We start from the raw sequence: 144,179 nt of genomic DNA, 5'->3' as shown, positions 1-144,179 counted from the left end.
TAAGTTCCTATTGTACTTACAACATTTATATCATAATAGAAACTAACATAACAGTAGCAAATCTAAGTAGTTCCCAAATTAGAAACTAAATCTATGCAATCTATGTTAATATGGTAACAACTTTCCTTACCTTAAATAGATTCGAATATATTCCGGACGAACAAGAGGATGAATCCAAAGTTAGCAAATAAACCCTAGAATAGCATCATAGAATCATTAGGAAGTAGTCCTAAAAGAATAAGCATCAATCGAATAGAAACGGATGAAGAAATCCAATTCTTTTCTTGCGGGTTGATTGGCTGGGTTGACTGAGTCAGTCGACCCAGGTAGTCTACCCAAGAGCAAATCCAAATTCGAAAAGAGAATCTTGATCCGAAACCTATGCTACACAATCCGGAATGCGACGAAACTTGGAGAGAATGTCTAACACAGTAGTCTAAGACTAAAAATCATATTTTAGACATCAAACAACCATTAAAACCATTACTTACTAATTTGAAATCATAGTTTCTATTTTGGTAAAAATCATGGTTTTCATTGGAAACATGCTATGAACGAAAGAGATGAACTAGAGATGATATGGTCTCATTCTAGTACAAGAACACAGAAAATCAGAGGTATGAATAATCATGGAGAGGCATCTACAATGCTAGAATAAATCAAAATAAGAATATGATCATAGTTTAAGAAGAAATCATAAAAATCATATAAAGAATGAATAAGATGATCATGGCATAAGAGAATGAAAAGAGATTGTAAAGATATGACTACAAGGTTGCAGCATCTTCATCATAATCTCAGTTCAGAGATGAGAGTGATCATGGAAAGAATGAATCAAGAACACAAAAGATTGAATACTAACCTTTGATTGAAGAACAAGAGAGAGAACTAGCAAGATTGCAAGATTAGGTCTTCTTCTACACTTTTGGAGGCTTGGAGATGATTTCCCTTCGTTCTCTAAGTGTTTTGGAGGCTAGGGATACTAAAATCACAATGTCATGGGGTATATATGGCAACATAACCTAAACAGAAGATTCGCTCGAGTTCAAGCATCTCTGGATTGATTGGCTGGGTAGCCTGGCCCAGTCGACCCAGGTAGATAGCAAAATCCAAAGTCAGGGATTTGAGGGCCTTTCACTACTCGGAATCAAACGAAACTTTAAACACATATTCTATAACTTACCTAGCATGGAAAAATGGCTTTAAATCATATCCCACCAAGCTCTAAGGTCATCAACCAATCTTCTCTTCATCAAGGCTTAGTCTCTTTTCTATATCCAACACTGTCTTCAAATATGGGGCATCATCTTCAATCTCCATAGGTTCGGAGTTGAACACTATATCTTTTACTGATATGGCCCATAGTTGACTTTCACTTCTACTTCGGGTCTTTGAACCTACAGACAAAAGAGTATCCGGGTCAAGGTTAGGGTCGGGTTTCACAATTTATCATGCAATGGATGGGTTGGGCTCATGGGCATCCAAAAGATGGCTTGGGTGTCATGAGGGGATATGAGAGCATCCACCCCAACAATATGTGAATGACCATAGGGTTAAGGAATGGATCCAACAAAGGTAATCAGTCCATGAGGATTCACATTCCTAGGTGGAGAAGGTTACTAGATCAACAATGCATTGGCTATGAGGAAAGGTATCTGGACCACATATAGTGTGTTACCATGGGATCTTGCATTGGGTTTAGAATCCCCGACATGCACTAGTACTTAGACCAACGGTTGTGTTGAGAGAGTGAGGACCTATACCCCAACCATGGTTGATGATGAGGATCGTACCCATTATCTGGGATCCCAACATAGGTGGCTAGTCCATGAGGGATTAGAGTGATGAGCCCGACCTAGAGGAGGGTTGGTGTTACATGTTAAAGCCTATAAGCCTGAATACAAACTCACATAGTTAGATTACTAGATGCATTTCATAACTCTGCATTTCTTAAATGACACCTTTTATTGAGAGACTAGAAGAACAATGTGCCAGTCTTAAGAAAGACAAGAACAATAATTAAATCATGAGATTTTCTTTGCTTCCGCTGAAAACATTCTTTTGGATACATTTCCTTCGATTCATCCCTTGGATTACATTTATTACTTTTCATTGGATTTTAGACTCTTTGTTCCTTTACATTAATTATTGAATTGTTCTTGCTCTTGATTTGGTCTTGTGTGTATTTATTATTATTTATGGCTAAACCGTGGATCTTGTGGTTGTGGTTCACACCCACGTGTTGTCAGGTGGGGTAGATACCAGCTGGTGGGGTGTGACACCTATCATGTCATTGCCCTATCGGTGGGGGTATTGATGTTGAGTGACCCACGACAACAATGTGGGGTGGCGGGCGCCCAAGACAAGTAACCAACCCTTGAGGGGACACAACCACATTGTGTGGGCCACTATTTGGTAAGGTTGGGCTCATGGGCACTCAAGACCGGTAACCAAACCTTTGAGAGGACATGAGAGCTCCCCCCCCCCCCCCCCAATCATATGTGGATGACCAATAGGGTTAAGAGGAGGCATAGTCCAAGTTGGTTGGAGCCATATGATAAATTGACTCTAGATAGGGAAGGATACTGAACTAAGTGCTTGGTGCTAGGGGGAGGTATCTAAACCTAGAATGATGTGATTGAGTAGATAATTCACATTGGGCTAGGTAATACCTTGACATGAGCCAGTGCTCATGCCAATGGTTGTGGTGAGAGAGTGTGGCTCTAATCCCTAGCCATGGTTGACAAGAGGATTATTATCCTTGCACCTTGGTGATGACACTAAGTTAGGTTGGAGCTATTGGGGTGTGTGTGAGACTACCTAGGGGAGGCTGGTGTTGTATTTTAATGTGTGTCTACCTAGATTAGAGACTTGCATTGGTTATAGTATAGGAGCATTATGTCATTGTAATGCATATGATACCATATTATCATATATTTTCTTCTGTTTTGAATGATGGATTTATATATTTGAATTACTTGTTAAGTTCTTTTGAACTCATCCCTCATGGAATGTTGTTATAGACTTTGTTTCAGATCAAGATGTCTAGATATTTCAAGATCAGGAAACATCGATGACTGATGCGTACAAAGTACCAGATTACTGGAGTGACGACGTGCACGGTGACACGTGTGCATGTCTTAACCATGCATACAGGGATTAATCCTATGCTTAGGAAGATGGAGACTATCCAAGAAACTAAGACTTTTGGGTTTCATATTTATCATTTAATTAAAGACACTTATTTGATGTAAACTTCAGGAGATTTGACATCTTTCCTTTCCAGATTCACTTTCCATTTTTGGGGTTGATGTTATACCAGTTTTGACTTCGCTTCCGCATTGTTTGAGATCCTTCGATTATTCTTGATACTTAATATAATTAAACATTTGATTATTTTATTGATTTTTTCTCATGATTATTTTATGATGTGGAGTGGTATGTGATTTAACATGAAACCAATCTTGAGCCTATGGATCACTCCCTTAGGTATTCGGGTGGATTGAATACCAGATGGGTGGATGTGACACCATGTAGCCGGTTTGGACTTACTCGAATATCCATGTTGTGATCCATTACCACAAAATCTTGGTTGACAACCAATCTATAACCCCACACACCCCCCATAGCATAATCAAAAGAACAAGCGTAAAAAGGTATCAAGTATAATGTTATTACAGTTAGTCAATATATAAATTCAAACTCAGAGTTAAAGTCAAAGTTAAAGTTAAATTAGCAAAAGCCGAAAAGGGTTATCATAGAAATGTTTAAAGTGTATTTAGCGGCATAGCCTAACAGGCAGATAGAAAATGTAAATAATTCCAATTAAGGTAACCAAATTCCTTGGGCTCTCAAAATGTTTGGACTCCATAGGAGCAATCTATGTAGGGGCATGACTCTCCATGAGACTCAACGTCCTCTCCTGCTGGTCCCTTATAGGACACCGCTTGTGGCAAACTCTTCAAGAATATGGCATCCTTATAACCTATCAAAGAATCTAAAGAAAAATGTTTCCTCGATGAAATGAGTTCCACTGAACTCATTGAGATCAATAATATTACATATTATGCATTTAACACATGTGCCAAACATAAGATGTAAATGTAAATGAAATGAAGTAGTGCATATATGCAAGTATGCCCCTATAACTCTAATCAGTGCTAGTCTCTATAGCAAACATGCATTAAGTAGTAACATTAGCCTCTTTTAGGAAGTGTCATCACTCTAATCCCTCATGGACTGGTTACCTCTGTTGGGATCCAGTAGTATAGGGGCACAATCACATCACACCATGGCTAGGGGTTAGGTCACCACTCTCTCACCACACCAATGGTATAAGCACTAGCATGTGCCAAGGATAAGCCTAGCCCAATGCAAGGTCATACATGTCTAACACCACATGTGGTCCGGATGCCTTCCCTCATGTCTAGTGCCTTGTTGGCTTGTGTATCCTTCTCCACCTAAGAATGTTATTCCTAATGGACTGGCTACCTCTATTGGATTAACATTCCATAACCCTATGGTCGTACATATATACTTTGGCAAACCCTTTTGTGTCTCCTCACGGACTGGCTACCTTTGTTAGATGACCACAAGCCCAGACCCTCCCACATATGCAACCTTACAATTGCATGATACAACAATGGGCCTATGTCTCCTCACATACTGGTTACCTCTGTTGGATGCCCACACGATCCAACCACTGCTATTACGAGTCACTAGGCTTCAATACCCTTGTCGAATGGGGAGTAGCATGTAAAAATGGGTGACCCAGCCATGCATCTAGATACACATACAAATAATGCACATAAATGTCTAAATGAATGCAAGGGCACTAGGGGCAAAGGGCAAACCCATAACCCCGGGTAGATGTACATGTAATGCATAATCACCTGATTCCCAACATATCATATTCACAATCATAAATTTAGATGAGATAAATAAATGAATAGCATAAATAAATATACTCATATCACCACCCATGCATGCATGTCATGTAATATCATTCATAAGAACACACACAAGCAAACATAATAGCATGAGATGGAATATAATTAATATGCAAATACATAATGTTGTATCTCTCACCTGTCACAACATTAGCACTCCCCAAATTTATCAAATCATGCACCAAAATAAGGCCAATTAATGACCTAAAACCTAGAAATTATAAGGGGAATACACAAATTAACATTTGGAATTAAACTAAATAGAGACTGGGAAACAATACCTGATCAGACCCGAGAAGGGCCTGTCGGTTAGGGCCCTCCAAGACTTGTCAACCCCCCCTTGGGTGCCAACAAGTTGGTCTCTTCTGGCTTCATTTCAAAACCCCAACTTTTGGGGGCATTTGAAGTTGTAATAGAACAATAGTAATACTCCAAAAACACTCCCTTAACCATTTAACAAAGTCTCTTAACATAAATCCCAAATCGATTAACAAGGAGCTTCCCGCAGGCGTCTCTAAGATGGTGTATATAACTCAAATGTGGGCAGACAAGACAACACAAATCACCACTCAATGGGGTTCGAAGACATCATGAGAATCATAATCGATTTCTTCCAATTGCCACAAGCACCCCCATCAATTCTATCTACCATCACAAACACCTTAATAGAATAGTTGAAAAGAGGGATTTGAGGGTTTCTGTATCTCAAACGCATTTATCCTTGCAATTCGTGCTTTGGCACTACCAAACTTGCAAAGACTCCACAAACCCCCAAGCTCTTCTCCTCTCCCAAGCGCTCATCTTCCAAGAAGATAAAATATTCGTGTAAGAGGCAAAATAACATTAAAATACGGTTTCAAACACCAAAAATCCAAAAATGCCCTTTTCTAGGCGGGGGAAGTCAATCAAACTGGACCAACCGTCTCAGAGAGAGCACCGCTATATCTTCTTCATTCGAAAGTAGTTTCAATCAGGCTTCTAACGCGAGACTTTCCTAAACATGCCTAACTTAATGGTAACATTTACCTGGGCATTGGGGTCTTCCAACCTTGATTTCCATACGTTTCAAATCCACCTTCGTAAGCCATCTAGGTTGCTTTATCTCTCCTTCCAAAATCATTTAAGGTGGCTGGATCATCTCCTATCTCATTCATGTCCATAGGTTCAACTCCCGAATTCACAGTCACAATTCAGATGGTCCAAAGTTGTCCACTTTTGACACTCCATGTTCTTGGAATTGCAACAATGATTTATCAGGTTAGGATTTTAGGGGATTTCATAGTAAGAACACTCCAAGCATGGTCACATCAATGTGAGCCTCAATATCTTCCACAATAGGTAGGTTGTGCAACTTCGATGGTAGTGACTGCTCCTAAATCATGGGGTCCTCATAACCTGCAATACAATCTAACAAACGGTTTCCATGAGGGATGAGTCCCAACGAATTCAGTGAGATCAACAATATCATATATCCATACATTCAACACATGTATGAAGTATAAAATGTAATGTAATTGTAAACGCAATGCAATGATCATTTGATGAATCTAACCATGCTAGTCTCTATCTATCTAAACACACATTAAGATACAACTCCAATTTCCTTTGGGAAGTCTCAGATAGACCCCAATGGCTCCAACCGAATTGGGCGCCACGACCGCAATATAGGGATAACAATCCAATCAATAAGCATGGTTGGTGATTAGGGCACACTCTCTCGCCACGACCATTGATATGAGAATTGGTGTGTGTCAGGGAGCTACCTAGCCCAATGCAAGAAATTCATCTACTTAATCATGTCATACTAGATTTGGACACCTTTCCTATGACACTAACTGACTTGGTCAGGTATCTTCGCCTATCTAGGGAATGTCAATATTCATGGAAAGTCTACCATCCAATGGAAAGAACTCGTAACCTTATAGTCAACCACATATGATAGGGTAGATGCTCACATGCCCCCTCACAGGATATCTACTGACTGCTGGGAGCCCATGGGCCCAACTTTTATCATATGCAACCGAGCATTAATGACACGTGGTTTGTTTATGTCTCCCCACGAGATGGTTACCGACTATTGGATGCCTACAACCCAACACCATTGTCACTAGTCACTCGGCCTCAATACCCATGCCAATAGGGTAACAACATGATAATGGGAATCCTAGCCTTGCATGTAGGCACCTAAAGCAATACGTATAGGATCTATATGATATGAAAAGGTACCAAGGGCAACTCTAGGTAGATAATAGTCATGAATGCAATCTACCACCCATTCCCATCATAACATATTTAAGTATTGAAAATAAAATGAAATAATAAATATTACATATTAATGTAGATTCAACATGTTACCCATGCATGCATGCTCTACAACATCAATCCACACATTGAAACACATGCAAGATATAATACCATATAGTAGAGCATGAATTAAACACATGTATATACAAGATTGTATCCCTCACCTAATCAGAGTTTAAGACCTTTCAAAGAATCCAAGAAGTCCACAATTAATAGGCTAACAAGTTATCGAACCCTAGAAAATACATAGATTCCATTAGAGATTGGGGTTAAGATCGAAACAAGACAGACATAAAAAATGGCCAATTGACCAGACTAGAATAGGGGCAGTCGACCGTATCCAAGTGGCCTCTCCTAAGTGCATACAGCCCTCAAGCAATTTTTGCTGAGAGGCTATTTCGTTTCCTTGGCCTAAGGCTACAACTGTGGTCCTTTGACCATTGCACCAAGGCTCGCCCTCTTCCAAACGTTGCAAAGAGGTGAAAATGTTCTCAAATCAAATATAAAAGAGGCAACAAGGGACGTTAGCTCTCAAATTCCAATGGGGAGAATGATCACAACCCAATGACCGCAGCAAACCAGCAATGATCACAACCCTAATAACCTCAGCAAACCAGCAATGATCACAACCCTAATAACCTCAACAAACCAGCAAGCAAGCTAAGAGCTGAAAAAAAGAGGACCAGCAAACAAAGCCCTTCAAAACAAGGGAGGAACAACCAAATTCACTCCTTAAATCACATCTTCGTCATGATACTACTGAGTAGGTTTGAATAACGTTAGTTGTCAACCACCAAAAGAGAACCCAACATCACATCTTTGAGAACGTAAGTTTCAGGAGAGTATGGCAGTAGACTAAAGTGTGAAAAAAAGAAAAAGAAAAAAGAAAGAGCTATGAAGCTCAATATTCAAGGAACAAGGAGCAGCACTATGGAAACTTGAATACACCCTAGGGTGACCCAAAAGCACCTAACGAACCAACCCAAATCTTACCAGATGAGAGCAGATAAGAAAAGAACTACCAGGATGGTGGAAAAAAGTGGCAACAATGGGGGGGGTCAGTTGGCTTCAAAGGCGACCAATAAAGGTCTAATCGCTCAACCAAAATGGTTGCTTAGTGTACCTATGATCTACATCCATGCTCCTTGTGATAGTTCTTCAAATATTTTCATAAGAATCCCTTCCTTGGAACCCTTTTGTAACCTATGATTCTAAAAAGAGAGAGAGATAGGAGAATGATAAGAACCTTCAAATCCTCTATGAAATTCAATGACAAAATAGAAGAATTGACAAGGATAAAGCTGGTTTTAATGGTGCCAGTCACCCCCACACCCAACAGTGCCCCTCAGCCTACGGCTGCCCTAACATAACTCATATGACCTTCGATGCCTTTCCTCTCCCTTTCCCCTCTATTTAAAATCCCCTCCCATGCCCTTAACCCTCTCTCCATCCTCCACGTGGCTACTCTCTAGGGTCCTATCATTCCCACACCCTTAAATGTCACCTTGTCCTCAAGGTGAAAGAAAAATTGAAGCTTGGTCTTCACATGCTTGCCACACAGCCAGTTGAATTCAACAATATTCTCAGAGACCCAACACTACCTAAAATCCATCGTAGAGGTAAGCAATTTCTGTCAATGAATTTGGTATAGGCAGTGATGGAGTGCATGTCCTCTAAGTCAAGCATCATACCACCAAGAGGAAAAGGTGAATGGAATCCACCGTAGGACAGACCCCCAAGCAAATCGAGATAAATTGAGGGAACGATGCAAAACAGTGGTTTTTTTGGTAGAATTTTCAATCCAAGTGTTGTTGGTGCAGGTTGCACCCCTGCAAATATTGCCGGTGTTGGGAGAGCTGATCAATTGGAAGCCTGAGTTGCACTAGATTTCAAATGAAGGAGGTGGGTTCCACTCACCGGTGTCAAATGTTGTGTCTCCGCCTTACGAGTTTGCTCAACCAGATGCGAAGGCTTTCTCAAGAAGGAGGTAGAAGGAAGTGGTTTCCCTTGTTGGTTAGCATGTACCTCAATCGCTGCAGCCCCAACATTGCTGCCTCCCTTTCCGTCTTGATTTTGAGAGGTTGAAGACAATGACTCCCCAGTTATCTGAATAAGTTGGACCGCTTCTTTGGTAAGTGCTTGATTCGAACTAGTCTTAGGTTTGGGTCTTGGTCTGTTTGAGTAACTTTGGCTCAAAGTAATAATGAGAAAAAATGGGTTGTGGGGTAACGAAATGGGCCAGGCCCATGATAGATGTTTTAAATGGGTGGGGTCCAAATATTCAAAACCATGGGTTAGGAGAAATGGGTTGGGCGTTGGTTTAATAGAATAGATTGGGCTTTGAGTCAAGAAAATGGAGTGGGCCCAAGATAATTCTTTTGAATGGGTTAGGCATAAGCACTTAGAATCATGGGTTAAGAAATATGGATTGGATATTGGGTTAATGAAATAAGATGGGCTTGGGGTTAATGGAATGGGCTAGGCCCAAGAAGGTTTCTTGGGGAAACTGATGGCCCAATCTTTGAACTTGGTTCCTTTGGGCCCTAAGTTTGATACTATGCAGACTTAAGTTGGGCCCAAATTATAAGATCCTTGGCCCTTAATGTGTGAACCAAACCCATAAACCGGTTTGAGGTGAGCCAAACTACCCCCAAAAACCCTCAAACTCCAGCGTCGTCTTCTCCATTTTCTGCAAACAGAAACCTTAGCCGCCTGCTGGCCTCCGCAAATCGCACTTGGCCTCTGCCAATTGCACCTGGCATCCTTCTATGCCTCTGCTCTTCGCAGCCTTTCCATTTAATGGCGTGATTTCTTGCTGCTGCAACTTCACTCCACTATGCTTCATCATCCAAGCCTCTCATTCTCTTCTTCTCTCTTCTGCATGCTCGGAGAGACTCATTCCCACCGACTGCAACTCTCACTGCCTCTTCTTTTGACTCTACATGGTGGTTTTGTGAGTCCTTTTCACCGAAAAATGATGTAGATTCGATATGGGGAATCTTTGCATTCTTCCCATCACCAAAATCAGTAACTAGTGCCTCCTTCAAGTTCGCCTAAGTAAACTCCGGCCAAGATCTTTCGTATACCTAATCCAACATGAATCCTTCCAAATGTTCAACAGCCACTGCAAACCAATGTTCTTGCTAAATCTGATGTTGTTGATAGAAGAGCTCGACTTCAATCAACCATTCCTGAGCTTGTTCTTGGCTAGAAAATAGTGACAATGCCATCACACCTCCCTGAGATTGACACTGCTCTGATACTAGTTGATAAGAACCTTCACATCCACTATGAAATTTAATGACAAAATTGAAGAATTGACATGGATAAAGCTGGTTTTAATGGTGCCGGTCACCCCCACACCCAATGGTGCCCCTCCTCATACTACGGCTTCCCTAACATAACTCATATGACCTTCGATGCCTTTCCTCTCCCTTTCCCCTCTATTTATAATCCCCTCCCATGCCCATAACCCTCTCTCCCTCGTCCACATGGCTACCCTCCAGGGTCCTCTTAGAAAACATGTAGTGATATCAACTCTCAAGCCAACAAGATTTACTCTGAAACTAAGCTGGAATTTAACGAGTATGAACAACACTAAGAAAATGGAGAGGGACAGTTGAGGAAGGAGATAGAGGAGAGAAAGAAAAGACATAGTAGAACATGTAGAATGTTGTGTGTGGGGATGATTTTCTAGTACACCTATATTACTTCATGAATGCGAAGGACAAATTACATACAAACTTCCTAGGGAGGTAGAAAGGTGAAAGACAATTTTACATAATAAGCCAAGTTGTTGATAGACTAGTTCCTAAACTACCCCTGCATTACATGAATTCTTAAGATTGAGTTCTATATGGGATTAGTTAATTTCTATTCTTTGTTTCTTAATAATATAAGAATGTGAGGTTCTTATTTCCTGTGTGCTTTATTTAGTTGCTATTTTGTAAGACCTCTCCATTGGCCAAGGAGAGTTTATATGAGTTTGTATTTTTTGTACAACAGCAACAACTCAGCCTTATCCCTGCTAAATGGGGTTGGATACATCGATCATTGCTTACCATTAGATGATGTAGCGTTGGATTAAGGGGCTCAACCAATTCAAGGGCCAACTTAGTAAAACCAGAGCCAGGAAAAGGAAATGATATGGTTGTCAAATAGAAGGGTCTGTTTAGGGTCTGCAAGGGTCAGATGGGGAATGATCTGCTGTCCTGTAGGAAAGACTGATGTCAGCCAATTCTGAATTCTCCTAGTATAGGGTTAGTTGAGAGTTGAGACTGGTATACCAAAGTCAAATAGCCTAGAGGGGGAATTAGGATATAACTTAGATTGAATGCTAGGTTTAGGGTGCTGAAAATTTCCTCATAATATCGACAGATCCTAATGGTGGGAAGGGTGGTTTCTAATTGGACAGCACTTTGGGGAAGATGAAGTGCAGGTTTAATGGAGATTTCCTTTTGAAACTGAAAAAGCAGAAAAATATATAAATAAATAAATGGAAGGGAAGAAGAAGAAGGTTGTCCTGCTGAGCAGAACCTCTAAGGTTGTCATGCTAGGTAAAATTTTCCAGCACTACCCAGCTATTTCTGATGTTCCGGACCTAAAATAATGGTGTTCCACTCCAAGGTATTGATCTCTCTGAGTCCCCAAAGAGGAATGGAAACCTTATCACAAGCTCAAAAGCACAAACCAATATTCAGTGCCTTCCATTACCCTTTCTTCATCCACAATGAGGTTTGAATAAAACATTAGATCTTGAAATAAAAAAGGAAAATTACTTAAAAGAAACCCTGATAGAAACTAGAATTTGACTAACATAACAAAACTCTACCAGTATCCCACTTATGTGTGAGGGAATGAAAAACCTAGAAAACTCTAAAACAGTTTTTAAAATAGCTAACTACTTGGACTATTACCCCTATTCGTGGATGACTTAGGAAGCCTCTTAACTAATTAAGAGAAATAGCAGGAGATGCTTATGTCCTTTGTCTAAGTGCTGAAAACAAAGGTAAGTGTAGTCTATTCTTGCTGGCAGCTTTTTGACCTTTAGCGGGGGCCCATTACCATTTGACCTATGCGATTGAAGGTCCATAAGCTATATATGTCTACCCTAAGTTGGTGCTTGATCTGTGTCATCATCACTATTCAAGGTCATACTTGATACAATGCCCAAAATATGCATGTTTTTCCTTGCTTCTCCTAGAGACATTTTAGGTCTGCCTTGGCTCTTTAGTTCTTCTAGTCTGAATCAAGTCACTCCTCCATATTGGAGCACCCAAAGGCCGCTGTTGATCAGGGCAATGCCACATTAAAAAACTTTCTGTGAGCTCTTATCATACATTGAGCTACTCCCATATCAGCCCTAATGTGATCAGTTCATACTTAATCCTTCCTAGTTTTGCTACACATCCATCTCAACATCCTCATCTTTGCTAATTGTAGGGGAGCAATCTGAATGAACGTGTTAGGAGAGATCATATGCAATATGGGAGCATTCATGAGGGCTATGGATTTGGAGAAATAATGAGGTAAGATCAGTTTTAGACTTCAAGGTAACCTATGACATGCATTGTGTACAGTGTTTGAAAAGAGGAAGGATCTAATTACCTATAGTAGATGGTATTGTATCAGCCAAATAAATTTCGTAGTCACAAGAAGAGTTGATGAATTGTCTTGTAAAGACACTACATATATGTTACACATGAAGAGAGCTTAGCTACTAAATATAGATTGGTGCTCCTGGATATTTTCATCGCTATGTGTAACCCACAAGATATATATGGAACCTTTTTCCCTAAGATAATGTGGTGGAGCTTAAAAGGGGATTCCTTGAATTCATATATTTGTAAAGAGGTCAAACAAGGAGAGTAAGACTTCGATTTGCAAGACTAATATGATGTGGAGTGAGATGATAACTTGCATTAAGAATATTGCTATAGAGTTTCTAAGGGAATCCAAAGGTATACATTATGCCCTAGGAAGACTTGAGCAAGGAGTGAATAAATATGAAGGTCTATTTGATAATGTGAACTCAAAGAAATGGAAAAAAGCTGTTTGTAAAATAGCTAACGCGAGGCAAGAAAATGAGTGTTTGTACTGCCTGCTTTACTGAGGGTTCCAGTTACAGGTCCTTGGAAGGCTACACTAGTTGTCTTGACATCATATGGTGTAGATATTAGGGTTTTTGAAGTAGAAGAAGCTTCAAGAAAGATGAAAAGTAGCATAGTTCTAGGCCTGAACAAGGTCCCGAAAGAAGTGTGCAAGAGCTTAGGGATCTGTGGTTTAATCTTGGGCTAACCAAGCTGTTTAATAAGATAAGCACCATGAAAATGCTCGACAAATATAGGAGAAGCATTGTCATCCTGATGCGTCCAAAATCTGCTCAGCCCTTAGATCACTCGAGAATGACTTGCAAAACAATCGTCAGATGTGGCCCGACCGTGGGGGTCAGGAGTCCACCTCTAATGGCTAAGTCAATTAATGAAGTGATCACAAAGGCTCTCACTGAATGCAAAGCGAAGTATGAATACGAATGTTGGGAATACAATTCAGTTACCTTCTTCATACGTAAGTTAAGACTTATATAGAATTTACCTTCTAATCCTGTCCGTCGAACTTGTTTGAGCCTTCTTCTGACGATCGTCAGATCTTGATGGTTAGAACCGTTAGTGGGGTAATGGACAACTACCCTTGATCACACGATCTTTTCCTATGGGTGTGGCTGTTATCCAAGTTGGCACGATCGCCCCCTCTCGTGAGTGTTGATAACCGTCTCCTGATGAGTTATCCATCTCAAGAAACTCGGACTCGTGCTTGCCTGCCGACCATGTAAGGTATCTTCCTTATCACGCTATCTTCGAGACCCGGTTCGTTCGAACCTAAATCGGTCGAGTCGTCCTCGACTAGGGTCAATGGTTGAATCGAGGGTAGACCCGGTTCAAGGATATTTTTTCCCGTATCATGAGCCCCCCAGGCCAAGCGTTCGGGAACACCGAGGGCTTGGTTTGATTTATGCCGAACATGAATACCGAACAAGGAATCCGAACGACTGTTTGTTCTCTTGAATGTCAAGTCGCCTTTAATGTTGCGGCGTCATCACTTTCCTCGAGTTACTCAAACGCCTTTGGCTTTCACGCAGGAGTCACCACGTGTTTGCCACAGCCGAAAACCATCATTGCCTTTAACTCAAAATGAAGGTTTCTCAAAACATCAACTCTGATTCGATTTCTTCACACTTTTTGAAACGTCTCCCGATCACGATTGTTGATTCGGACTAATCCTGATCTTACACGTACTTGCTATATGGCTTATTTAAAAACCATTCGTTGCTTTTTCAAATTTCATTCTTGTCTGCAACTTGAAACTTGTCATCGTCTTCTCTGCGCCCTAACTGCCTTTCCCGCTTTCAAGCTCTTTACTCCGGTGAACAAGTAAGTTCAGTAACTTTCTTGCCTTCTTTACTTACTTTAGTTACTCCTTTCACTTTCGCATTCATTTTCTTTCTGATTTAAAAGCCATGACCAGACTTTTCTTGCAATGGGAAGCGATAAAACCTCTAACGAGGGTTCCCCTCAATGTTACGCCAGTCAGGGCAATTCTAGTGATGAGGCCACTATCTCCGTCTCTGTCGAACAATCGGGTAATGAGGAGCAGAAATTAATTGAGGTTTGGCGTGAGTTTGAAGAAGTGAGCCAAAAGAGAGAGATTGAGGTTCCAAACTTGCCTCCCTATTCCAGATCATCTAAAACTTCGAAAGTGGCCGCCAAGGCCCCTCGGCAATCCAATAGACCTAAAGAAAGCCCAAGTTTTGTTGTCTCTGAATATTCCGACGCCGAATTGGCTTCGGCAACCGAACACTTCGATTTCCCTCTTGACTATTTTCTTCGAATTCCCAATCTTGACGAGAGGGCCAATTCGAATCATCCCGATGAATTTTCGCTGTATCTGGATACTTTGGAAAGTGGGGTTCGCTTTCCCTTTTTCAATCCCTTATTTTCTGCAGTTTTGAATCACTAGGATATTTGTCCCGGAATGCTCCTCCCCAATAGCTGGCATCACATCGTTGGCTTTCTTGGTTTATGCTTCGAACTTAGCATTAAACCCTCTCTTGCCCTTTTTGTACATTTTTATGCTCTCTCTCAATCCAACCCTCCAGGTTGGGTTTTCTTATCCAAATGTAACAAGACTGAGCTTGGATGGTCGGGCAGTATCCTAGCCAAGGGTACCTGTCCTTCTAACCACAAAGGGTGGCGTAAAAGGTACTTTTTTCTACCGAGCGCCCCAAAAAGATTTAAACTTCCTGATCAGCTGAAACTAGCTTGTATCTTATACCGAGGCTAACCGCATTCTTCCGTTGAACGACGCTGAACAAGATGCTGCCAAAAAGATCAAGTCAATTCCGTGGTTCCAAGAGATTCACGGTTTGAAGATGGAATATACGGCTATCTTTTAATACTGGGGGCTGGCTAAGTGTGAGCATTCTAATCTTTGTGCTTCTTCTAATCATTATGTTACTCCATCGAGTTATCTAACTCCAGCTTTTTGCAGTGCCTCCAAGAGTTAATCCAAAAGCCATCCGAGCCAATGCCATCAAGGGTGTTGAGGCTGTGGAGAAAAGGTTGCCTCGCACGGTAACACAGGCTGAGAGAGAGCCGCCTCTCCCACCCTGAAGCCCTCCACCAGGAGCATAAGAATACTGAGACCCACGGGTGAAGGTTCGGGGAAAGGGAAAAAGCCGATCGAGGAGGAAGAAGTCGTCCCTCCTCTTGTCCGAACTAAGAGGAAACATGACTCAACTGATGCCACTGTCCCGAATAAGCAAAGGAAGGTCCCAGGACCGGAGGAGATCTTCGTTCCCTGATGGACTCTGAGCATATCCGATCAGGCCACGCAAGATCCTGAAAAGCCTCCGAATGGAGTTCGCTTTGTCTGATGCCGGCCGATCGTCAGGCCTTCAAGTCCCTCAGTGATGATGTACTTGTCCGCATTTCTACCAGGTAATTGATTTTTCTGGTGCAACGATCTCTCGATCATGGCATTCTTCAGAATTCTTTTGACAATATTCCACTTTCTCAGGACCGCCGTGGAGAATTTTCATCAGCAGATTGAGGCCCTGAACCGAGTGGGTCGTAGAGGCTCCTGACTTCAATATTATGATGAACAAATGAGGTTGGCAGGCTTAGAGATTGCTTGATTGAAGAAAGAGGCTGTTGCGCTTGAAGAGGAAAACGCCACAGTCGATCGTCTCAAGAAGGATCTTGACTTGGCAAGTAACCACATTGGGGCCTTAAACCGTGAGCTGAAGAAGCAAGAAGGGATCTCTGCAGAATTTGGCAGGAGGGTCTAGGTCTTGGCCAAAGAAAAGGAAGATCTTCAAAACATGGTCATCCCCTCCAAGCCCAAACATCTTTCCTAGGATCTTCGGAAAGGCTGTGTTTGAAAATATTTGAACAGTGTTCCCTTCAGCCAACTGATGCTCCCCTACAACACTCAAGCCTATCGGGAGGGGTAGAATGATGTGTGGAAGGCCATTCTCTCGGCTAATCCTTCATTTGACACTACTTCCTTTAAGGAGGTTTGTCACTCTAAAGTTTTTGAGAAGCTTGAGATGCCTCTTCCCGAGTGGGCCCAGGAAGATGATGATCCCTATCCTGCCGATCCGGATCTAGAATTATATCTTAGTGACTCTCCGCCCCTTCCTGATACTAAAGTGGTCACCGAGAATCAAAACCTTCGGGAGCAGGCTTCAGGTGCGAATCCTTCAACCACTCCAGTTCACCGATTAGCACCAGAATGAGAGTTTCTTTTTTTTTTGGTAAGGGTTGGCCCCCTATGGCTACTTCACGAATTTATAAATAGACCTTGATTCCTTGCCTTAAGAATTTTGTACTCATAGCCATAGTTGATTTGTGGGATTTCCTTTTCAGGAATATCCAGAATATGATGGCTTGACTCCATTGGATATAGCCTAAGCTTCCTTCGGAGCCTTGCCGAATCTTGACAAAAACCAGCATTCGGGACAAGCCTAGGCTTAGTCCTTCGGAAGCCTCACTCGGTGCGAACCAACGCTTCGTCATTGCGAAGTCTCACTCTGTGCAAAACCGATGCTCCATCCTTCCAAAGTCTCATTCGGTAAAACCGATGCTTCATCTTTCGGAAGTCTCATATGGTGAAGACCGATGCTTCCTCATTCGGAAGTCTCATTCGGTGAAGAAGGATGCTTTGCCATTTGGAAGTCTCATTCGGTGAAGACCGATGCTTCATTTGAGGGTCTCATTCGATTTCCCGAAACCATGTTTCAGGAATCTTAAGGTTTCCCAACTCTCATGACCGATTCATATCTTTTGATTTTTGCTAATGCTGCATTCGACACAATCCTTCCGGAGAAAACCAAATGTTTTTTTCTCGTAATTATTTATGGGTTAACCTTCCCAAGAAATTTCAACGTCCATCGCATTTATTGCAATTGAGCGACGGTTTGTTTCTTGAGCTGCACTCCTTCGTAACTGGTGTTTAACATTCCATGTGGAAGCTTGCCACGGCCCTAACTCATTTATGTCAAATCTGAAAGGTCGTTAATATGTAGCCGTTGATCTTGGATCTGACGATCGGTACTCAAACCCTCACTCTTCCTTGGCCCTTGATTTTCCTGAGTCATACCTCTTCGCATCACCTCCTGAGGTTATTTAAACCCCTTCAACATACTTTGAACCTCATTTTCGTCCTTTAAGAACATAGCAGCGCCTGAAGTCTGAAAATTCCTTCTTCGTCACTCTCTTTACTTTCGTACTTCTTGTGTGTAACTTGTAGCAAAGCTCTAAACAAGTGAATTTCTCCTTTTTTTCATTTTTTTTCTTTTTGACTTTCTGGTTTCTTCTCCCTGAGAAACTCCGAAGCAGAATGTTGGGGGTAGTTGCTCTAGAATCATTGTTTTGGCAGCTGAATCCCTTTTTCTGACGTCAAAAAGTATTTCTGAGCATTCTTAGGAGAAGACCAACACTTTGTTTTGGGTTCCCTTCTTGACCGCCTTGTAGACTCTTAGGGTTTTTTATCCTACATTTTGAAAAGGGTGCTTATTCTTTCTTTTCAGTGCCTCTAAGGTTTAACCCGAATGTCGTTCAGGCAAAGGCTGCCAAGACGACTACTTCAGCAGAGAAAAAGGTTGTTCGGTCTGAAGAGGTAGACGTTGTTCCCTCTTCTAACGTCCAGACCCCAAAAGCATCAGCTGCCGCCTCGTTGGCATCTTCCTCGAGAAAAAAGATTGTTCGGTCTGAAGAGGAAAGCATGGTTCCTAGATGCTTGCCGAAAGCAGAGCCTTCAATGCTATCCCCGATGAAGCCTTCATGAACTCACTAGTAATGTGAGTATTGTCTCTCCGTCTTCTTTCTTTCTGGAACATCCTTAAGTTTTGAATAACTTTCATAATCCTACAGAGTACCTGTTGATAACTTCCACAAACAAGTGGAGTCAGCTTTTCGGATTGGGAGATTGCATGCCAATCTTTCCAACCTTCGGAAGGAAGCCAAAGCCAATGACGCTGAGAACGAACGTCTTTGGGACGGGCTCTGGGACGTGGCCAGAGTGAAGAATACCGAGATTGGGGGCAGCTTTCCTCGGCTCTGGATGCTGCTAATGAGAGCATTCGTAGCCTAGAGCGAGAAGTTGAGAGGCTCTCGGGAGCCCTGAAGGAATCTGAAGCGAAAATAACCGAACTCCAAAGGCAGGCAGCTCCTTCTAAACTCGAAAATATTCCTGTCGAAGTTCGGAGGGCTTGCATCTTCAAATACTTGCATAGTAAGCCTTTTGATGATTTGTTGGATATCTATCATTTGCAGGCTTATCGAGAAGGGCAGAATGAGGTTTGGAAGTCGATCCTGAAGAGGGATCCAAACTTTGATACGGCTCCTCATCAGATGCATTGTCATCCCGAAGTATTTGAAGAACTACAACTCCCTCCTCCTGACTGGGCTGATAACTTGGTGGACCTGCCTACTCCAGATCCGGATATAATGCTATATCTTGATGATTCTCCTCCTTTGTCCCCCTTTAGAGAAATGGTCCATGGAGAGCTTGTCCTAAACGTCAACCAGGCTATGGATCAAGCTTCCGCATTGGTCGAAAAGGGCAAAGAGGACGAAGCCTAGAGTTCGTCGTTCCTCCCGTTCTTCGTTCTTCTTGCCTTTCCTTGGGAGAAGCTTACAAAACTCTTCGCAATCTTCCCTGGAAAAGCTAGACGAAGGGTATGGAATTGCGAAGTTTTTTTTTTTTTTGACCTTTCGTAGGTGGGATCTTACGGAACTCTTTGCAATCGCCGAGGACGAGGGATCTTGCTTTGGTTTTTCTTCCCAACTTTATTTCGACAAATGGAAGCTGCTTTGGTTTTTCTTCCCGAGTCTCCTTTGATAAATGGAAGCTGCTTTGGTTTTTCTTCCCGACTCTCCTTTGACAAGTGGAAGCTTACGGAACTCTTCGCAATCACCGATGATGATACTTAGAATTTACCGTTTTTTGAACTAATGAAGAAACTGACCTTGACAATTGTTGTCTCATATGTATCCTTTCTAAGGAAAGCCTTTTGACGTTGTAAAGGTTGGCCCCTTATGGTCATTAAAGAAATAAAGAATTAACTTTATCCTCACACTTTGTCGATCATTGGAGACCATGTTCGGGTTTCTCACCAAAGTCTTCTTCTATAAAATTCCTTAGAATTCTTCCTTTGAGTCAGTCGAAACAGTTGTTGTAGAAAATTTTATTCGGTCGTAACCGAAGCCTCTACTTAGGGATTCTTAAGAATTCCTCTAAGCTTTCAAAGGTCCCACTTGGGTTTTAAACCGATGCCTTTACTTATAGATTTCTGAGAATTCCTAGCTTTTGACGGTCCCACTCGGGTTTTAAGCCGATGCCTTTACTTAGAGATTCCTGAGAATTCTACTAAGCTTTCGAAGGTCCCACTCGGGTTTTAAGCCGATGCCTTTTCTTAGAGATTCCTAGGAATTCTTCTAAGCTTTCAAAGGTCTTATTTGGGCAATGCCCTGTGATTAGCATACTTAAGAATTTCCTTAAAAATCCTTTAAGCTTTCAAAGATCTCACTCAGGTCTTAAACCAAAGCCTTTTACCTTTATAAATTCCGTAGAATTTTATAGGTGTTTTACGGTCTCACTTGGGTTTTAAACCGAAGCCTTTTACCTTTATAAATTCCGTGGAATTTTATAGGTGTTCGAAGGTCTCACTCGAGTTTTAAACCGAAGCCTTTTTGCGTTCAAAGGTCTCACTCGGGTTTTAAACCGAAGCCTTTTTGCGTTCGAAGGTCTCATTCGGGTTTTAAACCGAAGCCTTTTGATTTAACATCAACTCATCAACATCGTTCAGTACTTGATATGTAGCCCCCAATCAAAAGATTTGTTGTTTGAAACTAGAAATTGCATTGAATAAGCAAAAGACTACATCAAAAACGAAAATGTTAAATCCCTACGGATAGTACTTCTTCAAGTGTCTCGCATTCCACGATCGATCTAGCTCACGCTCGGTAACCATATTCTTCAGCTTGTATGCTCCCGAACCGACCGACTTGACTGTCATGTACGGTCCTTCCCAGGAAGGATCTAATTTCTTTTGGTGGCATGGATCCGAAACTAACGTGTTCCTTAGAACCAAATCTCCCGATTGGAACTGGCGATGCCTAACTCGAGAGTTATAGTGCGATGCTATCCTTCGTTGATATTGCTGAGTTCGGGCATTTGCTCTTGTTCGAACTTCATCTAATAAGTCGAGGCTATCCAACAGTCCATGTTCATTCGCTTTTTCCTCGTACTCTCTTTCTCGAAGTGTCCCCGCCATTATTTCCATGGGTGCTAATGCTTTAGATCCATACGCCAATTTGAAGGGAGTTTCGCCAGTTGGAGTTTGAACCGTGGTTTGGTATGCCCAAAGAACGTTTTGTAAATCTTCGACCCACAAAGCTTTGTCAGACTCGAGTCTTTTCTTTATTCTGTCCAGCAGCGTCGGTTCGTGACTTCCACCTGGCCATTGCTCTGTGGATATGCCACTGATGACATTCGATGTTCGATCTGATAAGTGCTGCAGAACTGCTCGAACTGTGGATTGTCGAATTGTGTACCGTGATCGGTAACAATGATTTTTGGGATCCCGAACCTGTAAATTATAGATTCTAGGACGAACTTTTCCACCTTCTTCTTCATGATTGTCGCTAGAGGTTTGCCTCTACCCACTTTGTGAAATAGTCGATTGCTACAATAAGGTATTTCTGTCCACCAGTTGCCTTGGTAAATTTACCCATAATGTCAATTTCCCACATCGCAAATGGGATAGGATTGAGAATAGACGTTAGGGTCTCTTCAGGCCTTTTTGATATTGTTGCATGAATTTGGCAATTGCTGCAGCGGCGAACATACTCCATTGCAGCCTCTTGAATTTTTGGCCAGTATAGCCCAAGCCTGAGGATTTTGTGAGTGAGGGCCCAACCGCCCATGTGCACCCCACAAATCCCTTCATGAACTTCCGCTAAAGTGATTTCCGATCCTTCAGGGCCCAAGCATCTGAGGAGTGGTCCAGCATAAGATCTGCGGTACAACCTCCGGTTCTGCATAGTGAATCTTGACGCTCGTACCGAATCATCCGGGCCTCCTTCACGTCCTCTGGCAATTTTTCATCCTAAAGGTACTCCACAATTGGGTCTCGGCTTCGATATAGGATATCTCCTCTTCCTAATTGCTCAGGAGGGCTAATTCCTCTACATAAACCAAAGGCTCGAGTGTCTTTTCCTTGGTGTTAGCCAATCTTGAGAGTTCGTCTGCCATTGTATTCTCCTTCCTCGGGATCTGACATACCTTCAGAATCCTTGAATTCTTTTGTAATGCCCGCACAATTTCTTGATATTTCTGCAATCGGGGTTCTTTGACGCCATACTCCCCTTGCACCTGATTAACAATCAGCTGCGAGTCATTGAAGATAGTTATGTCAGCTATCGCTAGGGCCTTAGCCAATCAGAGTCTGGCTATCAAAGCTTCATATTCAACATCGTTGTTGCTTGCTTCAAAGGCGAATCTCAAGGCATACCGAATAATAAAACCTATCGGACTCTTGAGTAAAACTCCTGCTCTAGCCCTATGCTTATTGCTCGAACTATCAACGTATACCTCCCACATGGTTGGGATACTTGGCTCGGTTTCTTCTTCTATTGGAGTCGTGGTTTCCCCGAAAAAAATCTGCTAGCGCCTGAGCCTTGATTACCTTACGGGATTTGAAATTTACTTGGAATTCACCAAGCTCAACCGACCATGCCACCATTCTTCCAGACAAATAAGGTTTATGAAGAACTTTTTTCAAGGGAAAAGTAGTTAGTACCTCTATTGGATGTGCCTGGAAGTATGGTCTTAGTTTTCTGGCCGCCTTCATGAGGGCCAAAGCCTGCTTTTTGATCTGGGAGTATTGTGTTTATGCATCAAGGAGCACATGGTTAACATAATAGATTGGCCATTGCTTTCTTTCCTTCTCCCAAATGAGAATTGCGCTCACGGCCGAGGGAGATGTGGCCAAGTAGACTTGTAAAGTTTCTTTTTTCTCCGGTCGAGATAAGAGGGGTGGCTTGCCAAGAATTTCTTTCAAGTTCTCGAACGCCTTTTGGCATTCGTCGGTTCATCGGGCCTCTTTGCTCCCCCTTAGATCCTTCATGCTTTGAAGAAAGGGAGACACTTCTCTCCTGATTGTGAGATAAAGCGGTTCAACGCAGCTACTCTCCCTGTTAAGCATTGCACATCCCGAGCGGTCTTTGGTGGTTCCATGTTAATCAAAGCTTGTATTTTGGCTGGGTTAGCCTCTATACCTCTTTGAGATACCATGAAACCCAAGAACTTTCCCAAGGATACACCGAACGCGCACTTCTCCGGGTTCAGCTTCATTTGGTATTTTCGTAGCACTGAAAATACCTCTGCAAGATCAGCAATGTGCCCCGAACGCGCCACACTTTTGACTAGCATATCATCTACGTAAGCCTCCATATTCTTCCCAATCAGATCACTGAAAATTTTGTTCATTGCCCTCTGATAAGTTGCTCCTACATTCTTCAAGCCGAACGACATGACTTTGTAATAAAAACTTTCTCGATCGGTCATGAAAGCAGTGAACTTTTCATCTTCTTGATTCATGAGAATCTGGTTGTATCCCGAATAAGCATCCATGAAACTTAAAGTTTCATATCCTGTTGTGGCATCTATCAAAAGATCTATCAGAGGCAATGGATAACAGTCTTTGGACAAGATTTGTTGAGGTCCGTGTAATCAGTACACATCCTCCACTTTCCATTGGCCTTCTTGACCATTACCACATTGGCCAACCAGGTCAGACATTCAATAGGCTGAATGAACCCTGAATTCTTCAACTTCTCAACTTCGCTTTTGATAGCCTCGTGCTTCTCTATTGAAAAGTTTCTTCTTCTCTGGATCATTGGTTTGGCCTTTGGATCTATTCAAAGCTTGTGCTCTACTACTTGTCGATCTATTCTAGGCATGTCTTCAGCAGACCATGCAAATACATCTCTGTTTTCCCAAAGGAAAATCTTCAATTTTGACTTGAACTCCTCCAGTTGCTCGGATCCACTATGAGTTGTTCTTTTTTCATCATTAGGATCTAGTTGGATTCGTTCCAATTTCTCTACTGGTTCGGGTCTTTGCATCTCTTCCTCATCCCGATCGTCACGTATCTCAATCGGTAATGTCGTGGGCCTCGTGGCCTTCTTCGGGCCTTCTTTGTCCTTCAAATAAGCTACATAACACTGTTGGAGATTCTTTGATCAGAAGACACTTGACCAATTCCCTTATCAGTTGGGAACTTGATCTTCATGTGCTTTGTTGAGACCACCGCACCTAGCTTTGTTAGGGATGGCCTGCCAAGGATAACATTATACGCCGGAAGCTCCTGAACCACTAGAAAATTCACCCGAATGGTAGTTTCCTTAGGGAAATTTCCAACTGAAAGGTCAAGCTGAACTGATCCTTCGACAATAGCCGATGATCCAGCAAATCCATACAAGTGTGTGGATGATGGTTCCATAAAATCCTTCTCAATCTTTAGTTTCTGATAAGCTTCGTATGACAAAAGATCTACGAAAGAGCCTGTATCGACCAACACTCTATGCACCTCCCGTCGTCCAATCTCCACCTCGATGACTATGGCATCATCATGAGGTGTGTAAATACCTCTCTCGTCCTCATCATCAAAGGTGATTGAACTTTCACCATTCGGTCTTTTCCGCTTCTGCGCCTCTCCAGTTCCAACGAACTTAGATTTGGCCTTTAGCTTTCGGAGGGACTCCGGTTTGGATCCCCCACATATAGTTAGGATAGGAGACCGGCTAGCATCAACCACCTCCTTTCCCTTCTTTGATTTGGGAACCTCGACCCATCGTTCTTGACTTTCTGAACGGTCCCTCTTCTCGACAGCAACTCTTGGCTCCGCCTGTCACCCATTAATGAAACTGGAGAGGTGACCTTAAGAGATCAATCTTTCAATGTCGGCCTTCAGGTGCCTGCAATCATTGGTGTAATGCCCGTAATCCTTATGAAAACGGCAATACTTTTCCATGTTACGCTCTCTAGGTTTGGATATGACCTTTGGGGGCCATTTCAAAATGTCTTGTCTTTTGATGATATTTAGAATCTCCGACCGAGGGGTATTCATTGGTGTGTACTCACTTTGATCGGGAGAACGCTGCCTCCACGCCGAACGGGGCTTTCTTGCTCGATCATGATTGGGCTGCCTAGGCTTCTACCTTTTTTCAAGAGCCTTCTGTTCTTTGGTGGAGGCTTTCGCTTCCCCTTAATGTGTGTCTAGAATCTTCGTCACTTCTTCCTACTTTTGACACCTTTCCACCAGTTCGGCATAGGTGGTTGGCATGTCTTGAAGTAATAACTCCAAGAGTCTCCGATTTGTGAGTCTAGTCACCAGTGAACAGTGCAGTTTTAGCTACCTGTTTGTCCAGATTCTCAATCTCCATAGTAACTTTGTTGAATATTTTCAGGTACTCCCGAATTGACTCACTTTTCCCTTGCTTTATGGTGAATAGAGTCTCCTCTGTTTTTTTGATCTGGATTCCACTCTAGAAACGACTGATAAACTTCCGCGCCAATTCCTCGAAATCGACAATTCTTCCCGAAGGAAGATTTGAAAACCAATTCTGTGCCGCTCCGGTTAAAGATGAACTAAACACCCTGCAAAGGATTTCATCAGAACTACTAGCCACTGCCATAGTTTGCTGATAATAACTAATATGGGCAATGGGATCTCCTGAACCATCGAACGAAGAGAAAGTCGAGAGCCAGAAACTGTGAGGAAACACAAATCTAGCTACTGCCTCAACAAAAGGGGTCTTTCTGATGACCGAATAGATGTCATCGACCATCTTCCCTCGGGAGAGCAATCCCAACCTTTGATTGATATATGCAAGCTCCTGACCAATGTGGACCGAATGTCCCCCACCAGTCTGATAGCTTTCTCAACCCGAACGTTTTGAGGTTGGCGAGTGAGTGTACTCCTCTGCCCAATCTCGTTACTAACCGAGTTCGGCTTGATTGCGGCTGTTCCTTCTGGGTAGTTCCCCAGTTCTCCGCTCTCGGCCTCGCTCTCTGGAATCCCCCCGGAGGTTCGAGCCATAATTTTGGCCTCCTTCCGGTTGCCTATCTCCCTGTGAGGAATGCCCTCGAAGCGGTGGTATGAGCATCTCTGCTTCTCCTGCATGCCTTCTGGCCTCCTGATGATCAGGAGCCTGGGGAGCCACCACTTGTCTGACCAGCGTACGAAGCGTCTTGTTCATCTCCAAAAACTAGAGTTGCATTTGATCCAACTATTGTTGGAGAGGATTAGGAGGGTTTAAGTGTTCGTTACCACCCAATCCCTCATCTTCATGTACTTCACGAGCACAACTTCCTTCAAAGATATCTTCTGGAACGTTCCCTTCTGAAAGTCGAATGCCAGGCTCTCGCTGTGCCACCGCAGCTGCTATTGCTGACCTGGTAACCATGACTTTTTGAAGCGTTTCCCACAGACGACGCCAAAATGCGTCCAAAAGCTGCTTAGCCCTTAGATCACTCGAGAGTGACCTGCAAAACAATCGTCAGATGTGGCCCGACCGTGGGGGTCGGGAGTCCACCTCCGATGGCTAAGTCAGTTAATGAATTGATCACAAAGGCTCTGACTGAATGCAGAGCGAAGTATGAATATGAATGTTGGGAATACGATTCAATTACCTTCTTCATACGTAAATTAAGACTTATATAGAATTTACCTTCTAATCTTGTCCGTCGAACTCGTTCGAGCTTAGCCACAAATAAACCCGCAGCAGGAATTAGAAAGTAAGGTTCTTGATGAAACCAGCCTGTAGAATGACTCCCAAGTTCTGGTCAAGTGCAGCTTTTATGGTGGAGTATATGTGTCGTAAATTTCACCTTTGGATGGCTCAATCAAAAGATATGGCTGCAACTCCCAATTCCCAAATTAGTGGACCTAAGGTGCTTCAGCTGGCCACTGGATTGCAACCAAAGTCTGGTTGAGTGAAACATTGATGGTGGTGAGGCTTGTTCTGAAAGTTCGATGAAGTTCAGTTATGTTGGTTCGGATTGAAGCTATGAAGATGCAGTTAAAATAGAAGGTTTAGAGGGAATGGAAGGGAGAATGGTATGTTTTAAAACCCAGAGGGGTTTGGAGATGGAAGATGGAGAAGAATGTATTTGGTGGTGCAGCAGACACTCAAGTCTCAAGCAACAAGGGTTTGTTCGATTTTCAAATTGGAGAATCAGCAGGACTGTAGTTTCGATGAAAGAAGGTGATCAATGGCAGCCTTCAAACCTATTGTTAGAAAAATCACCAGTCTTCAACAATCTCAAAATCTGAACTAGAGTGTGTTTTTGTTGTGAAAATAAGAAGAAATATTAGGGAAAGAAAATAGAAAGTAGAAGGAGGAGGATAGGCCCTCTCAGCCCAGGCTCCTTCAGCCATTCTTTTCATTCACAATGGGCAACAATGGTCAAAGCATTCTTCATTCATCAGCTGGCAAAATCTTGGCGAGGGTCTTGCAGCCTATTAAAAACATAGAGAGTTTTGGTGGTTACTCTTTAATTTCATGAAAAGTAGAAACTACTAATCCTAAGAATGTAATCTGACTTTGTTGGGAAGTAGAAACTAATCCTTCCAACAATAAAGCAGAGACTGACTTCTTTTGAGTGAAAGGGCCCTGTTTTTATGAGTTCCTTTGACATCATAATGTGTCACATGGTGAATTTATGGGAGAGAGTTGTTGAAATCTGCCTATGGAAGGAAACAATTATTTGGTGAATCAATTTGGTTTTATGCTGGGAAGGTCTATTATAGAAGCTATTTTCTTATTCTGGAGTGGATGAACGTTCTTATATATATAGGACCTTATGGAAAGAGATATGGAGGGCAAGAAGGCTGTCTGTATGGCCTTTATTGATATGGAAAAAACATCTATGAAAGCGTCCCTAGAGAGTTTATTTGGCTTACTAGAGAATAGAAGGGTGTCATGCAATGATGTAAACATAATTAGAGTTATGGATGATGGCGCAGCGACTAACTGCAAGAACTCTCCCTGAGGGAGTGGTTCTAGGTAGTGGTTTGCCAATTACAGTTGGGTTACATCAATGATCAGTCTTTGCAATGATCCTTTTGATCCTTATTTCTATTTATATTATTTTGGAGGAAGAGAAAAAAAAGGAAGGGCAAGTTTAAAATATGGAGATCAACCTTGGAAAAGCTCTTAAAATAATTATAACAAAGATGGAATATATGGTGTGTAACTTTGACCATACGAGGATAGTTTATTAGATGGTGAATATTGATGAGAGAGATATTGCACAAAGTGATTATATTTGGTATGTGCTTGGTAGTTGATAGTAAATAAAAGAAGGTGAAATAGAAGATGTGGCTGATTTCATCGTCAAGAAAAATGGTTAATTTCATTTCTTGATATTTATGGAATTACTTCTGTTACGTAAATGACATTAATTTATAATAATAAAAGGGAAATGGTTCTGTTACGTAAATGACATTAATTTATAATAAAAAGGAAACGGCATTTCCTTTCTCTTTCAGATGACTTATTTATTGGCAGCCTCTCTCCTTTTCAATTTGAAAATGACTGAATTCCTTCTGATGTAGCCAACTCATTCAATGAAAGAAATGACTCTTTAAGTTATATGATATAGCTATTATCTTTCATTTAAATCCCAAAATGCTCTTGTTCTAATTTCATAGATGTAGGTGAAGAACTACTCTCCTCACTCACGTTTTATCTCCCTCCTAACTCCTAAGAAAAAAAAAAAAAAAAAAAGTCAAAACTAACAGGTTGCAATTTTCAATTATTGTAAAAAATATTGCAACCATAGGTTATTATTTAACAGAGGATCCTGACTGGGTTACACCAAGTTGGCAAACCAGTAGGAGATTGGATAAGTAGAACAATGAAACACACTCAGAGTACAGATCTGAAAACATATACAAAAATGGATGATATGCATCTACAGTGGGTGGTTTTTTTTTTTTTTTTTTTTGGGGGGGGGGGGGGGGGGGGTTGGCAGATCTAGAGTGACTCTATGCAGTTTGAGGAATGATATAAAGAAATGAATTATCTTGCCTTTGGAAGGTCTATCTCCGAATCCCAGCCGAAAGTTGAACCCGAAGATGAGTGCTCAAAATTGTTGACTGCAGATGTGATCTGATTATGAAGCAGTGATGATGCATGGAGAACATATTTGTACAATCCAGCCTTGAGCACTGCACGTGCATAGCATTCATTGTTTACACTAGCAGACCTCAGGTCAGTTAGCAGTCCTGGGAATATATTGGGATATTCCTCATAAAAGTATTTGGTGATGAGGTAATCTAACACTGAATCCCCAAGGAATTCTAGACGCTGAAATGAAGAAATATTCGTAAGATGGCAATGAAGATTACATGATACAAGCATATCTAAACTTGTCATTGATTAGGGAATGCAAAGGTATGCAGCAGATTGTGAAATGTCCTTCCATCACCATTTGCCAGTTATTGTCAACACTCAATAGTGAAAAAGTTACTATATGTCAGTTGAGTAAATAAAACTGCAGTCAAAGAATTTATTTAGTCCTGCCCCAGGCTCTATTAGTCCTTCAATATAAATCAAATCACTCGTTTGAGCATAAGCATCCCAAGACCTCTATTGAACATAGCCATGCCACCTCACATGTATCTCTTGTAGCTTATCATGTGGCAGGGCTACGCCTAACTCAGCTGTAATATGGTCATTCTTTCAGATTATCTTTCCCAATTTTTCCACACATTAATGTCAACATCCTCGTCTCTTCTACATTTAGTGGGAGTCCAATGATATTGTCTGCAGGAATACTTGTTGAAAGGGCTCTTTCAAGGAATTTCTTGTATTATGGTCTCATGGGTTTATACTATACATACTACATCTATGCAATTTGCAATTAAAATAAGTTAAACAGAAAAGAAGTAGATGAGGCACATTATCCTCTCCAACAGTCCCTCTTCAACCCTAGTCTCTTCCCTATCTTCGCTTCTTCCTACCTTTTGATAGGACCCTCTCAATCTTGGTATCTAAGTCATATCGATAGCTTACAACAATGGATGACTACAGATTCAATACAAACAGCAACAACATATAACTCTGTTCTTTCATTATCTCTGATAAACTTCAATAACAGAAACCTATGAATTCAGAACAGCATAACAGCATCTCTGATATGGATATGGCTGATGAATTAAGATTGATTATACTACTGATAAACACTTCTGAAAATAAGATAAAACTAAATATAACTCATATCAGCTAGAACAGCCGATGGCTAGCTAATTCCCCCAGAGGTCTTCCCTCTCCCCGCAAGCATCTGCTTGCTACTCCTATTTTCTCCCCCCTCTCCTTTTCATAGTCCCTTCATCCCCTAACAAACTCTAACCAATTCTTACTCTTCTATCCAATCTTCTTCTGCCAGCTGGAATGTCTACTCTGCAGCTCTGGTTACAACAGACTCATGGGTGCTGTCTAATAGAGAATTGCCACCTGTCCCCTCCCCTGCTGCAGATGCTAAGGGTTGCTATGTTCTCTTTAGTCCCTGCTGTAAATAATGCTGCTTTCCCTTGTTTACCCTTGGGTTTGTATACTTGAATAACTAGGGGCTTATCAACACTTCCCGCCTTCAGTTTCACCTTGTCCTTAAGGTGAGGGAAAATTTGAGGTTGAGTCTTCACATGTGTGCCAGCCATCTTCCGGGAAGCGTGCAAGTACCGAAACAAAATTTAGCTTCTTTTTTTTTTTTTGATAGCTGGAATGCAGCTTGCCTAATGCTTACCAGAGCAGCATCATCTGGAAGCAGGTATCCCTTTTCCTAATAGAATTGATCCAGCATAAATAGGCACAACACCTGTGGAATCCCGAATGTAGTGCTTCTTCAGTCGATCCACGCCATGATGAATTCCCAAGGCACATTGGAAACAGCCACTTGTATGAAATATCCCCAGAAAAGCAAAATAAATGACCACCGAAGAGCAATATGCCATCCTTACGGCCAGGCCCTTGATTGGAGGATGATCTTGACTCGGCAGCTATCTCTTGGGTGGCAGCATTCAAGGCTTCATAGCTAGCAGTGACGAGGATGAGTCTATAACTTGTGATCCTTATAATTGCTTCAAGTACTCGCAGAAATGCTTGAGGTTGCATAAGAAAATCCATGCTCCCAATAGAACTCAGCCCCTGGAGACAACATAGCTGAAATTTCTTTGTAGTTGTGAAACAGTCGAAGACTGCACTGTTGAGTAGACATCCGACAGATAAAATCCACGAAACAGGTGCTTTCGCACGACCATCAGATTCAGGGGAAATGGACCCAATTTGTCCGTAAGTCTCCAGCAAACCCTCGTGCACTACCAAGTTGGACCCATAAGTGTCGTCCACTGCAATGGTCTGAAGAGCAAAAGCTGAAGAAGACGATGAAAGAATACCCTCGATCCCAAATTCCAGAGTTTTTGGTTTAAAAACTCCTGTGATGACTCTCAGAGAAGTTGCCCGAAAACAGTAGGGGATTGTTCGGTTGTGCATCGCGGTCCTGGTATACATCGGGTCTTTGAGCTTCCAACGCAGGAGCATCCTCTTCAGTACTACCGCCCCAAACGTGCGATCAGTCTTCCGTGCCAGGGCCTTAAAACGCAGCAACTATATCATTCGAGGTTACAAGTGGAGCAACTGAAGATGATGAGAATTGTTGATCCACCTACTCAAGTGGTGCTAATGGTGATGGGGAAGATGGGGGTATAGATTCAAGCTCAAGCTGCACAGGAACTGGATGAGACCCAAGCTCCTAATCAATGTCAAGGTTACATTTGTGGTGGTTTTGATGTTAAAGAGGATGCTACTAGTAGAGTTTATAACTTGATACTAGTAGTGGTGACAGGGATGGTGGTGGTGGTGAATAATGGACTTTGAGTGCATTACGTGGTTCTAGTGCCAAAGACATCGAGCCCCGTCAACTTCACTACAGAACCACAATACAAACATGCCAAATAGAATGAACACCATGGTGGAATACATCGTCATTTCACAGACCAGGCCCTCCTCATCCACTGGGACTAGGGGGGTTGCTGAGAAGGGCCTCATGGCCAATTAGAGCCTAGTAGATGACATATATGATGCACATTAATAACTTAGCTCTACATGTGGATTGAGTATTGGCGATAGGCACACCTAAGATAGTGGGTATTGATGTGCCCCATCTTTTATCAATGATGCTAGTTCATCTAGGAGGGCCTCAAAGCAGAGTGTGTCATATTTCAACCACAAAAGGAAGAAATTTCGGTCGAAATTGTCGAAATTTCGATCAAAATACCTACATTTTTGAAAAATGAAATGAAAAACCAATTATTTCAGAGAAGTTATATGTTTCAACCAAAACGATACAACATTTCGGTCGAAACGATACAAAATTTCGTATGGGCCGAAACAATCCTTTTCATATGCAGTTGAGCCAATTCCTTATCCGGAGATTCATAACTTCCCACCATCAGGACATCTTAGGCATGTGGATGAGGCCACATACAGAGCTGTAGTTGCCGACTACGTCGACAACTATATGGGGCAAACATCATGGGACTTGTATTGTCATTTGTATGGGGTGCAGAGGGAGGAGGGAGACATGGAATAGAGTAGACTAGTAATTGATAATATTCTCGCTACTTCTCATATATACTATATACTTGAATGTTACTTTTTCAATGATTTTTTTGGTAAACTAGTAGTTCCATGGTATTTTTTATGCTTGAAATAGGTAGTACGCAAAAATCTAGATCATTTTGAGTCCATATGAGGCTCGAAACTGAAGTTTGAAACTTCAGCAAAAAATCACAAATTTTGACCGAAATTTTGGTCAAAACTTGGATCGGCCTTTTCCTAGGTCGAAATCCCTGTTTCAACTGAAATTTCTTCTATGATTTCAACCCATATGGTCAGATGGTTAGGATGGGGAAGCATATGTCAACCCTATTGTATTCTAGTGTTAGCTATGGCTTCCACTCACACTAAGAGTATGGTGACCTAAATCTTTCTTCATCAATAAGAAGTTCTCGTACTTGACACATAGGCCACCATAACCATACCTAGTGGCAGCATATGATCCACATTATGGTGTAGATTAATGGGTAGTACATCATAGTTTGGTGACCCATATTCTAGAATGGGATATGGGTCCTATATGGAGGTCATGTCTTATCATGTTCAATTCTTCTCAGAGTTTATATCCTTGGATGCATATGTGTCACAATCAAAGCGCAGCGCATATCGGACTTAAAGAAGGATTGAGCATGGCCGACATAGCATCTTCTGTTAATCTAGGTCTAGAGGAACTTCTTTGTTCCTGTATTTCCTATGAGTTGAGGTTCTGTGATTGATATTTGACTACTTCTAGGTATGTTCTAGTTGTCTTATGTGTTATGCACATTTTAATGTAGCTTTAATGTTACTTGATTATTAATGGAAATTGCTTATCATATATGTCAATTTATACCTTAAGCATGTTTTGATTTGTGAAAATACAACTGTTACCAACAACCAAGCACGTGTGAATCCAAAAGACTAATTTGTGTTGTTTTTTATTCCAATTAACCATGAATATGTATTTATAGGCTTAAAATAGGCTATACCAGAAAAAAAGCATGCATAAAACGCACCGAAAACAACCACCAAGACCTAGCAGAAATCTGAAACACGTCTCAGGCTTTCAGTAAGTTTTCTGCCAAAATCTCAAGATATTTTCATCCCGAGGCCAGAACCCCGAGATGAAACGAAACTATGAAACTTGTTTCAGAGTTGACAAATGGTCCTGCTCTGCGGCTTTGCCTCAAGCTCTAGAACCAGGAACAGTAACGGATTTCAAACCATCTAGGGATTTGGAATGAGTCTTAAGGACTTCAACTAAAAGTTCTGATCAAGTGATCAATGGAGTTATGGAGCAGAAAGCTAAATCCTACTATTAGTAACCAAGTAACACCAAATTGTTTGAAACACGAGTACACAACCACTTATTCCTTGTTCAAACAAGAAATTGCTGAAAACATGACAACTATGGAAATGGGGAGCATCCAGCTTATAAAAGGAGAAAATATCTTTGAAGTATGCCAAATTACATGTTTACAACAAATGGATCATTCATTATGCTTAATTATACTTCCCAAGGCAAATAATTATACTTCCCAATAGCGGTTGCATTATGAATTTATAATAGACACAAGCACAATATATATGAATTGAGAAGAACTTAATTTTGATTAAAATGAGAAGATGGACAAACCTGGTAGCATTTTGTTATCTCAGGAACCATGAATGAACCATGACTAAATGCTTCAACCAACAATGAAGGCTCACGAAACGAGTACTTCAACAATGATTCAATGTGGTAAGTATTAACATGCCCCTCTGCATGTGCCAGGAAGGGTCTCTCATGTGGCACATTAACTAAGTCAACCTTCATTCCAAGCCAATCCATAAACAGTAGAGCTGCCGATTCTCCACCAGTGCTAAGGTATGCACCAATCAATGCTTCAACCACATCAGCGACTACTTTACTCTTGATTTTCCTTCTTCCCTTACTATAAATCTTTCTAGTATCAGAAAGCAACACTTCATCCAACTCAGAGTGATCACCAGGAATATGCCACAGTTTAGGATCAAAACACTCAGTACGGATGAAACCCTGCCGTTAGTAAAAGATATTTAGATGAATTTGGGGGCCATCAAAATAGATAATCAGAGACGATTTAAGAAAAACTTTGATGTTAAGTATAAATTTGAAATCCTGACAGTCCAAATAAGAAAACGAAAGAATAAGCTAACATATTACCGGAAGCTTATGGTCACATCCTAATTTGCAAAGAAAGGAGTTAGTGATCATTTTCTCTTTCTGAGCACTAAGAAGGCCCTCATGATGGTGTTCATTAGCCCGGAATAGTTGCTGACATGTCACGTACTTGAGGAATGAATCTCCAAGCGTCTCTAGGGATTCCAAAGAAAACTCTTCTTGGCACTTCTTTGTGGTAATTGCTTCCAAAACCTATTACACATAGAAAAAGGTTAAACAATCCAAAAAACCAAACAAACATTGGGATAGAACTATACAAAATTATCAATGCATGATTGCCAATAAAATGGTATTCAAAAATATGCTGAATGAATGGCCTTTACAGTTTCTTTTAGGTCGCAAAGCCTGATATCGTTTATTCTGTAGAACTTTTAAGGTTCCCACATGCGAGGCTTCTTAGCGCAACCAGATTGTTATTCTTAATATAAAACAAAAGCCAGAAACTGCAGAAAGGTTCCTTTTCTTTCCCACATCTCGATGTTATGTCAATCACATATAATTAGAAGAAAATCTAATTTCATTAAAGCATTTTTAAAAGGTATCTCAACCATTATCTCAAGCATTTCCTAAGGACTTCACTAAACAGTCTAGAAGAATTAACTACAGATAGGAGGATTGCAGAACACAGTTCCATATGCTAATCATCGATCACAATGCCTAGTATACCTCGCCAACATGCGGAAACTGCCAATGTTGGATGATGGATGGAACAAGATATCCCAAGTCTTTCTGAATCAGTGTGTGTGTGTCTGCCCTCTCTTCCTTCCTTGAAGGCCAAACATTATAGGGTTGAGATTATAAGAATTATCTGAATGCATATGGTGACTTTGTGGGGTTTTTTTTTTTATATTTTATATAATTCACCTATTATCATCTGTTTTAAAGAATTAACACAACCAATAGTACTTGAGAGTTTAATTAATAGCTAATGCAACCAGTAATGGTGGAAAACAGATGCACTGCCTGTAACATTGAGACCAAAATATTAAAAAAAATTAGGCAAAGGTTGTCAGGCTTTGCTGAACCTGCACCAGTGCACAGCAAGTGGACGGCACTGCTTAAAACAAAGGCCACACCAACAAGGTATCTAGGCAACTAAGGTGCCTGAAAGGACTAGGAGACTCCTTGCAGATATGCATAAAAGACAAAGGATAGTTATCAAAGCTAACACTATATATCTCTACTTCCATTTTCAAACCCCTATGAGATAAGGAATATTACCCTATTATACAAAGAGGCAACTTCGGAAGGTTACAGATTCATTTTAACAAACTATGGTCACACAACACAAAACCTTCTATATTAAAAACACATATTACATAAAAGGAAAATAATTGAGAATACCTTTTTGGGTGGGATCGAAACATTGTGTGTGAAGTGATCTGACTGCAACTTCTTTAGGTTGATGGCAATAAGAAGAGATTCAAGCCGATGCATGATGGATGGAATGAATAAGAAAGAATAGATAACACCAACTTCAATGGGAGACGTAATGACCAAACAGAGTTCAGGAGGCAATTCAACGTAATTGTTACTCTGCCCTGCAAAAAGGAAAAAAGTAAAACAGAAGCATATAGATCATGATCTGTGAATAAGATACCAAGCATACTATACAAAACATGGAAGATTCAAATCTGACACATTGGATGGGCTCCCTCATGCTCTTCTATCAGAGATGCAGCAGGACCTACATGCCTAAGAGCATGAGAGAGTTAACTCTCATTGGTAAAGGTGAGCTTCCCCATCCCGCTGACATTGTTTTCTATACTACGAAAATATTAATATACAAAGAAAAGGGGCAAATTTGTTGGAAGGAAAATTGATACATCCACTTTCATGAGGTCAATGATAGACGAAACACAAGTACAAATCCGCAGATAGTCAGTCTAGTGCAAGAAGAAACCATCAAGATCTAATTGGTTGACGAAGTGCAAAGATCCATGATGCCGGTAACCATGCTCATGAATAAAAAATCCATTAGGAAAAGGAGGAGAATAAAGTGGGAGAATGTAAAAAGGAGAGAGAAGAAAGGTTCCCAAGTAACAAGATTATGCATGTTTGTTGGGGTGTTCAGAGTGGGAGGTGGAGTAGCATCTGAATATATGAGCTAGCATAAAAAAAGATGGCTTTCCAAATGAAGTTCGTCCTAGAATTGGATGTCCAACTCCTAAGATTCCACTTCATTTTTAAGGTGATAGAATGACTCCACCTGGTCCAACTTCCTGTAGGGCTACAAATAGAATAACCAAAAGATCTTATAGTCCACAACCATCCAGGCAAAGCATCTAATATGTCCAGAATGGAGCCCAAGGCAGCTAATCTATTTTAATGGAACTGAGCAAGCAAGAGGACAAGAAAAGAAAAGGTGGTTAACATCTTCAGCTTGATAAAAAGAAAAGAGTCTAGTGAGGCAAGACTAGAATGTGGTAGTGAATAAAGAAAACCTAGGTGAGAAAGCAAAGGTTTAGGGTTCTCCATACTGCCGTTAAAGTAGAAAGAGGAGGGATGGGGTTGCTGGGTGTAGGAAATGTCTCAATTGGAAGTGGTACCAAAGGTGCCAGAACAGGAAGCAAAGCCAGATAGTTTCGTCAGGTGAAGTCAAGGTGAATGGGGAACGGAGGACCATGTCCCTTGGGTGATGAAGGATGAACAGAGGGTAGCTTTTGACATCATTGACTTACAAACAATATAGGAAACAAGGTAAAGGACACCATGGGGCCCCTAGGATCAGGCCAAGAAGAGATAAAAGTATCCATAGAAAAATGAATGAGGTAGAAGATTGGGCAGAAGAGAAGAGGAGGTGTTTCCTCCAAACCAAGAAGGTTGCTGGGCATTATGAGCCATCCAAAAAGGAATCAGTCTTAAGAAGGTAGGAATAAAAACTATTGAACTTTCCTTAAAATAGAGTTTCCTGATGAGCTTGAGAAGACTAGTAGCATTGTAGTCAGGGATCTTGCAGATGCCAAGGCCACCCCCAGATCTAGGGAGATAGATGGAGGACCACCTCATAGGGTGGAGGAATCTAAAGACTTCTTTTTTTGAGAAAAATGTGCAAAAGCAAGACTATGCATTGGTGATGGACTTGGGAAGAGAGAAGATCCTGCACCAATCACAACTAGATATAAGAAGCTTGAGGGACAAATTTGACCAGAACAGTCTGGCCAGAAAAGGGTAGGAGCTTTCCTCTGCTACAGCATTTCTGGATCAGGTCAAGGGAGTGTAGTGGTGCCTACTATGAAAACCGTGAATGAGGGGAAGCCCAAATAGATAACCCAGGGGAAGGGGGAGCCTATGGTGAAACTTATGAGCTGGAGAAGGATGGGTTTAAGAGTTTCAAAGGCATCAGACAAGAAGAGGTGGGATTTCTGGATGATCATACAGAGGCCAGAGAGAGATTGTAAGAGCTAGGCGATCTGGGTGATGTTTAAGGCTTTGAACATGGGGATGGGAGCTTTGGCATGGGCACTACAGGAGAGAACCTCAAGGATGAGGGAAAAGGAGAAAGGTGGAGAACTGACACCCTTACCATCTAGGGGGGAAATCTCACTGAAACAATGGTCTTTTACAAGCTTATCTCTATTGGAAAACCTCCTCAGTAGGCTGAACAACCTTCAGGAAAACATTGTATTGGAGTAAATCTTAAAATTGAAAACTAAGTCAAACAAGGTGTTCCTTCATATTTGCACCCTTGGTTGGCAGTGATGTAAAACCCTATGTGGTATCTCTTGTATACTGCTGATTCCACATGGTTTTTAACAACCATACAACCTAATTCGCTAGTGAAACAAGTAACTCAGCAACAATGGTTGAAGGAACATAATGTTAATTAAATCTTCAAGAAAATAGTCAAAAGGAGAAACACAGAGTACAGTAAACAATACATAGAAAACACTACATAGACACCAAGTCCTGCATGTCCTAAACAAGCAACAACTGATGTCCTTCAAGGGATGTGGCAATCCCTGCATGGTATTACAGTTCTCCATGTCAAAGAGTACCAGTGAATTTGATTTCGTGAAACAAAACATACTTATACATTTCATTTTATCATTTGCTGAAATGGTACAGATAGGATAGTCCGACCAAAACAATCCCAGCCCTATAGTTTACATAACGTTTTCTTAGATGAATTTGAATATACAAAAAAATCTTGAATTTTTCTGAAACGAAGTTTTCGAACTTTGCTCATTACACCTCATAATGTTATGGAAAAACAGCAGAAGTTCTTTTCGGTCCCCCACACCTATTTTGCTTAAAAAACAGCTTATTATATGCAAAAGTATCAGCAGTTCATTCTGTTTTTTCAAATGCGTAGTGATGATAAATAAAAGATAAATAAAAAATAAATAAAATAACAGAATCTAAGAGATTTTTTACAGCATTGCTTATACCTTCATTTCTCTGCTCATCTTGACAATAAAGTAACTTTCACATTCAGGAACACAGAAATTTGAAAATGAAATTGAAACAGTGGACAATTGTAACCTTTGTCTTTCTGAAGTCCATTTTTCACTGTAAAAATATCTCTCCCAACAAGCAGAGGTTCTCCATCATATTGTAATTCAATCCCATGCCTGTCGTATGAAACAAAGAGAATCAGACCCTAACCCTTTCATTTCTATTTTTTTCCCTTTTCTTTTCATTTTTAATAAAAACATAAACTTTAGTATGACTAGAGAGTTCTAAAAGATGGGTGGAACCAATGGTTCAAAGGAAGAAGTGCCAAAAAGAATGAACTAAAAGGACAGGCACCCTAAAAACTGTGAAAGATTTTTTTTTACCCCTTCAGTTAGCTATCAGAAAGAAAGTTGTATATCAGAAAGAAGTACCTGAATAATGCAAGGTGAAAATAAAAATGTAATGCTGAGAAGAGGGTGAGTGGCAAAAGCAACAAAGTAATAAAATAATAAATCAGCATATTCAAGGGAATGAAGGAAAGCCCCCGGTTAGCGATAAGTTGAAGCAAAATCATTTGAAGTTTCTCAGCCATGTACTATTGGATGCATTTGTGATGAGAGATGAATAGATGATACAGCACATAGAATCGAACATAGAAGAACAAAAGGAAACATACCTACCTATGAAAAAGTATTTAGAAAAAATGCAGACGGCTTCCAGATTAAAGATAGTGACCATGAAAAAGTATTCATTTAGGTGACCAAACTTACTTGGGATATAGCACATAGAACTTATTTTATAGAGTAAAACTACAAAATAATCCAAAGAACACATAAATCAACATGCAATGTAAAACTATATGAACAAGCAGAGAGACTACACACCGGAGCTGGTAATGTTTCTTGTATGTAAAAGCATGTTGACCCCCTTTCATCAGTGAATTCGCATCCATATCATATAGGATCCCAGTGACACAATATATGCTACCATTATGAGGAGTCAACACTAAGGAGTTCTCAAGAATGCAGCTACATATCACACCATTTTTTGTCTGCAAACTACAAGTAGAACCCTTTGAGGTACAAGGATGCTTATGATGGACCTGAACAACTTCAGTTGGCTGTACTGTACGTTGAAAACAAGCAGACCTGACACACTCCCAATCTATAATTTTAGATTCCAGATGGCAACTTCTGCAAGGAAGTAGTAAATAGTCAATCATCTGATGACTTGACTCCAGATGAGAACTGTCTACAGCATCCTTTGCTTTGTACAAATCCTTTTGAAGAAGCAGCTTCAGAACAGTTATCTGGAATCTCCTAGCTGTAGGAACCTATAACAGCCAATTTACCAAGAGAAGGGAGAAAAAAATATATGAAGTTCTGAGATTATTAGCATAAGCTTAAACAAACGATGATTAAACTTAATACCTGTTCGGAATTAAGACGCATAGTTCCATGGTACAAGATGTTCACTGTGAGAGAACCCCTATCAATTTCTAAATTGAAGTCATAATTCATAGATCCAAGCTCCAGGTCACACCGCATAAGGAGAATAATATCATTGAATGGAACATCATACTCGAAATTCCACTTTAATTCAATTGAATAGCAAAAGTACAATCCCTCTTGAAAATTAAATGATGGATGACCAACAAGTTCTCCTGGAAAATAATTATCATGTTCATCTTCATATGATATATTCCCTGCATCACAGACGATGAACAAATAAATTTCCAATCAATAAGGAATGGATTTAATACGTATCCAACTGAAATAACGAGAAACGAGGGTAAATCATCCAGCAAGAAACTTAACTTGGCAATACTGAAAGCAAAACAAAAACAAGAATTCAATAGGGAGATTGGTAAACAATCATTGGATCAATGGATTTACAGTTCTTCAGTAGTTCGGTCTAAACTCCTAAGTCAATAAAGCACTAAAAAGAAGATGATGAAAACACTTTATGGCCAAACGATAACCTATTTGTGTAAAAATTCATCAATGAAACTGACCTCTTCTTTTCAATGAATGAAAAAAATCATTACCAATGAAAAAAGAAAGTAACTGGAGAAAACAAATGAAAGCCACCATTTCTATTTTGGTAGAGTGATAAGCAACCTCTAATACTAGGTTCCAAACAAGATTACGGTGCTGACATAATAGCAGTTAAATTGTACTGTCTGCATGCAAAATCAGGCCAAAACATAGCACAAATACCCGCTAATTGATGCTTACAAACTTGTAGGCACTGGCCCGTCTCATCTTGTTGGCTTGTAGAAAACTTGAAATCAATCTGAGTTCCTTTTGGTAGTTCCTTCATTTGATCACTTATTGTGGTCAGTCCAACTGTCCAAGTCATACTAAAAGTTATCAGCGCTAAGTCATTAACTTCCTCTTAGTGTAGTCAGCCCATTAAGCTACCTTAAGAAGAGACATTTAATGCTTTCCATTTCTTTATCATAGTAGTCAAAATGATACGCAATTCAAGGAGTTCGCCAGGCACTCAAGTAACAAGGTACCTGCCTTTGCATTTTAGTATTTACTAATGTATTTTGCCTTGGTGCCTCCAATCACACCTCATAGGCAGCTCTTGTTACTACAGCAAAGCCTTCTGTAGCAGTAGACAATGCTGATTCATAGAACAAAATTCCGTCGAAACTTGCGAAATTTCCACTGAAATTTCCCATTTTGGGAACCTCAAAACGAAAAAGTAGGGGACCGAAAAAATTCCAAGTTTCGATCGAAATAGTCAAAATTTCATCGAAACCTCGAAACCTGTCAAAACCTAGTTCAACTTAACTAGACCAGCTGGTTTATGAGAAAAAAATTCCAAATTTCTTTGAAACATGGGAAATTTCGTGGAAACTTGAGGCTTTTTCCTGCAAGTTTTGTAGCTTTCCCAAATTTTCAATTTTTTTTGTTTCTTTCATGTTTCCCCAAATATCACGACAAATACCCCCTCCTTCAGGACTTCCCTATCCAAATTGCGTATTCCCTCAAACTAGTTATCTTAGGCATGTTGATGACTAGACTTATAAAGTTACAGTTGTCGATTACCTTGACAACCATAGGCATAAAATGTCATGGGATGTCTATGTTCGTTGGTTGGAGGAGAGGATGTTACATACATAGTACTACTCAGCTCACAGGATGGATCCACTCTTGGCACTCCTCTTGGCATTAAGCCGTACTTTCCTTTTATCGTCAGTTACTTTTTTATTTGATGTTTTGAAGTTAAAAATTATATATTGAATGTTATGTACTTTAAGTAGTTAAGTTTATAGTGTACTTCTCGGACAACTTTACATTGATGTTATGTACATTGAATGACATATCTACATTGATTTTTTTAGCAAAATATAGCAAATGTGTTCTTTATACTCTAATTAGCTTAAATGTAGAGTCCCACTCTAAAATACTCCCTAAAACCTGTCGAGACTTCATGTCGAAACTTGCACGAAAAAGTCCAAAGTTTCCTCGAAAATTTCCAGTTTCCCACCTAGGGATCCCATTTTCACCTGGTCGAAACTTAAGTTTCCCTCGAATTATTTTTCTATGTGCTAATTATCAGTAGGCCCGTCTCTACTCATTCTACAGAGTAAAATATGACTTACCGGAAATTATATAGCTGTCCCAAGGGGGCTGGAAGGGAGGAAAAGTTGGTTATGCTCATCCTCAGGATAACTGTTAGCTTTAAATGAATATGATTCAAAATAGGTTTAATTATTTATGTTTGAAGAACCTTAATTTCTTTACCTTTTCATTTACCAATCAGCTTTTGGAGTTATTTTTATGATCTTTATGATGCTCTTATTTCAATTAGTTATCCTCTTAATTCCACTTACTTAATGGCTTCTCCTGCTCTATAAATTGAGGAATTCTTTTGCCTTCTACAGATCAACTATTGAAATCTCCTTGAAACAAGTCTCTTTTGGTTTAATCAATTACATCTTTTGATAAGTTAAGGTTCTCTTGAGACTAATCAAAGCTTTCTTGGAATTAATCAATTCTTTCTTAAGACAGATTATATTATGTTATCAAAATACAAGTATTGCATGTTATGTGTTCTCTTGGTTCTGTCTTGAGATTTGACAGAGCATAACCCTATAGCATAACAAAGGCGTCCAATAGTTGAGTGCACAATTATTGAGGGAGCCAGGGCTGTTTTATCTTGAAGGTCGATTTGCATATTCCCGGTTGCAAGTTGCAACATGGGGTGGCATCTACAGTGTTAAGGACTATCAGATGACATGACTCAGCCTTATTTTCTAACAATTTCTGCTACAAGTATCAAGAAGGTCGGTGAAGGAGATATTATCAAAGCCAGCTTACCTTTAAGGCAACAGTTAGGTTAGACCACTCAATACTCTAACAATTAGTTTCCAACACAAAGGCTCAGATGAGTCTACTGTTGTAAGTTCCACCCACTGGATTTACCATTTTTACCACTTTTACCACTTTTACCACTTTTTTAATCTTCCAATTACGATTAAAAAGGAGTCAGTTCTTGTACTTAGCATCCGATAGGTAAATATCTTTCTTATGACTCTTTGTCTGACTCTTACCGTGCTTTTATATCCTCTCTAACGTCTATATTTGTTCCTAAAAGTTGGCAGGAAGGCTATGCTAATAAGAGATGGAAGGCATCATGGTAGAGGAAATACAGAAAATGAAGAAAAGTGACACTCAAGAGTTGATTACACTTCCTTCAAGAAAAAAACTTGTGGGCTGCAATGGGTGTTGTGGTTAAACAAAATATGTATGGATCAATCAACAGGTTGAAGGCTAGACCAGTTGCAAAGAGACTACCCAAACCTATGGGATTGATTATTAGGAAAACTTTTTCCCCTGTTGCAAAACTCAACACTTTCAGAGTTATACTGTTTATAGCTGTGAACATGGAAGAAAATTCGATCGAAATGGTCGAAATTTCGATCGAAATGCCTGCAAAAATCCAACTCGAAACGAAATTGAGTAGTAGGCACGAAAAGTATCCATTTCGTTTCGTATCGACCGAAATTTCGGCTCGATACCATATCGGGCCAAAACGACACTTGCGTAGGCTTTAAAATACCCAAAATCGAGCTCATTTTCAACCTACCGTCAGTTTCGACTGTTTCGAGCGATATCGCCCAGGAGATTTCGACCTGATTTTGCATTTTTTGCTCATTTCTCTTGCTTTCATCCCATTCTACACCTAATTTCTAGTATTCCATTTCCTTCAAACACTTGATTTGCTCCTCCATTTGTGCATTTTCTCAAATCTTGCAAGGTGAGTAACCAACTTCCTCATTTTTTTATTTTTGTTTCATTTGTGCCTTAAATCATGTTAGATTGCTTCCAAATTTATATATGTTTACTTTAGAGTGATGATCTATGAATTTGTAGTGTCAAAATTATTTTTTGATTCTTCCTACTATTTTTTTTATTTTTCTGTTATTAAAAATTATTTACTAAATTATGTATATTGTTAAAAATGTTTATGTATAGTACATGTATAAGCTTCAAATGAATGTATGTGAGAGTTGAGACACCATATTGCTGTGATGGTGTTGAATTAATTTTTTTTTCTGTTAATTATGTAATTTTACTGTATTTAATATATATTTAAATAATTAAAAAAATATATTTAAATATTAAAAAAATAATTAATTTCTGTTTTAAATTTAAAAATAGGAGAGTATTAGTGGAAGCATGTATGCAATTTTTTGAGCATGTTGTGGATATTTTTAAGATAGTTAGTGTGTATTTTATATATTTTATAATTATTTATATATTAAAAAAATACTTATATAGTTATACATATTTTTTTTTTATATTTAAAAATAGGAAGTTATTATTAGAAGCATGTATGTCATTTTTGGAGCATATTGTGGAGCTTTTCAAGATACTTAGTGTGTGTTTCTTGTATCAGGCACTCTATTTTAAAGATGTCAGACATAGCTTGGGATCATGGGAGGCCACTGACAGCTGATAAGAGGAAGAGTGAGTGTAATTACTGCAAGAAACAAATAGGAGGAGGTGGGGCCACTAGATTGAAGGTGCATCTAGCTAGTGGCAATGAGGGGATGTAACAGGGGTGCCCAAAGGTGCCCGTAGAGGTCAAGAAGGCAATGGCCTCATATATTAGTGGTGGAAAGCAAAAGAGGAAAGAGAAGAGAACACAGAGGGATGAGTTCGAGGATGCCTGCTTAGATGACCTTCCAGATCCTGAGGGTTATGGTAGGGATGAGCCATGAGACAGTGACCCTGATCCAGAGGCCGATCAACTGAGGAGGGCGATGATGATGAGTAGGGAGCAACAGAGGATTGATGACATCAGGATGCAACAGAGGGGTCTGGGTTGTGGGTCCTCTAGAGAGCCAAGTAGGTATAGGAGGCATAGGTGGCTCCCAAGTCCCTATGAGGAGGTCTCGAGTGTCGAGGCGGAGGCTCCTATCCCACGGGCCCCTACAAGGGGTCGAGCTTCCTCAAGCCACATCCTACGAGATCCGGATCTTGAGATTCTTCGCAATGATCCGGCCCTATTTGCGAGGCCTGAGCATAAACAGAGAAAGTTAAAGCACTTATGGGGGAGTGTGAAGGAGAAAGTGGGGATGGCTTTCTCCAAATGGGCGCATTACCATAGTGTTCTAGCACGTACAGCTCGGGGGGCCCTACTACGGAGATATGATTGAGCGAGATAGGCGAGGGTGGGAGTGGTGTACGGGGCCCCACTCCATATGAGATATATAATGTGTATTTGCCTAAGCATAAAGAGGACATAAATGAATACATTAAGGGATTAAAGCCCATGTGGAATCATTATGGAGTGACTCTGATGGCTAATGGTTGGACTGGTCCCACTGAGACAGTCCATCATCAATTTCATGTTGAATTGTGATGGGAGGACAGGTGTTCCTCAAGTCGATAGATGCATCCGGTGAGAAGAAGGATGCAAAATACATTTACAAATTACTGAAGCAAGTGGTGAAGGAGGTTGGGGTGGAAAATGTAGTTCAAATTGTGACTGATAATGGCTCCAACTACAAGAAAGCTGGGTTGAAGATGCAAGAGAACTCCAGGTATCTAAAGTCTAAACATATAGTATTAATTTTCATTTGTAAATACATATATTTACATTACACATATACATGTACACTTTATAACTTTGTATTGATGGCTTGATGCCTTGATGGATGGATGAGATATAGGCTCTTTTGGACTCCTTGTGCTGCTCACTGCATTGACTTAATGTTGAAGGAGATTGGAAAGGTCAAGCTTGTGAAGAATACGGTGGACCAAGCTCGACATGTGCGACCTTCATATATAACCACACCTATGCATTAAGGATGATGAGGGACAAGTGTCAGGGTGAGTTAGTGAGGCCAGGCATAACCAGATTTGCTACTAATTGGATAGCACTGCAGAGCTTTGAGAGTAGGAAGACTGGCCTTAGGAGTATGTTTGCATCAGAGGAGTGGTTTAACTGGGAGGGTTCTTCATCAGTGGGAGGAAGGAGAGCTCAGTTGACTATCCTTGCTGAGAGTTTCTGGCACAATGTGAGGATAGTAGTGAAGATGCTTGAGCCTGTGGTGAATGTGTTGAGGATGGTAGATCAACAAAGAAAACCTACTCTAGCACACATATTTGCTGCAGTAGATAGGATGAAGCAGCAAGTTGCTCAGGTCCACCCATGCGGCAACAAGAAAGTCCTTCAAATCATCAACAGTAGATGGGAGTCTATGTTGCAGCATCCATTGCATAAATCTGGTGAGTTGTTAAGTTGTTAAGTACTTAAGTCTAGTATTTAATTTAATTTTCATTATATTATCACACTATTAAGGCTTAAGCATTAACTATTCCCTTTTATGACATACTTTTTCTTACATAGCATACTATTTAAATCCCAAGTACCATTACAAGGACAATCTTGGGATGAGGCAAGATTTGATGGATGCTGTCCAAACTGTAGTGGAGAAGTTCGAACCGGATACAGACTAAACAAGCGATCATCCTTATGGAGGTGAGATAGTGATTAGAATCATTTGATATTCACAATTCGTAGTTTTATACTAAGTCATTAACCTAGTAAGTAGTAACTAGTAACTACTAAGTACTAATTAGTTATTGTTTTTTCTCTTTATATATTAGATAAAGGCTTTTAGGGATGCCACTGGGAGCTTCGGTTGTGCTGTGGCTGTATTGGGACTGGAAACCGCCCCTACAGGTAAGTTCATTCATTTATTTCATTATACATTATACATTTAATTATTATATTCTATCTTTAATTTAGTTATTTAAGTATTAAAATGACTTGGAGTCTATGTTTGTTGCAGCTGAGTGGTGGTTGCAATTTGGACGTGATTCACACAACTTGAGTAGGATTGCAAGCAAAGTGCTCTCTCAAACATATTCTGCCACTGGTTGTGAGCGAAATTGAAGCACCTTCAGCCTCATTCACTCGAAGAGGCGCAACCGATTGGGTGTGAAGCGTCTAGAGGACCTTGTCTACCTACACTATAATATGAGACTGAGAGAGAATCATATTAGACAGGGGATGGACAGAGAGAGCACCAATATCGAGTTGGCCGACATATTTGAGATGGATGATGATGATAACCCAGTAGTTGACTGGATCAGGGATAGTGGAGACGGATTGCTGGATGAGGATGGAGGTCTTCCCAATAGTCAGATTGCAGAGGAGATGGGGGCTGATGTGGGGGACTTCATGGCCCAAGAGGGGAGGCCACATGCAGAGCCCGCCCGTCCCTTCGTGCCACACCCTAGTGCATCCACCCAGAGTGAGGATTTGATTTTCTGGTCCGACACTAAGAATGAGGTGACTCAGGCCTCCGGCGATGACGACGATGGTGGTGATGATGACGGTGATGGTGATGATGGAGGGGATGAGGAGGGTGTGGGACCTCGTGATCAGGATTCAGCTGATCCTAGGGAGAGACCACCACCACCACCCTGCGGACGTGAGAGTCGGGGGGGGGGGAGGGACGACCACCGAGATTCACGGGAGAGAGTCGGTTCACCCATGCGACACAGGATTCAGACCATACTGGAGCTGCATCTCGAGGCAAAAATGTTTCCTCTACATATTCGAGGAAGGGGAAGGGAAGACAGCATGGCTGGAGCACAGAGGACACGCCATCATATGGGTCCTACCGTCCATCCGATGCCGAGAGCTTGGTGGGATCTATGAGATCGATGAGCATTGATGATGCTAGAGACTCCTCCACCTCCAGAGGATCCGAATGGCACAGGCCTGCAGAGTCCTCATATGATACTGTTGTGGAGAGTATTGGTTCTACCGAGTCGACTTATGGTTATGGTCCTTATGGTTATGGACCATATGGTGTCCCTCCTGGCTATCAGATTCAGGGTCAGGCCAGTCAGCCACGACTGGAGCCTTATGGTTATGGAGCGGCCTATGGAGCTTATGGTGTCCCTCCCACTGTCGATTATCGGAGTCAGCCACTGCGACCTTATCAGTATCCTTATCCTTCTCCCGAGAGCCAGGGGGGGGTGGTCTTTCATTTGTTGAGCAGATCTTCCACACTATTCCACAGCTACAAGGCCCACCACCACCAGTTCCTTTGGAGATTCACAACTTCCCACCGTTAGGGAATCTTATACATGTGGATGAGGCCACATACAGAGGTGCAGTTTTTGACTATGTCCAAAACTATATGGGGCGGGGGCAAACATCATGGGAGTTATATTGTCATTTGTATGGGGTGCAGACGGAAGAGGGAGACCTTGAGGCTTGAATAGAATAGACTTGTAAGCAAGTTGTAAATTGTAACTTGTAACTTGTAAGTAATAACAATACAACTTCTTCTCTGATTCATGTACTATATACTTGGAATGTTGGATGTTACATTTTCAGTAGTTTTTTAGTAAACTAGTAGTTATTATAGTGTTTATTATGCTTGAAATAGCTAGTATGCAAAAATCCAAATCAATTTGAGTGCATTTGAGGCTTGAAATTGAGTTTTCAAGAATCATGAAAAAAGTATCCAGTTTCGGTCGAAATTTCAACCGAAACCTCGAAATTTCGACCTTTTCCAAGGTCGAAATGTTCATTTCGATCGAATTTTTTACCTTGGCTGTGAACAAAAACTAAAACTTGCACAGTTGCACCAACTAAATGTAAAGAATGCTTTCTTACATGGGGAGTTAGAGGAAAAAGTCTATATGAAAATCCCACATGGTTTCTCCGATGATAATAATGTAAGGAAAGTTTGTAGGTTGAAGAAGTCAATTTATGGGTTAAACCAATCTCTTAAATGCTGGTTTGGATGCCTCCTGAAGGCAATGACTTTTATTGGGTACAAGCAAAACAACGTTGATCATACACTGTTTGTCAAGAAGTCAGGTACTAATATCACACTTCTCATTGTTTATGTGGACGATATTGTCATCATAGGGAATGATGGTGAGGAAATTCAAAGGTTGGAGGACATTGTTCGCAAAGAGTTTAAGATTAAAGATCTATGGAAGTTTCAGTACTTTGTAGGGATTGAGGTGGCTCGATCAAAGGGTATATACCTATCTCAAGAAAAGTATGTCCTAGATTTATTATCAGAAGTGGGAAAGTTGGGTAAAGCAATTGATACCCCTATTGAAGCTATAGCTAAACTTAAGGAAAAAGAGGGAGAACCAGTGGACAAAGGAAGATACCAAAGGCTGGTAGGGAAGCTTATTTACTTGTCCCACACAAGGCCAGACATCGCTTATGCCATGGGGTTGGTAAGCCAGTTCATGCATGATCCATATTTAGCTTATATAAAGGTTGTTACCAAAATACTGCAGTATTTGAACAGAACTCCTGGAAAAGAAATAACTTTTGTCACCCACTAATAATCTAAAAGTAGAAGCATATACTGATGTAGACTAGGTTGGATCTCCTGATAGAAAGTCAATTTCAAGTTAATGTACCTTTGTTGGAGGTAATCTAGTTACTTGGAGAAGTAAGAAATAGAATGTAGTAGCTTTATTCAGTACCGAAGCTGAATATAAAGCTATGGTTCATGGAGTTTGTGAGCTACTATGGTTGAGAGGCTTGCTAGAAAATATTGGAGTCCAAGTTCCGAATCCTATGATGCTACATTGTGACAACAAGGCTGCCATTAGTCTTGCCAATAATCCTGTGCAACATGATCGAACTAAGCACATTGAAATTGACAGGTTTTTTGTCAATGGAAAGCTTGAACAAGGGCTCATCTGCATGCCTTCTGCGAGGTCTGTAGACCAAGGGGCATGTATTTTCACTAAGGGTTTGAAGGAAGGAGATTTCCTTCCTATTGTAGGCAAGTTGGGCATGACTAACATCTATGCCTCAACTTGAGGGGGAGTGTTAGTTGAGCCCTACTAGGAGTTCAACTCTATTAGAGTTTTTGATCGTGTAATTTTCTATTTTCTTGTTACCCAAGTAAGGGTATTTATGTAATAGTGTTCTTTCCACTTTATTATAAATAAAGGACTTGAGATCACACTGATCAATTCAAGCCATTCTACCATAGTCGTGTTTCTCAACAACCCTTGTTCACATCACCAAGCTATCCATAGGAGCATTTGAAGTAGCTTTTATAGATGTTGTGAACAAATACTGCAAATGAGAGAAGACATCATTAAGAGAAGGAAACTTCTTTGTAGTACGTGCAAGGCTTTTATCTAGTTGTTACTTGCCATAAATTTTGCAACATGAAACACAGCCTAGTGTTGTAATTGATCCAGACTAGTGGTAAAAATGTTGACATATCTGAAGTTCTTTAAGGTATCCTTTGTGTGTGCTATAGTAGCCATTCAAAGACTTGTCTGACTGAGAGAAGTGAAAGAATTTCTCGTAGAGTTCATAGCTGCAAAAAAACTATTCTGCATGGGAGTAACTCTTGCAAAGATCTACCCATACCCTCATGAGTGTGATACAGGACATTAGCCACAATAAATGATGGTTCAACACTATTTGACAACCAGAACTAATAGTAGAATTCTCATGCATCCACTCATCATGAAGATCAATTTTAATAGGATCCTCGAGATTAGGAATAGGAGGGTCTTCAATAAGATATTTAATTTTACACTTTTGTATGGATACAAGCTTAGACAGCTTGAGCCCAAACTAAGTAGTTAAGCAACCACTGACTTTATTATGGTATTCTGAATAACATGGATGTTAGTAGAGAGGGCACATAATTACTCATCTTGTTTCAATCAAAAGGTAAGAATAACTAATAGAGAGGGCACATAATTACTCATCTTGTTTCAATTCTCAAATTACAATCTTGTGACAAGTAATTATATCCTTTACAGAAAACGAAACAAAAACAACAAGAAGAGGATAGAATAATATGACAGAATATTTCGTCCAAAGTAGAAACAACCAGAAATAGAAAATATATAAAATAGAAAATCTGGAAAATGGAAACTCCAGACTCTAGCCATCCAATCCTTGAGTAAATTTTAACACTCTCCCTCAAGCTGGAGTATACATACCAAAGGCTCCAACTTGGAATAACAAAAACATATCAAGAAGCTTTATTACACTTGAGCATACGTTGCAACAATAGGCACTTATAGACACCAAAGAACTTCACCCAGGAGATAATCAATTGCAACTTAATTAAACAATCTTCATGTCGAACGAACCATCCAACAACAAAAATAAAAGGCAATGGTGGAGATGAACCATATCCATAAGTATAGCAACAACAATTACATCAAGGGCACTATCCAAATAATGCCAGTGGTAGGGAGGAATCTCCACACAAGAAGATAAGATGTGCAACCAAAAGTCGCAAATAAGGTCTTCGTAAAAAGGCAAGTAGTAAGTAAAAGTATAGTCAGGTAAAAGATAGTATTGGTTACTACGGACTAAGTAGGTAGGTAAAAGGCAGTATGGGTTATAGACTTATAGCATACCAAGTAGGTAGACAAATGACAATATGGATTATTGCAGATCAAGTAGGTAAAAGGTAGTATAGACTACTACGGACCATCTAGGTAGATAAAAGGTAACCAAGTACATAAATGTTACCGCAGAATACCATCTTAGGAGGATAAAAGGTCATCACAAATAAGACTCTTCAAAAGAGTTAATTAGATATAGACTAAGGCTCCAATCTCCCCTTCACGTGTAGCATTACACGTGGACAAATAATGATGGCAGATTACCAATATCTCAAAGTTTGTACTGAGGAACTACTTAGGTACTTGAATAACCATGTTACTTGATGAATCCAAATATAATAACTTCCAATCGTTATAGTTGAAAATTCTGAACCATCAGCAACAACTCAAATGAGGCAGTCGCAAAATTTAGTAAACCACCTAGTAGCAAGGGAACCACCAACCAATATCAAAGGAAGACCCAATAACTAGTAGTATGTCACTATATCCCAAGGATCCAAAAATAGCAGCCATTAACAGAAAAATTACTGTAGAACTAATGATCATTAATATAATACTTCATCCACCAGAAGAATAACACAATTGAAGTAGATTCTGGTAGACAGAGAAGCAGGGAAAAACGGGGCTGCACTAATTTAAAAAAATAAATAAATAATGCTGAGTTCCTATTTACCAGAAGAAAAGAGGTTGTGGTTGATTCTGGTAAAGAGGATATTAATCAACAAGCACATCATAAATAACAGCACGGAAATAGTAACAATCACAGTCCAAAAGTATCTTACAAGTATGTCCATACATCAACCCAGAGAGCCAGAGAAAAAGGAATGTTGGCAGGTTCTTTCCTTAAATTTAACAAAAAGCTAACACACATTATATCATCACAGAATCCTTAAATTTAACAAAAAGATAATACACAGTATATCCTCACAGAATCGTTTGACAGTAGTAAGAAGGAAAACAGCAAGTTCTTTCCAGAATTTATAGACTCAATGAAATAGGGGCAGCATTATATAATCCAATCAGTGACAGTTTTCTATATATAACATGATACAGGATTGCTGTCAGTCCTGATAACTAGCAAGAGATATGAAGAAAAACCAGCAGTAGTACTCACAAGCATATGCAAGACATCACAGCAATAACAGTAATGATCGGACCAATAGTAATAGTTTAAAAAACAAATGCCTCACAGTAGCACTCTTAGCAATTTGCAGGAAAAGAAACTTCCCCAAAATAAGAGTAACTATCGATGCAAGTTGTGAATAGGATTCAAACTCCATTGGACAAAGAGGAAGACAGCCTAGAGACGCAATCAATTCTCAAAAAAGTGAAGAAAAATTAGCTTGAATCTTGTATCTCAGCTGATCACAAACTGAACGAATAATGGCAAGAAGATTTTCACTTGATCTTGTGTCTTCAGCAAATCACAAAAACCGAACAAATAATTGTAGAAACATCCTTCGTCCTTTGGACCATCAGTAGCAATATTAGATAGACAAAGATCATGTCATAAATTGCTAAAGAAGGATCTTAATTACATGGCTACAGCAATGATAAATGGCTGCACACCAGGAAAAAGGAGAGAAGAAGAAAGAAAGAAAAACTTGGAAATTGATCAATGGCGAGAGAGGAGGCAATCCCCAGGTTGATTAAACTTGCTCTGATGCCATGTTAGAATTTCAGCACCTATAATCAACATAGGGACTGAAAGGAAATTTAGAAAGAAAAAGAAGAATAGAAGAAGAATAGAAGAAGACTGCAGAAGAAGAGAAGAAGAGAAGAAGGAGAAGAACCAGTAGGTTCGAACAGCACCCCACGATGCTGGATGAATTTCCCATAATCGCAAGCTCTTTATTTATAGACTTCAATTCAAATTACAATCTTGTAGGAGTAGGCTGTCCTATAAAAAAGGGGGAAAACTACAGGAAAAAGACAGAATGTTCCGTTCAAAATAGAAACAACAAGAAATAAAAAGAATGAAAAATAGAAAGTCTGGAAAATGGAAACTCCAGACTCACAGCCATCCAATCCTTGTGCAAATCTTAACACAGTGATTTATCCTATTGGCCAGAGTTGTCTGTCATCTTTGGGGACTCATGCACGATAGGGACCAGGATCTTTGAATAAGGCCACAACGACGATATTATTGACATAACTACATCAAGAAATGAAAATAATATAGACATTAAATGGACAGATGTTGCAATTTTGATCATCTTATATTTGGCAATGATGTTAATGTAGTACTGTATTTGATTGATCAACATAGTAGCCAAACATGATCTTTTCACATAAATGAAATTCAGATTTGACCGACTTAAGAATGAGAAAGAATTCAGATGTGAAGCAAAACTGAAACTGAGGAAAAATTTCCGTACGATGTAGGGCTGACTTATGAACCAGATTGGAGCCAGGGTGAAGGGTAGATCACTAAAATAGACTTGTTAATAGATGAAAAAGTGAGGGAACAATATAAGGGAATACAAAAGCAATAAAAATAAGAAAGAAACATATGGGCTTCACACCACAAGGTGGATCAATTGGATCGAACACCAATCTACGTTAATCAAACACAAGGAATCTCCATAGAGGAGAAGAGCAAACTAGGGGTGCAAGTTTGGCCCTGACGGACCTGACCCGCCCTATGTCCGAATAGGGCTTGGGCTCAAGATTTTGGCCCTGAGGGCGGGTTAGGGCCAAAATATTTGGTCCCAACTAGGGCAAAGGGTGGGGCTTCGGATTACTCTTTGGCCCCCCAAGCCTGTCCTGACCCGTCCCAAATTTTTTGCCCTGACCCTAGACTTGATTTTGGCCCTAATCCTAGCTTTAATTAGTCCCTAAGCTTGATCTCGATGAATTAGGAACAGGGACAAGTATAGAGTCAATTAGGGCCAAGGCAAGGGCTAGGGACAGGGCCAGAGACAAGGCCAATCAGAGCCAGGGACAGGGCCAATTAGGGCTAAGGCTAGGGATAGGGCCAATCAAGGCTAGGGCAAGGCCAATCAAAGCTAGGGATTGGGTCAATTAGGGCTAAGGCCAGGGATAGGGCCAATCGAGGCTAGGGCAAGGCCAATCAGGGCCAGGGACAAGGCCAATCAAGGCCTAAGAGAGGACAAATAAGGGCCAGAGACACGGCCAATCAGGGTAGGAATGGGCTTGGCTTGGCCCTGTAGGGCTTAGGGTAAGGGACAATAATCATTGGCCTTGAATTAGGGTCAAGGCGGGAATAGGCTTAGATTAAAATATATAGGGCTGAGCTTGGGATTGCAAAAGCCCGGCCCAGCCCCTCCCTATTGCAGCCCTAGGGCTAACAAAGCAACTTTGATTTCAAATAAGGACTAAGTTCCACCCTCTTACATTAGTCGTTTATATAGATGCTATAAGATATAAATATTAAATGCACCATCCAACCACTCGTTAACACCCCCCTAATAATGACTCAACCACTACCTTACTCTTGATAAAGGAAAACTCCTTTGCCATTGAGTTCTTTATTTTCAAAATAAAACCCCTTTATTGACTTTTCAAGAATTAGACTTGGGCTTTGGTCTAGCCCATGAAGATCAAAATATGTAGACTGACTTTAATTCACCAAAATAGTCCTAACCCATGAAAGTCACAGGCTGATTTGGGTCATACCCTTGTGAGCCATTGGCTTCTTTTTTCTAGCATATGTCTTCAGCCTTGCATCAAATTTCCGTACATTAAATTCTATAACCTTTTGTCCTAAACGGAAGCCCAAGATACTTTTTAGATTTAGTTAAATTAGTGGCCATTAACATTACAAAGTCATACATGAATGGTGTCAATCATTTTATTTATGTAAGTTGGTCAACATAATGGCAATATGAAATAATTGATTATTTAAGTAAAAGCTGTTGCAGAACAGGTATAACAAACACCACAGCTTGTGTTTTTCTGCACCAGATTTTTTTGGAACAGAATTTACAAAAAGACCATGTTAGAGCCTGAGAACATTTTTCAGGACAGGAAAAGAAAGGAAAAAAATGATAAAAAGTGAAAAACAGTTGTTTTGGTAACAGAGGCACTTACCAAATGTAGTCTAATTTTTTTTATCTTGGTTATACAGAACCTTTGTTCCCCTACTTTGACTGAAACCCCAGATGCTGAAGATGATAAACCAGGGTCCCTCTACGAATACAATCCAACATTACCAGGTTCTGTGTAGTAACATTACAATCTTCCAATGTCTTTTGTAGGAAAGTTTTTCCATTTTTCTCTATGGTTTGCTGTTTTTTGATACATGCTGTTAACAGTCAACTCTGTTGTGATTGGCAAATGGTTATACAATCAAATACATGATCAGTCCATTGCCCATTTGTGATAATCTAAAATCAAATATATGCTGTTACAATCAACTTGTGAAAATCTCCCTTCTGAAAATCTTTAATACCAGATATTTTACTGGTTGGTTGTGTATCTTAGGATCTAGCTACAACTTCTTCTGAAACTTTAACATAGGATTCTACACCATATATCTTCCCTTCGAGCTGAAATTTTTTTCCTCAAATGAAGTATAACTTTAAATATACAAGTAGATTACATATGATGCTCTTGATTGATTTGTAAGCGTTTTAAGTGTCCCCAGTCCTTTAAATTTTTAAATATTGTCTAAACCTTATAAAACATGGCAAAAATACAGATCATTTTTCAGTTTATTTCATCTGTAAATTAGCTCAAATTGTATATAGATTTAGGAAAATAATAATAATCGCATTAGTAGTAGTAGTAGTAATAATAGTAATCATAAATTCAATAACATGTTTTATTTTTCTATGCAGTAAAGCAAGTGAGGTAATTGTTTACCAAAAAAAAAAAAGCAAGTGAGGTAATTGCAGAAGGAACTTCAATGTTCTTGACTCGTATCAATATGATTTATTAATTGCAAATAATTATGTTTGCCTATTTATGATTTATCATGTTTAAAATCATTAGCATTGAATGTACTCATGACTTACGAGCATCATGAATCGATCCAAGATATCATTGTTCTCCCCAATGTCCCCAATGCCCTAATACCTATATTTAATAACTAGGTTGCTCCTAAAGCAAAGAGTAAAAAACTAAGAATTTGGGAATCTTGAGGAAAAACTTTGACAATAACATGCCTATGCTATTAATACCCAACAATAGAATAGTATTCTATTCTCAGCTTCCAGATATAGGGTGGACAAACCCATCGACTGTGGCAGAGGACAAGTAGATGAAATAAGCATATGATACAAGTTATTAAGCTACTGAAAAGAAAAGAAAAGAAAAAATACTTCGTAAAATGCCCAAAACAAAACACAGATGAAAGGTTGGCAAATAACAAACTCAAGACAGCAATGGCAAATTCCAAAAGGTTTCAGTTAGTTGCACCATAACCTAAACCAAATCGTCATCCAGTCAAAATCGACTGACAACTAGCTAGCAGCATCTGATGTATGCATGAATCAGGTAATAATGCCACCCCCCCCCACCCAAAAAAAATGAAAAAGAGGAAAAATACACACACAAACCAAAATCTACAAGGCACATTCCCTAGGTAAAAGTTTTGATAAATTGTTCCATGCGAAGTATGATTCATTCCTGACACAATCATAAGATACCTAGAAAAATCAACGTACAGATCTTAGTATTGGGAAATCCTAAACAAAACAGATAGAACCAGAGTCAGAAAAGGATATTATAGAAGTCCAGTACTAGAAAGGATTAGAAAAGATTGTTTTCCTAACAACTTCCAATGGAGCTGAAAGAGACAGCAGAAAAATCAACAATTATACTTCTAGAAAGAGATTTCATGGTTGCAACCTAAGATGATGTTTAGTTCAAATACAATTTGTTAAAACATGGCTGAAAGTCTTACCTACTACTTGAGCATTTGCTTCTTCCTCTGCTAGTTTTGGCAATAAATTATCGGTTAGAGCGCCGACTTCATGGAGCTTCCTACATGCTTCAAGGCATGCAATTTTCTTCAACTTCTTAAGCTCACCTTGGGCCAAAACATATTGTACAGGACTGCTCAAGGGAAGACACAAGGTGCAGCATTCAGAATCCTTATCAATACTAAACCTAGGAGCTGGCCGGAAGTACCTATAAACAGGAAAAACAAGACAAGAAAAGCTGCACGTTAAACACAATTGTCAAGATGCATAGGCAACCAAAGGCATTGAAGGGACACCTAGCCACTTAAGAAACATGGGGCCTGCATAGGAACACTAGCATTACAGCAACAGCATTACAATAAAGCAACATAGATTGAATTTATGTATTAATTTGCCAATATATCTAACATCATTACCCCAACACCAAAATAGCAATTCACCCAAAAAAAAGCACCTATTGCAAACTCAATAATGCATGCTATTATTAGAAACAACTTTACAGCAACAGAAAATCTAGTAAATATATGCTACTACCAGATTTAGGGAAGAGAAGGGAGAGAGAGAGAGGAGAGGAGAGGGTTCCAGAGGAAAAGAGAACAGATTTTGGGGTTCTAGAGAAGATATTGAACAAAGAGAAAAGAAACAAAACAAAAACGAGAAGAGAAAATGGAATACAAAAGGATCATAGGAAGAATAGAAGAAAAAGAAAAAAGAAACAGAAGGACAACACAAATAAAAAGAGTCGAAGGCACCTCACCCAAGTCCAAGATATTCGACAATACAGGATTGGCTGCTTGTTAGACAATCCACTGTTCGATTAATGACAGGATGTGTGTCCATAAAATAGAATTTAATAAACTTAAATTGAACAATTGTGGACCACGACTTTTATACTAAATATCATTGTCACAAGGCTCATAAATACCAATAGAATTGTGTCTATAGCAATCTACTTAGGCGGTTAGGGTCCAAATTAAATGCAGGTGACACAAAAATATGGTTATAACTGCCCTTTAGGAGAACACCCAAGTAAGTTATCTACCGCAAGTCAATTGACCATTATATGTTTTGCATGAGTTTGAAAACGATGTTTTAGTACATAATCTTGTCCCTCAACAAATGCAAAAGAGTGAAGTAGTTTATCCCACTATTTGCTTCTCCATGCTTTGTTGATTGAGTTATTGTCAAGGGACATTGTAAGTTTACCCCTATGGAAATCTCATAGGAAAGGGGAAGGAGATCACAAGAGCCAGATCTGGAGAGAGATGGGAGAGGGAACATGTTCAGCTCATACGTCGAGGGAAGCCTGCCTAATACCACTGACCAGAAGAGCTATAATGGCGTCAACATTGCCACGGAGACACTGCAGATGCCTTAGGAGATGTTCCTTATAGATGCATGAATTTTCAATGTGTGTGTGATAAGCATGCATTTACCATTATTTATTTGATTTAATTCCCCATACTTATTTAATTAAAGAGAGCTAATTGAGTATTTTTGTGTATTTTTCAGGAATAAGGAGATTTTGGATATTAGAGATAATATGGAGTAAAGTTGGCAAATATATTAGATATTGGTGGATTTTAAATCATGGCATTCAATCTTGCTGCTCAAGAAATCATGAAAAGTGAGATCTTAGCCAAATTGGAAATAGGTGGAGGTCTAAGGAACAAAATTGGTGATAAATCTAAAAATCGAGTAAACAGACCTACCTTCAGTATTTTGGGCATATCTCTCTCGTATGAGCTTGGATTTCGATGATTCAAGATGCTATGGAACGATATTGAAAATATCTACAACTTTCTAGTTTTGAGTTTTTCCAAATTCCGAAAGAATAAAGGTCAAATCGACGGGTAAAGAGAGGAGATTCATTGTGTGCGGGAGACATAAAAGAGAAGCCAACCACAGAAAAGAAGACGGCGAACGCGGCTCTCATCTCTCTCATTGCTGAAGAAGAAGACCACATCTCTCTCTCCCCCCCTATGTTTCATCTTTATTTTTCTTATGAACTTTGTGATAATGAGTAGCTAGTTCCTTTTCTTTGGGATGTAGATGAACCATGCTTATTTCATTAATTTGATTGTTCTATCTCTTCTAGTTGATTGTGTTTGAGTTTGGCCAAAGATGTTCTATAGCTCAGCGAACTAAGCGTGCCAAGCTTCCGTGAAGGACGATAGTCTTGCGAAGATAGGGCATATCTAGGAAGACCATCCCTAATTTACTTTGAAGTGCAGAGTTATATCGATTAGGGAAAAGCATTGGGGATTCGAAATCCCAAAGATCTTCACATATTCATAGTTAACGTTTTACATTAGTTAGTAGATTTAGTTTAAATTTAGTTTTATTGAATTTAATCTTAGTGACTTAGCCTTTTAGTTCCCCATAGTTCGACCCCGTACTTTCTGCTTGCTAGATTAGTATAGGATTTTATTTTTGATTGGTTAGCGACACGATTAGTGTGTCTTCCTGAACTCCAGGTGGGTTGCAGGTTACCCCTTGCAGATCTAGCTGGTTAAGCAATCGTAATGAAAGATGAGTCCAACATGCATTGAGAGGCCCAGAAAAGTGGAAGACAGAGAAAGAGAGAGAGAATGTGGTAAGGTCTAAGGAAGGTGAAAGTGGATGCTAGAGCCCTGATAACCAAAGTGTAAAGTTGGCTATTGATGACATGAGACTGATCCAAATAAATACTACTTTTTTCTCCAAACAAGTACATCTCACTTCAGCAGGCTAAAAGAAACTGGCAAGCAGAACACCGGGAGAAAAAAATACCCACTCACATCGGTATCAAGAAACCCATTATAATTTTTGACTTGGCAGTGACTCTTTCTCAAACTGAGTCTCTGAAAGAAGCATAGTGATTCCAAACTGATAAAACCTTCTGTTCAACAGTGTAGATGGGGTTATTAAGGTGAGCAACAAGATGCAGAGCAATACAATTGTCCACTGCAATCAAGTGGTCAACAACCCATAGGTTGAAAAAAGTTATGGCACTGAGAAATCAATTCCGGGAGACCATGATCAGAACTGAGAAACTTTTTGTGGTCAGGTCAAGGCAGAGGGGGATGCAAGGTTGAGGAGCTAGAGCCAGAGCCAGAGTTAAACAATGAGAAGAAAAGAAAGAGGGGGAGGAGAGCTGTAGAGATCAGGTACAGTTTTAAAAGTTGTGAAATTCCCAAGTCTGCCTTCTACATTTTTAAGAGTTTAAATGTAAAAACATAGACAAACAAAACTGAAGTTATGGTGAACTAATCTATTTCCCTACACTTCATGCTGTGAAAGATGACAGTCTTATTCTGTTAAATAAATAATATTTGAAAAGTTTATTCAATTTTTTTGTGTTCGGTCAAAAGTTATGATACTAATGTATTAATGTGCAATGTATTATGGATTATGACAGCCATTTAATCCCATGAATGCAAGGTCCATTGTGGATGTTAATTGTCTACCATTAGCAGTTTTTCAGTTGGATCACATTGTAGGATTATCCTTTTAATTTAACAACTACCTTTTAGAACCTAACCACTTCGGATGATATTGCCCATTAGATTGTAATTCCACCACCAAATTTTGTTTAAAAAATTAAGACTGAAACCCTAATTCCATGACACTAGAAATTTTGAAAGCATAGAAAATCTTCATCTTCAAGCTTGGGATATAAACATTGTAGAAGGAGCAACCAACAGGGATCATTTCCGATTTCCACATTCTTTTGGAGGAACTCAAGTACTCAATGCCAGTGAGTTCTAGGTACTTCTGTTTTAGTTATTAACTCATCAGTCCATTCCTGGAATTACTTATCCAGCATCATTAATAGCAAATCACTCCTACAAGTATAATCTCCTTGCTGAAGTGAGGAATCACAGATGCTCTGAGGCAATGGTTGAAGCCTCAAATACTTACTGTTGTATCATTTTCTTTCCATGCTTTAAAATATGATCTCATGTACCATACTGCACCATAATGGTACACAAAAACTGATGCATGAGTCTGGAGACAAGACGGCACTTAGGTAATGCCCTAACAACCATATTGTTGGTAGTAAGACTAAGGTTTCCTAATTCAAATAGGATTCCCCTTTAAATCCCCTATTTTAATTATATTTTATTATCTTATTTTTTCTATATTGATTTCCCATTTGGTGTTAGATTGGTTTCAAATAAGTCTTAGATTAGTTTATGTACTTGCTTTTCATATTTCTTTTCCTATTCAGAGTGGAATTTACTCAGATTGTAATTATAAATACCCCATTAGGGCCTATGAATGAAATAATACCGTTTGAGCAATAATTTCTTCAAATTCCAACATGGTATCAGAGCCAGGTTGAGATTACTATTTAGAGAGTCATTTAAGTTTCTAATTTGAAGAATTGGACCCTAGTTCAATGAAATATAGATGAACTGGGGTTCCCATGAACCTTTCAGAATTTATTCTTTTTTCCCAAATTTGTTGTATTGTGCTTCTATTTCGTTTGGGTTAGATCCAATCAGTTTTCTTCCTATTGGAATGCCTTTTTTTAAACTTGTGCCGAACTAGATCTCTATTACCATTTGGAGATTTTCCCTTTATCTTGGCAAATTTCCTCTTTAGAAACCTAACATTGTTGCAGACTTGCAAATTTCATTTTTTTTTGGATGAATAAATAATATATTAAAAGAACAATCGCACATACATCAAGCAAGAAAGATCGCATAGCTAAAAAGCAAGTGCATAGCAAGGGGGGCCAAATAGGAACCCCGAGAAACTAATGTACATAAATTTTCTTTTTCTTCTTCTTTCTCTTGGCGGACTTGAGCCCAACCAGGAAGGCATCGCCGAATGGGTTGTGCTATTTAGCAGGGCGATTGCTCCTTCTACACTCAACACGATCGAGGTCAAGCGAGGGAGCAGAATGCGGAGAGACTGGAACGAGCTGAGTATAGGATAAGTCACAAGGCAAAGGTCTGGTAACGAGGGAGTCGGCAGTATAAGCTATTGTCTGGGTTTCAAAGTTGAAGGAGGATGACATGAGAGATGGGCTAGGGGTATGGGCCGATCAGGATGGGATTGAGGTGAGAACAAGGAAAGGGACCCAAAATAGAGAGAGGGCCTTGAGAAATGGGCTTGGGCCGAGCCGTATTATGGGCCGCTAATGAGGGAGAGAGAGAGGAACCGTGGGTTGGAAAACAAGGGGGTGGGAGAGAGAGGCATTATTGTTGGGAGGAGAGAGAGGGACAGAGCAGTTTGGCAGAGCCGAGGTAGAGCGACCCCACGTTGTTCGATTCTCGAGAAAAGTGTTGCAGCTCGTCAAAAAGGGAACTTGGTGGAGATCGATTAGAGGCAAGAATTTCGTCAGAGGATGGGCTCAATGGAGATTGATCAGAGGGAACCAGGTCGTCGGAACTTGAGTCAAGCAAGTCGTCGAGCTATGGGAGGCAAGTGGGGCACATAACAAGGGGCACGGGGACAACAGGGACCAGAGAATCGTGGCAGGGGGTGTTCGGTACTTTGGGAGAAGAGTCGCTCGGCACCGGCACCGACGTCAGCGAGTTGCGCTGCTGTCGACGACGGTTGTAAGTGTTGGTGATCGTGGTGGGGAAGCAGTCGCCAGAGAAGAGGCAATCGCCAGAGAAGAAACAGCAGACCTTGTAGCAACCAAATCAGGATCTTCGACAGTGATTTTCCCCAGGGCTTCGATCATGGCCTGAGGAGAACCAACAAAACGGCCTAAGAGGCCGCGATCTGCGGGAAATCCACTATCGACAGTCTTGCGGGGGATCTTCAAGAGGAGGCGCAACATTGGAAGGCAATGAGTCAGGCAGAGATAGAGGGCCAGGTTGATTCTTAAGCGAGACAGAGCCGTCTATAAGAGGCTCTGAAGGGCAAGAGGCATCATCGTGACTGAAGGTAGAGCATAGTTCGCATCTATGAGGTATCCAATCGTATACTATGGTCTGATCGTACTTCAGGCCGTTGTCATCGGCAATGGAGACGAAGCCGACCAGGGGCTTGGCCGCGGGGAAAATCACGCAAAGTCGGGCATATGAGAGCCTCTCCAACTTGAGAGTTTTGGCATCAGAGCGCAATGGAGTTCCTAAGAGCGAGCCAATTCTACTTAGGCAATCGGAATTCCAGAACTCCAGAGGCAGCCTGGCAAGTTAATCCATAGGGGAAGGGAGCTGAGGTCGACCCTGCAGAGAGGAGAGGAAGGAGACCACGGTTTGAGGAATATTTTTGATTTTCCAACAGACCAGGGAGATCCCTCCAAGGCACGGGCATGACAATCCACAGAAGAGAAGTTAAAGAGAAAAATTCCGGAATCAATCAGATGCGTATCCATAAGACCAAGGGCCTTCCATTGTTTGGCAAGGGAGGATTTGATGATGTTTAAGGGGGGGGACAGGGCCAAAGGATTGACCAATAATGGCAAGTTTCCAGCGGAGAATGCCGGGGGCTGTGGAGGTGGAGGGGCAGTGAGCGTGGGGGGGGGGAGTTGCTGCCAAGGATGGGAGGAACAAAAGAGAGGTTGAGATCAGTGGCAGAGGCATTAGGAGGTGAGAAGAGAGAGTTCCAAGGCTTGGCCGGGGGAGGGGTGACAGCGGGGGGAGTAGAGGATGGGGGACAGGGTGAGGAGGGGGCGGCGGGAGCAAAGGAAGGCAGGGGGGTCGGAGCCGGAGAAGACATCGTCTACATTCCTCCAATTCCTAGAATTCTCCGAGTTCTTGTGGAGAACGATCATCTTTTTATTTTTTTTTACTACTATGCAGAACTAGATCTCTATTACCCTTGGAGATTTGCCCCTTCCCTTGACAATCTTCCGCTTTGGAGATCTAACCTTGCTCTAGATTTGGCGTTTAACCTGTGCAGAACCTGATCTCTATTACCTTTGGAGATTGTCCCTTACCTTGGCAAATTTCCTTTCAGAGATCTAACATTTTTGCAAATCTAAAGTTTCATTTTTCTTACTATCCTAGCAGTTGTTACCCTCAAAAATATATTTCACCTCAGATTTGTGCAAAAATTGGTCTTGACGATATTTGAAGATTTTACTTTGTTCATTGGACGTTTTTTATTGGAAACTTAAAGTTGCCGCAGAGATGAGGATGAAGCAAGTGAAAATTGGTAGACATTTTATCAACGAAAAATTGGAAAGCAATCTTTAATTAGTGAAGTACAAAGATCAAGTTGTAGATATTTACTTGGACAAATGTTTCATCCTATTTTGACCAAGTCGAGCATGTGTGATATCTATGCCTCAACTTGAGCCAGAGTGTTGGCATAACTAAGGTTTCCTAATTGGAATAGGATTCCCCTTTAAATCCTCTATATTAATTATATTTTATTATCTTATATTTTCTATATTGATTTCCTATTTGGTGTTAGATTGGTTTCCTAATAAGTCCAAGATTGGTTTATCTACTTGCTTTTCATATTTCTTTTCCTATTTAGAGTGGAATTTACTCAGATTGTAATTATAAATACCCCATTGGGGCCTATAAATGAAATAATACCATCTAAGCAATAATTTCTTCAAATTCCAATGCATACACAAAAATGTAAATAAAAATGTAAGAACAAACAACAAACAGAAATTTAAATGTTAATTTAACAGCTTCTGAAAGATTCAATAAAAACACTTTCAGAGTGAGTTTAAGGAACATACCCATCAGAAGGGAGTCGTGAGCAATAGAAGTTGACGAGAGCAACACTAGAGCTTAGTGTTACAATGGCACCGGTAGATTCAACATGGTAAAATTCCTCATCCAACATTTCTGTTTCAAGTGGCACACAGGGAAGAGAAGCATGAAGTAGGGATTGTTCTCGCATAATATCTCCACTTGCTAAATATTTTTCAACTGTTGAGAGTGTAGAAGCATCCTCACTAGAACAAGAAGAAAATGAAGATCAATAAAGTGACCCACCCATGCTCAAATTATAACAGGTAACTAGTTTTCTATGACATAATAGGTTTTATAGATTCTACATCTTCATTCATAGAAACTTGCACATTGTGCATATATTTTTCCCTTGGCAATTCACATGTATGTTTATAGGAACTCGAATTTTGATGAAAAGGATTAATACCATGAGAAAAATAGTCACCAACATGGATAGAGATGGATCAATGTGTAAATGTGTAATATGTGAGTCCCACCAAAAAGATGCAACAAAAACATAAATAATTCTAATCTTCACAGGAAGAACGATAACTGTCCAAATGTTCGAGTTTTGATAAAATTGATATGTACTTGCAATAAACAATAAATAAGTTTTTTGTTTAACTATAAACTTTCATGCAATAACTGACCATGGGAGAACAATTTATATGAATAATAAGAATAATTGAAAGCAAATTACAATTATTAGAAGAGAATCTTGGAATGGAGTAGAACACTACCTCTCAACAAATATTAGAAAATCCGAACCCTGCATTCTAGCGCGGCCACGTGACTGTATAAAACTACAAACAGTGTTTGCGGTATCAAATCTTATAACCAAATTACAACTTTGAACATCTAATCCCTCTTCGAGAATCTGGGTTGCAACAATAATGTTAACCTAGTAATGTTGTAGCAGAGCATTGTCAGATGAATGCAATGCATCAGAAAAATAAGTTGACAGGGAGACAAAAGATAGATACCAGGCCATTCCTAAATGATTCAACGATTCCAATCTGCTTTTTCCTAATCTGAGAATGAAATTCAGACTGGTTCCCTGCCATGTATTCTGTCTTCCAGAAGCTAAGTTGCGGAAGTTGGCTCAACAAACATTGAAGAACAATAGCTGTAATGACCCGTTCAACAAATATTATACATCTCAAATCTTTCACCTGCCTGCATCAAAATCATGTCAACAAAATCCACTGACGTGAACTTCAATAGCACAGCACAAGATCAACCAAAAAAATATTTAACAGACCATCATAAAGAATACTGGTGAGTAAAAACTCCAACTCTTCATTATAGAATAGGGGCTAAAGAAAGAGCTAAAAATTGATGGGAAATTGTAAGTTTTGCGACATGGAAACTTCAGCTGTTACACCCCCCAGACATGTGGTGTCAAAAGGGAGAGGAGGGATGCAAAAAATGTGGAAGAAACACCCATTGTTTCAAGGAGTTCAGCTGCACCTTATGCTGTAGCTCTATTCCAAAGATGATATCTCCACAGAAGGTAAGTAGTGGGATCCGAATAGAGTACAAGGTTCTGCACTCATGACCATGAACCAAAAGATTGGAAACTTTACCTAGGTACCCTATATGGGTTTGGTTTGTTATATCAACAGAACACATTTCTCCAATCCACCCATAGTTGTCACGGCGACGAGGCGATGCAAGGCGGTTTAGGCTAATTGAGGCGATGAGTCGATGAGGCGCCCTCCGAGGCGCTTTTGAGGCGGTGAGGCGTTTTAAGTGAAATTTTTAGTGTACATCTCATTCACTCTAAATTTACCATATCTTATACGATAAAAAAACTAATATCAAACTACCTCTAGTCATCCAACATACTACAAACCACACATAACAGGTCCTAAATAAAAAGTCGCAAGAAGAAAGGAAGAGAAGAAGTTGCTTGTCACTAGCCACTGCTTGCCGGAGTGTCACTGCGGGAATGGAAGAGAAGAAGAGAGGAAGAGAGAAAGAGATTAGGGATTAGAGTGAGAGTGAGAGTGTGAGACTTGAGTCAAGAACTTATTCTCTTTCAATTTTGTTTGTTTTTATTTTTATTTTAACATTTGATCACATGTAGCGTCATTAGACATATGCATATAGGTTCAAACAATAGATACTTTACAATCGGAATCTAATAAGCATTTCAATATATGCCTTCGATTAGGCATCTTTCTCGTGATTTAAAAAAGAAAGAAAAAAAAGCGGACGCCTTATTGCCTAAAAATAAGGCGACGCCAATTTGAGGCGCTCCAAAGGAGCCCAGACGCCGAGGCGACGATTAAGCGACGCCTAGGCGACGCCTTGACAACTATGAATCCACCAGATTGGAAAATGCAGATAACAAACTCAAACCCCACATTTATGGTGGGATATGAGACATGCTAAAGGTAACTAGGATCAAGAAACTAATATATTTATACAAAAATATGGTTTATAACAGTGTTGTCAAAGTGTCCTAGGGGCGGCCACCTAGGCAGCAAGGCAATTTTTCAACTGCCTTGTTTTGAACCCCTTAATTGACGCGTTGTTCCCCCCCCCTCTTTTTCGCTTAAGCGCTACCGCTTTGTCGCCTTATTGCCGCCTAGATGCTAAAGCATCCGCTTTTTCGACATTTTGTGCATAATATCTTTTTCCTAACTTTTTATTTTTTTTAAATCAAAATTCTACAAAGCTGTATATAAATTTAATAGCTTAATCATTTCAGAATCGATGCCCAAATTGAAAAGGAACTTCGAGGTCCAAAGTGAGCAGGACCCCCATGCCCTTCAATGACAGTTGGTGAAGCATGAGCCATACTCAACATCGAGAATCAATGAATCATTAAATGGACAATGACTTAGAAATCAGAATAATGAGATCTATTAATTTATCATGTTGGCCCTATTAGTACATAGTCATTGTTATAATGCTTGATGAGATGAACTTATGTTTGTGTTTTTTATTTTTTGGATAATTTTTCGTAATTATGATTCTTGAATGCTTTCTTTTTTGGATGAATGTGACTACCCAATGTTTGCTTAAATTATTATAGAAAGTAGTTGTATTAAAAAGTAGTTTAAAAGTAGGTGTATTGAAAAAATTTGACCCAACCACTTTGGTCGCCTTATAGCCGCCTAGGCTCCACTTTGTCGCCTAATATCCCCAATCGGTTTGGTCGCCTTGCCGCCTCGACAACCTTGGTTTATAATATGAAAGAACCAGGAACACAGAATTTACTTAGGCACTGACCAGTATATAGAGCTCTGATATCATGTCAACCAAAAAGCAGAAAATAGAAAACAGGGAGAGGAAGAGAAGCAGCAGCCAGAAGAGAAGATGTATCGTATTGCATTAAGGTGGATACAACCATTCTAAACCTGTAGAGCTGAATTCCCCATGTCTAAAATATTCAACCCATATATCTAAGGTTAAGAAACCTTCTTAGTCCAATTTGAGTTGGTTCCGTCAAAGAGCTTGGAAGATTGGCTCTCATACATTTGAAGCTACATCAAACAAGCTGGGCATGTTAAACATCTATGCTCCAACTTGAGGAAGAGGGTTAAGTGAGCCACAAAAAGGCAAAAGAGGAGAGAAATAAGTCTCAAGTGCTAATCTGCAGAATAGTTTTGGGCCTGTTTCTATGTCCTTGAGCATTTTCTTTTTCCTCTCCCTTTTTTTCTTCTTCTTCTCTATTTTCTCCATATATTTCTTATTTATGTACCTACCATGGGCATATAGGAACTAGAAACTAGGCTCCCTGAAAGAAATTCAATGAATTACCAATATCAACATGAAAATTCAATTGATTGAAGAGCGGACTTTTAAGAAATACTAACTTCATTAAGCAAAAAGAAATTTAAACCTACTACATCTCTCATACCCTAGCATAGGATCTATAGAAGTAGTTGGACTTCTTTTAGCTTTGACAGGTTAAATAAGTAAAAGGGTTTCTAGAACATTTTATTGTGGAAGAATAAATAATCATTAACAAAAACCCTAAAGGGGAAGAGAGAAGGAGAAAATACGAGAGGGAAGGAGGAGCAGCATATAATCTACTAGTGAGGAGCTGCAAATAGGAACCAAGGCCTCAGGCCCTCAGGTAACAACAAACGTCTGTTGCTTGGGGTATCCAAAATTGGGGGATGGGGGCAAACTGGAGCCTAGAGGAGAAATCAAAGGAGATGTTTTTTAAAACCAAGTACAGAGACGCGGGGTTAGTGGTCCATCTCCTAAGGTCGTGCACCCACCATAAGTGATATAAAGCAGCCCCAAACACCAACTTGCCAGTATAGACACAAATAGAATGGCCAGAGTAGGTTCTCAAGGCCCACAGAGGATCTAGAGCAAAAGCATTGATATGACGAGAATGTGGCCAGATGGCACCAACAGCTTTCTCCTAGATGGAGTGGAAGAAATGGCATGCCAAAAAGAAGTGTTCTAAACCCTGTAAACCATTTCACCAAATGATGCAGCCAGGGGCAGCAGACATATGTTGGTGAATGAGGAAGGCTTGGTAGGGAGATAGTGGTTCAAGGTTCTCCAAGGTGGTGGTGTGAAGAGGGATACGACTTTGAACCAAACCAAGGGGGACCAAGGAGTTAGGAGAGGATTGGTGGAAGGGGGAGGAGGACCAAACCTTTGTGAGAACCGGATCTCAGAAACATTATTGTTGAGAATAAACAAATTTCACAAATGAAGAGATTAAAAGTCATCAAGAACCTGTAATCCAAAAGAGAATCAATGAGACGATCAACCTTCGGAGTTAAAAGGCCAGCATCTATATTTTGTGCAATATTACCTCCAATAGTCCATCCTGCACCTACACAATGAAGGGAGAGATTACTTCAAACAACGTTGTTCTTTTGCATGGAAGGGTCAACGAGGAGGAAAACTAAATCCACTGGATCTTCAGGGAAACAAAGAACAAAACTGATGAAATAAGGAATAAGAAAAAAAGAAGCCCAGAAAGTATGAAATTACTTGGAATGTATGTCAAGAACAACTGTAATACATCTCGATTAAAATCTTTCACAATCCTGTTATCAATAACATTCTTTCCTCGCAGCCAGGGCAAATTATCTATTTCAGTAAGTGAAAAAGTTTCGGAAGCCTACAATTTGAAGAACAGAAAATATGAGACACAAAAAGAAAATACCTGTCTGAATAAGAGAATTATAGCCCAACAAGCCATACAATAAAATTCTATACCTTTAAGGCCAACCAAACACCTAACTGGGTTATACAATACAAAAATGTTCTACAAATTTTTGATATCTTCTCTGACAGAGAAACTTCAAAACAATCATCGAGATGCCATTCCTTCAGGGACTGCAAATGCTGAAATCCAGAAATATAATCAATGCAATAATAGAAGATTTACACATTTGTTATAAAAGACAGTCATAAAACCAGTGACAAAATAATGATGGTATTTGCATGCGTGCTTCCTTGAAGGAAAATCAAGAGTTAAGTTATAACTTAGCAGATCAGCCTTGATTTGGGCTTCAGATTTCGAATCTAATAAGAAACAATGCACAATTAAGTTAGGATGCTTAATTAAGGTGAAACATATAGATAAAAATGATCATAAGCAATTCTGGGGGAGACAAAGCAGGTTCCTCCAAGATTCAGAAAAGTTGACCAAATCGAACAAAAATTATGTCGACGGAATAACTGTAAACCAGAGGAAAGTTTCCTCTGTAAGAAGTTGAGAATCAAATGGCTTAAGCCACGGGACTCAAATTCCTCTTTCTTCCACCGCTCCCTCAAAGCTTGACACAACTACAACTACATCCCAACCCTCCTCTGCGCTAATGGTGTCTGGACTTGAGATGTTGAAGGAATCAAGAGGGTGCTCGCCTTCTTGCCTTCTCTTATGACTCCCTCCTTCCCTCTCTCCTCCCCCTAATCTGAAAAAAAAAAAAATTTATCCCCTCCTCCCTCCTTGATACTGATGTTAACCACATTCAGGGGCAAAACAGGGCCGAGGGTTGCTCCCCAAAACCCTGCGGCCCCTAGTACCATCTGGGGTATTTTGTTCATTCTGCAAATTTTCATTGAGTCTAAGATAGGGTATAATTGGTCCATTATTTTTGTGGGAGCCTAGATCTTTTTTTAATTTTTGAATTTGAGCCTTTATTTTGCAAGTTAATCAAGAGCCCTGAGTTTGTCTGCTAGAGTTGTCCTACTCCTTGCAAGAAATCTACATCTACTCTTAGCATTCAAATTGGATTCATCTGAAGTAAGTTATGAAGGAATCCTTGTGTGAGTCAAAAACCTAGTCAGTTAGGAGTTTCAGTTTAATTTGAATTACAAGTTAGAGTCCTAGTTTGTTTCCTTTCTAAAGTTGAGTCCTGTTGTGAGGTCCTTCTTAAAGGCTACAAATAAGCCTCTCTAGATTGAAAAAGGCAGCTTATGATTAATGTAATAAAGTTGACACTGAAGGAGCAAGAGAGAGAAATCAAGGGTTTCCATGGAGGGACTTGCAACAGCCTTGAAATAGAGCTTTTCTGCAGTTTCTCTCAAGTCCCAGCATTCTTCTTCAAGTTAAGCAGCCCTATTTCAATTTCAAGCAAGTACCAGCCCTTTCCCCCCCCCCCCCCCCCCGGCCCGATTTCCCCCCTCTACCACCCGCAACCCTCCCTACCCCTTGGCCCTGATCTTCTGCAACCCCAACCCCTCCCCCTCCACTGTAAGACATCTCCAGCCCCATCCAACCCTCTGACAGCACTAAGAGCCCTTCCCCATTCCATTACCCAGTTCCTTACCCTGCCCAAACCCTAGAGTATCATCCCACCCATTCCCCTCACTTTTTCTTCTTCTTTTCTACTTCTGATACCTGTGGCACTTCTGAAATTTCAGAAAACAAAAATTCAGAAGTGCAGCAAGGAATTGAAGACCTATAGGACCCTATCCTCTTAACCTAAACCTTCTCCTCTTAGAATTAAACCCTACACCCAATCCGTACCTTCAATCCCAAAATCCAGCCCCCTCCCACTCCTAAAACCTAAAAATCTGCAACTTAGCTTCATAATAGAAACCCTAACCCTAGAAATCTTCAAACCTCAATTCTCAAACCCTAACTCAAAATTATAATACTGAAATTACAAGAGTAGCAAGGTTTAACGATTGAAAACATAAAACCCTAAACCCCTAAGCCTGGCAAAACTACTGTAACCCTAGCCTATCCCTTGCATCCCTAGAATTTGTCCTAAAACCCTCCACTGAAGGGTATTTCAGCCTTAAAAGACTACTGATTCTCAGGGAAGAGGATCTTGGAGTGAGCATAGATCTAGATCATTATCCCAATCAACTTAATCCTAGATCCTTGTTCTCATCAGATACCCTCCTCGCCATTCCCTCAAATGCTGAAATTCTTGTTGCCATTAACTCCACAAGCCCAATTAAGTTCCTGGACCAGATGGTTACAGTATGGGTTTCTTTTGAGCCTCCAAGAGTTCTACAAGACAACCTCATCAATGAGGTCTGTAGCTTCTTCTTTAACCCCTCTCACTTTCATCTGTAACCCAAACCTTCCTCTGTCTCATCCCAAAGAAGCCCAATTCCTCCGCCCTCTTCGATTTTTGGCCCATTTCCCAATACAATCTCCTCCACAAGTTCATTGTCAAAATCCTTGCCACCAAAATTCGACTTGTCATTCCCTCCCTCATTTGCAAAAACTAATTTGCCTTCATTGTAGGTAGGAGTATTGCTGACAACATTTTCCTTTGTGTCAAGATGACCTCTCCTCGCACTCCCTTGTGACCCTCCTAAAACTTGATCTCCACAAAGCATTCGATTCCATTCATTGTGATTTCATCCTTGATGTCCTAGCCTCTATGGGGTACCTCCTCCCCTTGTATGTTGGATAGAAGCCTATATCACTTCTCCCCACTTCTTTGTTATCACTACTGGCTCCCCTGCTAGCTTCTTCCCCAACCAGGTGGGTTTCTACCAACGTTGTCCCCTCTCCCCCTTTCCTCTTCTCTCTTTCCCTAGAAGTTCTTACTAAAATCATCCTATCCAATACTGACCAGCACCTCGCTCCCCCATCCCAAGTGCAAAACTCTAAAACTTTCCCATCTTCAATGCCTTGATCTCTTATGGTGGGAGCCAAACCTTAGAAGATGGACCTCCAACTGCAAAACTTGATACTTGATTTGGAGAGCCATTTGCTTTGATGCTTTTGCTAGACTTCTCTCCCCCGCCCCCAAAAAAAAAAATTTGGATACTAAAGGAACAAGATTATTGTTGTCTCCTAGGGTCAAGGCTCTTCTCTTTTGCTGACTAGTCAATTATAATTCCCCCCCTTCTTTTTCTTTCCCTCTTGTACATTTTCTTCTTCCCCACTGGGATTTTGGTTAATTATTACCCAAAGAAAAAATCCAAAACCAGATTTAGTAGTTGAAATAAACAAAATTAGATCTTCTAATAATAGCCAACTAATGTAGGAAAAGCACAAAGAAAGGCATTGGCATATTTTATACGAGCCTTGGTAAGGGATATTGATGTAGCCCAAGTCTGCCCAGTCTTCAGGATCCTTTCAAATAGAACAAGCAGCAAATTACGGTTTAAGCCCTTGCTGTCTGGGTTGAAATCTCATTGGACAGCAGCTGTTTTTCACAACACACACCTTACGGATAGGCCAATTTGAAGCCCAAGTCTTAGAGGTAGGTTTAGGGTAGTCTATGGTTAATTGAGAAAGGGGTTTTAGGGCTCAACCAGGTTAAGTCTGAGGCTGGAATTAACATAAAATTACATGCTTTAACAGAGATGTAATTGCAAATTCTAACAAGTTAGGGTTTGCATGTTTTCAGACTTCTAGGGGAATTCAAACTAGTTAGGGTTTGTATGTATTCAGGCTTCTAGGGTTAAGTATGGGATGATTTTAGGCTAGAGATAGTTCTGATTCCGTTATTTTATAGTCTCTGAATTAATCCCTCAAGGCAAGGGTTCAAACTAGGTTTCCTACTTGGATTAGGATTCTTGGTTATGGTTAAGGTTTGGTCCAGTGGGGGTGAATTTAGGAGGGAAGTTTACTAGGGTTATCAGAATGATGTCCCAAAAGTTTGGGACAGATCTAAAGGTTAGATTGCCATAGATCTAACCTTGAATTTAAGTTCTAGGAAAAAGTCTAAAAATTCCAGAAGAACTCCAGAAAATTATTATAAAGAGAGAGAGGATATGGGAAGGTGAAAAGATGCTAGTCTAGGTTTAGAGGAAGGGAATGGGATTGGGAGATGGGTTGGGAATGAGCTTGCTTGTGGAAGAAGAGGCTCTTGTTCAATTGCAGAAAATTGAAGGTCTTCTTGCAGAGAATTGAAGGTCACTCAAAACATGGGTTGTGGGGCTCTCTCCCACTGAATCCAAGTCTTCCTTCTATGCTTGTTTTTTTTTCATTTGTTACATAAGCGGATGGCTATATTTATAGCCTTACATTGAAGGAAAATTAAACTAGGACACAGAAAAAGAAAACCAACCTGAACTCAACTTATTGAATCCAATTTGGATTAGAATTTCCTGTTACAACTAGGCTTAACTTTCAAAACTAGAAAGGACTCTTAAGTAAGAGATCCTTAGCAAACAGAACTTGTAAAATAAGAACCCAACTTCCATAAGGAATCCTACTTGGAAATTGGATCCCAACTGGGACTGTTAGACAAGGACTCTATCATAACTCATCAAGGAATGATAGTAGACCTAGGATCCTTGTAAGGAGTGGATTCTAGCTAAGGGAATCCCTACTTAATCGGGACTCCTAACCAGACTGAGACTCTTCAATAACTTGACCAAAACAAAACCAAACTCAAAACTAAAAATAGATATAGACTCCTAACAGCATTCTACATCCAACTAGCCCTACTAGGGCACCAAAAGAGAGGGTAAAATGACCAAATATCCCTGGTCAGATTCAGCGAGCTCTTGGTGTTGCATGTCTGTGGGCTGAATTTGGGCCTAAAATATGATGTGGCCTTGTGGTTAGATAAGATAAATAATGCAACTCCAAAATCCTATTGAAACCAGGTCTAGGAGGTACAACTAATTTTAATCACATCTCTTAACACCACTACTAAGAAAACTTAGGTCATGTGGTTCTAACTTCTGCCCATATTAGAGGGACCCATTACCCAAATTCATGGCACAAATGAACAAAAGCATGGCTAACATCTGCAAATTGACAGCATCAATAAATCAGTCACATCAACATGTGGTTTTGACACTGAGGATCCCATGATAACCTTCATCTATTTCGTAGTTGCCTCAGCCAGTTAGTAAGTCCTATGTATTTACAACATCAGCATAGATCTGCAATAAGATCAGATTCAAGTGCTCCATTCAAAACAATAACAGAAAAAGATCTGGATTGAACTTCAGAAATGCCAAACTCTAAAAGTAATTTCTCTTCTCATGTCAAGTACAGAAGATTAGGTTGTTTGCTACATCCAAGGAAAACACAAAGTTAAAACCTAAGCGTGATATTATAATATCCAAAGATGAGGACAAAAATTAATGCTTGTCTTTAGCCTTTTTAATTTTTACTTTTAATAAAGATCTCATTATCTCAAACAGATCACTTACCTTTTTCTTTAATCCCTCCAAACAATGAGATAAATGACAAATTTGGGGGGAAATGTCCATGCCTTTATAGAACTTCAACTTCGGAGTTGAAAATGGTATAAACTCAGCCAGAACCGATTCATTAGCAACCGTATACACCTTGAACCAAAAAAGAAGGATATGTTAACACCAGTATTCAATGTGAAAGGCCAAAATAGATATTACAATTGTAAAGAACTAAAGATGAACCGATAAATGGAAGTGGAAAGCATAGAAAAGATGATCAGTTTCTTCTGCAGCCTTCCAGTCAAGACAACCAAAAGGGGAGACATGGCTCAAAGAGTCAAGGGGGTGTATGAGGAAAGTGTACACTGGGAGGCACTTGATAGGGCACTCCATACTTTTGAGTAGTGGCGGGGAATGTGATTCAACATTTTAGCGCGAACGAGATCGGTGGCCAGGAGATCTGATTAGATCACAAGCTCCATTGGAGCTGAAAAAATCCAAATAACAAGATGCCAAATTACATTGTACCCACTACCTTGGGCCCCTCTAGGAATGCAGGGGAGAGCATTTACATAAATTTAGAAAGTATTAGGATTAGGTATTGTGGGTACTTAGGAAGTAGGAACTAGATTATTTGCTCATGGTTTTACATCATATTTATCTCTTTTTTTTACTCCTCACCTTCCAAGGGACTAACGGAGTCATACAATTTAATGAAGAAGTAATCAGTGTGTAAGAGAACACTCTCCAACTCAACACTCTGTCATCCTCTCTCTTGCTTTTCTGTTCTCATTTTCTCCTTCCTCCTGCTACTCCCATCTTCCCTCTTTAGTTCTCGTTGTTTTGCATTCCCTACATTCTAACAGTCGAAGACCGAAGGCATGAGAACTATCCTACTGCTACTCTACTTCTATTTCTCTTTCTTTAGAACCTGAAGCATAAAATGGTTCCAAGAACCATGAGATACACTTGGAACAGGATGATACAAATATCAAAAGGAGATATATGAAGCAATAGGAATTCAAAATACTGTTCAAGACACTGTTCAGGTGAATAATGAAGATGGGGTAGGGCTCATTTTTCTACTGTTCTAAAGGTACAGTGAGCAGCATGGAGAAAGGAGCTGGGCTCACTAAAGTCAACCAAGGGTGGCTTTCGACCCCCAAGGCCTTGGTTACTGAAGAGCTGAGTTAATGGAAAACAACTCATCGGGTCATCCTCTTCCAAGCAGTCAGGTACTTCCAGCTTTGTGTTTTTGCCCTATTTTTGGCTCAAAATGCTTTGTATGGTGATTTTAGTTGATCTTGGTTGATGAGTTACATCATTTAGGATGTAGACATTATCACTGAACGAATGTAAATCATTAATATGTGATTAACTTTCTTCAAATTTTTTATGACTACTGACTTGTGGGAATTTCTGGGTATTAGGAAGAACTTTTTGGGTGTTGGTCCCACTTAGTTTAGGAATCATCTCCACTTTCTATGTGTTCCTATGCTATGTTCAAGGCCAGAGGAAGAAGCCAAGGACCATCCTTAGTGAATGACAAGGATCAATTCAGCTGTGACAACTGTGAGAACTACAGAGAGATGCCAGATACTGTATAGCTGTCCCTAGCGTGAATGGCAGCAAGACATGGGAAGGTAAAGCACATACTAGAATGACTGAGGTTGGAGAGTATCTAGCCAGCTCTTTTTCTACACCGACAGCTTCAGGTTCTTCAGCTTCCACCTTAATAGGACTCTACATTTGTTTTTCAACTTCCCTTTTGTGGATAACAGAGTGTAAAGCCATTGTACATGTAACAGGCAATCAGGCATATCTCAGTGCAATGACTTCAACTCTATCTGCTCTCCTAGGGGGAAAGTTAGGATTGTTGATGGATCCATTTCTACAAATTTTTTTGTAAGGTGGTTTCCATCTTACCTCTGTCATGCATATTGACTCTGTTCTTCATGTTCCCAAGTTTAAGGGAGACATCTTATCAGTCAATCACCAAACAAAATCCATGAATTGTAATGGTAATTTTGTTCTTGTGGTACTTTGGTTCCATCTGATAGTATTTCCCAGGATTTGGTGACAAAGAAGATCATCGGTAGTGGATGTGAGGAAAAATGGACTCTAGCTTCTTGATCCTGTAACATCCCCTTTACCCACAGCTCAGTCCTACACATGTGGGCATAGTGAGTCAGTGGCATCATTAGGTTTGTGATGTTGCACACTCGACACCCTAAATCTTCCCCAGATCAAACAAATTTATTTGTATTAGACCAAGCAAAGAACTTCACATTTTATACATTATCAATTGAATACACTTGTCTCATGAAACTTTTTCTCTTCTTTACGCATAAGGTGTTTTGTGCTTCAAAACTACAATTAGCATGTATCCTGAACAGTTAAACGTGTTTCTTCAGTGTAACATGAGTCTCTTAAATACGATTTGGTATGATACATCTCCTAGAAACACCTTTCAGATAGGATATTGATATCAATGTTGAACATTGCTGGCTTTATCCCTGCAATTGCAAAGAGGCTGTCTTCATACCCAAACTGAATCACTTGGTAACAGTGTAGCAGCCTTACCATTGAACCATAGCCCTCCCTCTTCTCACAGAATACTCTAGTTGATTAAATTCAATTACGTATTCAAGTAGTAAATTTTAATGTACTGCAAGCAGGTCCTACATTCTGTTGGAGTTAGGTTGGATACAAAGTTGTTTTTTCTAGTATGTAAAGATTCTAGAGTTAAAGAACTCATTTAGCATCTGTTAGTTTCCTAGTTTCCATCTAGTAGTAGGTCCTCTAGATGACATCTAAAGGTTGCAAAAGAATAAAGGACTCAAGAGAAGAGATGTGGGAAGAAGGTTTTACAACCAGTGAAGAAGTAGTGGTATTATGATGTTTGCTAAAGAGGTTAGTTCTTCTCCACACATGTATTACTTACATTAATAATATGAAAGAAAATTATAAACACCTCCCTAGGGAGGCAAGAAGTAAATAATGAAAAATACAATACAAAACAACTAGTTAACAATGCAATCCCAACTTTTAATCCCTCTAATGCTGAAGCTCACAATGCTGCTACATTCCATATGAAGCCCTCTAAGTTTAATGTCTAATTTGATAAGTCTGTGTACAACTAACTGGAAATAGTTTGATACAAGTAGGTGCATATTTTGCCATAAGAAATTTAGTAGGCATCCACTCAACATGAGTACAAATATGTAGTATAAATATAGTTAGCTAGCTAAAAAAAAAAGTAGATTTACACAACCTTAGAATTCATAAGACTCTCCAACTCCAGAATTTGACTTCCAAAGATGCATTCCAATGCTGGGGCTACACCAAAAGAATACAAGTATGCACACATGCGCACAAGAAAAGGTAGTGAGAGCTTTACAAGAATAATTAATGTAGTGGTGATGATTGGGAGCTGCTTACCAACCTTAACAAACCTTAGTTGAAGTCCAAGGTTAGGGATTTCATATTCAGTAAGAAAATTCAGAGGCTAAAAAGAAAGGGTAGAATGAAGAAAGTTTCACATAGCAACACCCAAGACCGATTTTTAAACACATAACCCATTCCACCAATTTTACCTAGGTAGCTAAAAGACAATAATTAATGGTTCAAAGAATATTATTGAGGCCATATCTGATTCACTTCAACTGTGAGGGTAAAACCCAACCCTCACCCCCCCCCCCCCCCCCCCAAAAAAAAAAAAAGGAAAGAAGAAAAAATTACAAATCAAGGCTCTCCAACCCTCAATTTTAGCACCCATAATCTGATGCTTAAGCTAAATCTCAAGTCTGAACTGCCACAACCAAAATATAAACAATGAAAACCAGGAAAACAATAAAGCAAACTAGCCACAAGATGTTCCTACCTTTTGACTTTATAGGAGAAGCAGTCATGCCAAATATCCTAGGAAGTTGAGTAGCACCAGAATGTAGTTCCCTGTGATAGAACTCCTGCATAACACATTCATCAACCATGCAACCACAATTTCAGGTAAATCCACATATTAAGAACCAGTCATATTTCAAAGTGAATAATAGTTATAATAAATACAAGGAAAAAATGATCAATAGACTTTAGAAAGTGGAAGTCCACTGAGTATTTTCAGAACATATGAAATTTCATATGAATCACAAGTTTCATAATATTAATTATTCGGCGGTCTGGTATGGATTTCTTTAGCCTTTCTGATCAACAAATTTAACTACCCAAATTGTTATGAATTAAAACATAGCTAGCATGCACAGGCAACCTTAAGTTGGTATATAAGTGCCTATATTATATAAGCAAGACAATGTTGTGAGAGGTATTAATTCTCACCCTTGGCACAAGTACATATTCTCATCTATTCCTCCTCTCCTCTCATCTTTTCTTCTCTTGATATCTTCCTTTACTTTAAATTGGAATTTGGTATCTTGTTCGAGAGTCTACTGGCAACAACTTTCTCCATTGTACCTCTTGTTTGGAACCTTAGAACAAGGTTCAGGATCTCACTTGAGATCACGCCTTTTTGAAGGCTCGAGATGAGATCGCCATTGAGTCCCACAAAATACACAATCTTGACATAGATCTTGGTTTGACCCAAGATCTCATTCCACCCCTTCTTTTAAAAACCAAAATTCAAGTGAGACAGATCAAGATCTCTACTTGTCTCGCCTTCTCTCTCCAACAGCTTCCCAAGTTCATTTTTTGTTGGATTGCCACCTCCTCTTGCAAACAATCTCCCTAAGATACAGTAGCTATTCATGGTCCCAAGCCTAAACTGCAAAGGAAATCTCGAGGCCCAAAGTCATATAAGGCCGCTAATGGTCCAAGGTGTTAGGAGGAAGGTCGTCGGCAACAGAACGTGAAGCATGAGCCATACCCAACATTAATATTATGAACTTATGATTTATAATGATTGTATTATTGTATTCTCAAGGGTCGAGAGTGAGATGTTCTATTGTATTCATATGGATGGAATTATATTGGTATTTAAGTTATTTGATTTATCTTATCACTTTCTTTTCATTTATATGTTCTCACGGTTTGATATTTCATGTTTTATTACATTGCATGTCATTCCTGTAGCATTTTAGTTTCAAACTTAGGGTCGAGTTAAAACTCATACTTAGGGTACTTTTCTCGCAATTCTAAGGTCATCATTGTGTTTTGAATGCCTAAAATAAGCTAAATACCAACTTTGAGCCCAAACTGACCCTTAAAACCCCTCTAAGATGGGCCCTTGAGTTAACTCAAGTTGGTCCAGGAAAAAAATACTAGATCTTAAGCAAGATCTTGCTTTTCTCAAGGGCAATCTTGCCCTTGAGAGCGAGATCTTAAACATTGCCCTAGAACACTAGAGGGCTTGGTCAGAAATTGTACCATGCAATAAGTTTATATTGTTCTTTCATCACATGGAAGGCATTGATGGGGTACTAAAGTGGTGAAGACAAAGATTTAAAAAGAGATGAAAAGCTAAAAAAAAGTAAACCCAGACCTAGAACTGGAACTACACCCAACCCTGACTTCTGACTCCTTTTACTCTCTCATCAACGAACCATTGAAGCATAGTTTTGAAACTTGCCTAGATCCTGGTGAAATTTAAGGAAACTTAATGATGTGAACACAAGGACCCCTGGCCAAAAGTCTAAGTCGGGCCCCCAAGATGGATCCAAGAAGCCACCCCAAGCTGGCCGATCCCCTTTAGAGGGGTATTTTGGGCAGTTTAACCCTTATTTTATTTCTAAATTTATTTTTAGTATTTTCCAAAATTCTCATGGAGTCCGCATTGTTAATTTGAGTAAGGTTTGGATTTGTTTAACGAGTCCAATTTGATTTTAAAGTTATTTTTGAATGAGTCCTATTTAGTAGTTTAAGACAATATTCCTTATCTATTAGAAGTTTTGGATAACACTATAATAGTCCAGTCCAATATATAATGGGATCCTATCAGTAAGGATATCCCAGTTGGAAATCACAGTAGGGATGTAAACAGATAGTCAAAAATCTAAATTAAATTCGTATTCGTATCTATTTAAGAGCATCCGAATTCGACTTTTTCAAATTCGGATATGCCAATTTTAAGTCGGATATTATTCGATTTGATTAGATATTTGACATATACTATATACATTTAATATACATATCCGATTAAAGTTTAATTTTGGGGAACACATCATTATCCCAACATTAATATTCATTAATAGTAACTAATTACATTAAACTACCAATAATTACTTTAATTAGATGTTGGATATTCGAACTACATTCGGATGTCTTTATCCATCCAATTACTTTGGATTCGGATCGGATATTATCCAAAAATCCGATTAACTAAACAAATTCGAGTTCGGTTACAAATATACTTATCCAACGGTTTCAAATTCGGATAATGTGTTTAATAATCGGATTCGGATATTACCATATTTTAGCTGAAATTGATCTGTTTACATCCCAAAATGACGGTCTATTATTTTAGGTTGTAATTAGCCTCTTCATGCATTGTTATCTTCAGTTCTGGATGAATTAATGAATTGATTGTCTGAGGATTAGGGTCTCCTATGTGGGTAGTCTTGGATCAATAAAAAGCATTCAAGTTCTTCATTATCTTCTTCAATTCAACAGCTCTCAAGAGATCATCAAAGCATCCAAGCAACCATTCCAGCAAGCATTCCCAATTTCCAAGTAAGTACAACAGCCTTCCTACCCTTCCCGTCTCTCTTGAGTTAACCCTAGAAGCCCTCCCCAAGCAACCATAGCATCCCCAGCCCCTCCCCTTTTTGACCTAGGAAACTATCCCACCCTGTCACAACTGACCCCTGCCCCTTCCCCTTCAATTCCAGTTAACCCTAACCCTTTCCCTTAGCATTCGTGGCCTTTCCCAATCCCATTTTTGTCACAGCAGCCTTATCCCATTCCCATTAGGAATCCTTCATTCCCAGCCCCTTTCAAGCCTCACTGCCATTAGAGTCACATAAACCCCTAGGAGCCATCCCTACTGTTATTTTCTTCCAACAGCCCTACAACCCTAACCTTAGAGAAACCTGCACTTAATCTTCAACCTTTAAATTCTGTGGAAATTTTAATTTTGCAGAAGTCCGATTTTGTTAAAGTCTGATAAATTGGAACTCTATCTAGTTGAAAGGGGAGCAATAGAGTTAGTACCGGCCAGCAGAACCAGCAAGGAAAAACCTTCTCCCACCCTAGCTGAAACCCTAGTTTGACTGTTGAGTTCAAATTTCAAAATCTGAAATTCTGTTTGCAATAGAATTCAGATCTGGTTATCAGTCTCAGCAGGCCCAAAACCACCCTAAAACCCCTAAATCCTTCCCCTTTTGCTGGAACTTCCTGGGCAAACCCTAAGTCTATGGAATTTACCAAAATACCCGTAAGCCTAGACCTGGTTTACATCAATTGAGCTCCCTGAGACCAACTTATGACGGAAACACGAAAATTGCACTAACTTGAAATCTCAAGAGACCAAATTATGAACAAAACATTACACCTGCGTTAACTTAGAGTATCACCAACCAGAAATTTTGTACTTACATACATCTAGACGAAATCATAACTTTTCATTTACACTATAAAAAGACAGCAACTTGAGTCAAGTCAACAGAGAAGGGGCGGGGGGAAGTTTGGTTCTAGACTATTTGCTCTATTATTACTCAATACCATAGAGGTTGCCACATCAATCTGACATGATCTTACTGGATATTGTAAAAGATTTGGCTAAACTAAACCATCTAAGATAAAGTTATTATCCCCACTCCAAGAAACAAGTAAGATAAATTGTTGTTGTATGGTGGTATAATTTTTATGTGTTAGCCTGTTAGGCACTGAGGAGGCTACACCTATGACCACAAAGAGTCGATTCTGTTTCCTATTCTTTTTTTTTTTTCCTTCCTGTTAGAAAGTTTGACTTTAATGCACTGTTAGCCAATCTACAGTTATTTTCATCCAGTACTTAGTTCACTTTATTTCCAAATTTTTAAAAACATTTTAAAAAGTTCAAGAAAATAGGAAAATTATTCCTACCCTGTTTAGAAAATGAAGGGAAGTTATGAATTATGATACAACAATAGAAGTGCATATAAGGTTTCAATTCTGTGATTAATTTGCTAGGACAATATTTAAATGGATAAAATTCTGAAAATTATTTGTACGAAAAATAGTAAGGGTTCTTGGAAAATTAACATGTTCCTACATAGTTGTTTTAGCAATCTTAGTTTAATGTTTTTCAATTGATGGCCACGACTTATTTCTTTGTGCAACAATAAGGAGGTGACAAGAGATAGGGAAGAGGAAGGGAAGGAGACAAGGGAGAGGCAGGAGAGGGGTTGAGAGAAGTGATAGGACAGATATACCATGCTGCATATCTCAATGATGGTTGCAAATAAAAAAACATGATTTAATTATTATCACACGATGATGATGTCAGGTGGGTGTGAAGGCATGCACTAAGTTACCTTTGGATATTGCTACTGGGAAAGCAGGGAAAAAAAAAAAAAAGAGAGGGCAGCGGAAGAAGGCACTGATGGCATTTAAGGAGGCAATTTGTATGACCAGCCCTAACTACCTTTTTACCTACCTACTTGGTCGGCAGTAACCCACTTTTATCTACCCACATATCCATAGTAACCTATACTATCATTCACCTATCTATATAGTTCATAGTAACCTATATTTGACTTTTAGCGACCTTTGTTTGAGGCTCTACTCTACCTTTGGCTCAGCAAAATTACTACCTACTTCATACTACTTGGCATCCTGCAAAGAGCACTTGTGTGGACATTTGAGCTACACATTTTACCTTCTTTGTTGGAGATTCCTCCTTACTACTAGCATTACTTGGATACTTGGATGATGCCCCTATTATTGTTATTGATATACTCATAGATATGGTTCATCTTCACTACTGCATGTTATTCTCATTGTTGGATAGTTCGTGCAACATGAAGATTGTTTACGGAAGTTTCTGTTGATTATTTCCTGGACAAAGTTCTTGTGTCTATTGACATCATTTTGATGCTACTAATCCTCAATACTGATGAAGTTTTTTTATATTTTCTTGTTATTCCAAGCTGGAGCCCTTGATTTGAATACTCTAGCCTAAGGGGGAGTGTTGACGATTGCATCTTAGAGTAGCCAAGATATCGTGGATAATCTTGGCCATGTGCAGCTCAAAAGTTGCCTAGTACACATCTCTTTCTATTTTCCTAGCTGCTTGGTTGACAAGTGATCTCCAAAGGATAGTTTCCTTTTTGACAGTTTGGAAGATCCTATGTAACCTATGCATATTTACATTTACTTTTGGTTGTACTTTAGTTATTTCCAAACTAAGAGTAATTTTGTAATCTATAAATAAAGCATAACAAGGAGAATCTCATACAAATGAGTTCTCTCCCTGATCACCCTTTCTCACCTTCTCGTTCTTTTATTCTTCTCTTCTTTCTGAATTTTCTTCCAGTCCCTAGGCTGATTATAACTATTGAAATCCTAACGTATACAATGTATATAATAGGCATTTTCAGCTCTTACTTCAGGGCAGCAATTTTCAACTTGGAGTCCAAAATGAAACTCTAATCTACACTTGCTTTTAAGGCACCAATATGTTCAAAGCCGAAAATAGGCTGGATGGGAAGTTTCAGCCCTAAATGACATCATACCCCCCCCCAAGGTTGATGGTCAAGTAAAAAATGATAATTATATCTCACTATTTTAAAGGGTCAAGATTCTGCTCATGCTTGAGTTCTTGATCCATGTCCACATTTCCTTCCACCTTTATTAGACTATATAGGAGAAACTATCTATTATGGTTTCCCTCTTATTTTGTTTTCATTTCTGGGATTTGTTGGGTATGATTGCAAGCCAATGACAGTTGGTGCCCACTTCAAGAAGTGACTCTCTAATGATGCCCTTATGGCGTTTCTTATCAACTCCATGCAGCCATTACATTGTCTACGGTTACCATCTTCCACTGAGAAGATTTGGAAGCTCTGAAGAAAAATTACCCTTGAGCAATGAGGCCAATGTTTATGAACACGCTTGTCAATAGCACCACTTAGCATGAGCCATCCCCCTTATAGTACTCGAATCTATACAACTTGTGGCAGGAATTTGACTTCTATGAGACAGTCCACCATATATATTCTACTGATGTTGTTAACCTCAAGAAGCACAAATACAAGATCGGGGTCAATGATTCTTTAGACTGTCCAAATGTGGAGTATGATCACATGTGCTTAGTCGAGATTTGTTCCCCTCTCCAGAGCAAATTTATGCACACGTCCAACTTCAGGAGAGTCAGCAGGTTGCTAGGCTTCAGCCCTGTGTTCTTATGCGATCAGCTTTCTACTCAGGCTCAGGACTTCAACCTATGTATGCACCTATTCGCCCTGCTGGCCGTCATGGTCGTTATGCAATGAAATGCAAGTACCATGGAGAGAAACATTGCATGAAGGATTCTAGTAGAAGCTCTTCTACACCTTCTAAATGTTTTTCCCATGAATTTGTTGTTTTTAGTATATGGGGTTTAACTTCAAGGTGTTAGAGGGGCTGGCAAGGGCACTGGTCTAAATCAAAAGGAACCTATTTTTCAAATCCCTTAGCTACTTGAGGCCACTCACCTTGGATTTAATGGTTTATCATTAAATCCTTAAATGACCGGACCTGGCACACAGGGGAATTAGTCGGGCTGAAGCCTGGACAACCTCATTAGCCCGAAAAGAAAAAAGGTGGACGTGCAACCTGGTTTGATTGTTACAGAAGTATTTTGCCAACTTGCAGCAACAACTGTGAGCAAAAGGGACCCAGGGTTAAAAGACTGCAAACATCAATATATTTTGCTGCACTAAAACTGTCATACACTAATTTTATTCCTTTGTTTGGCCTTAATTGCAAACTTTTCACCTGTTATTAGTTCCTTCCTTAGGAAAACAAGAAAGCTGCTATCTAAACACAAAAATTTGCCAGCAGCAGCTGTTAATGAAAGATAACATAATTTTGACATGTGAATGAAAGGATGTTGTACTCGACTTACCGTCATAATACAAGCATACGGGCTTTTTCCCCTTGCGTTATGGCATTCATCGAAAATTAACAGCTTTATCATCTCTATTTTCAAAAAGCTATGCCTCAAGGCATCAAGAAGGATCTGAGGTGTCATCACAAACAACTGCAAGATATAGAAAAGTTCTCATATATAATGAAGAAAATATCAAATGAGGAACAGATAACATGCAGAAACAGCATCATAAAATAAACAATAACAGATTATTAGAAAAATATTAAAACTAAATATGAACTAAAGTAGGATAATAGTATCCCAATTACAGTACAAAAAACAAGATTTGTTTCAAGGAGGAAAAGGATAAATTTAAGATTTGTTTCAAGAGAGATCAGTGGAGAAGTGGAGAATTAACCACATCTCCCCTAATCTATTGAGGATTCTACCAACCTCTCAAATTGGTAACATATATGTCATAATGTAATTTGAACTTATTCTTGAGTTTGACTGATCTCTGGCAGTAGATAATAGGCAAAAGCTTAAGCCTTCCGACCACATTATACAACTTGAACAAACAGAACAAATAAAACCATCCATGAGACGACCATTACCATGTATGACATTCAGAATAAAATTTTAGCCAAAAAAGAAAGAAAGAAACTAAGAACAGCAACCCTCACCTCATATGTTTCAAACTCCTTCTTCCAAGTGGCAGCATCCCAGTAATCTACTCCCATTTCACCCCAATATTTCCCAACTTTCAAGTCTGTGTGTCTCTCCACAACTTTAGCTTGCTGATAATAAAAAACCCAGATGAAATTAAGACTATTTACATTTGTTCCAAAACAAAAAATAATCAAATTCAACGTTTAGACACTTAGATAGGAAAATGTGAAGGGAAGTACTTGAGAAACCAAAACAACAGTAGGAACCAAGAAAACAGCAATGAATGGAGATGGTTTTCTCAGATGAAACGCATAGTTCTTTATCAGCATAACTGCTATAAGAGTTTTCCCAGAACCGGTCTCGAGGAAAACAATGGTGTTCTCCTTCATTGCCTTCTCTAAGGCTTCCAGCTGATAACTGCAAGATCAACCAAACAATTTTCAAATTCGAACAAGCTAGAAATAAACAATAAAGTTGAATTGGAAGGGGGGAAAAAACATATATGTAAAAGCCAAGATCGCTACCTTCGAGCGAACGTGAAAGGGTCTGCTTCACTGATCATCATCTGGGTAGTTTGATCTGCAACTCTGCCTCTCTTCTTTTTGTTCTTCAGAAAGACTATGAGCATTCAAGATACGGCTTCCAGGTGGACAAAGAACCATAGAATCTTGTGTGAATTTATATGACAAGAACGTTGAAAGAAAGCTTAGTGAAGAAGCCATTACTGGAACTGTGGAAAAATGTACGTAAGTGAAGTTAATGATTTGCTTGACAGCAACGTAAGGACAGTCTTCCAGGTCTACTGGACTCATAACTCTGTTTAACCGTTTGCCGAGTAGAATCAACGGTGAGATTAACAGAATCTTTTTCTGGTAGAAGATTCTCACAATCCCACCCTGCCTTTTTTGATAGATACAGAATCCACTCACCCGCTAAGGTTTTCGTCAAGCACTTTGCTCTGCTTGGAGGCCAAGCAAAAAACAGTATCTACAAAGGACAAAACAAGCAAAGAAAAGTGGACAGTGTGAAAACTGAAAAGGGAAAGCGACACGTGGGTGACGGTAATGATTACTTGGCTGGAAATCCTCTTTGGATACCTTCGCATTGAATTATATCTTTCTATAAGACAAAAGAAAGTTATATTACCTAAAAACAGTTATAAATATTAATTTACAAGCTTCTATCCTAAAAAAGTAACCTTTAGAGCTAGGTTATTAAACCATTGATGAAGCACCGGGGATAAAAATGCATCAAACCTAATAGTTTGTGTTATATTAGCTATCTACATGAAATTAGCTATTACATGTGTGGCTAAAAAGTAGCGACAGGTTTAGGTAAGAAATTTGGTAATGTCGGGTAGTTACTCCAGATTTCTCCCAATTCAAGTCCCTGATTCCTTCGCAACTGTAATTCTTACTTGTAACCCAACAAATGTTGCTTCCAATGTATCTTCAGTATTTGGCTTGCCAAAATTAACAGACCTAATATGTCCATCTACTGTAGTCCCTATGCTCCATCCAACAATTTTCATCCGTTTGTTAACAATCCTTGCACACATTAACACAATATTAGTATTAATTGGTATAAATGAACAGATATGTTCTTCGAATTGAAATATTGAAGTATAATTGAGGGCAGATTCTTTATATACAGATCAGAGGATTGTATTTTCTTTATATTTCTTCATCATACAATTAGGAAGTGCTCTATCTTTAATCACTAAGAACAAGTTGAATTAAAAGTAAGTCACCTCAATGAAAAATATGTGAGGGAAGCAAAGTCTCCTATCCTCAAGAGTAAAGGATTCTAATTTGGTTACCAAAAAAAAAAAAGGATTCTAATTTTTTATTTTTTTTCCACCTCCAATCTAACAGAAATAGCCTATAGAATCTTGTTTGATACCTCACCAAGAATGTTTACTAGAAAAATGCCAGAAACAGTTCTAAGTGTTTTTTGAAATAAAAGTACATTTGTAAGTAGTTTGATAAAACATGCTTCTAAAAGTAAAAACAAAAGGAATTTTATAAAATCTGTTCCTTGAAACAAATTTAGCAAGGGAAGGTGCTAGCAAGATGTCGGTAGACCTTAATACTAGATGTCTAGAATCTTAACCGTTGGGATTTTAGAATTAGTCATAATTGTTGAATTTATTTCGCACATAATTTATGAAAATTCAGCATTCCCCATTTTTTGTGGACTTTAAACCTACCATCTTTCATAGAATTTCTTCCCTGCTTGCTTCTTTCATTTGGCATTATCACTCAGCCATTCTTTTTGCTTATTCCTTTCCAACTTTTGCTTCATTTTAGAAAAAAAAAATGCAGATAAATTGGAAAAAAATTTAGAAACACTAGTTAGAAACTAAGAAATTACCATTAAAAATATAAAAGGTAAACAATAAAGTAAAATGTAACATGAAATAAGGATTAATAAATAAAAATATTCAACGGTTAATATTTATTCCATCAGAACAAAAATGACTGAATTTTATGAATGTACAACCAATCCATTCTCATGGCCGTTACCTTTTGTTGTTTACAAATTGTAATAAAATTTACAAATTTTGCTATTGTTATGTTTAGAATATCAAATTCTATAAATACTTCTTCTAAAATTATGTTACTTAAACCCAACCTACACACCAATTTTGCTTCAAGAAACAAAGGCAACAACATCAAAGGTGTTTTTTAAAGAAAAGTTTTTTATAAATTTCAGTTTGTGTTGTAAAAATCATGCAAAACATAACGATTTTATCAAATGATTTTCGTCTGATTTTTCTATTTCTTGAAGCAAGAAACACCATAAACTATTTTTTGGTGGGATATCAAATGGGTCCTTAGTTTAAAGAAGCTTCCATCATACATTATATTTTCTATTAACAAATAATCCATCATAATATAATAAATTACATTTACATCTCCCAAGTTTATAAATTATTACATTTACATTCCTTATCAATATTTTTCTAATATGTTTACACCTCTTATGTCTAAAATTATGTATCATTTGAAGTCCTACCATCGAATAATGAGGATTAAGGAGTGACAAAGCATCTACTGTGTTTTCAAAATTTCCATATTACTTTACAAAAAAAAATCATGAAATTAGGATTTTTGTATGTGGCATTGTGTAATCTAGTTATTTTATCCTCAACTATAGGAAAATTCAATTGCACAAATATATTTTTAATTTAGAGCTATTGCAAGGAACATTTGTAATAGAAAGAACTTAGAGGAGCGTAAATATAATAGTTTGCAAACTCAAGCAATGAATACGCAGTTTTCTCATCATAATAATAGATTATAGATTATAAACAATAACCATTTAGAAATAAGATAGAACCCCAAATGTTTTACTTTCCATTTTTACCAGACAAAAAAGGTACCTTTCTACCTTGTTGTCATGTTTAGAGATGGTTACCTATCCACCTCCTTTTTGTTTGATTGCTTAGCAAAATTAACAAAAATGGAGTTTTGGTGTGTTGTGTAACAGGTCTATTTCCCGGGTTTAGCTTAATATTATTTTGACAAGCAACGGAGACTTCTATAAGGGCTACCAATTTGTGAATACTTGTGGATGAACCATTATGCGGTCTTAAATGGATCTTAAGAGTTTATTCAAAGAGCCTTGTTACCCAAGACACGCAACACGTATCTTCCAAACCATACTGGTATATTTAATTTAATATTAGGAATTCTCGGTATAGATCTATTTAATAGGCCATTGGTAAGCATAGGCATGGGCGAAGCAATAGAATCTTACCAGGTATTTCTTTCCTATCAAATGGACAAACCACCGTAATGGGACGGGGCGGGAAAACAACAGCACAGAGACCAGAAGAAGGGGAAAAGACGGAGAAAACAAGAAAAAGGCAGGGGAGAAAAAAGAGAAGAAGGGAAAGGAACAAACAGAGGAAAGAAAGGAAAGGGAGAAGAAAAAGAAAAAAGAAGGGAGAGGGGGAGAAAGAGAAAAGGCGAGGGGGGGGATTAGAAGACAGGGGCCACAAGGGAGGGGGACAACCCAGAGCCAAAGTGGACCACCAGGAGGGGGGAAAAAGGAAGAGGCAGAGAAACGCAAAGAGAGGACAAAAAAACGGGAGAGACGAAGAAGGGAAAGAAAATACAAGAGGGAGAAGAGAAGGGGGAAGGGGGCCAGGAGGGAACGGGGAGAGGGGGCAGGGAGGGACGGGGACAATAGGGGGGAAAAGAAGACGGGGAAACAGAGAAGGAGAGAAGAACCAAGAGAGGAGAAGGGGAACAAGGGAGAGGGGCGGAGGGCACGGCAAACAAAAGGAACAAAACCCAGCACGAGGCACCACGGTAAGGTATAAAAAAAGAGGACCGGCACACAGGGGAAGGGGGAAGCGGACAACCCAAGGAAAGAAAAGGGGAGGCAACCGGGATGTACAGAAGATGCCAACGCAGCAACAAGGAGCAAAAGGGACCCAGGGAAAAGACGCAAACAAAAATGCGCACTAAAAGAAATAATTATCCTGTGGCAATGCAAACTTACGAAGTTCCTCCAGGAAAACAAGAAAGCTGCTACAAACACAAAAATGCAGCAGCAGCTGTAATGAAAGATAAATAATTTTGACAGGAATGAAAGGATGTGTACGACTACCATCATAATACAAGCATACGGGCTTTCCCCTGGTATGGCATATCGAAAATTAACAGCTTTATCATCTCTATTCAAAAGCTATGCCTCAAGGCATCAAGAAGGATCTGAGGTGTCATCACAAACAACTGCAAGATATAGAAAAGTTCTCAATATAATGAAGAAAATATCAAATGAGGAACAGATAACATGCAGAAACAGCATCATAAAATAAACAATAAAGATTATTAGAAAAATATTAAAACTAAATATGAACTAAAGTAGGATAATAGTATCCCAATACAGTACAAAAACAAGATTTGTTTCAAGGAGGAAAAGGATAAATTTAAGATTTGTTTCAAGAGAGATCAGTGGAGAAGTGGAGAATTAACCACATCTCCCCTAACTATTGAGGATTCTACAACCTCTCAAATTGGTAACATATATGTCATAATGTAATTTGAACTTATTCTTGAGTTTGACTGATCTCTGGCAGTAGATAATAGGCAAAAGCTTAAGCCTCCGACCACATTATACAACTTGAACAAACAGAACAAATAAAACCAAATGAGACGACATTACCATGTATGACATCAGAATAAAATTTTAGCCAAAAAAGAAAGAAAGAAACTAAGAACAGCAACCCCACCTAATGTTTCAAACTCCTTCTTCCAAGTGGCAGCATCAGTAATCTACTCCCATTTCACCCCAATATTTCCAACTTTCAAGTCTGTGTGTCTCTCCACAACTTTAGCTTGCTGATAATAAAAAACCCAGATGAAATTAAGACTATTTACATTTGTTCCAAAACAAAAATAATCAAATTCAACGTTTAGACACTAGATAGGAAAATGTGAAGGGAAGTACTTGAGAAACCAAAACAACAGTAGGAACCAAGAAAACAGCAATGAATGGAGATGGTTTTCTCAGATGAAAGCATAGTTCTTTATCAGCAAACTGTATAAGAGTTTAGAACGGTCTCGAGGAAAACAATGGTGTTCTCCTTCATTGCCTTCTCTAAGGCTTCCAGCTGATAACTGCAAGATCAACCAAACAATTTCAAATGAACAAGCTAGAAATAAACAATAAAGTTGAATTGGAAGGGGGAAAAAATATATGTAAAAGCCAAGATCGCTACTTCGAGCGAACGTGAAAGGGTCTGCTTCACTGATCATCATCTGGGTAGTTTGATCTGCAACTCTGTCTCTTCTTTTTGTTCTTCAGAAAGACTATGAGCATTCAAGATACGGCTTCAGGTGGACAAAGAACCATAGAATCTTGTGTGAATTTATATGACAAGAACGTTGAAAGAAAGCTTAGTGAAGAAGCCATTACTGGAACTGTGGAAAAATGTACGTAAGTGAAGTTAATGATTTGCTTGACAGCAACGTAAGGACAGTCTTCAGGTCTACTGGACTCATAACTCTGTTTAACCGTTTGCGGAGTAGAATCAACGGTGAGATTAACAGAATCTTTTTCTGGTAGAAGATTCTCACAATCCCACTGCCGATAGATACAGAATCCACACCGCTAGGTTTTCGTCAAGACTTTGCTCTGCTTGGAGGCCAAGCAAAAACAGTATCTACAAAGGACAAAACAAGCAAAGAAAAGTGGACAGTGTGAAAACTGAAAAGGGAAAGCGACAGTGGGTGACGGTAATGATTACTTGGGGAAATCCTCTTTGGATACCTTCGCATTGAATTATATCTTTCTATAAGACAAAAGAAAGTTATATTACCTAAAAACAGTTATAAATATTAATTTACAGCTTCTATCCTAAAAAAGTAACCTTTAGAGCTAGGTTATTAAACCATTGATGAAGCAGGGGATAAAAATGCATCAAACCTAATAGTTTGTGTTATATTAGCTATCTACATGAAATAGCTATTACATGTGTGGCTAAAAAGTAGTGAAGGTTTAGGTAAGAAATTTGGTAATGTCGGGTAGTTACTCCAGATTTCTCCCAATTCAAGTCCCCGATTCCTTCGAACTGTAATTCTTACTTGTAACCCAACAAATGTTGCTTCCAATGTATCTTAGATTGGCTGCCAAAAAAAGACCTAATATGTCCATCTAGTAGTCCTATGCTCCATCAAGTCATCCGTTTGTTAACAACCTGCACACATTAACACAATATTAGTATTAATTGGTATAAATGAACAGATATGTTCTTGAATTGAAATATTGAAGTATAATTGAGGGGATCTTTATATAGATCGAGGTTGTATTTTCTTTATATTTCTTCATCATACAATTAGGAAGTGCTCTATCTTTAATCACTAAGAACAAGTTGAATTAAAAGTAAGTCACCTCAATGAAAAATAGTGAGGGAAGCAAAGTCTCCTATCCTCAAGAGTAAAGGATTCTAATTTGGTTACCAAAAAAAAAAAAGGATTCTAATTTTTTATTTTTTTTCCACCTCCAGTCTAACAGAAATAGCCTATAGAATCTTGTTTGATACCTCACCAAGAATGTTTACTAGAAAAATGCCAGAAACAGTTCTAAGTGTTTTTTGAAATAAAAGTACATTTGTAAGTAGTTTGATAAAACATGCTTCTAAAAGTAAAAACAAAAGGAATTTTACAAAATCTGTTCCTTGAAACAAATTTAGCAAGGGAAGGTGCTAGCAAGATGTCGGTAGACCTTAATACTAGATGTCTAGAATCTTAACCGTTGGGATTTTAGAATTAGTCATAATTGTTGAATTTATTTCGCACATAATTTATGAAAATTCAGCATTCCCCATTTTTTGTGGACTTTAAACCTACCATCTTTCATAGAATTTCTTCCCTGCTTGCTTCTTTCATCTGGCATTATCACTCAGCCATTCTTTTTGCTTATTCCTTTCCAACTTTTGCTTCATTTTAGAAGAAAAAAAATGCAGATAAATTGGAAAAAATTTAAAAACACTAGTTAGAAACTAAGAAATTACCATTAAAAATATAAAAGGTAAACAATAAAGTAAAATGTAACATGAAATAAGGATTAATAAATAAAAATATTCAACGGTTAATATTTATTCCATCAGAACAAAAATGACTGAATTTTATGAATGTACAACCAATCCATTCTCGCGGCCGTTACCTTTTGTTGTTTACAAATTGTAATAAAATTTACAAATTTTGCTATTGTTATGTTTAGAATATCAAATTCTATAAATACTTTTTCTAAAATTATGTTACTTAAACCCAACCTACACACCAATTTTGCTTCAAGAAACAAAGGCAACAACATCAAAGGTGTTTTTTAAAGAAAAGTTTTTTATAAATTTCAGTTTGTGTTGTAAAAATCATGCAAAACATAACGATTTTATCAAATGATTTTCGTCTGATTTTTCTATTTCTTGAAGCAAGAAACACCATAAACTATTTTTTGGTGGGATATCAAATGGGTCCTTAGTTTAAAGAAGCTTCCATCATACATTATATTTTCTATTAACAAATAATCCATCATAATATAATAAATTACATTTACATCTCCCAAGTTTATAAATTATTACATTTACATTCCTTATCAATATTTTTCTAATATGTTTACACCTCTTATGTCTAAAATTATGTATCATTTGAAGTCCTACCATCAGAATAATGAGGATTAAGGAGTGACAAAGCATCTACTGTGTTTTCAAAATTTCCATATTACTTTACAAAAAAAAATCATGAAATTAGGATTTTTGTATGTGGCATTGTGTAATCTAGTTATTTTATCCTCAACTATAGGAAAATTCAATTGCACAAATATATTTTTAATTTAGAGCTATTGCAAGGAACATTTGTAATAGAAAGAACTTAGAGGAGCGTAAATATAATAGTTTGCAAACTCAAGCAATGAATACGTAGTTTTCTCATCATAATAATAGATTATAGATTATAAACAATAACCATTTAGAAATAAGATAGAACCCCAAATGTTTTACTTTCCATTTTTACCAGACAAAAAAGGTACCTTTCTACCTTGTTGTCATGTTTAGAGATGGTTACCTATCCACCTCCTTTTTGTTTGATTGCTTAGCAAAATTAACAAAAATGGAGTTTTGGTGTGTTGTGTAACAGGTCTATTTCCTGGGTTTAGCTTAATATTATTTTGACAAGCAATTGGAGACTTCTATAAGGGCTACCAATTTGTGAATACTTGTGGATGAACCATTATGTAGGTCTTAAAATGGATCTTAAGAGTTTATTCAAAGAGCCTTTGTTACCCAAGACATCTGCAACACTTTTTGTATCTTCCAAACTCATACTTTGGTATATTTTAATTTTTATAATATTAGGAATTCTCAGGTTATATATCTATTTAATAGGCTCTATTTGGTAACGCATTTTTAGGCATGGGTTCTGTAAGCAATATTGTAATCTTACTCTAAGGTTTATTTTCTATTCCTATCAAATTGTATGATCAAACTTCACTCTTGAATAATATCAGAAATGGAACCTTCATTTGAATATGTGATGAATATACTAGAGCTAGTAAATTCAAATCAAACAAGGTTGATCATATTGGAAACAATGCCCAGTTTTTACCATTTATATATTACTATTGTCGCACAAAAAAAAATTGCTTTACAATTGGGTTGTGATAGTCATTTTGCTTTTCATGCCCTCTAAGCATTAAGAAGATTCGTGTTAAAATTTGATTCCAAGATTGATCTTTGAAAGAGTGGAGATGACATAAAAATGTCTATGAGAAACTTAACAATTTCTAAATATTTTCCATCCAAACATCCAAGCGCCTCATTTCCGCACTATAGCATCCCACTCCCACCTATAACTCTTTCAAATACCTAATCACTCTTTTTTGTTAGCTTATGTTTCAATTGTATTAGAGGTCATGACTGCAAATATCAGAGGTGGGGTGGTTTCTTGGGCCCCTAGAGCTTAGATATTCATAAAAACACTACCAAAAAAAGGGGGACTTTCAGGGACACCCCAAAATAGATCACAGGCACCCGCAAAAAATATATCAAATTAGCAAAGACACCCCAAAATATATCTTAAAATGGCAATTGTTGTTAGAATGGTAAATTGAATTAAAGGAAAGACAAATATATCCATAGCAGTATTTAAAATGGATTTGATGAACTCAATAATTCAAGGTGTTTTAGATAAATTTGTGATAATCTTCAGATCTCTTGATATATTAGAAAGATGATAAAGAGCATGCCGAGCATCAAGTTTGCATTACAAAGATTGAGAGAGAAGACGTTGTATGCAAAATAACCATTGATTCACACAATTGGTCATCACACTTGGTTGAAAAGACAATAGCACGAAGCTACCATGTGCCGAATTATAATCGAACGCCTCTAAGTCAAAATCCAAGCTTAAGTGATGCATGCACTTGTCGCCAGTTTGTCAACCCGCAATAGGGGCCCTTCGGCCCCCAAAGGCACTTGTCATTGGCCAAGCCCCCATGACTGACTGGTTATGGGGGCCGCGTTGAAGCATAATTCTTGTTTAGCGATGGGTAGAATACTTTGCAAATGACTTAAATATGAGATGGGGTTTTGTAAGTGGTAGAGTGGCCTTGCTGCCATGATCCACTAAGATTCAGCCCTGTGTGATATCAATTCGTCCCCCCCCCTTCTGCCCCTCCGCAATGATAGGGATAGCCAACATTGTAGGATCAAAAAGCAACGTCGCTATAAATGTTTGATTGCCGCCAATTATCCCTACGGTAACTTTTCTGACACCTCTAGCTTCAATTTTTTAAGGTCTAAAATATCGATAGGCCAGACTTTTCACGGTTTGTATTTATAATGGAAAGTAGAATCAAACGAGCTTTCCTGATGGCATCTGGCCTACTGAACCACTTTAATTTCATCCTTCCTTTCTTTATATACCAGACAAGCTTGGCTCTTGCCAAGCCTGTCGACTCATGATGCCTTATGCAACATGCTTATTCACAATGATTCCCAAGTTGATGATCCATAGAGCCACAAGGGTCCACCACATTTGACGTCATTTTCCCTTTAGCCTTTTTGATACAATTGAGTTCATGTCGAACCACACGATCCACACACTTTAAGTATTATCTCATGTCATCATCCCTGAAACTGGCTCCATTAAAGTCACACGCTAATAGGTCACTAAAGATCTCAAGTGGGTGAGGCTGTCACATCCTCCTAGCCGGTACCCAATTACCCGAATACCCTGAGGTGTGATCCATACCCCCGAAGATCAAGTCTCAAACAATCATCCAACCATTCCACACAATAGTCCAATCATGAGCAAGAATAAATCAATGTATTAATATATTTAAAGAATTAAATCAAAAGTAAGGATCTCAGAAGGATCTCAAAACCAATATCAGAGTGCGGAAGTGATGTCAAATAATCAGAGAATCAGAGTGCAGAAGTAATAATAAACCTAACGTATATAGATGAAAGTATAAGGAAAGATCAAAACTATTCTAAGTGTCACATTAGGTATGTATCCTTAAGCACAATATAGTTTCTAAATTCAAAAATCTCCGTGTCGAGGACGGGGTAGATCAACTCATGAGTCGAGCTAATCCTTGTACGCGCAGTCGAGACACAAACATTCTTCACCGTGAATGTCAAAGTTGTCAAAACCTTATACACTGTATGGATCAATCGTTGGTGTCTCATATTCCTAGATCTCAATAACATCTGTGTCTGCAGCAAAGTCTAAAATAATATTGTCCCCAAAAGGTGAGCTCAAAATAACTCAATGAGTAGTTCACATACAAATAACAAATTGCAATCCAAATCAAGACATTATATGATGCAATATGATTTGAGACAAAGTGCAAGAATGTAACTATACTCTAATGGATGCTAGCCTCTAATGGCGGACACGCATTAAGATGGAACACCAGTCTCCTCTAAGAAGGTATCGTCACTCTGATCTCTCACGGGTTGGTTATTGGTCTTGAGATAACGGGTAAGGGGTCAAGGCATCCCTCTTAGACTATCACCATGGCTGGGGTTTAGGTCGCTGCTCTCTCACCACCATTGGTATGAGTACTGGTGCGTGTCAAGGTTATACCAAGCCCAGTGCAAGTCAACTACTAAGTCACATCATCCTAGGTTCAGATACTTCCCCTCATGCAACTCATAATCTTGGTTTGGTATCCTTCCCTACTAGAGTCATCATATCCTATGGCACCAACCAAATGGGATTACACTAACTCTTAATCCTATTGGTCATTCACATATAATGGACGGGAAGCTCTCATGTTCTCTCATGAGTTGGCTACCGGTCTTGAGTGTCCATGAGCCCAAGTCTATTATAATGTGACCCGACCAATGAATGGCCCCCACAATGTGGTTGTGTCATTTCACGGGTTGGCTACTGGTCTTGAGCGTCCACACCCCACACTCCTACCACGGGTCACTCAGCATTGGGTTTCTAACCAAATACAACTAAACTTCCTAGTTATGACATCGAGTGATCATGAAAAATACCAAGGGGCATCATAGGATTGTGTCCCATACCACCTCCACTAATGTCCCAAGACAAACACCCGAATGGTGTTCCCCAATTTACAATCACAACTTACATTCGCATCACAATATGGTTCCAGTCACATTCTCAAGTCACAAATCATTTCAAGTCCAAAAGTCACATATTTAACATATATGCATAACATCATTGATCAACTATATTCTAAAATTATAGTCATAGTAATCATTCCCAAACCCTAAACAACAATATGTAGTCATACATTCATGTTCCATAACAAACAAGAATGTAACTATGGTTATGTGTAAGTGAACGTCCTCACCTTGCTATTGATTCACAACCTTTGTAAAATAGGTCAAATAATTAGTTCAAGCTTGTCAAAAAGTCCTAATAACAATATGGTTCAAAGTTAGCAACAACCCTAGAGGTGAAAAGAGAACAAACAACCAACTTGGCAGTGGGTGGGTTGCCAAGTTGGTTGGGTGGGTTGCCTAGGGCAACCAGAGCAATCAACCCAACCACCAATTTGACAAAACTTGGCTAGGTCGCCTAAGTGGGTTGCTTGGGGCGACCAGAGCTTCTGTGTACGGACAAAATGTGCTCAAATCAACAGAAAACATCTCGTTTGGGTTCCAAACTACTCTAACATTAAGTAAAGAATTCTGAAATCATGGTAGGACATTATCTAGTATAGTTTAGAGATCAATCATAGCAAAAAGAATGAAATCCTAATGGATCCTACATCAGGTTTTCTTAGAAATCTTACCGCAAGATTCACGGAAGAGCTAGAGTGAATGGGGTTTCACTCTATAATAAAGAGGATAGAAGATATAGGTCTGAAATCATAATAGATCATGGTCTGTCATAGTTTGGAGATCAAACAAGGCAAAAAGAATGAAAACCTAATGGATCTTATACTAGGTATTCTCCGAAATCTTACTGTGAAGTTCACAGAAGAGCTAGAGTGAATGGAGATTCACTCTAGAGCAAAGAGGATAGAAGAGATAGGGCATAACAGCAAGTATAGGCCTTCTTATAGGTCTATATAGTAGGTAGAAACAAGCAAAAGAGAAGAACTGGAATGAAGAAGATGAATACTAACATTTTAGAAAGAGAAACGACAATCGGAAACCTTGACGGATAATTCCACACCTTCATTCACCTTGGAGAGAGTTCTCTTGAGAAGCTTTGACATTCTCTGACGGCTTTAGAACATATGACACATTTTAGAACCAAAAAAACATTAAATAGAGCTTCAAAAACATCAATTTCCCAAAATACCCTTTTTCCGCGAAACTGGTTGGTCGCCTGGGGCAACTAGGGCAGGCAACCCACCCTTGGTACTTTTTTTCCAAGAGTGGTATTGATGCTCCGAAAGCCCTAGTTCCTTCTTGGGTCCTTTACTAAGTTATAGGAGGGTCTTACCTGATTTTTAAGGACCTTCTACTTGTGTCATTATTGTACTTTTAATCCATCTACCAAGTCTGTCAATGTCTGAGACAAATCTTCTTCCATATTATGATAGAACTCCCAACTTAGCATCATCTTCATCTACTTCCATTGGTTTAGAGTCTAATCCAATGGTTTCAATTTGGATGGCCCATAGTTGCCTTCTTCCTGCACTCCAGATTTTCGGACCTACAATATGGATTTTCGGAGTAGGGTTGTGAGGGATTTCATAGAAGCGAGTTCAAGAACTCGATTTTTGTAGCCCAGGGTTGTTTCTTTGCATCAGATGAATCTCACTGGGGGCCTTTTAGAAGGTATAGACCATTACCAGTGCATAGAAGGTGGTGATATCACAACCCACCCAGCCAATATCGAACTCACCCAAATACCAGTGGATGTAATCCACAATAACAAGGATCAACTCTATATTCAATTCAAAACCAATCCACACAACAACATAATCCAAGAGCAAGAATAGAAGTATAACTGTCAAATACTATAATTAAATATGTTGGTAGAAGTCTACGAAGTATATTGTATCAAGAGTGAAGGAAATAGAAAGTAAGGTTAGTACAAGTTCTCAATTTCTTGAATGAAGTGATAAATATCTTAATCAAAAGTTTCTACATACCTAAAAATAACTAGACAGTGGTCAATAGGGCTAAGTGCGATATGTATCACACCCCACCTATGAAATCCCCTACAATCCTAATCCAAAAACCCATATTGTAGGTCCAAGAACTTGCAACACGAGTAGAAGATAGGTATTGACATCCAAATAGAGACCATTGGATTAGAACGTGAACCAATGGAAGTGGATGGTAAAGATGATAAATTTAGAGTTTTGCTGAATTTTGGAAGAAGAACTGACTCAAACACTGATAGATTAGGAAAACGGATTAAGAGTTCATTGCCGACACTTTTGGAAGGTCCCAAATATCAAGTAAGCCCCTATAGATGTGTAAGCTAAGTGTTGAAGTAGAGCCACACCCATGAAACTTGCTTCTGGAGTAATTTCCAGGGGGAGGGTTGTTTGGGTAGGGGTCTCTCAAGCAACGCTACTGGGTGCCCACGAGTAAGATAGGGGCATTTTTGGGATATAGTGTAGGAGAACATAGTGGAGATCATCTAGAGAGTTATCCTTGTAATAACCCCCATATTTCCTAACCAGAAAATTGAATTCAGGTCTGAGTACCCGAAGCTCTAGTCAAAAGAAGTTGTGGGCTATCCGGATTGAGGCCCATGTTTCGGCCCCATAGCCCATGGATTTGGATATTGTTGGTGAAGAACTTGCCTTACTGGGAACCAGCAGATGGATATCCAGTGCGAGAAAGGTCGAGTTGGAAGATGTCTGCGAACAAGTTAAGACCCCTCCACATGTTGGTTAAGGTTGCAGCAGAGCTAGGGATCAACTAGTAGTGTATATGACCACGTGCTGAAAAGTACCAGGGGGTGGTTGCTTAAGGCGATCAATTGACCAAGCGACTAGCCATCATGGTGGTCGATTGGAAAACCCTACCTAAAACCTTAATTTGCGCCTGACACCCATTTAAAGCCCTCGATGACCTAATTTCATATTATTTTATTTGTGGAGGCTGTTGTGGACTAAGTAAGGCAGAGCACACATGGCCGTGGAGAAGAGCTTCTATTGGGGGAGAAATCTCGAAACTCACTTTGACTTTTAGATCCGGTTGAGGTTAGTTGATCACTCTCTTATTCTACTTAAATTTTATATTATTAGAGAGTAGTCTTTTCCTCTAAATTCTATAGTGATGATATGGATTAGCTTAATCCTTTCCCGTCGATGATCTCGATTGGATCATGATAGGAGATGGATTCTTATATCTGAATTAAGGGCTGACCTTGTCCAAGAAGATGATGTGGATTTAGATTTTTCTTCTTTTGCGATATGTAGCCTAGTGACCTCTTTGGAGTTCTAAGAATGAAGTTTGGACTTGAATCGATCCAAAATTAGATCGAGGTTGGGTGATCAAATGTCTGAATTTCGGACTTGGAATTCTGCTCGAGTGGAGGGCGGTCAATCAAGGCAGTCAATTGACCCAACCAACCGCCTCAATCGATCAGCTAGGTCACAGTGGCTGTGTTGATGCTGATTTTGTTCAGTCTAACTCTCATACCCTAATGTAACCTTATAATCTTAATCTAGGGGTTTTTTGGGATTTGTTAGTGTAATTTCTTGGAAGATCTAGCACATTTTTCAATACTTTTTTTGCTGAAACAAGTAAGGGTATAGTTGCATGTATGGCTAAATTGATGTTATGATGAACTGTTTACTTTTCTGTATATGTCAATAGTCTTATAAATTGTTGTAATTATTGTTATGCATGTTTACTTGTTAATGAAGTGTCATGATAGATGATTAATGCATTTTACTACTTTGCTTAGTGTGGAATGATGTGTTTGGTGAGACTATGATTGGAGAATACCCAGCTTGGTGCTCCTACCTTGGGGTATCAGGGGTTGTGGTATAGGACACTATCCTCTGATGTCCCTAGCACTCTCATGGTTGTTATCCCATATGACTGGGGGTCTAGATTGCATGGTTAAGTACCCCTATATGCTACTACCCTTTCGGCAAGGATATTGAAGCCGAGTGACCAGTGATGGCAGTGACGTGACTCTGTGTCATCCAAAAGAGGTAACCAGTGCGTGAGGAGACTCAGTGGTCTACTATTTATCATGCAATAGTAGGGTTGGGCTCATGGGCATCCAAAAGACGGCTTGGGTGTCATGAGGGGATATGAGAGCGTCCACCCCAACAATATGTGAATGACCATAGGTTAAGGAATGGATCCAACAAAGGTAATTAGTCCATGAGGATTCACATTCCTAGGTGGAGAAGGTTACTAGATCAACAATGCATTGGCTATGAGGAAAGGTATCTGGACCACATATAGTGTGTTACCATGGGACCTTGCATTGGGTTTAGAATCCCCGACATGCACTAGTACCTAGACCAACGGTTGTGTTGAGAGAGTGAGGACCTATACCCCAGCTATGGTTGATGATGAGGATCGTACCCATTATCTGGGATCCCAACATAGGTGGCTAGTCCATGAGGGATTAAAGTGATGAGCCCTACCCAGAGGAGGGTTGGTGTTACATGTTAAAGCCTATAAGCCTGAATATAGACTCGCATAGTTAGATTACTAGATGCATTTCATAACTCTGCATTTCTTAAATGACACCTTTTATTGAGAGACTAGAAGAACAATGTGCCAGTCTTGAGAAAGACAAGAACAATAATTAAATCATGAGATTTTCTTTGCTTCCACTGAAAACATTCTTTTGGATACATCTCCTTCGATTCATCCCTTGGATTACATTTATTACTTTTCATTGGATTTTGGACTCTTTGTTCCTTTACATTAATTATTGAATTGTTCTTGCTCTTGATTTGGTCTTGTGTATTTATTATTATTTATGGCTAAACCGTGGATCTTGTGGCTGTGGTTCACACCCAAGTGTTGTCAGGTGGGGTAGATACCAGCTGGTGGGGTGTGACACCTATCATGTCATTGCCCTATCGGTGGGGGTATTGATGTTGAGTGACCCACAACAACAATGTGGGCTGGCAGGCGCCCAAGACAAGTAACCAACCCTTGAGGGGACACAACCATATTGTGGGGGCCACTATTTGGTAAGGTTGGGCTCATGGGCATTCAAGACCGGTAACCAACCCTTGAGAGGACATGAGAGTTCCCCCCCCCCCCCCCCCCCCCCCAAATCATATGTGGATGATCAATAGGGTTAAGAGGAGGCATAGTCCAAGTTGGTTGGAGCCATATGATAAATTGACTCTAGATAGGGAAGGATACTAAACTAAGTGCTTGGTGCTAGGGGGAGGTATCTAAACCTAGAATGATGTGATTGAGTAGATAATTCGCATTGGGCTAGGTATTACCTTGACATGAGCCAGTGCTCATGCCAATGGTTTTGGTGAGAGAGTGTGGCTCTAATCCCTAGCCATGGTTGACAAGAGGATTATTATCCTTGCACCTTGGTGATGACACTAAGTTAGGTTGGAGCTATTGGGGTGTGTGTGAGACTACCTAGGGGAGGTTGGTGTTGTATTTTAATGTGTGTCTACCTAGATAGAGACTTGCATTGGTTATAGTATAGGAGCATTATGTCATTGTAATGCATATGATACCATATTATCATATATTTTCTTGTGCTTTGAATGATGGATTTATATATTTGAATTACTTGTTAAGTTCTTTTGAACTCTTCCCTCATGGAATGTTGTTATAGACTTTGTTTCAGATCAAGATGTCTTGATATTTCAAGATCAGGAAACATCGATGACCGATGCATACAAAGTACCAGATCACTGGAGTGACGACGTGCACGGTGACACGTGTGCATGTCTTAACCGTGCATACAGGGATTAATCCTATGCTTAGGAAGATGGAGACTATCCAAGAAACTAAGACTTTTGGGTTTCATATTTATCATTTAATTAAAGACACTTATTTGATGTAAACTTTAGGAGATTTGACATCTTTCCTTTCCAGATTCACTTTCCATTTTTGGGATAGATGTTATACCAGTTTTGACTTCGCTTCTGCATTGTTTGAGATCCTTCGATTATTCTTGATACTTAATATAATTTAAAATTTTGATTATTTTATTGATTTTTGCTCATGATTATTTTATGATGTGGAGTGGTATGTGATTTAACATGAAACCAATCTTGAGCCTATGGATCACTCCCTTAGGTATTCGGGTGGATCAAATACCCGATGGGTGGATGTGACACCATGTAGCCGGTTCAGACTTACTCGAATATCCATGTTGTGATCCATTACCACAAAATCTTGGTTGACAGCCAATCTATAACCCCACACCCCCCCCCCCCATAGCATAATCAAAAGAACAAGGGTAAAAAGGTATCAAGTATAATGTTTTTACAGTTAGTCAATATATAAATTCAAACTCAGGGTTAAAGTCAAAAGTTAAAGTTAAATTAGCAAAAGCCGAAAAGGCTTATCATAGAAATGTTTAAAGTGTATTTAGCGGCATAGCCTAATAGGCAGATAGAAAATGTAAATAATTCCAATTAAGGAACCAAATTCCTTGGGCTCTCAAAATGTTTGGACTCCATAGGAGCAATCTATGTAGGGGCATGACTCTCCATGAGACTCAGTGTCCTCTCTTGCTGGTCCCTTATAGGACACCGCTTGTGGCAAAGTCTCCAAGAATATGGCATCCTTATAACCTATCAAAGAATTTCAAGAAAAATGTTTCCTCGATGAAATGAGTTCCACTGAACTCATTGAGATCAATAATATTACATATTATGCATTTAACACATGTGCCAAACATAAGATGTAAATGTAAATGAAATGAAGTAGTGCATATATGCAAGTATGCCCTATAACTCTAATCAGTGCTAGTCTCTATAGCAAACATGCATTAAGTAGTAACACTAGCCTCTTTTAGGAAGTGTCATCACTCTAATCCCTCATGGACTGGTTACCTCTGTTGGGATCCAGTAGTATAGGGGCACAGTCACATCACACCATGGCTAGGGGTTAGGTCACCACACCAATGGTATAAGCACTAGCGTGTGCCAAGGATAAGCCTAGCCCACTGCAAGGTCATACATGTCTAACACCACATGTAGTCCGGATGCCTTCCCTCATGTCTAGTGCCTTGTTGGCTTGCGTATCCTTCTCCACCTAAGAATGTTATTCCTAATGGACTGGCTACCTCTATTGGATTAACATTCCATAACCCTATGGTCGTACATATATACTTTGGCGGACGCTTTTGTGTCTCCTCACGGATTGGCTACCTTTGTTAGATGACCACGAGCCCAAACCCTCCACATATGCAACCTTACAATTGCATGATACAACAATGGGCCGATGTCTCCTCACATACTGGTTACCTCCGTTGGACGCCCACACGATCCAACCACTGCTATTACAGGTCACTAGGCTTCAATACCCTTGTCGAATGGGGAGTAGCATGTAAAAATGGGTGACCTAGCCATGCATCTAGATACACATACAAATAATGCAGATAAATGTCTAAATGAATGCAAGGGCACTAGGGGCAAAGGGCGAACCCATAACCCCAGGTAGATGTAGATGTAATGCATAATCACCCGATTCCCAACATATCATATTCACAATCATAAATTTAGATGAGATAAATAAATGAATAGCATCAAGAAATATATTCATATCACCACCCATGCATGCATGTCATGTAATATCATTCATAAGAACACACACAAGCAAACATAATAGCATGAGATGGAATATGAATTAATATGCAAATACATAATGTTGTATCTCTCACCTGTCACAACATTAGCACTCCCCAAATTTATCAAATCGTGCACCAAAATAAGGCCAATTAACGACCTAAAACCTAGAAATTATAAGGGGAATACACAAATTAACATTTGGAATTAAACCAAATCGAGACCGGGAAACAATACCTGATCGGACCCGAGAAGGGCCTGTCAGTTAGGGCCCTCCAAGACCTGTCAACCCCCCCTTGGGTGCCAACAAGTTGGTCTCTTCTGGCTTCATTTCAAAACCCCAACTTTTGGGGGCATTTGAAGTTGTAATAGAACAATAGTAATACTCCAAAAACGCTCCCTTAACCATTTAACAAAGTCTCTTAACATAAATCCCATATCGATAATTTAGATTCTCACACTACATTTGTTGCAGAATGTTTGCATCGAGCGTGAAGATGCTTCGTGTAATGAGGAGTTCGGACCTTCCAAAATTTCACAAAAAGTTAGATATGTGACCTTAACTCCCTAGTGATAATGATGGTTAACAACCACTAGTGTTTCTGATTTGGGTTGAATCTTAATCGTGTAGCAGTGGCCAGCTATAATACTAAACTAGAGAACAGAGTGGGATGACGAGGAATTTATTAGGGAATCTTCATGACAAAGTGATCTGGTTTTGTAACTTAAGATATGATATGGCTTACATCAATTTTAGAGAGATCAACAGCCTTTCCCCCCCCCCCCGCTCTTTTTGTTCTTTAATTTCTGGGTGGTCTGTTTCAGCATCCCTTGTAGAAAGAACTCACATAATTTTTAGAGAGACCAGTTGGTTGTTTTGAAAATGTTTCTCAATCTGGGTAAACATGGCTTCTGTAGAAATAGCAAGTAATGTATTTTGATCCAATTTTTCTGTAGAGGTCTATGGGGTTCCCTTATTGCAGGCACCTTTGTAAAATATCAATTGGAAATTGGATTAATTGGAACTGAGTGGCTTTTTTGGTTTATTTTTTTCCTGCCCTCACCCTCTCAACCAGAAATCAAACATGTTCCACTTCTTTGCCTGGTTTTTGTGATGATTGTTGCTTTGAAAGGCAACCGGAAACCATCAAATGTAAAAGGTGAGATGGCTTGGGTCATGCGCATACGTTAAATAGAGATTTTAGACTGTTAGATTTGAACTTTTGGTCGAAATGCGTTGCATTCCATGATTGGTCCAATTCTCAATTAGTTATTATATTTTCAATCGGCAAGAGGCCGAACCTACTAGCTTCACTGATCATGTATGGTGGCAGTTATGAACGCCCATGTTGTATGGTGGCAGTTATGAACGCCCATGTTGTATGGTGGAAGTTAAAGCACCAATCTTGTGAATCAAACGTAAATATTATAACATTTTAAATTGACCCCAATTTAAAATACAGTTAAAATATAACTTTTCTTTTAACTAAGTTAGTAAAGCCGTCAATGGCCATACACCCAGGGAATTCAAGAATGCGATGTGTTATTGTTTCAACCGCATTTTGGACAAAATGGAATTTGTGTTTAAAGTTGGTAAAGCAAAATAGTTCCGTTCTGTAGCTACTTGAAAAGGAACCATTCTATTTCATGTCAGACCCAGACGGTCGACTGTCTGGCTTAAGTAGCCCAGACGAAATTCCGTCGCGGACGGAAATTCCGTGCGAGAGTCCTGTTGTTTGAAACAGAAATTCAGAAACTAGACGGTCGACCGTCTAGCTCTGAATCCAGACGGAATTTCCATCTGGCCTATTGGTGTTTGAAACATAAAATCATAAACTAGACGGTCGACCGTCTGGTGCAATTTTGCTGAATGACCTTGGGGCTGGGACTTGGGTTGGGTTTTTTGACTTTTTGATCAACCCTAAGAGGAATGCCTCTCACTAACATGTCCTACATCAGTCTAGTAACATGAATTACATATTATTAATGCATTTACATATATGTGTCGGCTATGTATGTGTTTCCTCACTTCTCCTGGGGTCATTTGGGTGTGCCTTTTTTTTTTTTTCCCTTTCTTTTTTACAAGAATACAAAATGTCACAAAATGTCACAACAAGAATCTTGTTCTTAGTTTAAAAGGACTTCAGATTATTTGTACCACAATTTATCAAAGTAGGATTTTTTTTTGGATGAATAAATAATCTATTAAAGAGACGAAAAAAAAATACAAAAAGTCACGGGCAAAAGTTAGCTAGAAGGGGAGATTTGTGAGTTGAGCCCCCAGGAGACAAGAATGAGCCTGTTACTTGGGGAATCAACAACCGGGGGAGGGGAGAGGATGAAATCCTAGCTGAAACATCAAAATAAATAGATTCTAGATGGTATCAATAGTGCGGGATTTGGAGTTCCAACGCCTGAGATTACACTCCCACCATAGATAGTGGAATGTGGCACCAAAGACTAGCTTACCAATACGATCACAAATAGAGGTACCAACGAATATGCTCAAATCCATGATCAGTCACGGGTAAAAATTTATGAACGACGGGAACGGGGCCAAATGTAACTAAGGGCTTTTCTCCATAGGGCACTAGATAAAGGGCAAGTAAAGAACAAATGCTTAGTGTCCTCAATACCATTCCAACAAAGGATACAATTTGGGTTCACCGGGATTTGGCGGGCAATAAGGAAAGACTGGGTTGGTAGGGCTAGGTTTAGGGCTCTCCAGAGGGTGAGGGAATGACGGGGAATATGACCTTTAAACCATACCAGAGGAGGCCATGGAGGGGTTGGGGAGGGGGAGCGAAGGTGGTTACAGGCCGAAATCGTAGTAAAGGATTTGGTAGTGGGGGACCAAATAACAGTATCATGAGGGAGGGGGTAAATAGGGGGGCGGGAGGGAATTCCAAACTTGCGTAAGACTATGGTGCGGGGGAAGGACCCAAGAACCATTGGAGATAAACTCCGAAAGCAAGGTGGATTTGGGGATTCGGTTTCATAGACTGTGCGGGCGGGAAAAAGAGAGAGGAGGATACTCATCGGATGGCACGGGTGTTGCAAGAAAGAAGTGGAGGAGCCAGAGGAGATGTGGGTGGTGATGGCCGAAAGAGCTCGGGGACGGAGAAGGAGGAGCTTCCTCCAAGTCCAAGAGGGGTTAGGGGTGATAGAGACAGTCTAGAAAGAGTTGGATTTGAGAAGGTATGAGTGGACCCAATTGACCCAAATAGAATCATCTTTGGTGATGGTTTTCCAAATGAGTTTGAGCAAAGCAGTGGCGTTAACATCTTGAATCCTACGGATTCCTAGGCCTCCCTCAGATTTGGGCTGACACACCTTGGACCAGCTTATGGGATGAAGGAATCGAGAAGATTCCTGGCCCTTCCAGATAAAGGCACAGAAGAGAGATTCCGTAGCAGATGAGATGGCTTTAGGGATCGGGAAAATGCCACACTGGTAAAGATAAGCAGATTGGAGCACAGATTTACTGATAATAGAACCAAGTTTAGTAAATACGTGCTTGGGGATTTTGATAATATTCACATTATAGGTATAAAAAAGGTATAGAAGAAGAAGATGGAGTTGCATATATCACAGATTTGAGCGATACTTTCCTTTGCTGTAAAACTTAAAATTTTGAATAGTTATCGATATAACTGTAACGAATGGTCCTTATGGTCATGAATTGAGATCTCATTTCATAATCAGGTCATTTACATCAATAATTCCAATATTCATGTGTAAAGACCAAGCTAAAAAGTAGTCATCATAACAAGGGAAATAAATACATGAATCATAAAGTTGTCCAACACAATCTTAACATGACATCAGTTTATGTTTCAAATAAAATTTCTTAAAAAGAGAACTAAAGCTAGTCATCATCTTTGCTGCCCTCTTCTTCATCTCCACTCCCACCCTCACTGCCACTGCCACTGCCACTAGCTTCATCATCTTCTTCATCTCCTTCCTCATCCTCATCTTCTTCTTCATCGCCTTCCGCTTCTTCAACTTCTGGAGCCGGCATAGGAGGAATCTTGAGATGAGTCATCATATGTTGCATCATGATTGTTTGATGAGCTATCATGTCTTCAACAGTATCAATGCGATTACCCATTGAGTCAAAACGGGTATCCAGTTGTTGTTGCAAAGAGGTGAGGCGAGCATCAAGGGCCTGAAATCTCGAAGCAGTAGAAGAGGAGTAGGAAGATGTATGTGGCCTAGCTGATGTACCTTCTATGTCCATGGGGTTAGTGTCTGCTATCTTTCGCTTGCAGGATGGAATAAGGCCTTTGTTGTCTATTTTAGGAGGTGGCTCATCAAAGTCTTCATTGTTCATATTGACATTAAATTTCTGGAAGACTTTGGTGAGGAAACTGCCATAGGGTAGACACTTGTTCCCAGTTACAGCAGACTGAATCAAGTATGAGAGCATGATGTACGGGAGACATACTGGGTGATGATGAATGATGCAATAGGTTACATATGTCTGAAAAGAGGTAATATTAGACCGATGTCCCTTCTTAGGAACGAGGTTCCGTTGAGTGATTTTGTTGATTGCTTTAGCTAGTTCAGTAAACATTTTTTCTTTAATTTCTCTGTAATAGGTAGGCGGGTGTCCATGGGGTAGAAGACTTTAATAGACATTATCTATATCAACATCCTCAGGTGGGGTACCCTTGTAAGTCCAGAAGCAAAGTTCCCCCTCAGTAGAGATTTGAAACAAGGTGTAGAAGGAAAGAATGGTAAGAGTAATGTACATCCCTTTTACATAGGAGTTGACTGTCAGGTTTGCACCTTCTCCCTCATAGCGAAGATTGGCATAAAAATGACGGACAAGTCAGGAATAGGTGAGTTCTTTGGCACGAAGCATGGGATCCCAGCCCATGGCTTCAAACATTTCCTGGATGGGAAATTGAGAGAAGTCATCAAGGTCAACAGATGTCCCTTGCTCAATGCTTCGGGCGCTACACTTGTGAAATGTATTCTTGGCTTTTCTATCCCTAAACCACTTGTCTAGGCTACGGTTACTTTGAGGGGGTGGATTTTTGGATGGGCGAGGAGGAGGAGGGGCTATAGAGGACGATGCACCACCACGGACCGAACACATCTTGCAGCGAGTCATGATGAGCTGTCAATCCCAACAAATACCAACTAGTGTAAGCAAACACATTTCAAAAATGGAAATTTCAACAAGGCAAATAATGAATAATTGGATAAAAGCCAAATGTTTAGAGGAGAAACAAAAAAGAACCATAATTTTCTTGAATAGAGGAACCCCAAGAGTGAGAAATCAGGTGGATCTAGTTGAATAAATATACAAACAAGTAAATGTGTATGAGAGATTTGGAAGGCAAAAAAGTCATGACCCAACATATATCTCCAACTGTCACCCCATTCACCATCCAAAAGAAATTAATAAAATACACACGATATAGCCAGTTCTCTATAAATAATGGAACATAACAAGAGAAAGGCATGATTAGCACAAAAGATTCCACTACAAAGTCATAAACATTTTCTTTGATACCTAAGACAATGCCTCAAAGTTGACACATAGATCTCAAACCATGTAACACCTATGCTATCCCTCCCATGTTTGGATGGAATCCTGCCCTCAAGTTGTGGGAGAAGGAGCAAAGCCTCTGAAACAGAAGGTAAAGCCTTAAAGCATTCTTGGATGAAATCAATGGCAGCTCCTTTTTTGACGACCACATGAGGCTTTTTTTACTTTCTTTCTTTTTTCTTTTTTCTTTTTTTTTCATTTTTTTTGTTATATATATATATATATATATATTTGGTGGGGAAGGGGGGGGGAATTGAGGGTGGGGTGTCTAGGGAAGCCCAAAAATATATATTAAAGATCACAAAACCATGACATAATGGCAGACATAACTTGCCTTGCACAGCCTAAAGGAGCAAATTAAGTACTTGCTTAAACCAAACCAAAACAAATTGCCCACCCTAAAAGGGAAAATCAAGGATTACACTATACAAACTAATAGGCCAGCAGAATCTTGCCCACAGGATTCACACTAGATTCAATTGAAGACTTTAACCTACATAGAAACTAGAATTATTCAAATTTTCAGAAACTAAATTAGCCAAAAATTCGCAGCCCTGTTGCTTCCCTAAAAGAGATACTCAGATTGATACTGAACGAATCAACCAGACCATCATATTCTGGAACCAATACCAGACTCTTAAAGTCCAAGTTGACATGACAGCCCAAATAACCCACCTCCACTCATCAATGATACTAATGAGCTCGTCCAATGGTTTTAGACTTCATATGCATCTCTCTCAATTAACCTCAGATCTCTGCCATTTCCCATTATATTATTCTGCTGAATAGTTTCAATGAAGTCCATGTCCAGACCTTGTTTAATACCATAACAGAATGAAAGCAGTCAGCCCCTGTTCTAGACAACACCCTATCCTGGCCTAATTGCACCCTTGTGAGTTTTTTTTTTTCTTTTTCTTCTTAGATTCCAGATTCTAGTTGGTCCTAATGGACCAACGGCCCTTAATTTATGACAATAACAAAGGAGTTCAAATGGGACTAGAACCCTTAAACAGACCAGGACTAGAAAATGAAAAGGAAAGCAGCAACTAACTAGATCTTAATAAATCAGACCTATACATGGAGTAGAACCCAAATTCATTTGTTTCACCTTAGAAACAAAAATTGACTTTAAATGAAAATTATTAAGGGACTAGGCTGCACCTGCGATTGGACAGAATCACAAAACTGCTCCTGCACAATTGAAAATCACAAAATGCATAAAAGAAAAAAAACCAAGTATGGACAATGTCAACTTATTCAAGTGCTGCTGGCAGCAGCCCTAGGTGGGGCTTCTTTTGGTCTAAACTTCGATTTTGGGTGGGAAGGGTTGGCTCCTGCATCAGACACCCAAAAACAAGAAGGCTAATTTAATTCAGACAACTAACTATAGTAGGACAAACAGATCTAGTAAGCCTTACTAAGAAACTATAAATCAGAGAAGACTATGAATTATGAAAAACTAGAACTAGAGCAGCGAGACCTTGAGCTAAAGACATCTAATGTGATGGTTACATGAAAGTCCAGGACTAAGGGGTGGTGAGTTAATAAAATTGTGTTCAACTCCAATTGAGAAAAATAACATATTGCTTTTTTATTAGTAATCCAATTCAAGATGGTTACTCTATCAACAGAAACAACATTTAGTATTGTAATTGCCAACTTAGATGAACCAACATTGTAAAGAATTAGTAGGAGATGAGATGAAACGAAAAGTTGGTAGGCAGCTAAGTTTATATGTGAGGAAGTACAAGAGATGAATTGACTTGAACCAATCTGTTTCCAGAACTACATAAAAGATCATGTATCTAGAAATCAGCTAGAAACTTATTCAAAAAGTTTCAGCATGGAAAAAAAATTACAAAGTGTGGCATCTCAGGTAAATGGATGAAAATTTTGACATTTATCAACAAAGTATATATGGTTCCCTGTCAGTCTCCATCCACCCCACTGTTCTAATCAAGCACCCATAAACTAAAAAGAAAAAGGAAAAAGGAATCACTTATTTCCAACAACATTAGCAGAAAAACTCACAGTTGTAGCAGATCATTTATAGGGAAGGAAAAAAAAACATTGAATTATGAAAATTGTCTAGAATCCACGAGCTTGAACTCAAGTAAAAGCACACACACAAAACTACCTCCACTCACAGTGAAGGAAGATGAAGAAGTGGATTGCAGACGGCTTCGGTTGAAGAGAGATCAGTTGCAGAGACAAGGCTTTGCTTGCACAAGAGGGCTTCAGCTTCTGGTAGAGAGATAGGTTGCTGATATGCTTCCAAACAAATTTATCCTCTTCTCCTCTGCAACCGGTTTTTGATGTTGGGGCTTTTGGGAGTGAAATGAAAGGCACCTCTGTTCAATACCGCTTATGATTTTTGGTGAAGAAGGATTTGTGCTGTTGAGAGTCGACCTAATAGAATTATTCAAATTAGAAGAGTGCTAGGATTGACAAAGCCCATATGTACATTGTCTTGTAAATATGGGCTTTTTTAAAATCCAAAACTAATTGTGAGACCCAGGCCCAGGCCCATCCCAGTTATGAAAATTGTCTAGAATCCTCATTATAGACCATATGATTGAATCATTCTTTTCAACCAATTTTAACGTTTCAAAACATTGTCTTGTAAATGAGAAAGCGAGAATTGAATTGGTGAATATTCCGCTCGAAACCAGAACTCATGTGAACCAACCTGCAACTCAGGTAAGTGTTTTGTCTGAGTTGAAGCTTTTTCGTTCTCTCTGTCTATTGCAGATGCATGGTTTCTCTTTCTCTCTTGAATCGATTCAAGGTTTGGTTTTGGTTGTCTGACTCTCTTTTTCTTTCTTTGAAGCAAAACAGTTCGTTGAAGCTATCTAGTTTTCCATCTCTCACTCTCGATTTCGATGAAACTTCAACGCAAATAAGTCTCTGATCTTTTTTGTGCTCGCACGTTTCTCCCTCACTATTCTTGAAGTACCCCTCCAATTGAATCTGATTATTCCATTTGAGCTTCAGATTTGAAGCAGCGCAAGAGTGCAACAAAGGTCGATCAGCTGTCACAGTCAAGAGGTGCATTTGGTGAGTCCGATCCTTTATTTTCAAAATTATTTCCTCTAAGGAGTGGCTGCGTTGTGAAAACGTTAGTCAAATTTTACAAGTTTTATTGAATAGATTAGGAAACATTTATGTTTAAATTGCATTCTTATTGTATAGAGAATACAACCATTTTCACACAAATTGTTTGACAATATGCGATCAACATGGTATCATCAGCCTAGGAATTTGATCCATGGTCTATTCTGCCATGGTTGGCTTCACAATATTATTCAATGGATGTTTGCACTGTGCATCCTTATAACTTTGATGCAGCCATTGCCAGCCGATTCAATTCTGCATTTATGCATTCCTCTTCTAAAAAAAATCATCTAGTATCATTCATTAGTCATGGCGGGAAATTTTCCACATTTTCCCTCTACTTGGATTTTCGATTCTAGTGCAACTGAGTACATTGCCTTTCATGCCTCTTTCTTCACTTAATTTACATATTGCAACTATTCTTTACCAATAACTTTACCCTAATGGCTCTATTGCTCCCATTTCTCATATTGGTACTCTGACATTGTTTCTGGTTTTATCCTGGATCATGTTCTTCTTGTTCCTTCTACTGTTGTAGTTACATTTTTTCATAATTCCTAATTTTTTAAGAACCCACTATTGAAGAAGATTATTGTGACAAGGAGTAATTCGTCTATGATTTGTATTTTCCATTTTACTCAATCTTCCTTTTGTTGGAATAATAGCCAAATTATATGATTGAAAATAAAAACAAGTTGACTCCGTGAGATAGTGTTATTTAGAAGGGTTTTCTCATACATGTATTTAAGCATAAATTTTTGGAATTTAGCCAAAACAACATTTAATACATGTTACTAGACTGAGAGTAAAAGATGAAAAATATTGGTGGAAGGAAGTCCATCTTGGCTAATTCTTCTAGAACTCAAGTTTATTAAAACATTTTCCTTTTTTCTTTAAACATTTTGGAAAAAATAGACTATTTTACACTTACAAAAAATAAAAAGCAATAACTAGAGGAAACTCAGAATTGTAAAATCTATGAGCATGTGATTCATTTGGGTTGTTTTCATGTAAAGCTAAACAGATAGTCATAAAAGAAAATTTTACTAGGGCTTCATATTTGTTAACTGCAATTCAGTAGTCAAATATTTATTTCAGTTCAAATGCCATTCAAGTTTGTTGGTCATAAATTTTGTCTCCGTAAGAGTAAATTGGAGTTTCGTATGTAGTGTGTGGTTGCACATGTACCCAGAGGTGTCCCAAGTGCAGTTGGTCCTCTTGATCTTGGTTTAGTCCGATCCTTTCTTTTCAATGATACATAATGTCTTCAAGCTTCAAGTCCACATATATGTCAATTCTTGGGTTACACATTCTGCATTACTCTTCATCCGACTCATTCATTTGTTGATCCATTTTATATTTGTTTAATTTTTTCAGTTGATTCACTAGGGTTGATCTAACTAAAACACAGCTTAAATTATAACTTAATGATTGAAGTTATTATGGGCTGATGTGGTAGTCTCCAACATGAAATACAAGATTGGTCAATGCTGAGTATGTTAATTCATGTGCTAAGAAAGTATTACAATGTATATTATGTTGCTGCTTTCAGCTTCATGAAGAAAATCTGAATTTGGTTGTAAGATACACATTCTAAGGAGTAGCTTCTTTTATGCCGAGATCAGTTCGAACTGTTTTTCATACCGAGAAAACTGAATTTAGTTGTAAGAACTGTCATCGATTTGATTATATATGACTTCGATGCAATGAAGGAAAGGTTTTTTTAAAGTGTTCTCATCTCATAATGTACCTTAAAGCGTCATCTTTGTTGTTGAATAATCTTTACTGTTTTCACTGACTTAACTTTTATAAATAAATGTGTCTTCGTAGTGAACTCTCAAACTTTCTTTAGACATGGATGACAATGTCACACCTCAATGTGGCATGAAATTTATATCATTTGAAGAAGTGTATGATTGTTATAATAAGTATGGGCGTATGAGTGGGTTCAACATTCGGAAGAGTTATTTGCACATGAGCATGACAGATAAGACTATCATTGTGCAACGGTGTTTTGTCTGTAGTAAAGAAGGACACCGAAGAGAAAAAGAAGTGGATGTCAAAGTACAACGTCCTGAGACTAGAACTGGTCGTTTAGCAAGGATGATTGTAAAAATAGATAATGATGGACGAATATGTGTTGATAAATTTTGTGATGAACACAACCATGTTCTTCAGATTGAAGAAGCTGCACATTTGTTGTGCTCCCAGCGTGCAATATCAACTACCCATGGCACACAAATAGAAATGGCAGACAGAATTGGGATGGGGACAAGATTGACATATAATTTGATGTGTTTGCAAGCAGGGGGCCATGAAAATCTAGGTTTCACAAAGAAAGATTTGCAAAACTATTTGAATAGCAAACAACAGCTTGATTTGGCATTTGGGGATGCTGGGAGCTTGATGCTTTATTTAGACAATCAACAAAATTTAAACCCTGCATTTGTGTATTCTGTACAGATGGACAGTGAGGATAAGTTGACAAATATATTTTGGGCTAATCCACAGATGCAATGTGATTATCAACTATTTGGTAATGTAGTTGTTTTTGATACTACTTTCTGCACAAACAAAGAAAATAGACCGTTGGCTGTGTTTGTGGGATTTAATCATCATAGGACTATGGTTATCTTTGGAGTTGCTTTGCTTTATGATGAGACAACTGAGTCATTTGAATGGTTATTTCGAACTATCTTTGGAGTTAATAGTGAAAAGAAGCCTAACACAATTTTTATCGACTAGGACGCTGCAATGGCAAGGGCACCAACTGAGGTTGCACCTACTACACTCCATGCATTGTGCACTTGGCATCTCTGGCAAAATGCAAAGAAACACCATGGATATTTGATGAGTGAGAAGTCACAATTCTCCCGAATTTTGTACAAATGCATCTACAGGTTATACGAAGTTGAGGAATTTGAATATGCATGGAAGAATTTAAGAGAAAATCATGGGGTTGTAAACACGGGTTGGCTAGATAGAACATATGAAATAAGAAAAAAAGGGGCTTGTTATTACATGAATGACTATTTCACACTAGGTGTGAAGAGCATACAGTTGGCTGAAAATTTGAATGCTGATTTGAAACAATGTCTTGGATGCAAACTTGATCTTATTAGGTTTATGAGACATTTCAATGATGTTGTGGAGGAAAAACGTGCGAATGAAGTGAAAAAAGAATTTGATGCTCGGAATGAGGTTCTTGGGGGTGCACATTCATTGAAACCTATGTTGATTCAAGCTTACCATTTATACACTCCAACTATATTCAAAGAATTTTTGAAGGAGTTTGAGTTGGTCGATAGTCACTGTATCAACAGCCATAATGTCTCAAATATTTATGTTGAATATGTGATTTTAAAGGCAGATGCAACTGGTCACTATACGGGGAAGGCATACAGAGTATTGCATAATACAGTTGAAGAAAGCCTAACATGTAGTTGTAAAAAGTTTGAGAGTGTTGGGATCCTTAGTGTCCATATCTTAAGAGTGTTCAATTATCTCCAACTTATGTGCATTCCGACAAAATATTTCTTGGTGAGATGGAGAAGATTAGTCGGAGAATTGTCAGAAGTTGACAGGACAAGTGGAGAAGGGGAGGCAAGGTTTCAAGTTGATGGACAATTTAGTTGCTTACAGCGAAGTAGGCTGGATTACTCCGACATTTTTGAAAGTCATTAACCAAGCATGTGAAACAGGAGTTGGTTATAACATACTATGTAAGCATCTAAATGGGATTGTCAAAGATCTCAAAGATGTAGACGTTGTGCAACCTACTGAGCATGAGTCTAAACAAAATGGTGAAGCCCACCGAAATTTTCAGTTAAGAGCAAAAGAGTCTCAGAAAAGGGGATCAGGAAAAAGAATGAAGCCTTGGCATGAAAAAACTAAAAAGAAGAGGTCAGTCAAGCTAGTGGGAAGGACAGGGCTCCATTGAAGTTACCTTGCCAGAGTCTGATTATTTGTCAATGTTTGACGGTTTTAATACATGGTCAACTCAGGTAACTACATTTCAATCTCTTACTTTTGTATTGTACATCTTATTTACATCATTGCACAATTAATCTTACCTATTATGTGTTGTTGGATTATACAGCACGTACCTTCCTCCCAAAATTCAGTACAACTTGGTGTAACTACTGATCATTCTTCAATTAAGGTAAATGCATTAAGGGATATCTTTTTGTATTGCTCATTTATTTAAATTGTTTTCGTTATTTTTAGAGATTTGTTGTTGGATTATACAGCATGTACCTTCCTCCCAAAATCTAGTACATCTTGGTGACGGTTCTGATCATTATTGTAGTAAGGTAAGTGCATGTATGAATCTGTTTTGTATTTCTCATTTATTTTAATTTCAAATTGATACTAAGACACATATTTGTTGTTGGATTATATAGGAAGTAGGTGGCTTACAAAGCCCACCACTCAGGTTTGGAATATAATGTTTTCAGAGGTCTGAGCATGAGTGCTTGTCACAGTCTTCAAGGGTGCACATTGATTGATAGAAAGCTTGCTGTCATTAGGGTGGTGTTGCTGACAGAGAATTTATAGTTTGAGGACGCAGCACGAGTCTCTCAGTTTTAGTTTGCGGTCACATGAGCTTCATATTAAAACAAATTTTTATATGGATAGTGGTACTAGTTTGTATAAAACAATGAGGGACATATGTACCATATCACAATTAATGTAACTCTTCAGTTGAAGATTTCAGTGAGTATCACAGTGGTTGGTTGGTCAAATTGACTCAGCATTTTAACTCATGTGTTTTTTGTACAGGATATATCTCATATAATTTCTAACTTAATTGTCAATCTACATTTAAATGACATTACACACAGTCATCACTTAAGTGGATCTCAAATGGGGCTGATTGATCCTTTAGAATGGAGAAAATCATCAAATAAGCATCCCAAATCCCACTCCCCAAAGTACTGGGCAGTTCAGCAATGAGACGGTCGACCGTCTGGCTAAAAAGCCCAAACGGAATTCCGTCTGGCTTATTGGCGTTGGACAGTCAATTAGACGGTCGACCATCTGGCTCACTTCAAAACACGCATGTGTTTTGAACTTCTTTCAGTATATAAGTATTGTCTCTCTCCTTCCACTCACACTCCTCACGATTTGAAAACCTCAAAATCCCTAATTTCTCTCAACTTCCTTTCCCAATACATCTCTCTTTCATTTCGGGTGTCCTTAGTTTCCTCTCTTCGGTGCGTGACAATCCAAGTGCAGCCTTGGTTGAGTTTGAAACTCCATCTACTCTCTCTGCGTGTGTGAAGGACCCATAGCAGCACTCCTCACACTCTGTCTCTCTCTTTCCTACATGCTTCATCTTTGGTAAGTCCTCAAGGATCTCATGCCCATCTGCTGCATATGCTTCAAGCTATTAGTTAAATTTTTAAACGCAAGGACCTAATAACCAGATTCTGAAAGGTTTGGAATTACTTGTGAGATCGTGGGTGATGATTGTAGGAGTTCATCTAAATGGGTTTTGATTTGATTTCACTTCCTTTACCTTGCAAGTAAACCAACCAATACAATTCAAAATGATTTTTTTTTGGGTAAACCCTATGTGGGTCACTATTCGTTGGTTGTTTAGTAGGTCATCTGTTCATTCCATGGAGACTTCATTACTAATGTTGGTTGGAATCCTATGTTAATTATTTCTCTAATGCTCCTTATATCTGTGTTTTTTTTTTCGTGGATTTTGTTATTTTTTTACTTGTTTGATATTTTATCACTTAGCATGTAAATGATGAGTCACAGCCTGAATATTTATTTACTAATACAAGGATATGTGCCCACTGAGAAGTAATTCCCTTGCTTTAATTTTGGCTTCCACCCTACAAATCCATTGGCCTACAATCTACTCTGATTCAGTCCAAGACATGAACTTTTTTGTCAAAGCATTGGACTTTATAAATTCATGGATTTCCACTGTTTTTCAAACCATAATTTTCCCTTAAAATCCACCATACTCATAATTTCTTGTTAAAACCATACTATCTTGAATGTTCATTGGTTACAACAAAATTCTCGATGAGTTACAACAATTGTTAATCTTCCAAAATCATGAGGATTACATGTTTTTTAGGGCAAAATCTGTTTTTTTTAATCATGATGGATGCACTCCTCTGTTTTACTTCAAACTTGTGAAGTAATGATGCATGTTTAGCTCTTTGTCTAATCTCAGCTTTTGAAATCCCTTCGAATGTGTTTCACATCTGTGTTTTACCATGATTTCAGCCAAACCACTTAAATTTTCAATTCAGCACTGAGCACATGAGTCCATCCTTCTAGTAATAATAAACGGAATAATAATAATAATAACTTAAAATATTCATGGTTGTTCTTAACCTTCCCCTCTTCATCTAAATTTGTTTGTCGTTGAAAGTTGAAGTGGATTTGAGGGTAAATGAGGGCAGTATGAGAATTTTGGAAATTAAATAGATGCCCAATTATCACTTGACAATCAGCATTGACCAATTTCTGTTTTCCCTTCTCAAACACTTACCTGACAATCTAAGTCTACCAAAATCAGGGAGCTAGCCACCTCCAACTCCAATTGGGTTCAACTTGTTACTCTTTTATTGGTTGAAGACTTTTGATCATCTTTGCCAGTTTGTATTGTCTAATCATATATATTGGATGTTTTATTTTGACATACTTTATCATAAATCTTTGTCTTAAGAAAGGGGTTACAATTGTAGATCTCCATATTTGACTCACTATTGTGCTTGTGGAGTTGTGAATTTGGTGCAGTTGTGTTATCTTTTATCCGGAATGGGTGAATGCAATTATGAAGACCAGTCTTCTACAAGTATGGAGCAACCCACTCCATTATGCTACTATGGGCAAGGGAGGATGTTGCTGTTGACTTCAAACACAACAAAAAATCCAGGTCGCAGATTTTATAGGTGCCCAAATGGTGAAAAATATTCACATTCTTTTATTTGGGTAGATCAGATGTGTGGCAGTGAAGCAGCAACATACGTACATTCTAGAGCTTCAACGTCGTATGACAGTGTGAATAGTAGAGGACATGAGGTGAGATCGCCCAAAAGCATATATGACGAGCCACTACGCAATACTATGAATTTGGGTGCTGTAAGGGGAGCCCTAAGTCATCAACTGCACAATCAATCAATGTTGGACCGAATCACAATGTTGTATCATGTAATATTGTTCTTATGTATTTGGGTTTTTTTACTTTCTTGTTATGTACTTTATTCAAGAAACATGTAAAGGCCCTACGTTCTTACTTCAGTACTGTAACATAGACAAGAGGACAAGAGTAAAGAGGTTGGGTATTACATATTTATTGTTATGTACTGTATCTATGTCAAAGACTTATCACATTGTATTTTAACGGTTGTAAGTATTAGTCAAAACAATTTTACCTAAAATATGTAATATTGTAGATATTCAATTATATAATTTGTCATATCAATTGTCAGACGTGTTTATGATGTGTTTCAAACAAGCATAAAAATTCTAGAATTTTCATTATGGGACTTCTTTATTAGCCGAACTAGTCAAAAAATTATATTTCTTCCCAAACTTGGTATGTAAAGTGGTTATTCCAATGTAAAGTTGTATTGAATTATGAAGCTATGAAGATTTGGTATGTATGAATGCACGGACATGCATGCAAACTTGTAAAAAGGAACCACTCTGTTTCATCAGTACTACAGGTAAAACGGAATGGATCCTTTCTAAACGGAGCCACTCCGTTTCATCAGACACATAGACGAAAATGAATGGTTGCTTTCTAAACGGAACCACTTCGTTTCATCATAGACGAAATGGAATGGTTCCTTTTTAAACGGAACCACTCCCTTTAATTTATTATGAAACGGAATCGTACCGTTTTATAAGGAACCACTCCGTTTCATAAGACTCAAAGACGAAACGGAATGGTTCCTTTTTAAACAGAACCACTCCGTTTCATAAGATTCATTTACCAAACGGAGTGGTTCCTTTTCAAACGGAACCAATCTGTTTTAACATAGACAAAACGGAATGGTTCCATTTTAAAAGGAACCACTCCGTTTTATAAGACCCATAGACGAAATGGAATCGTGCCTTTTTATACAGAACGACTCCGTTTTGTCATCCTCTATAAATAAAACGGAATGGTTCCTTTTTAAACGGAACGACTCCGTTTCATAAGACTCATATACCAAATGGACTGGTTCCTTTTTAAACGGAACCACTCCATTTCATCAGACTTATAGATGAAACGGAATGGTTCATTTTTAAACGGAATGACTCCGTTTCATCATAGACGAAACGGAATGGTTCCTTTTTAAATGGAACCAATCCGTTTCATAAGACTCATATACCAAATGGACTGGTTCCTTTTTAAACGAAACCACTCCGTTTCATCAGAAGTTCATTTTTAAACGGAACGACTCCATTTCATCATAGACAAAACGGAATGGTTCCTTTTTAAACGGAACCAATCCGTTTCATAAGACTCATATACCAAACGGACTGGTTCCTTTTTAAACGGAACCACTCCGTTTCATCATAAACGAAACGGAATGGTTCATTTTTAAACGGAACCAATACGTTTCATCATAAACGAAACAGAATGGTTCCTTTTTAAACGGAACCAATACGTTTCATCATAAACGAAACAGAATGGTTCCTTTTTAAACGGAACCAATCCGTTTCATAAAACTCATATACCAAACAGAATGATTTTTGTTTAAACGGAACTACTCCGTTTCATAAGACTCATAGACGAAATGGAATGGTTCCTTTTCCGTTTCATCATAAATGAAACGGAATGGTTCCTTTTTAAACGTAACCAATCCGTTTCATCATAAACGAAACGGAATGGTTCCTTTTTAAACGTAACCAATCCGTTTCATCATAAACGAAACGGAATGGTTCCTTTTTAAACGGAACCAATCCGTTTCATAAAACTCATAAACCAAACGGAATGGTTTCTGTTTAAACGGAACTACTCCGTTTCATAAGACTCATAGACGAAACGGAATGGTTCCTTTTTAAACGGAACGACTCCGTTTCATCATATATGAAGCGGAATGGTTTGTGTTTAAACAGAACCACTCTGTTTCATAAAACTCATAGACGAAACGGAATGGTTCCTTTTTAAACGAAACGACTCCATTTCATCATTCCGTTTAAAAAGGAACGTAATTTCAAATTATTTCCATTTCCTCCAAAGTGTGTTCTAAACAAAAAGACATCGCATTCGACAGCTTTACTAACTTTGTTCATTGGAGACAAGTTAAATTTAAACTGTATTTGAAACAAAATAATTAAAATGTTAAATGAATTGGTTTAAGTTTTATAGGAAATGCGGATCACATAGAACATAGGAGGCATCTCTCAGTTGGCTCATCCAATTTTCATACTCTACACAACATCTTCCTCTACATCACCTTTCTCATGTACATTTGACCCCAAACATCTAAAATGTTAAATTTGTAGGATTTCATAATTTTAGACCATCGAAAGTGTTTGAGGTGTTTTCAATTAGGTCATTTATAATCTTTTGTTCTTATTGGTATTGGAAGGTCCTCTGATAATTTCTTTCTTCTCCTTTTGACCAGATCTGGAGGCCCAAGCAGGTGCTTTACATTTGATATGAGGCATACAAGTTCAAGTAGCTACAACAAGGCAAAGCTAACGGCTTCTCAATCCCAACTAACAATTCTCCTCTTGGAAGGAAAGCTTGGTTGGGATTAGGGTTAGTTTAGATTAGTTGGATTTAGATTTATCAAGAAGATGAAAAAAAGGTATGAAACAGGTCCAAGTTTCTCTTATGTGTCAACAAAAAGAATTCCACCACCAAGATCTCATAGTGGAACCTACCTTACAGTTGGTGTTTCAATAGGAAGTCCTAGTTTCTTTTTGTAGTATTCGATAAATTCCAGGTGACGTATTTGCATGTGGTAAATGAAATGATTAAGTTTTTCCTTTCTTTTCTTTTCTGTTTGGATGGAATAAGTTGTATGGAAAGAGGGAGTATATTCAGTCAGACAATTTATTTATAGTAACTTCCGGGATACGAAACAATACAATAATTCCGTGATAAGGTTTCCTGAACATAGTGTGGCTCCTGCATCAACTCACGTGTTAACAAGAAAATGCATAGAAGCATCAGCAGAGGTGCCTTTCATGGGGTGTGATTCAATGAGTCTTCGTATCTGGGCACGAGGCTAACATTGGACGTTGTCAATGACAAGAGAATACCATATGAAGGTGAGCTTCTTGCACCCGTACATTATCTGACTTTGCCATATGCTGAATAGTTTCCAAACTTTGCAACCGAACAGCTAGTGAATCATCATTGACCATGTACATCAGCAAAGTCAAGGCATTACACGCAAATTGACCAGAGAAGACAGTAAGCATTCCCAAAGATATGCAGGTGAGTTCCGCACCTTCAACATATGCACAACGAAAAAGTTATTGTATGACATACAACAAATTGTGCACCAACTTATCACAAATGAAAATGATACCAAAGAGGAAAAACAAATGCACCCAGTCACTTCAATTACCACAATAGACAACCACCAGTGACATGCCATACGCCAAGTGCACAACATCCTTGGGACATTTCCTAGCCTTCTACACCAATATGCTGGACGAAAAAAGTACTCGCACAACAGTCCACACAATCTAACTAAAATTCAGAAAGTAGATTGAATTGAGAAGAAGAAGATCATGACTAGGTTTGGATATTTATTCAAGTAAAGCTTCATTTATGCAATTCTACACGTAAAATGATAAGAACACATCAAATTTAGTGTTGATAGTCGCATCTCATGGCTATTCATTTGAGCTGAGGAAAACTTATTACACATTTAAAATGGAAAAAGGAGCATGAAATTGAGGTCATTATGCGAATTGTAATCTTGAGATATAACCAGATTATGCATAATACAGCATAATTTTTTTACATAAATCAAAAGCCATAAAAAATTAGTTACCCACCTACTATGTCCACCACAACCACATCCAATACAAACTTTTCTAAATACAAGCTGTAAGATAATATGAGACCAGATATTCCTATCTCAACTACAATAGCAATGAAGAATAAGGATCGATGGGGTAAAATGACAGAACGCAGTTGACTCATAGATACATTACATTTCATCTTCTTACCTTCAAGAATTCATCCTCAACCCCATGTACAAATGCACCAGCATAGTACCTATTGTTGGTAGTTGATATTCTTTTGTGCTTTGTTGACCAACGTTTTTCTTATCTTTTGCAGCTTCAAGAATTATGAATTTAAGCGGCACACATATGGTATAAAATCTGCAATTGAAAATGGAAGTGTCACAATCATATGGTATAAATGACCTGCACACATTTGAAACAGAATAATGTACCACAGTCGTATTATTGGCGTCATTCTCGTCCTGAGTTGAATCAAACCATTCTTAAATTTACTTCATTACACACATGCAAGCCAAACTCCATTCTTGATATATCCATCCATAAATCTACTTCATTACACACATCTATGGTCCAGTTCAATCACATAAAAAGTGAGTTGAATCAAACCATTCTTAAATTTCACGATGGTCTCTACTTCATTGCCTTTAAGATTCTCACTTCCACGTGGAATAACTGTATACACAAATCTAAACAGACAAAACACTAAGATCATATTAAGGAAGTCCACAGGTCATTCAAAACAATATACCTGATACTTGTAAATACTAGACATAAAAGGTTCTTTTATTTCTTATATAAGAAAAAAAAAAAAAATTTCCCAAACCAAAAGCAACAGAACAATACGACGACATTGGAACTTCTCTTCTAGATACTATATAATTATTACATAATCAGAAGTGAATTTTGGTACTAAATTACTAATACATGAGGACTACAATAAACATGGGTGAATCTTCCCTTAATAGCCTTTAAGATAGGCATGCTTACATGGCCCAACTGTATGAGCCACAAGGAAATTGAGTTCTTCCAAGAAAGCCCAACAAAGGAAAGTACACACCTATGGTTCAGCCATGTCTCCAACCAGAAACCCATCTCAAGTTCTCAACCACAATGCTGGTATGACCCTAGGAGAGAAGTAGAATTCTTTCTACCGTCACACATCCATGCGTGGAAGGAGTTGGCTGGGTCAAATTAACAGATAGATAGATGGAGGCATGGGCATGTCTATAAATCTAAGGTATTTAGACTTTTAACAGATACTTCTCTTAACTAGACATTGTAAAGGTTCCCGTTATACAACCTCTTATAAGATAAAGTTAACTTCTGGTCATCATGAAAGCAGATCAGCGTTCCAAAAACATTAGGTCATGGAAACTGCCTGATAACTTAAGCCCAATTGGCCCTCAATCTCGAAAATTTTGTAACTTCATTATTTACATGTTGAAATATGAAGGCAAAATACTTGTTTATAACAATATATCAACAAATATCATGCATCTGCAGCTGAGGAAATAATACATGACAGACTTACCGGCTATAGAAAACTCCACATTGAATGCCTCGTCTTCTTTGCTAACCCCATATCGGAAAGGTCCAAAAAAAAAAAAACCCTTAAAAGGCAGAGAATGAAAGAAAATAACGAAACCATCGGAAACAATTAACAATCTAACGACCCTGTTCATTATACAGCGTGGAATAAACAACAACAGAGTTGCAATAGGAGATTGGTATGCTTCTATACAATTATATATTACCTTTTGCCATCAGGATGTGTAATAACAATGTCTAGATCACCACATGTAGCCTTTCCACGTATGTATGATCCTCCACATATGACAGTCACCTACAAAAACATGTGAAAGTCACATCCATTAAGCAGATAGAAGTACATAGCATTCATGTGCAAATATATAGATATGTACCTTCCCCCCCCCTCTCCATATATATATATATATATATATATATATATATATATGTCATGTATGATCCTCCACATGGGATGAAATGTATTCATCAAAGTAGCTTAACTTTTGATGCATTTATATTTATGTCATTGTACATTAGGGACAACAAATAAATAACACAACTACCTCAAAAGTCAGTTGTCAAATCATCACCACAGAACTCCCAAAATAGATCCAGAAACTCTTAGGACAGAAACCAAATACAGTCTATTACAGTGCTCACCCCCAAGTAAAACATCTTCTCCACTCTCTGTAAAAGAGATTCCATCTCTTGAACCTACTCCATGGAAATTACCTAATTGTTAGAAATGCCACATGAATTTCAAGAACTTTGACAAAGAACTGTTGACTTCAGCACATTTATAGACCTCATGACGTGGAATTTTCTTCATGATATCATCACAATATTTCACTCCCAGCCCCTTCTGTGCATTTGTTAAAGAATCAACATTCTTCAAATCATCTACGGAGCGATGTCCTTTCTCATAGACTTTCGGGACCAACACCCCAAATCTATTTAACACATCCATAGTCAAATAACAAAAGATAAGAAAAAATAGAAAATGTTCACAAAGATTGTTCAAAACCCATTAATTACACATTCTTCACCCAATTGTTTGAAGCCTCTCCAAATAACATTCACATAACATTTAGAAAATCAACAACTGAAGTAGTTGGCAACTGGATGAAGTCTTTGGCAGACACTGGGGGTTGCAAGATGGTCCTTTTCTCTTTATTCCCAAAATTTTTTATTTGGGGATGTCTCCTGAAATTTAGAAATATTTAGAAACAAAAATTATAGGAAGCATTAATTGGCATAGTAAAGGTTGCTTGGTTTCTCAATCGTGACAAAGTGATGTTACAAGTAATAATTAGGAAATAGTTTCTCTGCAAAAGCAATTGTAGGCTGCACACATTTTAATTTTGCCCAGTCCACGGCTGTTGGAGCCTCATTAACCAGGTATGCTCTCTTCTATTAGAGGAAGCATGAAAAATCACAAGAGAACAAAACTTGAATGTAAACAGAACTTTCAAGGCAAGACCACACCATGATGTGAATTTAAGTAGGGTAACCTAACACAAATTGACCCAATAATAAAACTCATTGAACCGAGAGGCCGATCCAACCAATTAAAATAAAAGACCTAAAATAAGACTATGAGAATTTTGTACTCAACCAATGCACCCCCTTTTTTAGGTCCATGAGGTAGACCAGTTACAAAATTCAGTCAATGAAGGCCTAACCATGCATGTATCAACCCTAGATCCCCCCCCCCCCCCTCTTCTCTCTCTCTCTCTCTCTGTCACATCCACCCAGCCGGTATCCTATCTGGTATACCCGGGATGTGATCTACAACTCGAAGATCTAGATCGAGCAGCCATGCCTCCCACATACACGATAACATAATCATGAACGATATAATCAATGTATAAAGTAAGCAATAAATAGATCAAATGAATAAGAAAAGATAATTAATCAGAGTGCGGAAATATCAAATGTCAACTTCTCATAGAGGTAATCTCAAAGAGAAAGAGTGATCAAAAGTCACTCCTTCAGCAATAGCGGAAAAGTGGTTAATTAAGTTAAGTTACAACCTGTGTCAAGAACAAATCCATAAGAACTAGAGAGAAAATATCCAAATGATTACAGTCATCCAGGGAAATGGGGTCTACATATAGGTTTCTTCTATCCTAATAATTTCTTCTTCATAAGTGTGGATGAAGTAAACCCAACGTGGCCGCTCCCTCACTAAGGTGGGGCTAACCCTGGTACGAACCATAATCCTCCTCGGCAGAGCAATCTTGACTCTCAGCGTAGCCATCACCCGAAGGGTAGTATGCGGAATCATAGCTCGGGTCATAGGACGTGCCATCAAGGTCTTCTGTAACTGCAGGATAATCTAACAAATTGCATGAAAGGAATGAGTTCAAAAGAACTCAGCAAGGCAAGTCGTTTCATAATACACAGTTCATTCGATACAAATCACAATATGATGCAATATGACATGAGACAATGATGAAATATGATTCTGATCTTAAGTATGCTAGTCTCTAAGGTAGACATGCTTTAAGCCATAGCACCATACTTCTGTGGGTCGTCTATCACTCCCCCTCAATCATAAGATATCTTGGGTCTGCCGTGGTAATTGGGTAAGGTCCTCATCAAGCCATGGTTGGGGATTTAGTCAACACTCTCTCACATCACCATTGGTATAAGTATTGGCGCATGTCGCAGCGAAGCCTAGCCCAATGCAAGTCATCTACTCAGTCGTATCATGTCAGATCCGGATACTTTCCCTATGGCACCGACCAACTCGGTTTCGTATCCTTCACACTAGAGTCAGCGTATCCTATGGCACCAACCAACTCGGACTACGGACTCATCAACCCTATTGGTCATCCACAAATGGTAAACGGGAAGCTCTCACGTCCTCACATGGGTTGGTTACCGGTCTTGAGCACCCGTGAGCCCAGGTTTATCCATTTGCAACCCTACCAATAAATGGCCCCTTTCAGGTATCCGCAGTATGGTTTAAGTCCCCTCACGGAGTGGGTACCAGTCTTGAGCGCCCTTCAACCATACTCTACCACGGGTCGTTCGGTCTCAATAACCTTCTGATTCGGGTCTGATACGACAAGGAAAATATCCTAACCATACACCTAGACAATCCTATGCATGTCATCCAACAACCTGGGAAAGCATCGATGGACACCTTCGGAGAATATCCCATACTACTCTCTCCGATGTCCAAGGACAGAAGTGTCGAAAGCACACTTCCCAATCCCAAGTCATACGTAGTCAATCACAAGCTCAATCTCATCATATCATACTAAATAAATGATTCATCATATAAGTAAGACATATCATAGCATGATTGATCATATATATAAAATCATAAAGTACAATTGAACATGATATTCTAAATGATAGGTAACATTCTACTACTGATGAGAAAGCATATAGTAATCATGTATGGCAAAGAAATACATATAGGAACATAACCATCAAGTTCTTATAATGTAAGTATGTTGATATAATCAACATACTTGAGTTAACGACCATCCTTACCTTAATCGAGTTGTAAATAAATTCAATGATCACCAAGAATGGTCCCAAAAATCAGTGTTGATACCCTAGACAACATACAAGTAGCATTAGAGAAGAAAGCAATTGAATCGGAGGTCAAACGAATCAATTCGGTCACAAACAGGGTGATCTCATATCTTGCTTGACTGGCTGGTCGATCGTCGATCAACCAAGCGATCATTGATCGATCAACCAAGCAGTCGACCAAGACTTGTTATCCTCAGGGCAGAACCGAAACTTGGTCCGAAACTGACCTTCCGGTGCTCCGATCGACACGAAATTTGGAGGGCATGCTTATAACAGTAAGAGGATACTACACACTAATTTTCATGATGATCCAACGGTCCAATCAGAAATGCCCAGTTCGAAATTTTAAGTTCTATATGTTAATTATCAAGAATCAAATTGGAATTGATTGGAATTGAAAAGGATGATGGAAATCAATCAAGTGAATGCTAAGAATCAAGTTAAAAACTTAATTTCATAATAATCTAAGCTTAACATGTATCTACATATCAGTTTTGAATCAAGAATAGGTTAAATCGAAAAGAATCAAGGTAATGAAGTGCTAGTAATCTCAATGGAATCATAACATAGCATGAGTGGGGGAGGATCATAGAATTGAAAAGGGGGAAACTCATGGTTAAGTGTTTGCAAGGTTGCAGCACTTCAACCATGGTCTCAAGATTATAGATTGATAGAAAATGAATAGATTAGAAGAAGAATAGAAGGAATCATACCTTTAGTTGATGATTAATGTATAGCACTAATGATTTGAGTCAAAGATCTTCCCAAACATCAAGAAAAGCCCAAGAGAGTGTCCAACCTCGAGCTCTGGAGTGCCAATGATTAGTTTAGGTCCTCATTCACGAGTTCCAAAAAGGTAGGGCAAAATGGGAAGTGATTTAGTGAATATTCGAATTCCATTACTCTTGGTCGACTGGCTGGTCGACTGTCAGTCGACCAAGCCATGACAGCAACTTCAGGAGTGGATTCGGGAGGCTATACAGGGTCAAATCGAGCGGGGTTTTCTCCTACAAGTCAATCAACAAGTCTAGTTTCAGAAAATACCTTCGGAATGATCACGGGGTTCTAGGAAGTGCTTCAACTAATTCAATCTTCATCGATGCGCAGATTTTCACTCAACACTGACAATGTGCTCAAGTAAGGGGCATCATTGTCAATGTCCATAGGCTCTGTATCAAGCATCGAATCATCCACTAAGAGGGCCCACAGGTCTCTTCTACCACCACTACGGGTCTTCGGACCTGCAAGAGTATAAAATCCGGGCCGGGTCAGGGTTAGGATAAGGCCGGAGTTTACACACACACACACCTCTCTCTCTCTCTCTCTCTCTCTCTCTCTCTCTCTCTCTCTCTCTCTCTCTCTCTCTCTCTCTCTAAGGAAAGAAGTCCTCTGCTACCGGTTTTCCATCAGCCCTATCCCAACTTAATGTGGATGGCTACATGGACGAAAACCCTAAAAAGTAGGAAAAACATATTTCTAACAAAAAGGAGGAAACAAAGAGATGGAATAAGCTGAAGATTTGAAAGATGGAAAATAAAAATTAAGAGATGCAAGGAGCAAACAAGCACAGTCAGCAAGTTCCAAAAGTACCTTAGCTGCAGGGGATCTACATCTACTTGCCCATAAATAGGCTCTTCCAAGAATGCACTCAGTATAAGACCTTGAATATGCATGTCCTTCCTCGAAACTTCTCTTAAGTCATTTTAGAACTGCCTCCTCTCTTATAGATCCTTCAATCATAAGGAATCATATCAGTCATCTTTAGGAAGGCATCCCTAGGACCTTGCTGAACATGACCATACCATCTCAAACAAATTTCAGAGGTTGTCATGGATCGGGGCAATTCGCAAGTCACCTCCAATATGCTCACTCTTTAATCTATATTTTTACATAGCTTCTTAATGACACTTCTTAACTACCTATCAATCTCATATGAAAAACCGAAAACAACAATAATTGGTTCAAAGTAGAGATATAAATACTTTTGGAGGAAAAACATAATTTAGCTTCTAAAGGTTGAAAACCAACATCAACCAAATTTTTATGATGGCTGTAGATATTAGTAGGTAGACCACAAAAAGAACAGCACTCATAATAACCCATTTGCAATGGTGAATATGAAAGAGAACCACTGTCAATTAAGCTAGTTATAATTAAATCATGATTACTTTATAAAATTACAAGCAAAAAAATGCCAACCTCAGATAAGCACCTTGTCTCAAACTAAGATAGGTTGGCTTTGTTATGTTCGGAGATTTAAGTGAAATTTCTTTTTGATTAAAGAGATGCATGTTTGCAGATTTGGGGTGAGATAAGAACCAGAAGTTCCCTTCACCCACCCCACTTTTTAAATAATTTTTTGAATATCCAGAAAACTTCTCAGGGATGCTTAGGATGCTGAAGTTCTTGGTTGGACAACTTCAGAGATACGTAGAGAGGAGAGGTGGCGGAAAGGGACAAACATGATCTGCAATGGTAATAATACAAGTTTGGTTAAGCAGTTGGTAATTAAACAGGACTTCTACTTGGTACCCCGTGAGTGTCTACACTCAATTAGATAGGATTCAATCTTTCTGACTGTTGCCTACCAGAAGCAATATCTTTATGCGTAAGTCTTTGCTATAAGCAGTCAGTAAGCACTTCAGACCTGTGCAACCAAATACAACCTGAGGAAGAGGGCTACAAGAATGATCCACTACCAACGAAATATACTTAAAAAGTGATAGTTCATGGGGTATTTTAAGCCACACAACTCCAGGACCCCAGGCAGTGCTTTCAACATTTTCTTAATCACAAAGACAATGGAATTCCCATTCCCATGTCCCATTGCTAGAAGTTTTTCTGTTGTGCATGTTTCTTATAAGGCATACTGATGACACTTACATTTTCCATCAAGAACCTCCTGGAGCTCACCATACAATAGCAAATAAAATCACTAGTCATGATATATCTCAAGGTGGCTTCTCAGTCATCAACAGAAACACCAATCAGTAGAAAAAGACAATTACGGATTTTGTAAAACGCAAATGAACAACAAATGGATTAATGATTTGATGCCAAGGCAGCAAGGCAAACATTGAGTTATTAATGAGGAATGCACATTACAAAAGCGAGCATCCAATCTAAAAGGAAATTAGAACTTGAGATTATTGTAGTATACTACTGATTTTGATTTTGTGGATAACATCTAGACAATCTTTTAGAACGTCCACCATATCATTGAAAAAGTTGCAATTAGTAACGATAAAACCCAAGTGGCTGATACAGTTGGGAAAAAGGTCAATAAACTCTAGCAATCTAACCTTGCAAGACATAACAGCATCCCTAGAACCATTGTGAATCTGTGATAGCATCATTGTTCCCTTTCGATATGCAAGCTCTCATCTGATCATAAGCTCCACTTGGCATAATGTTCTCACTTGACTTCGCACCACAAGTGGACTAATCTAGCAATGGAAAAAATGCATACTTTCTTTAGGCAAAAACATTAAGAAGGCCAAACAAATAAAGCCCGAATTATTCTCTTCCATGAGAAGATCATCTCAAGCCTATAATACTAGAGAACTTGTATTTCAGATGCATCCCATATATGATGACCATTTGCAGGAAACGAAGGGAAAAGGACAGAATTTCGCTTAACCCTTAGCAAAAAAAATAACTCAAACCGAAACACAAGAAACCACCAGATCCTAACAACCATGCTATTAAATATATGCCAAAATTTTCCCCTTACTTTTCAATGAAAACACCAAATCATAAAGGAGAGTATCTAATGGTGTGACTTTCTGTACTAAAATTTGCAATGGCCACAATGAAGACATGAAAAGAAAATGAGACAAGCAAAAGAACCAAGAGTCAAACCATTAGCCAAGATGGTAGCATGCTACAAGAAGAGATGGCATAGAAAAAGCAACACATCATCACACCTGTGGGTATTTTTCCAATTTGGATAATAGGCTGTGATTTAATGATGCAAACATCTCCAGATTCAGGCAACTTCATTAACTGAAAGATCTTTCTAACTTGATATCGAACTGAGGAACTGGTATCCATCAGACAATCAATCAACTGCAAATACCAGAAAGGTACAAAATTCAGAGTTAGTATACTGAGAAAAAAAAATCTTTCAAGTAAAAGGAAAATATAGATGGTTCTACAAACTTCTATCAGATTATGTGATCAAATTAGAAGTATCCAGCTTGCTGCCGTCGATGTTTGACAGCTGCAAGACATCACCTAGGTGTCCAGGCACTTTGTTGATGCCTAGATGATGCCTTGTCCCCTTCGTTTCAACCCACCCCCCACCCCCCAAAAATAAAAAATATGAGGGAGGAAAGAATAAAAGTAAAAATAAAATATAAAAAAACTTTAAAAAGCCTTGAATTACCTACATTCTGTGACAACTACAAAGATTTCAGAATTCATAGACTATTTTCGTTAGCACAACAGGACATTGGCAATGACAAGAGAATACCATATGAATGTGAGCTTCTTGCACCCGTAGATTAACTGACTTTGCCATATGGTGACTCTTCTTTTCTTTTTGTAAGCTACTTTTAAATTACCAAGAGTCCTATTATAGTTGTTTTGTATTGAAGAATGTCTCTTTTACTATTTAAGCACTTGTAATCAGCTTATTGAGGATGGAATAAAATAAATGAATTGAAGCTTTAGCTTTGTGTGTTTGCAGCCCCTCTGTCTCTCCTCTTCTTATTTTTCTTCTTATGAGTGTTCTTCTCCCTCCTCCCCTTCTTCAAGTCTAGTTCTTCTCAGATTTCCCCTTCTTTTCCCTATCTTATTTAACCTTATTCTCTCTATTCTGTCCCTCATTATTTTCTCTTGATTCAATGCAAGAAGAATAAACAAACAAGAAGACTAAAGATGATGCATGAACTTGGAAGTTGAAACCTTCTTGAACAAAAGATGAAAAACACACTAGTGAGCTTGAAGGCATACCTGAAAGATCAGAGATCATTATGGCCCTAGCATCTACCCAAGTGGAGCTGATGGCCAGTACAAGAACAAACAAAAGCCTGAATCTCACACTCATTATGCCTGCAGCGAAAATTAGTTAAAATCCAACTAGTACAATCTCATTTTGGTTAAGCCATTTAAGCATCATGGATCCTTTTTCATTAATTTACATATTGTCAGTTCTGGCAACAAGACCATTCTAAAACTGACCAATAGACATACGACTCTATCACTGAGGGAGTATAAAGACAAAATCATGGGCATAGTTGTCAAGGTGGCAGGCAAAGTGACAATGGCAGTGGAGAGGGTCCAAGAAGCAAGAGTTTGGATGCCTTGATAACTATGATCATATGGGCACCAATAAGATTCATAATTGATCTCAATACAAATGTATAGGCTATCTGCCAAGATTTAGTTTATATCATAGAATCCAGGACAACATTTAAGTCAACAGGTATTCAGAAGACGTTCTCATCCCCAAATTCAGGAAGAATATCAAACACCAAAAACTAGCAACTCGGCAAACAGGGTATAAGGATTTGGTAACTATAGCTCATGAAAAGAACAATAAATCTTATATAGGAGTTCCAGAGCTAAACCTTCGAAGATAGCAGCTATGTGAATAGAACTCTGTTTCGGAAACTCCTCCCGCTGATTGATCCAGGAAGAAGAGTTATCTATTTATAATACTTAGTCTCTCACAATCCTATCAAGGTACAAAGACTAAATAACACAAGTCCAGGTCTCGTATGATTTGTTTGAATTTGAATTTACAACAAACTCTAGTCTTTATCCTTGACAAAAGCAATAAGGGGGGAAAATGGGGCTATTCCACTTCGAGATTCATACCACGAAAAAACAAATCCCAACCAAAAGCAGCCGGGCAATAGTTCAAATATGATATTGACAAGACAACAAGTCTTTCTACTATACTGAAACAACATATGAATACACAAATACCACAAGAAAGCAGAGAAATAACACCAAAAACACATACCCAAAAGGTAGATTGTTCTTTTTTCCCCTTTCCAGCCAAAAGGGTAGGAGATTAAGAGAGAACTCATTCAATATCTGACCATCTTAAAGGGTTCTCCAAAAATAAAAAGTTTAGAAGGAAAAAATCAAAGATTGAGTGGTTTGTACTTCAGATTTTCAGTACACTAACAAAATAAAATAAAACTCAAAAGGAAAGCTTTATCGATTAAGAAGTAAAAGTTCGATTCAAAAGAAGAAAGAAATTGAGATTACCTGGGAAGAAGGGGATCTGTTGGTTGGCTTGGAGGGAGAAAGCTAGACTGTTAGGTAGATAAAGAGCTCCCTATCTTCCGTGTGGGTTTGGATTAAAGACCACCTCTCAAATTGCGTAAGCGTGGGACCTTTTTTATGGTTGCGATTTGTGAGAAGACAAACTCAAAGTCAAGGAGCAGTAATTGCAGAAACTCACCAAAGGCACTGATCATGTTGGAGTCACTGAAGTTTTTTCTAATTCCTATAACTCTTCAGCTTTGATTACAACTGGGAAGCTTTTAGGTTTGCTTCTTCTTCTTCTTCAAGAACCTTGGAATGAAGCTTCGTCGTCTTCTTCTTCTCCTCTGGGATGCTGCTCGTCATCTTCGTCTTCTCCTCTGGGACTGCGAGTAAAATTGATGGATTTGGGGCTAATTTTGATTTTGAAATGAACGAGTTTATCTTAACCCGCTTTTGACGAAATTTTGAAAAAGTATTTGTGATTTTTCAAATCGTATATACAACGTATTAACTATTTGGTATGGAATACCAATACTTCACTTACCCAATATCACTCGAACCACCCAACTCGGACCGCCTGGTACTATATGGACCGAACCGTCAGCACCAACCAAGCATTAAATGAGGATTAACAATATTTTATTTGGAGGCTGCTGCGAACCGTCCGATTAGATCGGACGGCTCGCTTGACTGTCGTGAGCATTAATGGCGCATGACAGTAGCAAAATTGCTAAAGTTCATACAAACTGAAGTCAAAGCGTGATAACACACGCATAACATAGTCACATAGCACACATAACTAAAAGACAACAACAAGTACTAATAAGAGTGTAAGACTAGCTAAGGCATCTAGTGGCTCTATGGTGGTGGCATGTGATGACGAATGACAATGTCCCACCGGGCTGCCCCCTCCCTGATATCATGAATCTGAGTGGCCATCTGACACTGGGAGGGTGTCCATCTTAATATGGAAAATCTCTATGTCGCGTAGACGGAAGCCCATCTAGATTTGGTGGGACTTGATCCTCCGTAGTTGAGCAAGCAGTACACTCTATGGGACGATCTCCATAGGTGCACCAATAGCTAGACGTGGTGCAGCCTGAGCATGAGATGACTCGTCCACCTCCACCTATCGGAGAGGCTGATCCTCCCCTTGGTCTTGACCATGACCTCCCGCTACTCTCTCTCCCCAAGTAAGCAGGTGAGTTAATTGGACCCTCCATGGAGCCCATATGAAAGATAAGGTGAGTTGGACCCTCCATGGACCCTCCATAAGCCTCCTGCCAATGTGGTCCCCCACTCCCGTCTATTAGCTTCTTTGTGTTACTCAGATCAAACTTAAAGTCCTTGAAGACTCGGGTCAAGAGACCCCCAAAGGCAAGGCTCGCCACTCTAGGTGTTTCTGCCCTATAAATCATGGCGTTTTGGATAATGTACGCCAAATCTACCGGATAACCCACGTAGAGTGCAAAAGTGACAAAAGCTTGCATCAATGAAATTTCATCCTAGTGCCCTCCTTTAGGCACAATTTTCTTGCTCACAATGCAAGAAGTAAATCTAGTGGATGGAATCATATACCTGCCTTTTTGGACCCCCATGCAATCCCAATTACAAAGCATAGAGAAGATGAGGAAGAGCTTGGTCTAGTGCAGACCATCCTCGGACATGCTGCCTAGTGGGATCCACCTCCTCTCTTTAGGGACATGGGTCATGTCTGGAATCCATGCTAGAGTCTGAGTAGACAAGTCGACGAAGGTGTTCCTCACCCTAATAGAGATAGAAAGGCGCCAATCATCATTACCAATTGGATCAAGAGTGTAAGTCATATTGCTGTAGAAATACTTGATTAGCTATCGATAGGAGGGCTCATCCATGTGAAGTATGCAGTCCTATGATCCTATCATAAGGCATGAAACCTCTTTGCTACCTTAAAGTCTACCACATCATCCACATCAGCCAGCCTACCATACTTAATGGGAGAGTTTCTAAAATGGTGATGATAAATGAGCTTTGCCTCCTCTGTGCCGAATATATATGGGTTTTCGACGCCTTGTCCACAACCTCTTCCATGCCTACTTTTTCCCATCATTGCACGTCTACTTCCATGGTGAGCCATGGGTGAATCTATTAAAGAAAAAGAAAAGGATAAGAGGAATGAAGAAAATATGTGATCCATAGAAAAATTGAGCAGATGTGAAGAGAAATGTGTAGATCTATGTTCTAAAGCATGTATATCACCAAAGAAATCTTGGGAAACCCAAGTTTTCACCAAAACCTAGGTTTCTCAAAGTAGGATTTGAAAATGGGCAGATCTGAGATGAAACTAAGCAAATCTGAGAAAAATGGGTTGGTTACTATGATTTCATGGCAAATCTACGTAAAACTTGATGAAGAAGTGATTTGAAGGCTCAAAATCCACCAAGAAACAAGGTGGATTTTCTCTTTAGAGCTAGGAAGCAGGTTAGAAGTGTTGCAAATGAAAAATGAAAGGGTGGTCGCTTAAATGGACCAAGCCCATGCAAGCAACTAGGTGTTCACCATGGTCGACCTCCAGTGGGTTTTGTGTCATTTTGGGTGGGGCGGTCTGACTGAGGCGGTCAAACTGTCCCTAGAGACTGACTGAACACCTAGTCTCAGCCACCTTCTTCTAGTAAATATTTTGATCACAAAAGAGGGGCGATTGATTGAGGAGGTTGACCGGTGGCAGACCGCCACTGACAAACCGGTCCCCTGAATAATATTTGGTAGTTTGGACTTTGGCTTTTGGATTTTTTATGCATGTTGGTTGTTTGGTGCATTTCTTTGAACTTGTACATGCTTTTGGATATTAAATATTGAGTTTTTGAATGGGGTTAAATGGTGGAATTTTGTTGGCATTTTAGGATGGTGAATATGAGAAATAGGAGTGTGGACAATGGTCATGCCGGAAGTTTCAATCAAGTAAATGAAAGTGAAACTCCTCTACCTCCAATGGGAGCCCAACAACCCCAACAAGGTGGTGTCCCCCCAAATGCTTCTCCCGTGGTGACCACTCAAGACATTTTGAACATCATGGGGAACATGATGCAACAACAAGAAGCCCAATTCAACAATATGATGCAAGGACTTATGACAACGCACAATGTCACGTATGTGGCTCCCTCATATACCAATGGAGCTAGGACATCTACAATTGAAGCAAATGTGGTAATTATGGTTTGGGACCCCACACCAAGCTGATGGAGTATATCTTGAATCTCCAAGTTTCCATCTTCAATGGAGTAACAAAGGACACTCTACAGCCTAGCAAGTGGTTGAGAGAGATGGAGAAAGCCTTTTGGTACTAGCAATGTAAGGAGGCCCAAAAGATATTGTGTGTGGAGCAAAACTTGCATGAAGCCGATGTTTGATGGAATGGTACCTAACCTATCTTGGCAGCTCAACATCAAGAAGTTACTTAGGATATTTTTATAGATGCCTTTAGCAAGAATTACTTCTTTGAGACCTTGAAGGATGTGGAAGAGTTGGAGTTTAAGGCATTGCATTAAGGCTCAATGTTGATACCTAAGTACCAACAAAAGTTTGAGGAAATCTTTTTCTTTGCTCCAAGTTTGATGAAAATGGATTTAGAGAAACCAAAGAAATTTTACAAAGGATGTAGACCATCAATTCGGCTTACTTCTCTATTCAACCCATTGAGAGTTATAACCAAGTAGTCCAGTCATCGACTATAGGAAGTTTAGGAGACCTACACCATAGCCCACTTTGTCTTATCTACCTAGGGGTGCGGGATATGGATATGGAAACAACAATGGTGCGATATGCCCAGTTGGTGCTCCTCAATTGATGGTTCCAATATGCAAACCTCCATCCTATCTCTCATAGGCCGGCAACTCCTACAGTAGCAATGGGTCAAAAAGAGGTTACCCTATTGTCATTGTGGTCGAGCGGAGATTATTCCAAGACTTGTCCTCAGATGTTGAACCAGCAGTCAACAACAATAGTAAAGCCAACATAGGCTCTCCTAGCAGGAAAGGTGCACAGCCTCACTGGAACTGAGACTGATCAGAGTCACGAAGTAGTGACAGGTACACTTTTAGTTGCCTTAGTTCCCGCTTTTGTGTTATTTGATACCAGAGTACCCCATTCATTTATTGCATCTTCTTTTGCGAGATGCATCCCATTTTCACCTAGGAAGTTGAGCCAAGGACCTGTGGTTAGTACTCCTACCTGATTGGTATTTAAGCTTGATGAGATAGTAGGGCCTTGCCAAGTGTCTAGGGGTATCAATTTATAGCCCGAACCGTTGAAACCGAAACGCACCTGCCCATTATAGCCCGAACCGGCCCAAACCGAACCTTAATGGGCCATAATTGGGTTGAGGGTTGTGGAGCCTGCACGAACCCGAAACCGAACCGCAACCCGTTGTATCTTGTTTTGTAATTTTACATTAAATAGTATTTGAATTATTATATTACCATTAAGTAGTTGGTATTGACAATTAAAAAAATTAAGCATGAATTCAAAGATCAAATAGTCATTTTATTACTTAATATCAAGTTATTGATTTCTATAGAATGGGTGGGTTTTTTTTAATGGAAATTGACCAATAGAAACTTTGCTTTCCATATAATTTTCGCTTTTGTTGTAGGATGCTCAATTGTTTCTTCTTGTTCTTTTTCGTACACACCATAAACCGTTAATCAACCCGAATCCAAACCGTTAGTTAGCCCGAACCCAAACTGCACCAAACCGAAACTGGCCCAAAACCGTTATTTTGCTAATGGGCCGTGTTTGGGCTAGGTGTTTTTCCGCCCGAAACCGTTAGGCCCAGCCCCAAACCACACCGTTGACACCCCTACAAGTGTCTATAAAAGGTAAAGAGTTAGATGCCCATCTTGTGAAGTTGGACCTGAGGACTACAACGTGATGCTAAGGATGGTTGACCACTCACAAGGCGGTTATCTCTTGCTCTGAGAAGAAGGTGCAATTCTATCTTGAAGGTGCCTTCACATTTGAATTCCAAGGTGATTTAGGGAAACCTTGTGTGAAGACCTTAGCAATGGCACTACAAGTCAAGGAAATGGTTGGTGGAGCTAAGCTTAATGGCTCTTTGGAATTAAAGAATGAGGAAGTAAATCCAATTGAGAGTATTGAAGTACTGAAGAACTTCAGACATTTTTCCTGAAGAATTACTTGGTTTACCTCCTATAAAAGGGTTGGAGTTTGCTATAGATTTGATTCTTGGAGCATATCCTGTATCGAAAGCTCAATATAGGATGGCACCTACAAAGTTGAAAAAGTTTCAAAGTCAATTGAATGAGCTTCTAGGGAAAGGTTTTATCTAGCCTAGTGTGTATCCTTGGGTGCCCCAATGTTTGTGAAGAAGAAGGATGGTTGCATGCGATTTTGTATAGACTACTGAGAATTGAACAAGTTGATGATCAAGAACAAGTACCCTCGCCAAGGATTAATGATTGTTTGATCAATTGATGGGTGCAACAATGTTTTCCAAAATAGATTTGAGGTCTGGTTACCATCAATTTAGGGTAAAGGCTAGCGGCACGTGCAAAATGGTTTTTAGGACTCAATATGGGCATTATGAATTCAAGGTGATGCCTTTCAAGCCTCACAAATTCACCGCCGCCTTTTAGGGCTGCAACAGAGCCGGGCTGGGCCGGGCTTTTGCAATTCCAAGCCCAGCCCTATATGTTCTAATTTGAGCCCATTCCCGCCCTGACCTAGTTCAGGGCCAAGGATTATTGTCCCCAGACCTAAGCCCTACAGGGCCAAGCAAAGCCCATTCCTGCCCTGATTGGCCCTA

The 144,179-nt window shown here is 39.1% G+C and overlaps 4 protein-coding genes and 1 long non-coding RNA gene across 11 annotated transcripts; 1 reads left to right on the top strand and 4 right to left on the bottom strand.

Moving 5' to 3' along the window:
- Nucleotides 1-21,460: 21,460 nt before the first annotated feature.
- Nucleotides 21,461-21,859, bottom strand: LOC149022052 (uncharacterized). Its single transcript, XM_089147530.1, has one exon. It carries the CDS (start codon nt 21,857-21,859, stop codon nt 21,461-21,463), a length of 399 nt encoding a protein of 132 aa, XP_089003656.1.
- A 7,007-nt stretch (nt 21,860-28,866) lies between these two features.
- LOC149022051 (endoribonuclease Dicer homolog 2-like) lies at nt 28,867-88,741 on the bottom strand. The gene is made up of 21 exons (XM_089150241.1): nt 88,263-88,741; nt 87,978-88,155; nt 87,753-87,866; nt 87,106-87,240; nt 79,951-80,035; nt 79,342-79,406; nt 76,083-76,220; nt 70,713-70,841; nt 70,485-70,614; nt 70,224-70,323; nt 66,497-66,689; nt 66,254-66,414; nt 65,519-65,737; nt 57,858-58,084; nt 40,514-40,788; nt 39,968-40,416; nt 39,171-39,259; nt 36,030-36,226; nt 34,668-34,877; nt 34,119-34,520; nt 28,867-29,194 (listed from the first exon to the last, which is right to left on the bottom strand). Exons 1-21 carry the CDS (start codon nt 88,364-88,366, stop codon nt 28,907-28,909), a joined length of 3,888 nt encoding a protein of 1,295 aa, XP_089006367.1. The 5' UTR covers nt 88,367-88,741; the 3' UTR covers nt 28,867-28,906.
- A 22,461-nt stretch (nt 88,742-111,202) lies between these two features.
- On the bottom strand, nt 111,203-115,348 carry LOC149022050 (uncharacterized). 2 transcript variants are annotated; one of them, XM_089147235.1, is made up of 2 exons: nt 115,143-115,348; nt 111,203-112,570 (listed from the first exon to the last, which is right to left on the bottom strand). In XM_089147235.1, exon 2 carries the CDS (start codon nt 112,019-112,021, stop codon nt 111,314-111,316), a length of 708 nt encoding a protein of 235 aa, XP_089003361.1. In that variant the 5' UTR covers nt 112,022-112,570; nt 115,143-115,348; the 3' UTR covers nt 111,203-111,313. The 2 variants fall into 2 exon arrangements, with proteins under 2 accessions (XP_089003361.1, XP_089003360.1); XM_089147234.1 differs by having other exon boundaries at nt 115,153-115,348.
- A 2,625-nt stretch (nt 115,349-117,973) lies between these two features.
- Nucleotides 117,974-119,803, top strand: LOC149022049 (protein FAR1-RELATED SEQUENCE 5-like). Its single transcript, XM_089147529.1, has 2 exons — nt 117,974-118,655; nt 119,163-119,803. The coding sequence occupies exons 1-2, from the start codon at nt 117,974-117,976 to the stop codon at nt 119,801-119,803; spliced, it is 1,323 nt and encodes a 440-aa protein (XP_089003655.1).
- A 10,726-nt stretch (nt 119,804-130,529) lies between these two features.
- Nucleotides 130,530-138,779, bottom strand: LOC149022048 (uncharacterized). 6 transcript variants are annotated; one of them, XR_016172395.1, is made up of 7 exons: nt 138,377-138,779; nt 137,111-137,209; nt 136,081-136,222; nt 135,457-135,600; nt 133,745-133,884; nt 133,199-133,395; nt 130,972-132,174 (listed from the first exon to the last, which is right to left on the bottom strand). It is a non-coding gene; the product is annotated as an uncharacterized LOC149022048 (long non-coding RNA). The 6 variants fall into 6 exon arrangements; XR_016172394.1 differs by lacking the exon at nt 130,972-132,174 and having other exon boundaries at nt 133,117-133,395; XR_016172393.1 differs by lacking the exons at nt 130,972-132,174; nt 133,199-133,395; nt 133,745-133,884 and adding an exon at nt 130,530-130,940.
- Between the last annotated feature and the right edge of the window lie 5,400 nt (nt 138,780-144,179).

This window comes from Hakea prostrata, chromosome 3, assembly GCF_041222555.1.
Source record: "Hakea prostrata isolate BN-2017 chromosome 3, UWA_Hpros_2, whole genome shotgun sequence".
Lineage (NCBI taxonomy): Eukaryota > Viridiplantae > Streptophyta > Magnoliopsida > Proteales > Proteaceae > Hakea > Hakea prostrata.
Note: the sequence above shows the minus strand (reverse complement) of the source record. Positions and strands in the feature narration are given on the sequence as shown.

Bases quoted from the DNA above. Each gene is read 5' to 3' on its own strand.
- LOC149022049 (XM_089147529.1), top strand. From the start codon at position 117,974: ATGGATGACAATGTCACACCTCAATGTGGCATGAAATTTATATCATTT. The intron at 118,656-119,162 runs GTAATGTAGTTG...ATTTCACACTAG, and splicing joins ATGTGATTATCAACTATTTG to GTGTGAAGAGCATACAGTTG.
- LOC149022051 (XM_089150241.1), bottom strand. From the start codon at position 88,366: ATGCTCATAGTCTTTCTGAAGAACAAAAAGAAGAGAGGCAGAGTTGCA. The intron at 39,260-39,967 runs GTGTGTAGTCTC...TTCATACGACAG, and splicing joins AAGAAACATTACCAGCTCCG to GCATGGGATTGAATTACAAT. The intron at 34,878-36,029 runs GTATTCTCAATT...TATGTGTAATAG, and splicing joins TTTCGATCCCACCCAAAAAG to GTTTTGGAAGCAATTACCAC.
- LOC149022052 (XM_089147530.1), bottom strand. From the start codon at position 21,859: ATGCAGAACCGGAGGTTGTACCGCAGATCTTATGCTGGACCACTCCTC.
- LOC149022050 (XM_089147235.1), bottom strand. From the start codon at position 112,021: ATGTTTACTGAACTAGCTAAAGCAATCAACAAAATCACTCAACGGAAC.